Source organism: Passer montanus, unplaced genomic scaffold (genome assembly GCF_014805655.1).
Source record: "Passer montanus isolate IOZ18808 unplaced genomic scaffold, ASM1480565v1 scaffold4, whole genome shotgun sequence".
NCBI classification, from domain to species: domain Eukaryota; kingdom Metazoa; phylum Chordata; class Aves; order Passeriformes; family Passeridae; genus Passer; species Passer montanus.
In genome coordinates, this window is record NW_024368818.1 from 9,140,893 (window position 1) to 9,285,071 (window position 144,179).

The window sequence follows — 144,179 nt, forward strand, 5'->3', positions numbered from 1 at the left end:
ATTGCAGTTATGTTATGTTAGTAACTCTGCAAGACAGATGATCCTTGAGATGTCATGTTTCATGTCAAGTGCCTGAATTTTGTACGCTTGCATGCCGTGTGCAATTTCCCAAAAGACAAAACTAGATAGAGGCTTACAGGAATTCTGTAGTCCATGCAGCCCTCAACACTACTCTCTTTTGGAGTTGCAAGAAAAACCAAAAAACCAAACAAAACAACAACACAAACAAAACAAAACAAAACAAAAAAACAAACCAAAATTCACCATTAGATTAGGCTATAGAAAGATACATGCAAAGAATGTATATTTTTAGGAGATGGAAACTGAGTGTTAGCCTCTGCTCAACAACTTGACGTAATAAACCCTAATTTTAGAGCATATTCCTCTATAACCTTGTTTAAAAATCAGTTCTTAGCTCAAGTGCTGCCTCTCACCTGATGCAAATTTAGCAGAGCTGATGGACATCCCCAGTCCCTGGGACAAGAGGTTGAACCCTTCCTTAGCCCAGTTGTGCACAGCTGCAGAGGAAACTTCAGTGACTCAGGTGTGTGTTCTTAAAGGAGTTTCTAACAGCTGCTCATGGTGCTGTAAAAAAAATTCCTGAAATCTCAAGTAATGTGCAATTTCTGTACTTCAGTAATAGAGCTAAGTTTAGCACCAGGCAAAAAGGAATACAGAAAATGCTGCCATAACAGCAGTGAAATTTGTTTTGCATTCACAGAAAAATCATAAACTATTTCTGGAAATGTTACTTGCTGATTAAACTCCAAGCAAACACTTGAAAAACTAAGCTTTTAATCAGTGAAAAGTAAATTATTGTAACTAATAGTAAACAGTAAATAAACATAATGATAAAATGTATAATTTGAAACTATTTTGCATGAAAGGTAAACAAATAAAGAATCAGTTGTATCTTATAGGATTCGATTTCAGATTTCTGAGCATCTGGAATTGCTTGAGAAAGCAAATGGAAATTCTATGAGAAAGCATAGAATATAAATGACATTTCTAGAGAAGGAGTAATGTCAGAAAATTAGATTCTCAAGCTGGACTCTAGCTTCCTTGTGCTTCTCAGTTAGAAGTAGGCACCAGCACAGTAAATTACAGGGTGGAAATACACAAGGAAAAATTTCCCCATAATAAATCTGATAGAGCATACCAGAAAAGAATGAAAAAAATCAGTCTATATTGGATGTGTTCAAGGTTGGATGGGCCTTTCAGCAGCTTTGTCTAGTGAAAGGTGTCCCTGCCCATGGCAGGGCAGTTGAACTGGGTTATATTTAAGGTCCCTTGCAACCCAAACCATTCTATGAACCAATGATAATATTGCATATTTCTCTGAGTGAAAATAAATTAAGATCTAGGTTATATGCATATGTTATATGCTTCAATAAATTTCTCCAGCTTTCAGGAGCAGACTGGGGATATTTCAGACAATTCTGTAAATACTTGGTGGCAGCAAGGAGGCCATGGGTTTTCTGGAAATACTAGATGCAGTATTAATCTGGGAGGCAGTAAGAAACAAAACCACTATATAATTGTGGGGTGAAAAGAACTTTGATTTCCATTTTACTCCATGGGCCAAAAGAGTGCCTGAACCCAGAAGCCCTTGTTCAGCTAAACCTGACACCACAGAGCAGCCAGGGATTGGCCTCCAGAGAATTAAATATCTGTTTAAATGGACTAAGACAGAGGCTCTATTCAATGGGAGTAAATCACTGTAATACCCTCTTTACATATATTGGCTAAGCTATACTATTTAATGTATGAACTGTTAATCTTTTGCTTCTGGTGACTCTTCTCTGCGCCTGCTGCTGCAATTCAAAATGCACTTGCTGGTGGAGTGGTGGAAAAAGATTAGACAATGACCAGGTGCAAGCTGTTCAGGGCTGTGAGGCTGTTTTCCAGGACAATTTCAGACTAGATGGTGCTTGCAGACAACTCTGAGGCAAGGGTGGAATGGAGTAACCATGGGAGGGATTAAACCATGCCAATAAAAGCTGAAGGGGACTAATATTACAGGGCTTTTGTATGGATGAGAGAATTTACCATCCTTCTTTATTGTGTGCCTAGTAACAGTAAAGGCTAGGAAACCACAGTGCTGAAAGCAATACCAGATTATTTCCCTGAACTTTAGAAACCCATATGTTACAAGAAGTAATTGGGTAAGAATTAATCATCCACCACTGCAGTAAGTAGGAAAAAATCAGCTCCTACTTGACATCTCTGCATAGAAATTGGCCTTAATTGCAGTGACTAATATTTCTAGCACAGTTGTGCTGTGTCCATGCTTTTTGAAGAGATGCTTCAAGGACTCCAGTGTTAACACCTAAACCTCCTTTCAGACTATATACTGGCATCCATTGCTATGAAGGGTGGTATTAATATTTCTAAAGACTTATTTATGCCCTTACTTTGTGTCCCAGACTATTTCTTGACATGGTTTGGAATAAAATTTGGAAAACCTGGCTAGCACACAGTAACACTTTCAATGAAAAATCACTGCTGACTGAACAATCAGTCAGTGTGCTTGAAGTTAGAAAGTTTCCAGGGAGGACTGTTGTTCAATGTGACTTGAAGAGTTTGCTTGAAGATAAATGTGTTTAATCATGACAGCCACGGTTCATTATACCCTGTACAGTGCTTCTGTCAGCATCTGACTAGAAGCGAAAAGGGACAAGTTTAGATACAAAGGAGCCAGCACTAACATGTTGATTTGTTCCTCCCAGTAAAAGGGGAAAGAAGAAAACTAAACTAGCATTTTCATACTAAATGAGCTAGTTTTCTTCACTTGCAAAGCCTAAAAAATGGCTTAACAAATACTTTTTACTAGAGAGAAGAAGAGAAATCTGAAGACACGGACAAATGAAGTGACTCTGATCTCACAGCTGATCTTGTACCACCCCTTGTGGCACTCCTTGTTTCCTGGTGTCACCCCCTTGCTCCACATTGCCTCTTTCTCCTTGCCCCTGTAACCACCCCTGCTCATCACAACTGTGCTTCTGTCAAGCCCCACTAAAACACAGCTCTCCACTGCAAGAAATTCAAATTCCTGCTCCCATTTCTCTCCTGAGAGGCCTCTTTCCTCTGCCCTGCAGCGACTGATGCCGATGCCCCAGTGCAATGCCCAGCAAGGGAGCTTCCAGCTTAGCTCCCTCACTGCTGCAAGGGGAGCTGCTCTACAGGCCAGGGGGGTCCTAACAAGCACAGCATGTGCAAAATCCATGGGCTTTAGGCCTGTCCATTTATGTCTTTTACTTCTCTTCCCTTTTTTCCATCAGGTAACAGTGGAGTTCTCCTCCTGGGGGAGTTCTCTGCCATCTGGGCTCACTGCTGGGGAGGGGAGGGAGATGTGGGCTCTTGCCATTGCTTTAGGTCCCAACTTTCAGACTTCTGTATACACAGGTCCAGGGGGAACTGGACTGATGGACTTCCTGGCCTGCTGCAATTTTCCTCTCTTTCTTATTGAACTGCCCTTCTAAAAGTAGGCAGACGACAGTGAGGTCCACCAACAATCCCAAAAATTGTCAATCAGTACATGTTTGTATGAAAACCAGATGTAGCTACTCAGGAGTTCCTGTAACCAGCAAGAAGAGAAGAGAAAAGGCTTCTGTTTTAAGGGAATTTTTTTGGAAATGTTCATCTATTGATTCGAATATTAAGAACATCTTAAGATTGGCATATTGACCTACAGCTTTATCAGACACGGGGTGGAACAAAACACATTTATGGAGAAAGCACACAAGCTGTAAAAGAAAAAGTCAGTAACAAAATGGAATATTTGATACTTAGAGATTTTTTTTCACAACGTTCTAATACTTGTTGGAAAATGAGTAGCAAATAATTTCATGTTTGTCTATATATTGTGTGAGTATTAAAGGAAAAATGGTCCCTTACACAGGAAACCTCCAGGAAAAAGTGTCCTCTGTTTACAAACACCTCCAAGGGATGTGCTGCAAGGGGAGAGAGTAAGGTGAACAGATACATGAAACCAGGTAAGAATAAGGTGGTAATGGTTAAATTTTGGCTAAAAATCATAAAAGCCTTAAACCTGGCCACAAGAGTAGTTCTGGAGCAGTGAGGAGAGGAGTGAAATATTAACCTACTTTTAGGTGAAATTCAATAATAAATTTATGATGGGGATTATATGACATAGTGCATTCTGTATCCTAAATGATTCAGGAGGTCTTCAAATCTACTTCAAAGGATTTGAAGTAAATGTGTTCTCTGAAAAAATTTTTATAGACCAAATCCATAGTGTGTCATACATAATTTTCATTGACAGTGAGCAGTAAGTAATTTGTGAAGCATCTGTATCATCATTTATACAGCAGTTGATTAAAAATTGTCAGAGAAAATATGCTGTTCCAAATTAGCCATAAATATTTCAGTTTTGAAGATATATGATACTTTTTTTCCTCTTAGATTGTTTTGAGGGGAAAAAAGAAGATGAATTAAAAACAGCCCTTGATCTTGCATCACTAAAAGTGTTTAGTGCTAAGTATTTTCAAGAATGGAGCAAAGAACTGCTCATGCATATGCTCAGAAGTCTTCAGCTATACACATATACATGGAAAAGTTGTGAAGTTGCTTTGTATATGTCTGTATTTAAATGTATGCATGGTTCATCTCAGGGCAGAGAGGCATGTTTCAGTCTGCTGTTATGGACCAAAATCAAACTTGAATGCTGAATAGGACTGTAGTAACTTTTTTTCACATTTGTGTAAATTATTCCTTGATTGGTCCATAAAGCATGTGCAATAGATGCAAAGCAGTGTTTCCTGCAGATGTCTGAAGCACTGAGATGCTTCTCTCACATAGGAAACAGTAATTTTTCTTAAGAACTGACTTCTAAAATGCCCCAGAGAAGAACCAGAAGCCTTTTAATCTTTCAAATGGACACCAACCCTAAGGAAGCTGTTACCATGTCATGTATCTCAGCTGGAGATTAAATTTGTGTATGGACAAGCAAAACCTGAAATTCTGCAGTAAAGAAGAAAGGAAAAAATGTTGGGATAAGGGTTGGGTGATGGGTGTTTATCACAGCCTCATTTCTTGCTAAGAAACTATTAGAAAATAGTTCAGCTGTGCCAAGAACATGATCTTCACAACACACATTAAAAAAACCAAACAATTTACTGGTTTTTCTGGTTTGCTCCAGATTAATGTCTACAAAAATGTCAAATGTTCTGTAAATAACATTTTAATAATAAATGTTCTGTAAATAACAGAGGAAGAAAGAAAAGAACTGAATTTGATCATCGCGAATTGCTTTTCTAACACTAATATAGTTACCTTAGAGCTGCATCATCTGCCCCAGACCAATTAAAATACCCAAAGGCATTTTAAATGGGATTTTTAATCTCTGTCACTATATTATGTAATAAATATGAGAAATATATTTTAATGAGAGTTCACTGTGGATCGTCTTGTGGCAAATTATTACCTCCTGAACTCACTGCACAAATTGGCAACATGATGCCTCACTGTGGAGGTGCTTTTTGCAATGAGAGGGGCAGCACACCAGAGCTTGCATCCTAAATAGGGGATATAAGGGAATGACATGCTCTACCACACCCTTGTCAGGGGATCAAAATTAGGAGTTTGGAGTATTGGCAGGAGACAGTGGCAAACACCTTTGCAGAAACTAATCAGAAGACAGGTCTTAAATCAATAAATATGTTAAAATCTTATATTAACTGATATGTAGTCACTGATAGTGAAATTACTGTATTGGCTCGAAAGGAATATAATCAGGATGATACTTGTGCTTTACTTCACAGCGTGGGCACCCCTCCCACGATAAAACTTCTAAGCAATTCTGTCTGTACTTTGTGAAATCAACAGCATGGACATTTTTTGCAACAAAATATCTTGAGATATGTGCAGGACAAATTATTTTCAATGGAAGTTAATCATGCTCCTGCAGTGAAATGCCTGTCTGAAATTGCTCAATAAGAAATGATATGGAGTCAGTTTTATGGTGATGAAAACATCATCCTGAGAGAGAGACTGGTGAGGATAAGAGCTCTGCTAGCTTTGACACTCATGAAATGTGGGGATTTACTCACACATCATTGAATCTGCAACTGGTGGATTGCAGCATGAAAGCACTAAGTCTGAGGGCTGCTATGCTTGTGGTGGTGGATTTTATGATTATTTTTTAACAGCACTCAGTGATCAGGACACTTATAATGGTTACACAATTAGATTTGTTTTGGATGCCAACAGAAGAGCAGATGTGCAGATTTACATTAGGAAACAGAGTTAACCTTTCAGAGTCATTAGGGTTTGCCAAGAAAATTAAGATACACCCACATCTCCATTCAGGCTGAAGCTGATTAAGAATGGAGACCATGACACAGGTACAACATGAAATAGAAAAAGAATGATATGAGGTGAAAAATGGCTCAGAGCCAGCATATATTTGCCATATCAAGCTCCAGAACTAACAGCGGTTTTTTGGGGAGATTATATTAGCAACAGATTATTTTATTTGTCTGGGCTTTGCAAATGACAGCAGTGTGCGCTGCATGGACTGGAGGATTGAGGCAGTGCCCTTAATTCAAAAGAATTATGGCTAGACACAAAAGGTGACACTGCAGCAAAAAAGAAACAAGCAGTCCAAAAGCACACACAATATTTGCTAATTTTGATTTGGATAAAGAAACATGAAGAGGCAAAAGCTGTGCCAGAAAAAATGATATTAGTACAAAAAAGAAAGAAAACAGCTAAAAGCTGGGCTGTGTGACAGTGGTCTTGCAACAGAGGATGTGATTATACAATAGAGGATGTGATTATCCAGGTAAATACCAGCTGGGAAAGAATCTGTTCTGTAACAATGCTGAGGAAAAAGGTCGGTTAGATGAAAGTAAAGCCCTCAGTTTTGTTCACAGTGCAGTCACTGGAAAGGCAATAAAGTGTCTGAGGACAGTCCAGCAGTCAGGACACAAACCTGTACATACTAAAGCTGAAAAGTTCAATAACCCCAGGTCAAAACTCTACAAATGCTGCCATGGCCCTAGAACAATCCAAGCCATGGAGAATGGGATTCAGTATGCAAAAAAAAAATTTCATTTAAGACATTAGTAAATATTTGCTTAAGCAGTTGTCCAAAATTCTAGTAGAGCCTGCAGAGATTCAAAATTTAAGTTGATTACTGATATATAAGTACTTAGCCTCTCCAGTTTCATATTTCACATGAATGTCTCCACTGCCCAGAGGAGATATAGACTGGGCAGCACGTGTTTGCCTATTTGTGAATGTTTAATGCCATTGTAAGTCAATGGCTGATTTTGCTGATCTTCCTTTGGCTGTACGAGTGAAGTATGTATATCTGTTGGTTGCCAGCCCTTTGCTGAATTTATTTGATATCACTAGAGCACCTCAGATGGTATTAGGTATCCATGGTGAGAGAAAATACTTCTGCCTCTAGCATCAGATCACAATGTTAGGGAAAGAACTTGGGGCAAAATGGGAGCTCTGGTTTCCCTAGCTACCTTGTAGAAAAATTCTGGTACTTAGTATGACATAATAAAATATTTGATCTTGATATGTCAGCCAGTAATGGTATTCTGTTTAAGAGCTACAGGACAGAGAACTTTAATACTTTTCTCTAACATCTTAAAAAGAATATGTAAATGTCATGTGCAGATTTTAAAAATTCTGTGAAGAAAGTCCATGTTTTAGTCCTGCATTAGATAAGCAACCGTGCCATAGAAGTGGTCAAGAGCCTTTAAAATTTCAGATGCTGGATGATTGGAGCAAAAGAGACTGGAGAAACTTGTATGAATGATAACCCTCTCCCAAAAATAAATTAAATAAATTAACCTAGACTCATGCTTCCTGGTACAGCCAGACCATAAAACACACCAGCTGGACAGAGCCTGCCTGTGAAGGAGCATGCAAGACAAGTTTCCCATCTCTCTTCACCTCATGTTGCCTCGGCCTCTCTCTTTGCCCCAACCCCTCAATAAGAACGTGGTGTCTGGTGGAGGGAGGCAGAAGGGAGTCAGTGCTGTGGAGTAAGTGGTGCCTGCAGAGGTGTCCCCAGTGAGAGGCTTGTCCTGGCTGCTCCCAGGGCCCAGCTGGACTGGCATGGCACTGGCTAGCATGGAGGGAACCACTGCCCACTGCTGATGTCCCAGCTCTGTCCTCCCAGCAAAGGGAATTGCTGCTACCACTGCACATGGCACAAAATCCTGTCAATGCCAGCTGAAGGATATCTTCTGCATCATGGATGTGCTCTTGCAGAAGTCATGGCAGTACTTAAATGCTACTCTGCTGGTGAATGCAGTTGCATCAGGATGATTAAGTAATGAGCTTAACATATTAAAAACATAATTTCATGTGTGACAATAATATCTTGCATTGCTTAGATAGCAGACCTGCAGCTATTTCAATGAAAAATCCAGGTGTTAAAAATTACCAGTTTAGAGAATTTGGCACAGTGAAAGAATAACATTCATTCTAAATTAAACTAATCTTTCTACTGAAGAAATATTGGTCTGTCAGACTACAGATTAAATTTTAATTATAAATTGTGAACTACTAGGTATTGTTTTAATGTAGCAGATATGAAAAAAATATCAATAAATGTCCCAGAAAAGAGAAAGCTTGTGAAAAGTACTAAATAAAAAAAAGTTACTGTCTTGATCTAGATAATATTTTTGAGTCCAGACATACACCTCACTGATGCATGTGACTACACAGGAGGCACGGCACTGGGAATAGAGATGATCCAACAAAATCTCACAGACCTTGACCTCTGAGTATAAAATATTATAAATATTTCCAATCCAGGAAGCCTCATTTTCAGCTGAACTACCTGGGCCTCTTCACAGTTTTGCCTCTATTGGTTTAAAAAAATTCTCCTAATCTCCAAAGCAAGACCCAGTGATGCGAGTTCACAAATAAGCAAAAACTAAGTGAAACATCTGTGCTTTCATTTTAAGTGATGAAAATTACTCAGATATTCATGTAGGAAGATTGTACTTATGGACAAATTAAATTCAAGTGATGTACTGGAGGAAGAATGATTTTTACACTTTTTTAAACATATTTTTCTTTACGGTTCTGTCTCTGTATGAAAACTGTAATTCAGATCCAAAGTTTTTTCTTTTGCTTTCAAAATGATAATTAGACTTTTCCCCATAGGAGCTGGCTCAGTGGTAGTAATTCTCCTTTTGTGAAATCTGTATATTGCTCTCTGGTACTTAAGAATTTATTGTAAGCTACACTATTGCTACACATTCAGTTAAAGCACCCCTTTTATACCATGACATGGTTTTTTTTTGCACTTACTGGGGCCACGCATAAATTTGTCATGTCACTTCACTCACTTTGACTTTTTGAATAGCAAATTTGGGTGCTTTCAATGCTCTTCAGCCAGCTGAAATGAACAGCTTTTGGCGAATTCCTGTAGTTCAGTCTATAAACTAGTCTTAGTTACAATTTGCTGTAAGTAATGACCAAGATGGGAATTAATGGAATTTGTCAGTTTCAGTGAATTTAGGTAGTTATGAAATACAATTATCAAAATATGAAGTTAAAAACTCTAAAAAGAGCTGTCATAAAAGCTTATTATAATAGAACTGCAGCTGGTAAGATCATCACAAATTTATTTACAATTGCGAGTATATTAAAAACCAAATTTCTCCAGGTATTAGTGCCATCTGATTTAAAACAGTGTAAACATTTTTATTTGCTTCAAAATTGACAATATATGTTTCATGGAAGTGTGTAAAGAGGCATGTCCCATATCACGATCAGTTATTCCAATCCAATTTCACAGGCAGCATAGAGGTCTAGAGCCATATAATTAGCAAAGTTTTCCTACTATCTAACATGAATCTTTCCAGTCTAACAGGAAATTTTCTACCCTTCTGCTACTGGAATCAATAAGCATGAAAATGAAAAGCAATTTTTTTCCTCTCTTTTATATAAACCACTTACCAGTTTCTTCTCTGAACTATCCCTAATGTTTAAGTGGTTTTCCTTGGAGTGCAATTTCCAAAGCTGATTACAGTATTAGGGAAAAACATTTACCAGTATGGTGCAGAGAGTAAGGACTGCTTCTTGTGTCTTGCACGCTATATTCTAATACACACATACATTTTTAACAATTAAGATGGTCATAACTGATTTCCAGCTTGTGATGTCCCTAGACTTTCTAGGAAAACATGTCTAATGAATTGTTTACTTAGACTCTTGTAAAATTCAATATCCTGAGATAAATACCTAGTACCTATTCCAGTTGAATTTTGTCCTTGTTTTACAGAACCCTCCACAAGAGTTCATTTTGTATTGCAATTCTGTTTGCAAGACAGTTCTTGTTTTTGTGCCTCTTGTTACCTGCAAATTTAATAGCACATACTTTCTGTTCAGTCTTCCAGGAGATACAGGAGGTAATTGAAGAGTACTGAATTCAGTGTATGTCATAGAGTCTCAGAGTGGTATGGGCTGGAATGGACCATAAAGGTCATCCAGCTACAACCCTCCTGCCATGGGCAGGGACACCTTCCACAAGATCATGCTGCTCAAAGCCCCATCTTAACCTGGCCTCGAACACTTTTGGGGGTGGGGCACCCACAGCTTCTCTGAGCAACCTGTTTCAGTGCCTCACACCTCTCAAAAGAAAGAATTTCTTCCTATTATCTAAACCTGCCCTCTCCTTTTTTATAGCCACTACCCCTTGTGCTATTGCTACATCCTGACTGAACAGTTCAACCTTCCATTTTTTTAATCAACAAAAGATTTCTATCTGAATGAGATCTTCTACCTACTGCTATGTCCAGACTATGGAAGTTGTATAATGTTTTAGAAAAGTGAAGCCTAATAAATTGTTTTGCCTATCAAATTATATGCAATACTTGACAAGCACACAAATGGCTTGTGCCAAAACAAGGGCTTTTGCCCATCATGCAGTCATGGAAAAAGCTGTGCGGGATTGAGAGTATTTGTTCATAATAAGTTTGTTTTAGTACGTCTTCATTTGAGACCTTAGTTAATTATTTTTAGCAGAATTTCTGTGGTAAACTAAGCAGATTAGTTTGTAAATGCTTGACTCTTTTTTTAAAGGAAAGGTGCTGTTTTTGCCTTTTCACTCTATTCTCCACAACTTCTCAAAAGGGCAGGCACTCCTCTGATGCTGCTTTAGCCAGTTCTAAGTATCTTAAGCTGACATCAGGAATGCTTCCCCTCTACTCCTTCCATTTCAAGCTGTAGTTTTAGAATGAAAAATGAATGTGTGAAAACATGACTTGCATTTTACCATATCCTGTCTGTCTGTACCTTCTGTCAGGACACAGAGCACGTGCAGCAATAGTGATGGCTGGTGGTGTTCAGTTACCTTTTCTGCCATGTTCTGTGGGTTGAAACGTGCAATAGGATATACTGCTCTAGGATCTAACACTTCCTTCCATACTCCATTATTCTTAAAAAAAACCAAACCAAAACAAACCCCAACAACAACAAAAAACCCAAACAACAAAGCCAAGAAACCCCACCAAACCAAAAGAACAGCTAAAGAAAGACTAATGGAAACCAGGAGAATGTTGCATTTTGCACTGCAAGGACAATATTGCTTTTCAAGTGCCAGCTGGATTCCTTTCTGAATTAGGAAGTCTTTAATGTAATTGCCTGAAACACCCTAATCTAACTGCAAATTCCTTACTGAGATTGTAAGAAGGTAATTAGAATGTAGTTTGATTTTATTTATTTAATGTGCTACATTCACTATTCCCTGTTCCAATAAGATTGTGTCCAATTAAAATGCAATTACTTCTATATTTTCTCAAACAAATGACTGCACAAGGGAGTTTTTCAGGCTTGGGAAATCCTTTCTCCATTCACCCTCTTCTATCTGAGTGTAGTGGAATTTCGTTGGTTTTTTGTGGGTTTTGTTTTTTTTGTTTTTGTTTTTGTTTTGTTTTGGGGGGGGAGGTTGCTGGTTGTTTTTTTGTGGGGTGTTTTTTTGTTTTGTGTTTTTCTAAAACTGGGGTTTCGTCTAACTGGGGGTTTGTAATGAAGATGAATCAGTGAGTAATGTCAGCTGGTAGAAGTAGATGTGGGAGCTACCAAACAGGTCTTTAAACATTTAGAGGATTTTCTGCAGCAATAAGTAGATGTTTCTTTCCTTCTTGGCATCTCGTCTTTAGCCTACCTTCTGTTCACCTTCTTGATTTCAGCATCCTTTCACAGTCTTCTAGGCTTTCTTTTTATAAAGTTTTCATCACAGTAAGCTTTTATTCTTTTTGCTGTAAGGTATGACCACAAAACTGGGTTCACTAATAATAAGTGAAAAGCTATGGCAACTCAAATTAAATCAGTAAAAGCCAACAGCCAAGTTGTGAAGATCTGTGAACTTTGTGGAAAGAATTGTAGTGCTTTTCCTCTCACCAGGCAGTGTATCTCTTCTTCTGGAAGTCCTTCAGTTAAAGCACTAGAAGTTTGTGGTAGCTCTATAAAATATGTGGTGACCAAGTTTCATTGTTAATTTGGGACATTAGATTCATCTTGCAAACAATACTTTTAAATAGTTTTTTATTGTATTCCATATTTTCCATTTTAAACATTCTCAAAATTAGAAAGTGATCCTTAGGGAGAAGGGTGTGCTCTCCAGAAACAACAGGAGTCATATGCAGGTTTGGACTGTCTCTGGAAAAACAAAAGGGAAAAACTTGGAGAGGAATTACTTATATATTGTAACAAAGAATGTAATTTTCACAGGCTAACTGTAGCCAGGTGACCTTTAGCAGGATGGTGCTTTAGTAGGTTTGAAAATCAGGAGGGAATGTATCAGCTGTTCCAAAGCCAACGTTCAAATACATGAAACAAAATGTTCACTGAATATGGGCACTGCCTGTCTTTTTCTTCCACATCACTGCCTTATGTACAGCAACCATGAGGTTCTCTGGCAACAAAAAATATTTCTGACCTTGGAAGATGTGTCATCAATAAAATAGCCAAAACAGGCTGGCCTTCCTCTAGAAGAAACCTAAATAAGAGTGATTTGGAATGCCAAACATCAGAATATATCTACGTGTAGAACAGTCTATACTGTGGAGTTTTTAAACCTCCTTCTAAGAAATTATATTCAAAATATAACCACATAGATTCACCATGTTTCATATTTTTTGTGTGAAAAGTCTTGACAAAGGGGAAGATAGATATCTTGATAAAACCAGTCTTCATTTGAGTGTGGACATGAACAGTCAGTTGGTGTTGGACGAGTATGGGTGTGCGTGGTGGACATTACTGGCATTTGTATAATTAAGTTGGAAAGCTTGGAACATTTGTATTGTATCTCACATGCTCTTGAAAAACTGTGTGAAAATTTCAGTGTAGCTCTAACGAGCTCATGAAGCAGCAGTCATTCATCACTTAATGTTGGCATATCCCCATTTACTAAAGGAGACATCAAAGCGGCAATCATGAGCTTTAAATACTTTCACTTCCTAATAGCATGGGCAGTGCCCCTGAAAAGTTGTAGTTTCCTTTAAGTATACCAAAAATATTTTGTTTCTTTGCTTTCACATGCTCTTGAAAAACTCTGTGTGAAAATTTCAGTGTATCTCTAATGAGCTCATGAAGAAGCAGTCATTCATCACTTAATGTTGGCATATCCCCATTTACTAAAGGAGACATCAAAGCGGCAATCATGAGCTTTAAATACTTTCACTTCCTAATAGCATGGGCAGTGCCCCTGAAAAGTTGTAGTTTCCTTTAAGTATACCAAAAATATTTTGTTTCTTTGCTTTTAGAGGAAAGTTTTATTTTGTGGAAAGTAAAATTTCTTGTTTCATTGGAATGGAAGGGGCTTCTTGGAAAGTTGTGGACCTAAAGGAACAGTTTCACCACTTCTTAATGTCAAGTTGGAGAAATGTGTTCTTCTCTTGGGCTCCATTCTTTCCCTTTCCATTACTGATCAATGAACCTAAACATGTACAAATCCCAGGGAGCACTTCAGAGGCCCAAACATTTCTAACAAGTGAAATATGAGATAATGTTTTATGGAGCTTCCCATTGCCATTTGTAGGTCAGGCATGGTTTATTAGCAAATACACCTTCTTCATACAGGTGTCTCAGATACATCAGTTTATTGCCCATAGTGACTCAGCTATCAGGTACTTCTGTTTCTCTGAGGAAACACTTTAACTGCTACAGTCCAGAACTGATTTTTTTCTGTTATGATTATAAAGACCAGTGACTCACCTTCCACCTTTATTTGATTTAGACAATTAGATCTCTCTCCTAATTGTCAAGTTTTATTACAGTTCCACTGCTTCAGTAAAGATCACATTTATTAATTGTTCTATTCATTATTTGGATGCTATGGAGCAATACTTGTTCCAAGAAAATCACTTCCTTTTGTTGAAATATTAGTGCTGTATGATTTTAATAATTTACACACATAAAAAGTAGTAAGTGTTTTCAAAATAAGGAAAGAAGAAATATTGAGAAACTTCTATAAGAATGCTTATATTTTTCGTACATTTTCATGGATATCATCTGACCCTACGTCCTTTGAAAAGGACACCAATGTAAACTTGAATCCTTGCAAGCACTTTTTCCTTCTCTTTTTCCTTCTCTTGCAATTTTTGTGATGAAGATGATTATTATAACATCCTATAAAAAGTTTAATAACAGAGCTTCCTAAAAAACTATAACAACTACTAGGCTATGTCAGGTTAATCTTCTTGAAGTAAGTTAATAAAAAACCCCTCAGTGAAAAGAACTTTAATAGAAAACCAAAGCAGAGAAGTATTCAGTAGCCTTGGCCAATAAATAGAACCAAGACATGCATTTGCTCAAAATATGTTATTCAGATCCATAGATGATGCATAAGGTACATGTGAAAGTTTGGAATATGTTTTAATTTGTGTATGCTTAAGTTCTGAGACTAAATTATACAGAAAAGATGTCTCTCAGGTTATCCTGTTAATACAGGTAGCCCTGTTAATACTCCAAAAAGAGAATTATTTCATCTGATAACATTTAAAAACTTTTAAAAGATAAAGCGGCTGCTTGTCATGTTATTAGCTTGTAGCCTAAAAGAACAGCTCATAACCCAAAAGATTATAGTAATAACCACTTTCAAGTACTGTAAGTTAATGAATAACTCAAACATAAATGCGCTATGATGAAAACAATTGAGGTTGCTAAGAGACAAAAATACCATGAAAAGTAAATCACTACTTTTAACATCAGTTTATTCAAGCAAGGAAGTCGTATGTATTCTTGTATCACTATCTCACATATGTATACCCAAGTCTGAGATTACACCCTGAGAATTTACAATTCAAGTGCATGTATTCATAATAACAGTGCTCTTTCACAAAAGCATTTCACAGCTTGAGAAAAGGCCGGGTTTCAGTAATAGGAATTCATGTTCTCCATAGATCCCCAGTATATATCTCTGATTATGCATCAAATGATGGACACTTTAACTCCAAGGAAAAAGTTAATAGGTCTCTGTGCCTTATGCCTGAGAAGTAATTGTCAGTTATACAACACTATTTTTTCCCAAACAGGAAAACATTTGCTTTCATTTTGTAACACTGCTATGACACAGAATCATGTGTGGAAGGCTGTAAATGAAACTAATACCAAGTGAAAAGCAATTGATGAATTTAAAAAAAATCCATAGATTTTTGGGTAACATGTACATGTATTAAAAAATATAAAACATCTAGGAGAAGAAAGCTGCTCTATTCATTTAACTTTTAATGTGAATTCCAGGGTGCTAAGCACTGACACAGAAAATCACTGCCACAGTAACTTCAGGCACAGGCCAGTTCAGATGCTCCTAAATCAAAGGGTCTGCCAGTGAACATACCTTGGTGTTCTTCCTAAACATTATGGTTTCTGAGCACCTCTTAATGTTTAATACATTGTCTCTCACAGGTGTTCTCCTTTATGAGATGGGGAAATAGTAGGAAATTTAATTTTTCTGGTGCTGGTACAATCAGATGTTTGGGTGCCTCTCTGCTGCACCGAAATGCCCTGTCCCTGTCCTTTGATGTCTCCACCCAGTGCCTGGGAAGGAAGAGTGATGCCCCAAAGGAGGGAGTGCCCAAAGATGAGAGCAGCTAAAGCAGAGCACTGGCTGGGAAGCCAGCCAAGGTCAGGCTGTGGACAAACACTGAAAACAGGATAGATGGTAAATGCCATTTCTCTCCAGGGCTGAGATGCCTCATGCAGGCTGGCAGATAAGTGCTTCTCTCCACTTGAGACTCTCACCTCTGAATCCTGCAGCAAGGATAGCACCTTTCTTTCTAAAGCAGAAGCAGGAACAGTTTCTTCTTTAAAACTGAATCTTTAGTCTTATGCTGCTGTTTTTGAGCATTATCCTAGCACATGCTCAGAATGTGGCATCCTCACATTTAATTCCCTCTTGCACCCAAGTGAATTCAGGCCTCTTTTCCCTGTGGAAACAGGGGAAAAAGCTTTAAGCCTTCCTAGCTTTAAGTTATTCTTGGGTTATAATATTCTCCACCTCTCTGGGTTTTGTACTTGCTGAGTAGCAATTCCCAATGGGAGGCAGAGTAAGTTTCAGTTTCTGCCCTGCTCGGTGGGGTGTGAGGAGTGGAGCTGCAACTGCTCCATGGCTCAGAGCCTACAGAACTAAATGGCAGAAAGAGCAGGCCCTATAATTCTATAAACTGCAATTCACCTACACAATCTTTCAGCTTTGGTTTTTCGCTAATTACAATCCTCCACAAACTGAATTATACGTCATTAGAGGTCATTATATTTTACCAAGGCAGCAGAATTTTCCGTGAGTGACAGTTTTGAACACCTTTGTGTGGTGTGGTTCTAATCACAGCATCCCACACAGCCTGGCCATGTGAAGTACAGGAAAATTTGCTATAACATAGCCAGGAGATAATTTTAGACCTTTGACTTGTGTGCATGGGCTGGGACCTCAGAGCCCCTTTGCAGTAAAGGCAGCCTTTGGAGAGTAATTGAGAACAGCCATGCTGGGAGCCTCCTCCACTCCCACATGAGCTCCCACCTCAGGCACAAAGTTAAATGCCTCAAGTAAGGAGGGAAAATGTTGCCATTTTCATTAAGCCTATTAGAAATGACAAAAAGGCCAAATCATCATGTGCTGATGCCCTAACAACCTTTTAATGTAGTGCCCTTGCTGTAAGAGCCGAGATTTTAATCCCATAAGATTCCTCCCACTGTTTGATGAGAGAAAGGTTAGGAATAGATGAGAACAAATATCCTGAGATAACAAAATCTTTAAGATTTTGCAATGGATTATTCCTCAAATAGTGAAAAGCTACATGGAAAGCCTGAAGTTAAATATTTCAAATCTCCATTTTGATGGTGGAAATTAACCCCTTCATGAATAGCACAAGCCAGGATTTACTTTGGCTCCTCAATCACAGTCTCAGCCACAGGACTCATCACTCCACGGGCAACTTAGCTGCTTTCTGAAATACAAGGTGTGTTGAGGAAGTGTTGAGTGGCTGCCGATGCCACTCATGGTCACAGGTCTCAACTTCTCTCAGTTACTCACTCAAGAGTTGGGGTGAGTTACTGAGAGATACCTTCACTTCAACTTCCTTTACTTGAAATGGCTGTGGACAAATGAGAACATAAACCAATTTTTAATTCTACAGTTTTGTTTTAATACAACTGAATGCAAAAATACATGGATCTTTACTGAAGCATTACTATGAGGCTTTTGAAAGTTTGTGTATAGCAATGCCACAAGGCAGCTTGAGCTAACACTAAGTATGCTAGTGGGAAGCTGGAAGCTGTGTGCCCATCCTGGCAAGGTCTCCTCAGACTCAGAACTAATTCAACTTATCTCAGCTGATGAGTAGGTGATTTTCCTATGGAAAGTCCAAATGGGATTTGAGGTCCTCATTCATATTGGTCTCCTAAGAGATCTTGTCATTTATGGGATACTTATGCTATGCAGTTTCTATCATCAAGATTTCTGGTTGTTTTTCAGGCAACTTTTTGAAATAGAGCTGTGGAAATGCAGAGGTTTGTTCAGAATATCTTATCTGAGATGCTGTAACACTTTAGTTTATAGCAGCAATTTTAGTAAATATTCTTGTTTTGAGGAGAGCAAGGCTACAGCAAATATGCAATCAGTATAGGAAAAGCATGCATAGGTAAGAAATCAAAAATAAACACTTCCCATCTATTATTAAAATGGATAAAAATAATGCAATATTTTTCCTCACATGGAATTAAAAGACATTAAATTAATGAGTGCACAAGGAAGAATGATTGCCATTGTAATATATTCACAATTGCTTAGGCAAAACATTTGCATGACTTGCGGTTTCATTTGACTTTAAAATATTACAGTTGTCTCATGCTCACAATTGGATTTATACCTTTGGTTGTTTACATTTGAACAAGAAAATGCAGACACGTTTCAAAACTGCTGTAAATGTTCAGTGGTGTCCAATGACCTGGCAGATCCTGTAAAGCAGATTTGTGGCTCAGCTCTGAAGAATTCCAGGCAGAAATGGCAATCATTTAATTTGATTTTGCTAACAATCAGGGAAGCATGAATTATTAAATTCTGAAGAGTCATCTAGTCCTGTTGTCATATTATCCTGTTTCAGGCCTGAAGTAATTTTTCTCTGTGCAACTGCTTCTTTAGGTCTTTGCCAGAATGTTTGAAGGAACATGCAGAGGCACAAGATGGGCATTCCCAGCTCTCTCAGCTCAGCTTACCCTCTCTGGTAGGGTGGGGCTTGCCATACTCTCTGCAGAACAGGGAAACTTCTTCAAATGGATGGAATACAAATTGTGTTCTTGGAAGAATGAAACATTTGTGTTTAACCTGAAATTAAGTTTCCCTGAGTTTTAAAATAGTGTTAAAATATTCCCACCTCATTCCAACTTTATTTCAGGCATTGGGATTTTTAAGGTTCTCTCCTCTTCATTTGGACATGAACTAAAGAGGCATTATTAATACATTTTAAGTGACTGGTACATTTTACAGTGGACATACCAACACTGAGGATAAAAAACTTCTGTCTCTAATCCTTTCTAAACATTATATCATACTCTGTTTATAAAATCCAGTCAAGGAAAACAATTCAGAATTTTGGTATTACATTTCCAGAATAAATTATTACAAATATCTCTGGGTCTGCAGGTGGAATTCCTGAAATCCTTGGAAATTAAGACACTCACTCTGGGCCACAGAAATAGCCCAAATGGGATTCACCATTATTTTTCTGAGGATTGACATAGCACAGAGTCATTTGTGTTCCTTTGCTGTAGGAAGCCTAATTACAGAAATTTATGCAGATAAAAGTTTAAGTGCACTTTATCAAATTTGTTTTTCTGAGATATGGCTCTGGGAAATCAGCCAAAACAACCAGCAAACAGCAATTGATTTGCACCTAATTTTTACTAATGCCCTCCATATTTTTTATATATCATAAATCTTCCTTATTTTATGGTACTCTGCAATGTCATGATTTGGATTGGAGCAAATGCTTAATTAGTTTGCCTCATAAAGTGCCCCACACAACAGCCTTTCATCTTACTCTACAAAAAGATCATCTAGGTTTTCAAGCAAACAGAGGCTGGTGATGCATAGAAGCAGCCTCATACATTTGTCCATTCTTGTTAGGTTTATCTTTCACTGTAGAATTTCCATGATCAACAGTTTGATTTATATATCTTAGTTGCTGTTCTTTTCCTTTACAGGCAAGTACCATTTTTAAAGCCTCTGTTCACTTAATGTGTATTATGGCCTGTGCAGTTCTATCTGTGGGAAGTGTTTTAAATTGTCAGATGAAAAAATGTTTTATAAAGTACTAGAAAAACAAATTCAAGCATAATGAAGTCTCTGTCAGCTTGTGAAACTTCTCGTTTGGATAAGGTTTTTGTAAAAAAAAAATCACATTCAGATTTTCAAAAAAATAATATCACATTCAGACTTTCAAGAATACGACATGATTCACTGAAATGTAAGCATAGCCTGTTACTCCTCCAAGGCACCATGCAACTTGAAGGATGAGGGGTAGGCTGCCAGACACTTTCCTACTTAATCATGGGTAAGTCACAACACTTTGCTCTTTCTCCATTCTTGGTTATAGACAGTAGGTAATCTGGAACTCATAAATACTTGACATACTTAGTAGTATTTTCTTAGAATCCTCTCTTCAGAGTGGATATTGAGTAGAGCACAGATCAAGTCAGATTATTTTTTCACATTAAATTTTCTTTTAAAAAAATTATTTTTTTTCCATAGGAGTTACTGCAATGTTGTGCATACAAGTTTCACTATGACCTTACCAGAAACTTTTTCTCCCCTAAGTGCCAGACAAACCAAAATCAGATTTGCATGGATTGCATATTTTGCATTTCTGAATTGACATCATGATCTGGAAGACTCACCTAATCCTGAAGGATGGTTTGCTTGTATAAAATAACATTAAAATAAGTAACCAATTATGAAGAGTAAATTTATGATTTTTTTTTCTCAGTGAAAGATTTTCAGAACATCACAAATGCTCACCCAAGTCACAGAACTATTAAAATGTAGCAGATCTGCAAAAACTTGCAGAGCACAAAAGAGTTTCAAGAAATCTGCTGAAAAGTGTTCTGAGTCACTGAATGCTTCATCAATTGGGCAAATGAGGAATGATAACTAACAGTTAGTTAAATCAGACTTTTGTATAATCTTGTCATCAGAAAGCCGAATTGTTGCATAAAATCAGTGGCAACAAATGTGTTCTTATCACTCAGTGCTTGAATAGATGGAGTCGTGTTGGTGCATATTTCACAAGTCTGTGAGCTGAAAAACCAGGGCAGAGCTGCTGCCTCAGCCAAGTAAGGGAGCTCTCTGATTCTGCTTCTGTAAAGACCCTGTGCAGCCATTCTTGCCAAAGGCTGGTGTGGGGGAGATGGTAAGGAAGCATTAAGGTATGTACTATTAGAAGAAAATGAGCCCTTTAATTCCCCTTTTAAAAGGTAGTTTTACACTCAGTAGCGGATATTCAGCCAGGGAAAGATTCCTGTTATCTGTCTTTTGTCAGGATTCACTTCATCCAGCTTCAACTATATGATTTGTGCAAGTTGCTGAATGTCAACAGAATCAAGACAGGAGAGGAAAAGAGCCATAAAAAAGCACTGGAACAGAGCAGTTGTAACCACTGACTGCTGCTCCTGGGACATCCAAAAGAGAAAGAATAAACACTTTAATGAAGTTTTAATGTGTACTATTGGAAGGTTCTTTCTTAGCAAAATGAGCATTTAAAATTCTTTTATTGAAACATAAACAAATGTACAGTGTCATACTAAGCACCAAGGAATTGGTAGTGGTTAGCTAAGTCTGCAAGCGTCCGTGTGCTTGTGCCATGGACACTTATATAAACACATGGATGAAGCTCAGAGCCTCCCTTCAGTCTCTTCACACTCAGAACTGAGAAATCTCTGAAGTATCTTGTGTTTGAAGACCTGTTTTCAGTGCTCCTCTATACGCTTACAGAGCACCCAGAGCACCGCATTCAAACTGCCTTCTGTGTGACAGGGAAAGGACATTGCTGTAGAGAATAACTTCCACAACATGCTTGTTGCTTAAAAAAAGGCAATGATCTAGAAGTATTTTAGACGTGGCAATCTTGTATGTGCGCTTGGGATGGGAGAGTCCTTCTCAAGAAAACCATCTCATCTAGTGAGCAAAGGCATTACGGACTTGAGAAACTGTAATGAGATCAGATTTCTGCTCTTGAGTTTGAATTTATTTTTAATGACACCTACTGCCATTTTGAGGACTACAAAAGGATTAAAAAAATGTGTCATTCAGATTAAGGTGGTCACCTCTCCTGAAAGGGATATTGCTGTAGATTTTATTGAAGAAGCTCTTACACTAAGATCTTGGATGAAGATTTACTTTGCAACCAAGTCCTACTGCACATTGTTTACTGCAAAGTGCTCATTGCTTCATCTGTTCTAGTAGAGGCTCCTACACTCTTCTGAAAAAAGCAAGATGAGGGAGAAGGACATGTGCATACCTTGCACCATTACTTCAAGAATACAGGATATTTGCAATCTACAGCTTCTTAGTTTGCTGACTACAAGTCAATTGTCACATTTTACATAGGACAATTGTCATATTTGCTTTTCTTTCAGGAGATAATGTAATACTTCTTGAGAAAATGCACCAATTTTTGCTCCTATTATGACTGTTATGACCTATGTGTTATTAAGTTTCATATTGGTCTGGTATTATTTAATCTTTAATATACCTGGTTGTATATTTTTCAAATCCCATTCACATACACTCACACCTTTTGACTACATAGATAAGATGGGTTGACATTTTTATAGACCATTATATTTCTACTATTTCTTTCCTGTCTTTTATCTTCAGAAATCAGTTTCCTCTGTCTGCAGCATTGTGAGATCCTGATAATGTACTGGTGTGTGGTGGACTCACTCTGGCCACAGCTAAGCCCTACCCAGCTGCCCACTGACACTTCACCTTTACCTGGAGAGGAGAGAGAGTCGGAAGAGCAAAAGAAGAAAAACTCACGGGTCAAGTCAATGTCAGTTTAGTGAATGATGGAAAGATGAGAAGGCAAACAAACAAAACCTTAGTGATGTAGGCATCAGGACGACCAGGACCAGAGCAATGACCCATGAGTCTCCAAACATGGAATATCCCTTTGGGCAGCTGCACTCCATTCTCCCAGCTGTCTCCCCTTCCAGCTTCTAGCTCACCTCTAGCCTACTAGCTGTTGCAGCAGAATGGGAAAAAAAGGAAGTCGATGCTGTGCAAGCACTGCTCAGCAATAGCCAAAGCACTGTGTGCTATCAATAGTGTTTTAATCACAAATCGAAAACACCGCACCATTCAGGCTGATAGAAAAAAAAATTAAGTCCACAATTAACAGCCAAACCCAGTACAGACTGTTAGTATTATCCAATTATGGCATGAATACTTGAAATAAAACAACCAGAAGCATACACTGTGAGTTATTTCAGCACCATCCCCCATCATATGTGAGTGAAACAAAAAAAAAAAATACTGCCTGCAGTGTTACACATCAAATGAAATTATTTTATATCCAAAACATTGAAGTTAACCGCTGATTTATTCTTATTTCACCAGCTAGATTAGCTAATTTATTTATTTTAAAGATGGATGTAGTGAATCAGGATTGTTCAGTTGATGTGAGAATCTAGTCCACATTGAAATTCCTTACTATGCTGCTTGGGATGGAGTGTAGAGAAATTCGAGTTTCTAGATTGGAGACTTAAATCAATTTCAAGTCAACCTCTGTACAGGCATCTGAAATAGTACACACAAAAATTTTGGTGATATCTATGTTCGGAACAGCAAATGTCTTAGGCATGCTCAGCAGCACCCTGCAGATTTGGACCTCTAAAGTCTAATACCTTCTATTACTTGGAGGAGACTGACCTAGGGCTTTAAAAACCATTTCAGCCCCCTAAAAACCCCATCCAATGGTGCTGTCTGCTGCTCATTCTGCTGCATTTAAACATAATTCAGCTTCAGAAAAGTCAGTTGACATGGATGCATCCAAAGCAGCATGGGCAGCAGGGCCAGGGAGGGGATTCTGCCCCTCTGCTCTGCTCAGACCCCACCTGCAAGGCTGCTTCAGCTCGGGGGTCACAGCACAGGGAGGACAGGGACTGCTGGAGCGAGTCCAGAGGAGGGACACAGAAATAACCAGAGGTGTGGAACACCTCTGCTGTGAAGAAAGGCTGAGAGAGTTGAGGTTGTTCAGCTTGGAGAGAAGAATGTTCCATAGATGTCTTAAACCATTCTATGATATTTGTTAACATATTGGACTCAGGATAGACTGTTAGTCGTAGCAAGACTTCATAATCCCAAAGATAAATCTGAAAGAGTATATGTGCCTTTATAAACAACCTTTAGAAAGATAAAATTTTAGAATTCTAATCACACAGTATTATTGTGAAGTGCTAAGGGATTTTATAAACCTGGCAATATCAAACAGCCCAACTGGAAAAGTTACCTTTCCTCTAAATCAGATGTTTGGTTAGTGCAAGCCACACACAGAGTACCAGATGAGCCATGTTTCTGTTTTGAAAAAGGTGGCTACTGAGTACAGTGATACTTATCTCTGAGAAAATCTTAAAAGAGTAATAGTCTATGTCTCATGTGTTTCTGCTATTCATTCCTAGGTAGGAACCCAGAAGAGGAACAAATGAAACATACAGTTTAGTTGAGATGAATTTCCCAAGGCTTTCCCCTCCATCTCTGGTCTGAGATGTAGGGAAAGTAGTAGCTCAACTTTTCTGAGATTTTTTTCTCTGATTCTGTGAGGAGACCAAGAATGAGGAATCGTCTCCAAGCTCTCTGTAGATTAACAATTTCAAAATACCCAGAGTCCTGGGTTTGTGGTGGACCTGGATGTCCCCACAGGTGTACATAGAGGTCAAAATGAAGCAAAGATAAAAATGTTGGCTTGTTATTCCTCCTTTCTTTCAGATCTTACTCATAGAGGGGATTCCTGCTGCACAGTGATCTGATAGTGAAATAAAGCAGAATATGAACCACAGAATCGGATTCAATATTTCACCATTTAGTTGGATCAATTCTGACAAATACGCGTCTGATATACTTGGAGTCTCATTTCCCAAAGCTAAATTTGTGCTATTCTTCAACACTAAGAAGATGAAAGAGATGCTGATGAGTTGGTTGGTAAATGAGTTAATTTTGAATGGCTTTGGCCTGATTATTTAGTTTTGTTTTAAAAGCATTTGTTTTTAGTTGGAAAACACACAGAATTAATTGCTAACCAGAGTAGGTCTCCTGAATTTAGCTGTTCTAATTCTAAGCAAGCAATTTTTTTCAGATATTTTAATTGCTTGCCTAAAGAAGGACTTAAATACACACATATGGACTGGACTGCATGGCACCAGCAAAGTGCTTGTGTGTAACAGTCTGAATGGCTTTGAAGGGGTAATTCAATACAATTTTCAGGCAGGGTCACAACCTCCTTTGGGCATCAACCTGCTCTGGCATGGCCTCCTCCATGGGCTGCAGTTCTGTTCTTCATTCTGCTTCTCAACTGTATTGAAGTTTAGCAAATAAAAAATCTCCTGTGTCTCTTAATTTACCTATAATTCATCCTTATCTCTCAAAGTCACTTCAAAGATTCATTGATTAAGTGAGGTTCATATAAAATTCAAAGTCCTTAGCTAAACTAATGTGTAAGTGTTGACATGACATGAGAGAAAAAATACATATTGAACCCTATATAAACTGTGGAGGGAGTCCAGTGCTAGTGCATTTTATCAGATATCAAAATAACAAGAGTAGGGCAGTGGCTAGTTTTATTATTTATACGGTAAAGTATAAAAAACATGGATATAAAATCAAGTGAGCTATTGTACATGATAAAACTTAAACACAACAGCACACTAGATTTGACTTTTTTAATACAAGGGATCTCTAAAATGCTAATTCTCCCATATTAATTATTTACCATAGGTTGAATAATTCAGGTTTAAAAATACAAAGCCATGCACAATAAAATTTGCGTGTTACACAGGAGTGCTAAATCCTCTGGGACAGACTCAAAGATCTTTGCTCAGCCTTCATTCTGCCCAGACTCTTAAAGGAAACTTCTAGTGGAAACTTTGGTGAGTGAGGATCACTCTGGAGCATTCTGTGGGTCTGTGAGGATTTTGCAGTAGCTGAAGATTGTTCAGGTGAAAATCAACATCTTCTGTTTGGAGCTTGATGATTAAGAAGGAGAAAAAAAAATTAAAACTTCTGAGATCTAAGGATTTGGCTGGGAAATGAAAGTTTGGCCAGGCCATTCTTCTAATACCCTAATGGCAATTAAGAATTAAGCATTTAATATGGCAGCTTTAATTTGCATATGTAAACTGTGATGCAGCACCCAGTCACTGTGAAAAAAAACCACTGGAACAAACTCATAAAGAAGGAGTGCATAATAACTGCTTAATACTGTGTGATATCTTTAGAAACAGATTGCATAATAGTGACTTACTACTAATGGAAAATTAATCAAGTACTTAGATTTCCTTATTTAAATTCAATACATCATGGACTGTTGGATGGGTTCTGTCTCTACTATACACCAGTAGTTACATCCAAAAGCCTAGTAAAAACATATTAAATCAAAAACTGCAGCATAAAATGTAAGTAAGAAGCAGTAGAAGATGAGGAAAAGAACAGTGACTACAGTGGTAGCAGGATTAAGTTTAAAATATAGAGAAAACAAATCAGGGAAAAGTGACTCCATGAAACACCTTGCTGAAGTATGGATGTACTGCAGTGGAGTTACTGGATCACAGCAACTCAACTAGGCTTAGAATCATAGAATGGCTAGTTTGGAAAAGACCTTTGAGATCAAGTCCAACCATGAGCTCAGCACCACCGCTATGTTCACCATTAGATCAGGGCCTCTACTGCCTTAGGCTGATAGGTTGGGGTTAGTTGTGCAGCACCACAGCTGTGGCACAAGAGAATTGATGACACCAGCAAGTGTTAATCTAAGAGATCACTGCACCCTCAGTTCCCCAGAAAGTACCTCTGGACTAAGTTATTACAGTTTTGTTTTAATCAGAATGAAAGTCAATAGTTTAGAAAAAAAAATAATTTGTTAAAAGTATATTTTTTCCTATGTATAGTATAAAAGTATATTTTGTCCTAAAATTCCTATGAATTGAGGACTACCCAGTTGTCAGAGAAATATATTACACTGTGTAGTATTCTTATATTGTTGTATCCTATGCAATATAGCAATATCTCTGTGTTTTGAAATTTATACTTCTGTACTTGAGCAGCTGCTGCCTCTTCTCACCAGGACAGGATTGGATGTGGCTTAAAATAGGATTTTAAACAAAACGGTATAATTGTGTTTATTACAGATAAACTATATAGATTTTCCAAATCTATTATGACTGATTATCAAAAGGCCAAGTTTAAGACTTCTCAATCCCACAACTGGACATTCAGCTCTTCTGATTTATATCTGAAAAAAGAGCATCTCATCTCCTCTCAGTAGCAAGAAATTATTTTGAAGTATTCTCACTTTGAACACAACACTTCATAACTGAGTGGAATTTAGTGCTAATTTCAACCTACCTGAAAAAAAAAAAAAGATCTTCTTCCAGAGTCCTGTTGAAAGGGCTTGGAAAGCCCTTTCATTGCTCCTTCAGTGGATAATAGGAGCATACAGGCATAGGGAACTTCCCAACCTACTGTGTCTAAACTGGGGATCTACTGCTTTTTTCTCCCCTTTTAATCGGAACCAATTCCTATTCTTCTTGAAGTCAAAATTAATTTTAACATTAAAGCCTGAGAATTATTTTAAGCATTATACCCAAGAGGAATGTGAAGTGGATTATTATTTTCACTTCTGTCTTTGCAACTCTGAGCACGCACTAGACCCTTTTTTCACTGAGAACCCTCATGCAAGTAACATGAGGTCCCAAGAGCTGATAAGTGAAGAAGGCAAGCAGATTCTTTGACTCAAGATTCCAAAGAGCTATTTACAATATAAAACACTTGGAGATGAGTAACAGCATTCTTGTAGTTCTGAAACAGTTCTATCAGAGTTTCAGCCAAGAATTTATTAAATAAATCTGTTAAGTCACAACAACTTATTTCCTCCAATGAAAATTAACTTCTGAAGTAAGCTGTTGCCTGAAAAATCCTCTTTAGAATGCCACTGTGGCCTTGGAAACCTTAGCACTTCTTAGAAATACCAGTGTTTCATAAAATACACAAAAAAGAGGACAGAAACTGAAGATTCGTTTTGCAGAGATTTCTTACCTCCAGTCTCACAGCTTACATGTTCCTTTCCAGTGGAACAACATGCATTTTCAGAATAAGTCTTGTAGCCACAGTAACTTACTAATATTTGTCCACTGCAGGTACCTTAGCACAGAAAGTGGATACTAAAGATTATTATGGGATTTGAAGAGCAATTCCAAAAAACTTCAGTCCTGCAAAGATCATGCATTTATCTCCAAAAATGACAGTGCAACCACTGTCAGAGGATAAGGATGCCCACTGTCCTAATTACAGACGGGATGTGGATAATTTTGGCAGCAGGCAGGAGGGGCTATGGTATGTGATGATAATATATTTTCCATTTCCATTTTCCCATTTTCCAGGCATGAGATAAAGGCTCCCTTATGGGTCAATGTAGGAGGATGGCAGAGGGAGCAGTCAGGTATTCTCTGGGGGTTTTCATATGAATTTTTTACCTCCCTCTTGCACCCTCTGTCATTAGTACTGTTGCTGTTACTGTTGTTTTTCTTATCTCATTGCTGTTTCCAGTAAATTGTTCTTGTCTCAGCCCATGATCTTTGCTTTTTGTGCCTCAAATTCTCCCCTCAAGCCCACCACAGGGAAGGGTGGGTGGGAGGGAGTGAATGAGCAGTGCATGGTATGGAGTGGTCTCAGTGGGAGCACTAAATTTGAGTATACCATTCTGAAACCCCAACACATACAGAGACCTAAAAAGTCCTGCAGGATTTCAGGATTTTACTAGTTATAAAATACCATGGTATAGCAACCCATTAGTTCTTCTGAATTTGGTGACTGGATGTATAATTGATGATTCTAGAAGCATTCACCAAGCATTCATAACTCTATAAAATATTATATTGCAAGCACAGATAACGTAATTCATGCAATGATAATATTTAAAGTAATTTTCAACAATTCCCAGTAAGCAAGGCCAAAACAATAAAATGGAATTCCACTGGGCTGGCTCTTGGTTCTGGGAGAGCTTTTGGTACTATTACTAAATATAAATGATACAAAGATGCTTATCTAGCTTATCCATAGAGCTGAGATTTGCTTAATGCCTGTACCACTCCTGCTAATATGCAGGAGAAACTCTTGGTTTTGTTGTGGTCCATTGATGACATGACTTCCATGGATTCCAGTGGAATCAGAATTTCATCTCAACAGTCAGCTTTCTGGTTCAATATCTACTGAGGAGGCTGACAACAATTTTTTTTTTTTTTGTCAGTAACTCAAACAGTTTGTACTAATTGTCAACTGTCTGGACAGATGAAATTTTTCCAATGCTTAATTAATGGGGAAAAAACAAATTTATTTGGCTTCCTGAATCATTTAACTTTGAGAGTGTTTAAAGTACTTAATTCTGATTTTAGATTTTCAAATGTAATTACTAAAATCAAAATAAAGTAATCACAAAAAAAAAAAATCAAGGGGATACATTTTGAAGTGACAAAGAATGACTGTTTATCATTTGGGGATTTAATTTCTTTCCAAGACAAAAAAAACCTGTCAAGTAATAACTGATGATTTTGTGGACACTGCATCTGCTGAATATTGCAGAGTAGAGTTTTGTCTGAAAAATGTATCAAATAAGAATATAATTAGCATTATGCATGTTAGCTTGTGTATCTTGGATAAGATTCAGCATTTACATATTTTTAAATTCTTAAATATCTTTCATTTTTTGACTTTTCCTTTGAATTGCTTTCTAAAGACAAAAATTTCTTCAACATAATAAAATTAATCCCTTTTTGTATTAATTTATTGTTGTCATTAATCAATATTATGAAGTAAAACTAAGGGTGTGACCTATGTGACATAATATGGATAGTTTTGTGGATACTGTGCATTTTGGGTAAGTTTTTGCTCTGTCCTTGTTATACAATTTTTTTGTCACATAAATGTGATCTACCAGAATGACCCTGTAGAGCCCAGCAGAATGTTCCCTTAGCCATATTTTCAAAGATGCCATGAGGAGTTAAGACTATAGTGGTTTATCTCTTTATATCAATGAGGAGGATTTTTCTCTGAGGAGATTCATCCATGGTGCAGTTTGGAGGACTCAGACAAGATTAAAAATGCATCATACAATTCTGAATCCATGTAGGTGGCATGGACTACAGCAGAATGAGTGCAGGACATTTGCACAGTTTTTACTGCAGATATACTCCCTTTGGAGTAAAATCTCAGTAACATCTAATTCTGTAAAAAACCATCTCAGAATGAAGGTGAACTGCACAGAACAAACTGTGCTGCACATGACTCATGTGTGTAGTACATCACTGCTGTAGTTTGCATACAGTTAAGGTATTTTTTGCAGTCTGTTTTCTTAAGCTCTGATGAATCATCAGACTGGTGAGAATCTGAAAACTGTGAAGTCTGGGACAAGGATGTTTTGCAACTGCAAGTTATTTAGCCACTAAAGCTTGGTAAAGGAAACAGACCTGCTGACTAAACAATCAAAAATCTGTTAAACTTTACCTGGAAGTATTGAGTACATAACCCTAGCTCGACTCTCAGTAGGCCTGTTTTATTCAAAATTATTTCATATACTTCAAAAATATATTCAAAATATATTTTTTTCCCCCTGACAAATTTTCTCTGGGAGAATTTCTCCAATGTACTGATCATCAGTAATCTTTAAACATTGACCATGTCCATAAGACTTAACTTTCAATACAGTCTTGCTTTTTAAATTCATATTTATTCATTCCTCATTAATCCTACTTCCCAGGAATGAACTGAATACCCAGATTCCTTTTGAGGTGTTTGTGCATATTGATACTTTGCCAAATCTCATTACCTGTGGTACATCTGTTCTCAGGGGATAAAAGAAGAACCTGCATATTTACTGAAAAGGATATGAGCATAAAGATTCAATGCTTTTACCATCACATTTGATTTCTTTGCTAGCATTATTTACAAACACACCAGCCATGCAGACTTTACAAGGCCTGAACAAAAGTAAGAATCAGACTTCAATTTGCTGCTACCAAATGTAAGAGATCAGTGTTTTGGAAATATTTCCTACAACATAACAGTTGTCATATGATAATGAAAAAAACCTCAACCAAATCGTTCTAAATATGTAGATTTTCTCCAATTTCTAATAAATATTTTTAGTCATAAGGGTAAAATAATGTTCCTTAGAGCTGTGCTGTCTGTCCCCATGCCCCAACCTCATCCCACTCCTTTAGTGGACTAACTTTATGTTAAAAGGTCTTTACTAAATCCTAGAATTGTCTTTTCTTTGGAGGATTAAGTGGTCATGGCATGAAATGCAGATACTATCTCATCACTGCCATTTGCAAAATAGGAGTCTGGAAACATATTCCTGTTTAATATTTTTCACAGTTTTGTTTATCATGATTTCACAGGATGTTCATGCATCTATTACTACAACATAGTCAAGTTTTATGTGTTGACTATTGTGGGGGAGCCTAAAAAGTAACAGGTGAATGCTGAACTGTGGAGCAGAATTTATTTTGATGGGCTTTTGCACATTTGCAATATAAGAACATCTACTGGGATGATTATCTAGGCTTCCCTGAAGATCACTGGGGGAAAATTGGATAGACAATTAGCCAAAGAAGAAGAACTGGATAGACAATTAGCCAAAGAAGAAACCTGAATAGCTCTATGCCTGTGTTGTAAGCATCTAAAGATAAGTGAAAATTGTTTCCACCCCATATGGAATTTTTAAAAGCCGAAGGATGATGTATCTCTGCCTCCAAACATATCTTCCCTCTTTCATTCCCAGCCACTATCACTTTGTTTTTTCTGCAGATAATCTGGTTGCAAATTAGGCAGATGAACATTGCAGTGCATTTTGTAAAGTCCATCAGAAGGAAAGTTTTCTTAAGAGAAACTGCAGGTGAGCTTGTTTCATATCTTAACTGTTCTAGATTGAAATTGATTCAACTTACTTATGCTGTGCTTAATGAATATATTACTTGCAGGTTTCCATAGACTGTTTTTGTGTTTTTATTTGCTTGTTATGATGTTAGCTTAATCCTTCCATGCTATCAGAATGGTCAGGATCAAAGAAATTTCATAAACTGTGTAAGTACTGACCATCATTCCTGTCATGGTTTGACCCTAAGCTAAGAAATGAAAACCCTCCAAATACATTCCTCCTCCCCCCTCCCTTTTCTCCACAGAATGAAATAACAACTTAGATTTCCACCCAATCACCATCTCTCAGGTAATCAACTTCCAGTCCATCACCACCCCTCAAGTAATCAACCCTCAAATCCATCAGGGAGAGAGGAGTCCCCCCTTGCACCACAGCCTTCCCCTGGAAGCACAATTGAAACCTCTTGTGTTTCCGTGTCGCTCATGGCACCGCCCAGAGAACATCGGCCCTCATGACTTCTCCTCCCCATGTCCAGTGCTCTCACCACTGCACATGGGCCAGGACTGCTTTTAGGGTTCCCCATTTAAGGATGTTCTACCCAGTTCCAAAAGCAGCATTCTCTCAACTTTGGGACACTAGTCCCCCCCAGATTTCACTCCCTGGGGCTGAGGGGCCTCGTGAACAGAGATCTTCCTCTCCACGGAGTCAGAGGGCATCCCACACCCTCCTCAGCCGTCTCTGTTCACGCCACTGCTTCACTCTTGACTGCCAGATGTTGCCTCCCCCTAAATAGAGTCTCTGGGTCACAGGTTAAAACTGTGTCACAGGAAAAACTGTCTGTCCATGGCCATACAAGAGTCCAGCTCAAGGCCACTCCATCATCTCTTCCCACCTAGGATTCTTCTCACCTCTTCCAGCTTTCCTCACGCTTGCCCATTTCATCTCTCATCTCTCTCTCTCATTCTGATTCAGGAGGATCAGTATTTGTAAGGTTTCCATTATTCTACCAAGGGTTTAAAATCTTCACCTCTGCCTGCCCAGGACTCCCACAGCTGCCGGGCACCTTCTCTCGCCGCATCCCCCGCTTCTGGCCAGCCGTGCTGCCAGCACAGTCTCTATCACTCTCTCTGGGGGGGGCTGCCCAAACATCCCAGGTCTCTTCCACACCTGCACCTTTTGGGACTCCCGGCCTCCTCCCCACAGGCCGCATGGCCTCCCCCTCCCCCACCCAGCCGCAGCTGGGCAGGGGAGAGGAGGTCAACCTGCACTCACCAACACCGGATTCCCAAAGAGGGAGTTCTCTGGGAATCTCCTGCTTTTAACCCCTGTGTGTTCTCAGAGGTGTATCCAAATCCCCAGTGGCCACACCAGATGCCAATTTCAAATCTGGCCACTGATTGGTTTGACCTAGACTTTTCCAGAAACTCACTTCTGGGCCAAACCATGACAATTCCTGAAATGCCATGATGGAAAAGGGGCAGGCAAATGTATGCAATCTGGTGTAGCCAGCCTTGGGGAACCTGAGGATTACTAAAAGAGTGTAATCAACAACAGCAAGATGTATGTTTTGACACTGTGGTGGTACAACCAGACACAATGAATGAGCATCTTGCAATGTATGTTAGCAATTTAACTTCCTTTACTGCGGTTTATGAAACTGAAATTGCATCTGGTGTCAGCGTGTGAACTGCAATATAGAGCAGAGAAGATTTTCATGTAATTAATACCCAACTGCCTCATCTGGTGGAAGGATACAGAGTGACTGCTCATTCAGGTCTGAAGTCACAGAGGGTAGAACTGATTGTCAAAGCAGGTCCTGAAAGATGCCACCATAGCTCAAACTGTAGAATAGAGGACATATACATGGAGGATATATTTATAAAAACTTAATCTTACCAAGAATGTTCATTAGAGCTCATCAAATTGTTTGTAACAAACTCACTAGGTAGCAGACTGAGTTGTCATACATTTTCGGTATCAGTCCTGTTTTTTTTCTCAAGATATGTGTATACTTGTGTTTTATGTATGTAAATTATGATATGTATTATAGATTATATCTTGCACTTTAGTTCATAGAATTCAACACTTAATGTATATAAACAACTTCATCCCAGAAATCTGTCTATGTGTTTTTCCTAAAGTTATAATAAGCAAATAATTATCCCCATTTTACTGTATTATTTCCTCTTAATGAATGCATGGTGGACATTCAAAAAAAAAAAAAAAAGGGAAAATAGGGAATAAGTAAAAGATAGTGACATAGTGACTTTGTTGATGTGTGATTAGAGACAGGACTTTTCTCTTAAAACAATTATGCAAACAAATCCTTACTAATCTAAAAATATATGAAAGAATACCTATATAATGTCATATGAATATTGGTGGTGAATATTCATGCCTACCACCACTGGTTAAATGACAAATGGTGGTAGGCATGAATGTAGAGAAGCCAGAGAATCACTCAGAGGGGAAGGCTGCCATGCACCACGTAATGGAGCTGGTTGAGAGGTTGCTTGCAACCCTTCATGCAACAACATGTTCCCAACTTACTTTTTCCCACTTTCCAAACAAAACAACTCAAGCCAGCATCAAGGACACAGAGAAGTTAGGGTGGCAGCACTACAGAGTTTACCACAGGCCTGCCTGCAGGAGCCAGTAGAGAAAGCTCTGTGACAGCTGTCAGAGGTACAGCAGCAACAAACAAATAAAAGGACATGTCTGAGTTCAAAGATCAGTATTGATGCCAATAAATACCACATCATGTTTTCTCTGTAAGACTGATGCTCTCAGACCTCAGAATCACAAGGGGAAAAAAAATCAGTGTCTTATGCTTTAAAATGTGGGAACCCTTCAAGAGATTAATGCTGAGAAGCATTAAAGCTCTCTCTACTACTGAAGTCACTGAATAAGATGGTGTAGCACATACATGTAGCAAAATAAATAAAAACAGAATATAAATCCAGACAGGATTATTTTATTACTTAGAGCTTTGTTAAAAAGAAACTTAGGGTAGAAACTGACTTACTGTAAAGGAATAGGATGCACATATGTAATTCAGAGAAAACATAAATAAGATATCATTTGTGCATAACTTAGAAAAGATATTTTTGACAGACAAACTGTTGTCAGAATAATTATTTTAAATACTGAAGGATGAAATCAGTGTCATATCAATAATTATAAATTTCACCTTGAAGGCAGAATAGTGGCACTAATATCCATCATGTTAGGATCTTTAAATGACAAAGCTGGCATAGCAGTGAGATGTTCAGGAGCTACTCACTGCAGTTGCTCTGCTTTTAACTTAACAAATCTCTTCTGTTGGTCTCCTTTCAATATATTTTTCATACTTTTTGTGGTTTTTTATGTTTCTCAAAGGAGGTAGAAAATTCCTAGTGTTATGCTGTGCAGACAACTATAAATTTATACAAGTATCATCAATAAGCATAACTGATTTGAGAACGAAAGTAACCACTGATGTAATCTCTTAAAATGACACAGTAACAAACCTTAATGTTGACAAAAATAACTTGAGATTTTCAATATTCACCAGAAAGAAAAGAAACAAGCAAACAAAAAAAATTATCTTCTCATTAGTAAAAGCTTCACACCTTCAACTTGTAAAAAAACTTAAATTAAAATAAAAAACAAATAGAATTTTTTTTCAAATTATTAACCACACCACTGCTCTGGCTGTATATGATCATGTCAAGCTAAACAACTTGTTATTCAAACACACTTTGCAGGCAAAAGTTAAATACCAAGAATAGCTGTTTGAATGTTTAAGAACCTATTTTTGTTTGAGCTGTGATGTATTTGTCACTTTTTACAATACTTGTTTATTATTTACACATTTGCAGGTCTAAATATCAAATCTCCAATATAAGAACCACATGATTCTGCAAAGTATGCACACAGAATGTTTCAGTGTATCACATTCCTTGCTGTTGTGACAAATTTAGGTGACAAGTGGAGATGCTTTGAACCACTCAGGCAGCACACAGAAGATAATATAGTGCCTTGCATGAACATGGAATAGATGTTGAAAAGCTCTTAGGTTAGTCATTAAAATGACAAATTGAAAATATTTTCTTTCTTTCTAATGAAAGAATGTAGAAAAGGGAAAAAAAATGTAATCTTGATCTCACTTATGATGTAAGTCTATTGATTTCTGTCAAATTAGTCTTGCATTTCATGACATATGTGATCTCTGGTCCAACATCTCTTTCCATATACACTTTGATTAGAAGGTTAAAAACCTTTCCACTTCCTTGGAAAATAAAAATATATTTTCTAGTTAATTCTATCTGGTTTTGACTTCAAATATCCTCCTACTCACTTAAAATAGAGAAGGAGTATCTTATTATCTGTAATGGGAATAGGGGCTTGATGACTAGTAGAGTTCTGTATCTTGGAGCAATATGCCTCAGACTACTGGGTTGGAAACACAGTATTCAAAACCCACAAAATTATATGCAATGAAACTGCAATGGCTTCAGTGACAGTATTTCAGTTGGACTGATTTTCACTGTGTAGATATAGCACAAGTAGGCGTTAGTACATTTCAAAATTTTAAAATTATTTGACAATAATTAATTACACTGTGTAAACCAAGGCAAATGTAGACTGACAGATGTTGTATGAAGGCACATAGAGAAGAACTGTATGTTTCTGAAAAAGATAAAGGCTAAGTGGAATCTTATAAGGGAGGGGGCAGTGTGTGTGTACACATGTTTAAGTGATGGGAGTAGGATCATCCCTAGCAGCCCAGCAATAATGATGCTCCCAGAAATCTGTGTCCCCACAAACTCAAATCCTGGGTATAAATCTCCCAGTAGGAACACATCCTTAAATTAGTTCCTTCTCATTGCAGACACTACTTCTCTCCCCAGTCTCTTGCAGTTTAGAAATCCTTCAGTATCTCTGGCCCATGAACATCCAAGAGTGCTCTTAGCCAAGAAATTTTGAACAGGTTTTGAATGTGTTTCTGTGATCCAGTCCTACTGCTCTCATCCAGCTCACCAGCCATCTAAGCCTAACTCCTCATCAAGCTCTCCTTTGAAGAAAAAAGGTTCATCTGTAATTTCTGACTGCGTGACTAAAATGTGCACTTCAGCTCCATACATTTATCCAGGCAGCATTCTGTGTGAACAAAAGGGGTGCAGCTATGACAGCCAAGTCACACAGAACGGTTTGGAAGGGACCTTAAAGATCATGTCATTCCAACCACAAGTCACAGAATCACAGAACAGTTTGGAAGGGACCTTAAAGATCATGTCGTTCCAACCCCCTACATGGGCACGGACACCTCGCACTAGACCAGGTTGCTCAAGGTCAGATCCTATATCCCCCTGCATGGGCACGGACACCTCGCACTAGACCAGGTTGCTCAAGGTCAGATCCTATATGGCCTTGAACACTTCCGGGTATAGGGCAGCCACAGCTTCTCTGGACAACCTATTCCAGGGCCTCACCATCCTCGTAGTGAAGAATTTCTTTCCAATGTCTAATCTGAATGTGAAACAGCAGGTTGAAAGGGGCTGGAAGAGATTATACAAAAGAAGAATTTTAGAAATGGGAAGGGTTTCTGGTTGGCACAACATGATTCTGCCCTCATTCACATTTAAAGAGAGGCAGAAGGCAGCTGGGATTAGAATCAGTAGTTGACAATGGTTATTCCATTTATCTTATGCAGAGAATGAACAAAATTACTAAGTAGTAATGGTTCCATTTTCAAGCTTTCTAAAAGCAAGTCGTGAGTTCTGCACTACAGAGTAGAAAAGAAGTACATCAGGCAGGTTACACATCCTTCACACCTCCAGGCTATGTAGCATTCTTCTGTTCTTTCCAAGTGAAACTCACACCCACAGCAGTGACACTGCTTAGCCTTTGCACTGCTGAATTGACTTGCACCTTTCCTGGTTTATTCAGCTGTGGTTCTGATAGTATTCCCACGGCAGAACAGAAAGCCAGGAAACAAACTGTGGTATGTGCTGGAGTACCCTTGCTAGTGCATTCCAACCAGCTTACACAACAAGACTTTGGTTAAATGTGAGCAATTAAACATCACTGTATGAATCCTTGAAAATGTCCTTGGAAGTACTGGTTCATGTTGCCACTTTCTCTTGTTCCTGAAGAAGTTTAGATTAGTCTACAAGTTAGCAATACAATTGCACCTATATATATTCCACAAGATAACCATTTTGTAAGTTATGCAGTCAGGCTGAATCATGGCACTGTGCTGTTCTGCATGGCATCTTTTGCAGCTTTCATTGCCATGGCACCCAAGTGGCTTCTAGTAGTGCATTAAGCAATGTGCCTGTCACTCTAGGCAAGTTCACTCCATCTCTCATCCTTTCCCTTGTACAGGGAACAGGAGCTTTCAGCTTTTGTTTTTGATCTTTGTGAGTGAAATATCTCAGTCACTAGACTTGATTGAGTGAATGATGATGGAATAGTTTGTAACTTGCTGTCTGTAATAAAACCAATTAAACCAACTCTAAACTACACTTACGCTTCACATTAATGCAGCAGTTCTTTTCATCTGAGAAGACAGACGTATTTTCTGATTATATACTAAAAAAGGTGCACAAGGGAGATATTAAGCATGTAAATGCTGCAAATTTTTTTGTTCATGGTTAGGTATTTTTTACTTCTAAAGCATGAAAGGTTAATATGTGTACAAGTTAGATAAAAATCTCAATGGTGGTTTAACCCTGACTGGATGCCAAATGCCCACCAAAGTTGTTCTATCACTCCCTTCCTCAACTGGACACAGAAGGGACAATATAAGCAAAGGCTCGTGGGTCAAGTCAAGAACAGGGAAAGATCACTCACCAACTACCATCACGGGCAAAACAGTCTCAACTTGGGCAAAATCAATTAATTTTTTTTTTTACCAATCAAATCAAATCAAAGTAGGATAATGAGAAATAAAATCTGAATCCTAAAACATCTTTCCCCAGTTGCACAGGGGGACAGATAATGGAAGTAGCAGTCATGTTGTGTTGCTCCTTTGGCCTCAAGAGGAGGACTCCTTACAGTCCCTTGCTGCAATGTGGGTCACTTCCAGAGAGTGCAGTTCTTCAGGAACAGGCTGCTCCAGCATAAATCTCCAGATGCTCATAAGTCCTGCCAGCAAAGCTGCTCCAGAATGGGCTCTTCTCTCCAGGGGCCCACGTCCTGTCAACCTACTCCAGCGCTGGCTTCCCATGGGGTCATACCCTCCTTTGGCTCCAGCATGGGCGCCTCCCGTACTCCAGCACGGGCTCCTCCATGGGCTGCAGGTGGATCTCTGCTCCACCATGAACCTCCACGGGCTGCAGGGGCACAGCTGCCTCACCATGGTCTGTGCACCATGGGCTGCAGGGGAAATTCTGCTCTGGCACCTGGAGCACCTCCTGCCCCTCCTTCTGCACTGACCCTGGGCTCTGCAGGGCTGTTTCTCTCACATACTCTCACTTTTTCCTCTGGCTGCAAATGTTGTTGTGCAGAAAATTCCACCCATTCTTAAATTTGTTGTCACAGAGGTGCTCCCACCATTGCTGATGGCTCAGCCTTGGCCAGCAGTGGGTCTGTCTTGGAGCTGGCTGGCACTGACATAATCTGACACTGGGAGAAGCTTCTGGCAGCTTCTCACAGAACTCACCCCTGTAGGCCCCCCACTACCAAAACCATGCCACACAAACCCTATAAAGACTCAGGAAAAACAGCTTGCTTTTCTAGTTCAGTATTCACTCAGATTTTACCTATACACACATATTTACGGGAAATACTAGAGTAAAGATCTGATAACTTTCTCCAGAACAGCAATTTCATTGTAACTCAATTTGCAATTTAAATGTCTAATAGATGACAGCATAAATATCAATAATGGCTAAGTCATTAAAAATAGCATATGTTCATCTTTGCAACAGAAATATCAAGTCATTAGGAAAGGCAGAATAATATATAAATTTCATTTGGTGTTGGAAAGATTTGCACAAAGTGTAATGAATAAAGTTATACTCTCTGCTAAGAATCTCTTTTCTTCTCTCTCACAGAAGGAAAGGACCACACCTTGCTTCTTCATTCCAGCATTTTGGCATCCAAAAGAATTCTTTTTAACCTCACTAGCTTTCAGATAGTTACAGAACGGATTATCATCCCTAGCCTAAAAAAAGAAAAAAATGCAAGTCCACTCCCATATCCCGAACCATTCCAACATTAATGCATCAAAAGGACATACCACCTTTAGCCAGCATTCCCATCATATTGTGACTCTTGGGATACACACAGATTTCAGAACATCTGTGTTTATCTGACCTCTAGCAGAAGTATGGCCCACTCCCATAGTGCTGCCTGTCTTCACCCTGTAACCAGGCAATGGAGTCAAGGCAGTTGCTACAGTATGTTGAAAGATGTATTTTTAAAATATAAATCAGGTTGAAAAGATTCATAATTTCAGCTCAGCATCTTTTTTTTTTCTTTTTTTTCCTTTCAAGAGCAATGAACATTTTTTGTTCCTACAATTTATCTGCCCAATGTTTCTGGAAAATCACACAGCTCTGTCATCACTGTATTATCAATAACACCTATTGAGTGTGGCTTCAGGATTTGTGAAAGGTTTGGGATTGGTGAGAAAGTAAGAGTGCCTTGGGAAATACCAGAACTTATGAGGCTGAAATAAGAATGAAGACCAAGGAAAGTCTGGCATGTAGGAAGGGCAGCAACTGAGAAAATGAGAAATGTCACCTCGAAGCTGAGAGAGATGCACAGGTGTCATGTGGAGGATGGGAAATAGTCTAGGGGCATCCAATCAGTAAGCACAAGACTGAAGGAAGCAGCAGAATGAAACAGAGAAAGTGGCTGTGCAGGCTCTGAAACCAAAGGATCTGATAGCCTATCAACAAAGTAGGGTGGCATTCACTTTTAAGAAAGAAGAAAATATACCAGAGGGGAAGAAAAGAAAAAAAGAACAGAGAGAGGGGAAAGGGAAGAAAAAGGTACCTGGAAGAAAACATTTGAAACAACAGCCTAATATCAAATAGACTACTTGAAATAAAAAGCAGCTGCAAACATTTGGGGAATAAACAAAAAGCACTAAGTGGAGAAGTACTGTCTCTTCATAACAGAGTAGAACAAATGAAATTAAATGGTAACGCACAAGAACAGTGGAACACATCAAAATTCCATCACAACGTATTCTAGAAAGCAATTTTGTTTCAATATGTGAGATATTATCAACAACATATTTCTCAAATGCAAAGCCTGCACATAATTTTGTATTGTCTGTTTTTGTGGTAATATCAAAGAAGAAGCAACATAAGAACTATAAAATACACATGGTTTCAATGGTACTAAACTTCCTATTTAAAATAAAATATCCTTTAACAGAAAAAAAAAAATGTTTACAAAGAAGGGAAGATTCCTAAAACTCATTAGAGTGTAATTTTGAGCCATAGCTAGGAGGACAAAAGAAATTTCAGAAACTTGACTGCAGGTATTTCTGCCCCTCCTCTAAAGACCACGTAAATGAGCTGCAGGTCTCTTTGCACAGCTCTTGCTCTGGCAGTTTCAGTAGGTGAGACGAGTCCCAGTGGGCCAGGCAGCCACTGAAACCATGGGCTGGCTGGGGCTGCTGGAGAGCAGGGGCAGGGTCTGCTTTGCAAACAACCGTCCTGGGGCTTGCCTAGTTATTTTCTCAGCACATCACTAAATCAGGGGAAGGTGTGCATGCCTAGAGAGTGCAGGGCTGTGTGCTATTCCAAAACAAACACAATTCAACATGTGAACATGGCCAGGAATGAGGGAGTGATTTTATTTGGATGCACTAATGTTTTAACTATTTACAACATTTAATTCTAAATATCCCCTTATGAAATAGTAAGTATATTTAACGTGGAAGATACCTAAAGGTAAGATGTTAATTCTTCAGTGCCATACATTTTTTTCTTAGAAAAGTTTGTAATTACTTATTTGCAAACTATCATCAAACAAAGTGCTACTAGTGAAGCAGAACTGAGAAATACAAGGGGACTGAGTTTTGCTTAAGTGCTATTACTGCAAAATATTGTGTTGTTTTGTTTTGGAGTTTTTTTTACCATGATGTTTGATATTTTGCCTCTGCTCTTAACTGAAGTTATTAGAGGTGATCAGGCTCTTCTCTGAAACAGGTGAACCCTGATTGTAAGAGGGTTTTCTTCAGAAATGAAAGAAAGAGGCGAAGAGCCTGAAAAGGAAGTAGAATTTCCAGTGAAATTTTCCAGTTTATGGGGAAGACTTAAAGCTGCAGATTTTCTGGGTGTACTTGATTAGCATTCATTTTCACTGATGCTCTTCCTCGGCCACTTACACGAGGACACAGGTGCAGCGCAGGCTGTCCTACCAAGCCACTGTAAATCCAAGCGAGAGTTCTGCTCCCCAGCCGCGGGGAGCCACCGCCAGCCGCGCCGCCGGTCCCGCCGAATTCCCACGGGAGCGTTCGGCGGCACTCATCCCAGACCACCGCGGGCCGTGCCCCGGGAGAAGCGGCGGGAGGCGGGCTCGGTCCCGGCGGGGCGGTCAGCAGGTCCAGCGGGCCATGGCCCCCCCCCGAGGGAGCCGCTGCGCCGCCCCGCACCTCGGCCGCGGGACAGCATGAGCCAGGCGCAGCCCTACGCTCCGCGGAAGGGCAGCTCCCCGGTGCCCGGGGCCCGGCGGAACGACAGCCAGGACTACCTGCTGCTGGACGCGGAGCTGTGCGAGGAGAGCGCCCTGCCGCCCTACGCCTTCTACCCCGTGTGAGTGCCGCCGGCCGCGCCGGGGTCGCTCCGTGCCTGAGGGGGCGGCGGTGGCGGGACAGGGGCAGCGGGGCCGGGAGCGCTCGGGGACAGCCGCGTGGGGATTGCCAGCTTCCCTCGCCCTCCCCGGGCAGGCTCGAGGTTAGCTGTGTTTGGAAAGGTGGAGGAGCAGCCTTGGCACCGCTGTGCCCGCACTGGCAGGTGTCCTCTGAGCACACCGTGGTGCCGTCCCGCTGGCAGGGAGGCGAAGGGTGGCTTGGGTTCAGCTGTGCAGAGCAGGGCAAGAGACGTCGGGTGTACATAGAACTGGTGGTGTCTGATGGGTTCAATATAATCACGGAAATTTTAACTCCTGTGATCGGTTGCTCCCACCGAGAGACCGCACATTGCAGGTGTGTGCATAAAGCCATCCTCCTTTCATTATTTCAAAATAATTGCAAAAAGCCCCATCCTCCTATCATTATTTTTGTCAAGGCCGCGTAGCCTTGTGTAATTTCATTATGTGAGTTTTGGCAGGTAGTTATCATTTAAAGCAGAGTGTAAGAACATATGCAATAAAAGCTGAATTATGTAAACATAAATTACAAAGGTTCCAGGAACTACGACTTAACATCCACGTCGATTGGTGTTCAGTGTTGGCAGTGTCCCTTTGGTTATGTGCTGTCAGCATGACTACTGTAATTACCACTTGTTAATGCTTCTGAGGAGAAGCTACCCAACAGAGGAAGAAAATGGGTATTAAGCAATGCAAGATGAGTCCTAAAATCTCAGATGATTGCCAGAAGATGTGTACTTTCTTTTTTACAAATTATATTTTATTGCTTAAATGGTAAATTACAGTTATCAGGCTCTCTCCCCTAATATTTGCTGTTTTATCTGTGAGCCACCTACCAGCCACTTGACAGCTACCTGGATATAGGAAAGGAATAACAACAGTGAAACTGGGAACACTTACAGTGTTTGAATATTTATCAACTCAGCTAAGAACAACCAGAGTTTTCAAAATTTACTGCTGTATTGCTATTCTTGAGTGTCTTTGTGGATCACTAATTCAGTATGCTCATGAAGCTGTAACAGCATATATTACTGCACACTGGACTTAAACCCTGTCTCAAGATATATGAATGCATCTATCTAATGAATCCTTTCAGAAAAAAAAGCCTTGTGATGTTTAGTTCAGATTGGTTCTCAGTAGTGGACTAAAGCTTTGAACTAATATAGCAGTTCTGAAGTTCTTTTGCCATCTACTCACTCAGAGTGGTTGTGCAGATGTGAGAGCATAGAGCTTGCGTTAAGTGTTTCAAATCATCTCTTCAAAAAAAGTCTGCAAGTCTGTGGGGTGCTGATAATTTCCCTTCAAGAATGAAGTGAAAAAAGTGCCTGTGCTGGCAGCTCTTGGTCCAGCACCACAGTCCATGTGGAGACTGCCTCTCATCACCTTACGGTGGCCATAAGGAAAGCCTGCATCCTAATCTAGTTGCTTTGTAGAACAAGGGTACCTCTAACCACAGGAAGTTATCAAGGGCTTGTTTTTGATGTGCACATAAGGCATGGAGAAGTTGTTCTTTTTGGGGTCTCTCTGGGTGTGGAAAATAATCACTTCACAGAGATCCATAGGCAATGCCTACATGTGGCCACTGACAGGACTGCCTTGGCTGGCAGGAATGAATGCAGTGAGCGAATAGGCTCCTCCGGGGTACAGTGATTACCAAGCAGTTTTTGAATTTTTCTGCCTAACTTCCAGCTACATCACATTTCTGGTACGTTTTGTAGATATGCCTTTTCAACCAAAAGTCATTGGTTTTGCTAGAGGCCTTCATATGGCCAAGAATGTAATAAATAATAAGCTGGGCCATGTGTAGCATATGATCTTTGTACTCTTTATCATCTACATGAAGTAGGAATACTTTTCTGTATTTTTGGTTTTTTTAATCCTTAAATTACTGGTATTTCCTGATGTTATTATGGTAATTAATAGAGAACAGTAATGCAGAGTACAGCTGATGTCCAAAAAAAGCTAAATTTTACCTCCTCTTAAACATTACTGAGAGGGTAACACACTTACTGGTATAATATGACATGTAATTATTGCTTGAAAAGTAGTTTGGTACTAAGGAATAGTTTTTCTCAAGTGGTGATTTAGTGCTAATGCTGATGTTACTGCAGACATTGTTTGTAGAATGTACTTTTCATGTGTTGTTTTGTGACTGCCGTTAAGTGCTGCAGTTTCTGGATGATAATAAAAACCCAAACCATTTACAGAGATCTATTTCCTGTATTTTAGCTCCTCTTTCTGGAGAACAGCTTTACTGTATCCAAGGTATCTTTACTGCAAAAAAGATTTCAAGAAGGTACCTTGAGCTCATCAGCTGTGCCAAGTAGGGTCACACAGTCTTTTGGCTGTGGATGGAAGGCTTTTACCTTTATATGTGGTATGATGAAAAAGAAAAATTGAATGGAATTTTGTGCTGAAAAATCCTGCTTTTCTTTTGAATTCAGAACCTTAAGCAGAAAATCCAAAAGTTGGGCAAACTGTAGAATTTGTAAATAAATTATTTCCAAAAATTTACTTACTTACTTACTCCAAAGTCTTACTTTTTGAGACTTAAGACTTCTAAGATGTATTAGAAATTATATGCAAGTAAACATTTTCTTTCTAGTAGTGCTCTTCCATCTAGTCATTGAGTCCTGCCCCTTATGTATCAAGAAATATACTGCAATATACATGTCAGAAGATTGACTCCTCGAATGCAAAAATGTGTGTATGTTGGGATTTGTCCCTCCTGTACAAGTATTTCATTGGCAAATAGCCCAGTTTTGAGGTTTAAACAGGATGGAAAGTGCATTTTAGTATCTAACCCCAAGTCTGAGTGCTGATATGTAGTAGGATTTGGAAGTGATATCACTTGTATGTAAACTTCCCTGCTGAAAAAAATGTTAGTGAAGGACAGATTGTCAGTGCACTAAGCTAGTGAGAGGACACTAATTCAGTCAGACATCTGGTCATACTGCTTATTCATACTTTGGAATATTTTGCATTGTGAAAAATAGATGTTTTCTTATACATGTGAGGAGGGCTAATTGTGTTTTAAAATGTCAGTTGTAAAGTAAATGAGGCACACAGATTATCAGATGAAAACAGGGGAAAAAGGATTCTGATGTGCATAACTGTCTTGAGACATAGACTGGTCCTCAACTTTTGTGGTTTTCCAGCTAGTGTTTTCCAGTGTTTCTTGAAATTACCAAACCTAGTACATACTTAAAAACCTGTTCTTTGTTAAATAACGTTGTTTGATGATTTCTTTCCTGCCTGCAATATATGGTTTCTGCCATTGACATAATGTAATTTTTATCTCTAGTCTCAACTGTCTTGCTTGAAATGACCTGTAAAATTATTTTCCAGACTCTTCATTAGACATAATCTCTTCAGGGAGTACTGTACAATGTGGCAGCTGTGTTTCAGATTGTCAACCTCTTTGATGAGATGCTTTGTCTTCTGAAAATATGTTGCAATAGTCTCGTTGAGATCAAAAAGGTAGAAGAGTTGGTATGGAGGGGGGTTCATTTCCTTTTATAGCCTAGTGTAATGAACAAATGCGCAAATCATCATCTGATTTAGGTTTGGTGGATCTACTTCATACTAGGCACTGGAAAAAAAAATCATTTCTGAATCTTTCATATTCTGGGTGACTAAATGTAGTCCCTAAGGTCTTGAGTAAAAGCACACCAACACTGTTATCAAAGCCCCCAGCTTTTAGTTCACTCTGTGAACCTGTAAGTAGGTAGAAGAGAATGCTTCACTTTCAACATCACACATATCCATATTTATTCCATATTAGGTAGGCTTTTTCCTCCATATGTGTTTATTTTTTGGTGAAGGCTTGTGGGATTTTTTGGGTTTAGTTATTAGGCACTTTTGTGTTCTCTGTACACACAATAATATAACTGTCAGCTTCTTTGGTCAGTTACAATACCCGGTTTCCTATGCTAATACTTCATAATCATTTTGCTTGAGCCATTGTGGTATATCTGCAAGTTTATTTATACCCTAACTCTTGTTTAGTCACTAAATAAATGAAAGTTGCCTCCCTGGGGGACATAATTTTATAAAACTGTAAGATTTCCATGAAAATATAAGTAATTTGTTAAATTTGCATGAGGAAGGTGGAGTAGTGATTCAGAAATGTGTGGGATGTGTATGGCATACTTTTCAATGTAAATGTTAATAACCAGCATGCTGTTTGTCAAACATTGTCCCAGCAGCATTTCCACCACAGAAGCTGAAGGTTATAATAACTGGCTGCTTGAAGTATTCCTGCCAATATTGGTATCCCCAAATAAAGGTGGTTTGGCATGGTAGGTCTGCATCATCAGGCTGTGTTAGACTTTCCAGCTCTGCAAACATGAGCAAAGAAAAGTTTGGCAGTTAAACTGTGTTCATAAAATTCTTTCGGTTTCATACTTCAGGCTGTTATGCAGTGCAAGGCAATGCCTTAGCAGAAGGCCTTAAACTTGAAATGTGTACAGTGAGCCCTTACTTGTGTGCACTTACTTGTGGCTGTAGCCACTTGCACACAGAGTCCACTCAACAGGAGGCTTAAAGGATTTGTGTTGATAAGCAGTATTTAAATATAATTTTATATGGACAAATAGCTTAATGGTAATTAAATGACAGGCAGTATTCTCTGGAATGGATTAACATTTTTGTCATGAAGTAGCAAGGTTATTATTTGTTTAGCACTGACATACACAATCAGGTATACTATTTTTAGTGAAATAAAGTGTGTGGAATATAATGAGAAGATAACTGACTAAGGTCTGGGCTTATTTTCCGTATCCATTTCTGTCCAACTACACTTTTTCCTACCAACTGTGCATTTGTCAGCACAGCTCTATTGTAACCCCTTAGTCTGATAAATTTGTCAATATTGAAAAAAACTCCCAAAAGGCAAGCTTTGACATTAAGAATAAAATGTGAGGTTTACTACAAGAACCCCAAGTGAGTGAAATAATGGCATATCAAGTACTGTCATTTTTAGGTACTTTCTCAAAGCTGTGTGGGAAGTGGATAACTTGTTTTCTGAAGAGTTGGATGTAGTTCCCTTTTGTTAAAAAAATTACTCATATGAAAAAAATATCAATATTGTGGTTGTGAGCTCAGATGAGGCAGCTCAGAAGAGCTTGACTAGTGTTCATTTTGGTCTTAGAACTTCATTAAACACTGGGTTTGATGTCAGTATTTACCTTAGTGAAGAGAATAAAGAAATGAGAATATTTAAAAAATATTTAGCATTTATGAGGCCTTTCAAGCATGTGGAAAGAAGGATCATAAACCAAAGGATCATGGTTGATCTGTAGAAAACAGAATACAGACCACAGGGCCTGGTGCTGCTGCAGCACTAGCAATTTTGCAGAGTATTCAGTCTGGAGAATTTTCATAAAGCTTTGTGCTGTGTTAAAAAATCTTAGAAGGGTTTCGTATGGGAGAGACCTTAAAGATTGTCTAATCCCAGCACCCCTGGTGAGCAGGGATGCCACCCATTAGATCAGCTTGCTCAGAGTTCCATCCAACCTGGCCTTGGACACTTCCAGGCATGGAACATCCACAACTTCTCTGGGCAACCTGTTCCAGTTATCTCAGTATGCTACGAGTAAAGAATTTCTTCCTAACCTCTAATAAAATCTCTCCTGTTTCACTTTAAAGCCATTCCCTCTTGTCCTATCCCTGTCTGCAAGTGTCACATCAGCTTAAGTAGCAGCTAGGTGAGTGCCCAGCAGATTGGAGGGGTGGACTCAGAGCTGGTCTGTTGCCTCCTGCCATCTTCTGTCAGCACTGGGATAGGTTCAGAGGAACCCTTGGTTGTGCTGGTTTTCCTCCTGGCCCAGCCTGGGTTTCTCCTATTGTGCATATTGACTGACTTTAGGACTGATGACTGACTGCTTAGCAGCTTTTCAGAGGGGAAGATTCCCTTCTCTTTGAGAGGTGATTTGTGTTTTATTTTCCTTCTGTAAGATATTTGCTTGCCATCAACATGTTTCAGCTTTTCTAGTCATGATTTCCCCCCTTATTTGGAACAGCTAGCCAGGCCTGACTGATAAACTTTGTTAGTCCTACTCTGTGCACATGTCCAAGTAGTAATAGCCCACAGTAAACTTCTATGAGAATTGTTCCTAAGCAACTGTTTTTCATGATATAAAATTAGCACCCAGTTTTCCTTTCTGCTTTTCAATGTAGTAATTGATTTTCCATACTAGTTTTAATTCCACTATGTTAATCTTGAGTTATATGCTTTTCTTCCCTAAGATAACTTAAAATTACTTTCAATTTTCAAGTCTTACAAAAAATTTCTTAATGAAAGAAATATGTCCGAGGAATTTCTAGTTCATTATCTTCATTTGCTAAGGTTGTTGTGTTGCATATGAGTTGGAGTTATGCTTCTTTGGGTTTTTTTTTCCTCCATCTGGATTTATTAATTTACAGTTAATACCAGTGAAATGACAACAATCCAAGTATATTACCTCCAAAGAGCTTTTGAAATAGGAATTGAAAGGTTATAGAGCTTTATTTGGGGATATGTGGGAGAGGAGTTTTTGAAAGTTATATGTGTGCTATACTAGTGGTGCTTATTCAAAGAGATGTCCTGTGCTCTGAGAATAAGCTTCTCTTAGCCCTGAAGGATAATTCTGAATGCTGGAGGATCTGCCTGTGCCATGTCCACTGCTTCTCTTTTGCTTTCCTGTGTCCTGAAGGAGCACAAATTGTAGGATGGTTGCTCACAGGGTCCATTCAGGCTCTGCAAAGGATCATCCTGGTCCTGATGAGTGGAGCAAGTGGATGGCTGGATGAGTGGCTTACCTAGTGAGTGGATTACCTACTTATCTTGACAAATCAGATGCAAAAGGAAGGCTATGGGAAGGTAGCAGGGACTCTTCCTCTCTGTAGATTTTATATTCCTCTCCCTTTAAGAACAAGTTTCCTATTACTCAGGACAGTTTTTGAAGACTGTTGCTCTTGTGAGTCTTAGAGTGAATCTTGTGCATCTCAAGTGAGTTTTAGAATAGTACTTCTCCCTATACCCGACAAAAATTTGTTTTCTCTCTTCTAAGTGTGGAAATCTGAGCTAAAAACTGCAACAACCCTTGATAAAAATACAATTGAAGTGCATGAACACTTAAAAAACTTAGTTGATATGACTTCATTTTCAAGTAGTAAGCATGGGATGAAGCTTTTCAAGGATGCTGGGTATTTTGTATGGTCTCTCATTGTGAGATGTTCTCACTTCAGGATCTTAAAAACTCAACCACACAATATCAAAAGCTCTGGAAAGCTTGGTCTGTAATCTATATTACTGTTCAAGTTCCTTGGATGTCAGTGAAGCTGGGAGTCTGTAACAATCTCTTCCTGCCCAGGGAAGACTAAGGAGTTGCAACAACATGACAGATATGTTGGAGCAAAAGTAGCAATATCTAGAATTGATGTCTAAGCAACAAATAAAACCAACAAAAATTAGGAGGGGAGAGGGAGTCTAAGTTTCTGAAGATACAGTTTAGATTATTTGACACATTTTGTAAAGCACTTCTTAACAAAAAAGTCAGCAATAACAGTATCTCCAGGTCTGCAGAATGAATGCTGAATATGGTATAGAGCTGAAGAGGTTAATGTTCCCTACTTTTCTTCAGAAAGGAATTTTAGAGGTTTAAGCCAGAAAGCTATTTAATCATTTAGCATCATCTGATGTGACCACATTTGTAGGTAAACAGCAAATGATGTGACAGTGAAATTTCAGAACTTCTTTGTATCATAAAATAATAATGATCTTACCTAACAAGTTGATATATAAAATATACACTGGGATTTCTTACCCCACAGCCACTTCCATCCCAGAATCAGCAACAGCACTTAATGCATAACAGGAAGAGAAACTAAAAAAAATAATCTAGGCAGGGATTTACAGAGACAGCAAGGCTAATGTCTCTCATTTTACAAAGCTGTCTGAGGATCTTTCATGACCTGAGGTTTCTATTTTGCTGATTTTACATCAAATCTAAAAACCAGCAGAAATTTCCCTAGTTATCAATGATAATGCCTTAGAGGGAAAGAAAATCCTTTGTGGTTTAACTAGCTTTGTGGAGGACCTGGCTCAGTGAGGAAGATGCTGGTAGCAGCACTGGTGTCTGTGTGCCTTTTTCAAACTCTGTCTATGACAAGACTTGTGACTGCACACAGGTCTTGAGAGCTCCAGAGGGTCAGAAAAGGCATGGAAGTATACATAGAGGAGGAGGGGAAGCAGGATCACTGCAGGGGTATGTGGTCCAGTTCCTGTACATATTTAAAGACCTGAGGACAGTTTTGGGGAATCAGAATTATATGACAGATTCAACTGCAAAAGTGTCTTTTGTTGAGTAAGATGTAATTTCTGAATAATTTCTATGTCTGGAATAATTCTTCTGAATCTGTCAATATTATATTGGCAGAGGGGAAATGTTGTCCCAAATACAAATTTCCAACCAGACAGCCCCTTGGCAGTGGCACGGTACAGCTGAGTGCTCTTTATTGTAAGAAATATGGAACAAGATATGTAGCACTGCATGCCATCTGAAAATGGAAGTGTGCCCATCTGTGCAAGCTCTCATGTCAGGCTGCTGCTGGTGAGGGGCATGAGGGCTCTTTTTGTGTGTGATGCAGGGTTGGGATCCTGCCTCTGTGCCTGCTGGGGTTGTACTGCTCTGCTATGTCATGATAGCAAGCAGTCAAGATCATTGCAGCTGTGTGATCATGTTGTACTGTGCCTGTTTGTTCAGGTAAGCACAGCTTGCTGTTATGCTCCTTGGGCTGGTTCTCATGTTGCTGTAATCATAACATTTGTCCTGGGTATAGGCAATGGGTCATTAGTGGAACATGCTCAGAAATACTGAGAGGTGTCACTGTCTTGGCTGAAGAGTCAGTGATTGATAGGATCACCTTGCCTCTCGCTCTGCTTGGTAACCCCTGAGCCCAAGACTGAGACAAAAGGTCTCAGAAAACAAGAAAACATCTAGTATTTTTCTGTATTCTTGAAATTGTTATGCTCCTTGGGTTCTCTTGTTGCTGTAATCATAACATTAGTCCTGGGTATAGGCAATGGGTCATTAGTGGAACATGCTCAGAAATACTGAGAGGTGTCACTGTCTTGGCTGAAGAGTCAGTGATTGATAGGATTACCTTGCCTCTCGCTCTGCTTGGTAACCCCTGATCTCAAGACTGAGACAAAAGGTAGAAGAAAACAAGAAAACATCCAGTATTCTTCTATATTCTTGAAAGTACTAGTTCTGAGAATATAAGAGGCAGTAAATATGAAATTTTGACTGCTAAATACCTTACCAAAAAAAAAAAGGCAATGTGCTAAAAACTATGTACTGGAGGAGATGTTTAAAAGGAATTGAAAAAGTTATGGATGTACAAAATAAGACTGCTTTTTTTCCCACCTGTCTCCAGTCATCAATTAGCATCTTCCTAAAAATTCAAGGTAATTTCCAGAAAGCAGCAAAGATAGATAAAGCTGCTGTATATTCTTGTGTACAGAAATGAGGCATTGCAGAGTGCGGGAGAAGGATGGTAAAGCTATTTTCATGACACTTTTCATGTGCAGTATCTAGAGAAATGATACCTTGACTAGACTAACTTTATATCCCAGACATTATTGCTGCATGAGAGCATGACTCTCTGTTCCTCACACTTTTGCAGTTATTGCTGCTGCACTTACTGCTGCTCCAGAGAGTACATAGCATAACCCTTACAGGAGGATCATGAGGAAAAAAATCCAATTTATAAGTAAATAAAAATTGTAAGTAAAACTCTGAAAGTGCATGTTTTGTCTTTTGGGTTTATTTCCTTCCCCTTCCATTCTTCAGGGATGTCACCTTTTATGCCTGGCAAAAAAAGAACAATTTCATTTTTCCAATAGGGAATATAGATGAAGGCTGTGTTCCCATTTCCCCAAGTCCTATGTAAAAATGAAAGCTGCGTAAATCTGAAACTTCTGTTCATGTGGAATGTTATTGGTTTTGTATCTGTTTTCATGGTTTAAAAAATCACTTCCATTCTTTTTTTTCCAAATAAGTCTTGACAGCACTGTTCTCAGAAGTATTCTCCATTGGCTTTTTGATCAAAAGTGTTTCAATATGGCTGAAATAAGAATGTTTGCATTTGGTTTGTGGAAGCCACCATAAATCATACATGGGTTGATCCAATATTAACTGCTTTTGAATCCCCCCCTGGGGTGGCTGTAGAGGGGATAGTTCCAGCTCTGCTGAACTCTTTCCCACTCTGCAGACATGACTTGACTCCCTGGGCAGTACTCAGGGTGAATCTGCTTGTCGGTGTTCAGCTCATGGTGTTCTCTCAAGAGACCAGCCCAGGCAAAGCTACTGTGACCAAAACTATAGTTCTGTCTCCCTCCTCTAGGAAAATGTAAAAGCAGCCATACAAATGCTTTCTTCTCCTCTACAATATGAAAGTTTGGATTCAGGTAAGAGAGCCTCCCCTTCTCTCCTTAATTTTAAGGTATTTGGTTAAAATCTGATAAGTAAAGTTAGGCCGTTAGGCAAGAAAGAAGAGTTCCTGATGAAAGTTTGGGGTTTTTTTTTTTTTTTTTTTTTTTGTTTGTTTTGTTTTTTTTCAGAACCTGTATACAGCACCAAATAAATGAAAAGGCCACTTTGATTCTTATTTCTCCTGATGTACTTTATTTCTCCAGCAGGAGGGTTTCCTTCCATCCCAACAAGCTGCTATTGTATGGGTCTTAACTCTGGTAGTGCCCATGCAATTTCATGCTAAAAAGTGCTGTAAGTTGTTAATTCTGCTTTGATTCTCTGGATGTTAGAATCATCATTCTTTATCACTTAACACTATTTAACTAAGGAAAGTTTTAATACTCTTACAGTTCTTCTCTGGAGCATGTTACAAATCCAGTATAATTTGATAATAAGTAGGACCATGTGAGAACTGGTTTTGATTGATATTTACTATTGTACCCGAAGGTCAGTGCTCCGAATTCTTGCACAATCAATCTGTCAGTTTGAATAACTACCCCTTAGGAAAATTTCTTATCTCTATATTTCACTGTAGTGAATGATTTAGCAATAAGGTGGGTTTGTGGGGTGTCAAAGATCAAGTTGCAAGACCAGTTTCAACTCAGAAAAACCAGAAAGCTCAATCCACAGCAGCTACCTGCCAGAAAAATATTAGCAAGGCAGAACTGTGCTTGTGTCTCTTCCTTATGTTTTTTTTATTTTATTGAAGGTAAAGGTCTCAAGGTTTTCTCTGTATATTTTGAAACTTTAATTTCCCCCTGTGAAAGCAAACCTCTTGATTTTAGCTTTAATAACAGACTTTTTCAAGTGATTGTAAAATCCTCCCTGTGCTGTTCTATTATTTCCTAACTGGAGAGCAACAACAGCTAATGACATTGTCACGTGACTAGCTATTTCATGGATTTCTTCTGTTCTGTGGGATCAAAGGCAACATGGTGTTCAGTGAAGGCCAGGGCCTTTTAATCTCTTCTGAATGACAATTTCTGCAAATGTCACATATTCTGCAAAATATTCCACAATTATGAAGTCACGGTAGCTGTTAAAGGTCTCATTCTATGCCTTTGATCTGTCGAATCTGATCACAGCTCTTTTGTAACTTGTGCTCTGTGCTGCAATCACCATTACATCTCAGATCTGAGAAAGACAAATGATCTTTTCCTGCTGGAATTGTGTGTGTGACTTGTCACCAATTCTGTTTTCTCTAAAAGTGTCACTGAGGTCATGATACCAAGTACTTGTGCATAGCAGGGAACAATAAACATCATCATTGTTTCTTTATTCTTATAAGGTAATTAATTTGCATAACAGTAATTACAAATATTAGTAGCAAACCAAAGTAATTCCCTTTTCTGATACTGCTTTCCCTTTTATGTAACCACACATTGAAATGCTAAGATCTTCTGCAGGAAATCTTCGTCCTGAAGTTAGTTACACTGCTGCAATTTTTATTGTGTGTGTGTGTTAAGGTAAATTTAATGATACTGCATGGATTCTTTGATTAGAAGTACATCACATTTACATGATGAAAATGGCTTATTCCTGACATAGGTGCAGGAAGAGCATCAATAGGCGCACTTCATTATTTTCCTACAAACGCAGCTGTTTAAAAAATGGTCTGGACACGAGCATTATATATTTTGCAAATCGTTTTTTTTTTTCTAGGTAGGAAAAGTTTGCTTAGATCTAGTGTTCTTTCTGAAGCTGTTGAAGTTAGTGTCAGCCTTTCATCATTGGTTGAGTTACAAACACAGTTTCTCAGTGAAATTTAAATTTTGTAGAAAGATGAGGTCAGACCTAGATTCATATTAGATGATGGACACATTTTATTTTAGACAGAGTATATGGAAGAACAAATGATAAGCATATTAAGTTCTTGAATCAATCCAATGTGACTGCAGGAATAAATCTTAATCATTACCTTTTTCTCATTTGTATTTGCTATATTATTGCATATCTATGTTATTTGAAACAGGATTATCTCTAAGTTAGTTACTATCTTTAATATAGGTATACTCTCTTCTGCTTTTTTTGCAAAGCAGAGATGAGACAACTTACTGTTCCTTCTTGCTCAGGTGTCAAGCAGAAAATGTACATGCTGCTTCTGCAGAAAGATGTAGCTCTGTCCCTAAACCCTGATGGCTCATCCAATTCCAATAAATTTTCCTATTGCTCTTTTCTATTCATATGTTTAAAAGATCTTTAGTACTTTTTCCTGTACTCTGAGTAGTCCTGAGGCTTTTGGTTGTCATTTTCCTAATCAGTTGTTTACATGGCTTTCATTTCATATCCAGTCCCTTTTATCCACAATTGCATGCACTCATAAATTATTCTAGTTCTCCTGCAATCATGAGACATATATTCAGCATGGAGGATCCATGATGTTAAAATCCATATTTTTCTCCCATCCTTATTTTATTGGCACTTTTCCTCAGTTCAGAGCCCTCACCCATGACAGGTCAATATTTGTGAGAGATACACAAAAGAGAATATATTGAAAGATATTATATTTATAAAAAGGAATAGCATCTGAAATAAAAAAAGAATATCCTCTGAGTACTATTTCACCATGAAAAATTGTGAATGTGGAGTCTCTACCTAAGAATTTGATGAGATCTCAGGGCTGTTATATTTCATATTTGCAGATTTCCTCAGATTTCAGATACATTTGATATTAGTAGTCAGATCTACAAGAAAGAAATACAGACTGAATTCATCTTTTGAGGATAAAAGAAGTACTCAGTTTTTGATTACAAACCAGAAGCTGACTAATCTTATTAAAGCATCATTTATTCCTGTGTTAGAGTGCTAGTTCAGTGTTGACTGGAGGGCACGTTGATCTGCCCTGTTACAGACTCACTGTTTTGTGTCATTCACTGTAGGCTTTATGGTTAAACCATGTAGGTGTGTTTTCCCTCATTCAGTTAACAATTATTTTCATTTTGTTCCACTCTTTTCTATCTTTACTTGCATTGCATGTGGAAATATTGGAGTAATCTTAGTTGCCACATTGTTTCCTGTCTAGGATTTGTACTTTGCAACCTGATGGGGTTTTGTTGTAAAATCTGGGCTGCAGAGGATAAGAACAATTCTACTGAGGCTCTTGTGCATGTTTTTCTTAAAGGATGCCCAGTAGTCTTGGTTTAGAACAAGCAATTAAAAAAAATGTGACTAGCTGAAATTAATAAAGCTTTATAAAAATAAAGTGCAAGTGATGTATTCAGACTTGTTACCTTCAGCAGCATTTCTCTGATCAAGTAGCAGAGGAAGCAGCTACCTGAAGAGCTGTCTTTTTAAGGTGTTTTACATTACTTTAATAATTCTTTTTCTAATCATCTCTAGATTTCCTGTTCAAGATGGTTTTTATGTTTCTCTGACCTTTTTTGCTGATACCATACGCTATTGCCTGGAACTACAACTGTAAAGTAAACTGTGCTAAAGCTATTGGTGAAGAATGTGTCTGACTCATGCCAGAAGTAATTCATACCTCTAGAAGACCAGGGAAGATGAATAAAACAAGACATTGTGAGTTTGTCTGAATTCTGTTCAGTGTTTCACCTGGTGCTTGAAACCCCCCATGCAGTTCCTGGATTGCTGTATTGCAGATGGATTTAGACACATTCAGTGTCTAGCATGAGCTCTATTATCTGTACTATGTGATAAATGTTTGTTTTCCTTCCTTTTATATATATATATATGTAATGTCTGCACATGCTCATATATGTTTCCCTTTTTGAAAATAGATGGCATTAAATGGAATTAAAGGAAATTACCCTGTGTCATTAAATGATCAAAGTAGAGGGAGCTCAGCAGAGCTCTTGACAATGCCAGCACAAGCCATTAAATGGAATTAAAGGAAATTACCCTCTGTCATTAAAATGATCAAAGTAGAGGGAGCTCAGCAGAGCTCTTGACAATGCCAGCACAAGCTTGTGTTGTTATCCTGTCCCTGTATTGTTGTGTTTATTCTCACCTTCTGAAAGTTCTGTGAGTGGGTGGTCTCTGGACCTTACCTGATATGGACTGTGTAAAGGCAGTCAGGAGTTCCTTCTCCCTCCCTATCACATGGGATTAAGGCCCCTAAGGGGCCTTGCAGCTTCTGAGCTAAGGAAATGCATGGACCTGTTGGCTGGATATCCTTCAGTAGGCTTACCCAAAGGTGCAGAGAGGGTCAGGGAGAAGATAGGCCCATGTCTCAGTCCCACAGGTACATAAAAGAGGTGTCTGAAGTATCCAGCCTTGTGGGATGGCTGCTACACACAGAACTGTGTTATCTGGTTTTGTGTCTGGGAGGGTAAAATCCCAGACCTGGGGAGCAGGCAAGCAGTGTTACAGAAGCTGTGGCTTCTTTTGAGGGCTGTGTCTGAGTACAGGGGCTCCATTCAAGGAGAGTAGTCATTAATTTATGACCAGGAATGCATCAAAGAATCATTGTTAGTAGATTAAAAATGTGAGGACTACAAGGCACTTGGTAGCTATTAGTTTGTTTTGACAAATGGGATTCTCTGTGCTTAAACTGTAGTTCTTTAAGCTTCTGAATTAATCTGTACACAAAAGGTATGTAGGGAGCAGTGGAAGTAATACGAAAATGTAAATTATCTAAGCCTACCCATAAACGTGTACTCAACCTTAAGACCCCTCCAATTCAGAAAGCACTTTACCCTGTGGTGAAGTCTTAATGGCTTTAAGGCAACTAAAGCGAAAAGCAACAAACTACTTTTATGAACTTAGACTTCAGTTACATAAAAGGAAGTGGAAAAAATCCACCTTTTTATTTTACTATTCTTTTGCTTCTACAAAATTTTCTTTTCTAGTTTCAGATATATAGTATGTTCATCTTACTGACCTTAAAAAAACGCGGATATTTAAATATACTAAACAAATTAATTTAATTTTCCTAGTATGTGTATTGTATCACATTCCATGATATGATTCTGACATTGTGTGCTTCTAAATGTTTTTAATTATTTTTACAATTTATTGCATTTGGAAGCAATAAATTAAATTTTCTCTAATATTTAATTGAATATTAATGAGTCATTTAATCAAGTTGATAATATGAGTGAGAAATTTTGAAAGGCATAAAAATTTAGTTCTGGCATTTAACATTAGTTAACAGTGTTTATATGATTTGACAGAAGGATGGGTAGGCATGAAACTATTATAATTTTATTGAGCTAATCTGTTTCTGTGTGTGGATTTTATAAAGCATGTTATAAGGCATTAATGCACTTGTCAGTTTTGCAGATTTAAAGGGGTTAAAAACACAAGTTCGTTTGCATAAATGAAGATTGACAGATGATTTGGCATAGATGAGCAGGACTTTTATCTCCTAAGAGGTTTTATTGACTGTAAAGTATGTAAAGTATTAGAATGAGAATTAATTTAACACTGATGCTTTCTTCTTGCTCCCTGACATAATTTAAACATATCAGCACTGAATAGTGGTGTTAACTCACAGTAGAGTCAGTGCAGAGAATCACAATGTTTTGTGTCTGGTTGAAGAGCAAGAAATTGAGAATAAAGCCTGCTGACTGCAGGGTAAAAAAATCAGCCACTGAATTAATTTTGAAGAGCAAATTGTAGTACTTATACACTAAAACCTGGATATATCTGAGATAGTCTTTAAAAAGATAGAGTGTATCTTGGCTTTAGACAAATTGTTGAAGTATCTCTACTGACAGAACTTAAGATATTCTTACAGATGACAGGTTGGGAGAACAAATGCTGTAGTATTATAGGTCTCCTGCAGTAGCCTTGAAACTTAAAAGTTTCAGGCTAGTTTATCCATCTTATATATCTGCAGTTAGTTTATTGAAGGTGAACTGTATTTGACTGGGTATTGCTGGACTTATGTAATACTTTCATTTCTAGTTATAAAAATTGTGTTCTGTTTCCTGCTCTTCTCCAGATATTTACTGGTTGGCTTTTCCTGGTGCAGGCTGAAGGGCTGTGTGAATTCTTAATTACCTGGATGACTTACATTCTTAGTGATTAAACTACCTTTTGTGTGTGTCTTGTTAGGGATTTTGTGTTTTGATTTGAGAACCTTAAAAATTTGAATTTTTAGTAGTTAAGTGGATGACTGGATGATTTCTACTTTGCAAAGCTACCAAAAAAGCTTTACTGTCATCCACTTTCTTTAATGACAGTTCAGGCCTCTTAATGTTTATCTTTGGAGTTCCTATAATTTACAAAAACAATTCTTTGGAATCGTGGTACGGATGATGCCATAAATGCAGTTGACACATAGGTAAATATAATAGGAATAATGGGGCATTTATGCATGCCAGCATAACTGGGAAAAGAGGGGTTATTTTGGAACATCTTGCAGCATCTGGAGATCACCCTTATTTATGGCATTGACTGTGGGAAGGGAGCAGTGTTTGTGCAAAGTTTATGTGGATGGACAACACTGAGATATATTTTGTTTGAAGACTAACTTATGAGGAACTTTAAAAAGACATTTTTTCATACATGCAAAGCCCTCCAAATAGTAAAATCATTTTAAAATTATGAAGATTAATTTTTGCTGATTATGGATGTTCATATTGTAACACCATTTTCAGAACGAGGAACTTACTGCATGGGCAACTATAACTACTGTGAAAATAAATGTCTTTGATTATTTTTATCAGACACTGGGTTGAAAAGATCTCTGATTTTGTGCATTTCAAATGAATTTCCTAATGTGAGCTTCAAGGTTTGATAAAGTTGCCTGTGTATGATCGTGTCAGAATGTTTTTATGTGCATTCTTTCAGAATTTATCCTGCTTAAAAAGTACTAGTCTGTCAGCAACTCAGTACTAATTTAGCTGTATTTTTCCAGTTACAAGTGTCATAACTTCAAGGAAAGTTAATGCTGACCTTCAAGCCTGAAAAACACTGAAACATTCTCAATTTTAAAGTTACATCTCAAGATATATAGTACACTTTCAGGCTGAGAGCTTTCATTAGGAACTTCTATACTGTGAGTTGTTCAGATTTTGATTTTGGGACTTTCTGAACCAGACAGAGGTCATGATTTGTTTTTCTGCAATAGATGTAGGTTTCCAAATCAGGGAAAATGGATACTTCCATATCCTCGGGCGAGTTTAGTGAAGCAAATTATTATCTATGCTTTCTTCACTCTAAAATGTACATTTCAATGACCAAAATTCCTGTTTAGAGCCTGAAGGCATCATTGCACTTGACACAATAATTCACAATAGAAAGGCTCTGGAACATATTCTCATGTGGGTATTGAAATATCAAAGGGTTGTGTAGATCACCAGCTGGAGTCCTTAAAATTTAGAAGCCCTTTCACCTTCAAACAAGGTTGAGCCCTAATATGGTCAGTATAACTAGAAACTGATGAAAAATGATTGGTAGAAAATAAGTCAGTCAGATAGAAGCTGGAGCTCAGAGGAAGAATTAGGAGTCTGTCTCTTAAAATGAAATTTCAAGTTTGTAGAGTTGATTCAAAATGTGTTATAAAAGGAATATGGAAAATAGGAAAATAATTTTTTCAAAGCCTATCAGAAGCTTTCAGTTCCAAAGGAAACCAATCTTTTCTTTGCCATTTCAGTTTTTAATAGCTCTATGAGATAGGGGTGATATTTTGAGGCTAATGAATGGTAGGTATACCAACCCCATTTCAAGAACAGAATACAAAGTTTTAGACAGAAAACTGAAGAAGAGAATAATAAGACAAAATGAAACATAGCGCATTGCCAGCTACTGCAAGATTAATTGTATATTAATAAGAAGGACAATAAGAGTTAATGTACCAGGACTCAAGAATGCATTTGACATAATGTCATATAGGAATATACTGAAGTTAGGAAATATTGTTGTAATTGAAGAAATTGCTTTGGTGGAAGGAAATAAGGGGTTGAATTCTGGTTTCCAGATGCTTAACTTCTACAGTTTTTCATGATGTAACTCCTTGCCTAGTTCAAGAATATAGTTTTTTCTTTTTTCTTTGAAGCATTATGAATCTGGATATTTTTGTATAGTGGAGGTCTCCCCAGATTAAGAAGAAGCAATCCAGTTCCTACAATTTATTTTTTTTTCAAGAGCTCTTTTCTTGACTTTTAATAATTTATTACCCCACATCACACCTTGCTGGTGATGATTTGGTCCATATTCAATCACTTGTAACATAGTTGCCTCTCAGAAACAGTTCTTGTTTCTTATGTTTCTCTACTTCCAAAATATACTTATTTATTAATTTTCTGTGTGGAAAGGGAGATTAGCTTTATAATGGTGGATGCTGGAATGTGGTTTTCTATGGTATTAAACTGATCATAGAGTCACAAAATCATAGAACAGTGGGCTGAAAAGAACCTCTTAAGGTCATTTTGACTTAACCCCTGCTCAGATAAGGTCCAGCTAGTTCATATTGGTGTTGTTCAGCTGAGTTTGAACATTTTCAGTCTCCAGCAGTGGAGACTCTACCAATTATTTTGTCAATCTGTGCCATGGGGGAGCATTTTTTCTTTAAACAAAATCTGAATATCCTGTGTTGCAACTTCTGCCTTTTGCATCTTGAGATGAGTCTGGCTCAGTTATTTTCATATCCTTCCAGCAGATCTTTACAGAAAGCAGTAAGATCGTTACCTCAGCTTTCTTTCCCTCAAGATGGTTGAGAACAGTTTCCTCAATCTCTTTCATTTCTTGAGCTCCAATGCCCTTGAACACTTGCTGGCCTTGCCCTGTTTTGTCCATGTCTTACTTTTGTTGTGTGAGTCCAGAACTGGACCCAGTACTCCAGATGTGCCCAACAGAGTCTCAGCAGTGCCCAGCAAAGGGTAGGGATGACTTCCCTTGATCTGCTGGTAGCACTGTTACTGACACAGCACTGTACAGGGTTGATTGTCCTTGCCAAAGGGGCACATTGCTGAGTCTTCTTTACCTTGAGGACCTTCAGATCTTTTGTGGAATGCTGCATATTCTCCAGTTGTTCTCCAGCTTGCTGCATTGGTTTAATCTGTCTTGGACATAGACTTCACAGCTGCCTTCAATGAAGTTTGTAATGTTACATTTGGCCCATTCTGTGGTCTACCCTTTGAACAGCAGCCCTACCTTCCAGTGTGTCGATGCTCCCACCATCTTCCCAAAGGTGTGCTCTACCTTGCCATCCATGTCACACATTAAGCACTAGTGTTGTTCCAGGAGGGACACAGCTGTAGCTGAGCTTTGTAGTGCTTGTTGAAAGTAGTTGCTACCCTTTGAGCCCACATGCCCTGGAATTTTTGTGCTCCTGTTATCTGGTCCCTCTCCAAACTATACTGCATCAATTTGTCTGCCCTGCTTTGGGGTCATATTGAAGGCCTTGCTAAAATCAAGGTCAGTGCTGCCATAGCTCTAGCTTGGTGCAGGGAGCCCAACATCTTGTCATGGAAGGAAGTCCAGTTATCAGGCATGATTTGCTGTTTAGTAAATTGATGCTGCCTTTTCCACTTTGTTATCCTTTATGTGTGGGAAACGTCTTCTGGGAGAATTTACCACAGGCTTCCTGAGATGCTGATATTGGGCTGATTCACCTACAGCTGTGCACAGGCTACCTCTAGTGAAGCCCTTTTTTGAAAATGGGTGCAACATTTGCCTTTTTCTGCATATCAAGAGTCAGGAACCTTTCTCAATTGCCAAAAGCTTTGAACGATAGTAGATGACAATCTTGCAGTGGTATTGGCAGGGTCCCTCAGCAACTTTGCATGTGTCTGAATTGATCAGTTGTACTTGGATATATCCAATTGGTCCAATTTTATCTTCTGGTAAAATAATGCTTTACTGCCCTGCACTCTGATGCTCACAGACTTGACAAACTTTGCCCATTGAGTTAAAGAAGACCAAGCTCTTCAGACTTTCTCATTCTATTAGACTCACTGCCACCTTGAGTAACAGACCTATCATCTCTTCAGCCTTCCTTTTTTACTCTTTGGTTTCTTTAGAAACCTTTAGAGTTGCTTTTCATTTCCTTTGCTGATTGTAACTTTGCCCAGACGTTGGTTTACCTAGCTCCATCCCTATGTGATTGGACAGTACCTTTGTATTGAATCAAATAGTTTCTGCCTTCTTTCCACCATCCCTTTGCTTCCTTTTTATACCTGTGCTGAGTCAGAACATTGTTGCTCATCCATACTGGCCTCCTACAATGCTTTTTTGGTGTACCACAAAGGACTCTTTTCATACTTTTGGGTACTGTGTCCTGAAAACCAACAAGCCCTCCTTGACTTTTTGCCTTCCCACAGGATGCTGCTGAGCAGCTTTCTAAACAAGGTTACGTTTGCTCTGCTGAAGATTAAGACTCTTAATTGTTTGTGTTGCTGCCTTCTTTCAGGGTTTTGAGCTGTACAGCCTCACAGTTCCTGATGACAAGGCTTTTGATGACCTTTGTATCTTATACCAATTCTTAGTTTGTGAACAAAAAGTTGTAAAGTTCCTTTTCCTGCTTTTTGCCTAATCCGCATACAGTGTCGCAAACAATTCCCTTCACAGTTTAAGAATGGAGAGTGTTTCTGGACCTGTTTCCAAATGTTGATTTTCATGCAGCCACCCTGTTCTCAATAGTGAGAGAGTTTACTGGAACTGAGCACAGTGGCTGTAGCAAAACATTCATTTTAACCAGCACAGAGGTTGATGAGGATTAGCCTCACAAGCATGCCGTGCAAACAGTTGACTAAATTTGTGAAAAATGCTGTACCAGCTAGTGCCAATTTAAAGAACACATTTCTTTGTTCTGTAAAAGAAGACTTTCATTAGCTCTGAAAAGGGGAGAGATACAGAACAAATGATAGAGAAGTTTGATTTATGTATGTGTCTGTATGTGTTCCCCCAAGCATTAAGCCAGACCTGACCTGGGAAAATTTTAAGTAGAGAATTCACTGATAGTAAGAGACAAGTGGTCTCTTAAGACCCCTCTGCCCCCCACCTGCTATATTGGTTTTCCTTGCTCTAAAAGTTTACTTCAGGTTTACTGCTGATTCTAGAAGGAAGGCCTGAAGGAATAGCTGATGCTCTTTGACTAAACCTGTCTGTGCACATTTCCAAAGCCCTGCACCTGACACATACCCTGGAAGCTTCCAGGATCACAGTGTCCATTTCCCATTTCCATCTTCCCCACCCCCTGCTTGTCTCCGTTTCCTCTGCCCCCACCTGCTATATTGGTTTTTCTTGCTCTAAAAGTTTACTTCCTACTGATTCTAGAAGGAAAGCCTGAAGGAATAGCTGATGCTCTTTGATTAAACTTGTCTGTGCACATTTCCAAAGCCCTGCACCTGACACATACCTGGAAGCTTCCAGGATCACAGTGTCCATTTCCCATTTCCATCTTCCCCACCCCCTGCTTGTCTCCGTTTGGCTTTCTACTAAAGAACCTCTTATATGCAGGTTGGGAGGGAGACGTATAACTCTGCAGTTTTTTCAAAGCAGAGTTTGGACTTGATCCTAATAAATAAATCTTCTATGACAGTTTAATCTAGCTGCATATTATAGCCACCATGTAACCATTGAAACGAATCTTCTCTGACAATACACTGGAAGGCAGTGTATTTATAGTTATACAATAGAGGTGTAAATGTGTTCTCAAAATATTTCTAATAAAATAAAAATGTGTCATAGTAGCAAAAAGGAGAAATTGGTTAGAGCAACAATTGCGAATTTATTGTATGATAGGATTTCATTAAAAAGTTACTCATGGTGTATGGGGTTTTTTTAATGTGTAAATTTTTTTTTTTTACTGTTTGCAGTGTTTCTACTGGATGTTTTACTTCCATGAATTCCTCTAGATGGTACTTCTTATCAATTTATTAAACTAATTTGTTTGGGGGTTTTTTAATGTTTTAAATTTTTTTTTTACTGTTTGCAGTGTTTCTGCTGTATGTTTTACTCCATGAACTCCTCTAGATGGTACTTCTTATCAATTTATTGAAACTAATTATTAAGGTTTTGTGTTTGTAATGGTGGAATTTAAATCTGTCTGTTGATGTAATTCTGCAGTGATGGGCGTCTCCTTCTGGATGGAGATGTCATGACTTGTACTGACCTGGAGCTCTTCAGCCAGGACAGGTCAAGCGTGACTCCTGCAGAGTCCAAATCTCATCACCAGACAACGCTGCTGGAGACACGTAGTACCTGGTACTGTGAGTTGTGTCTCTGCTGGCCCACGTTTACTCCAGTGCTGCAGTCAGTTGTTTCTCATAATCCCAGAGTGATGGGACACTGCAGGAGTCCTATGGACTCAATAGCTTCAGTTTCTTGCCAGCATGGTAGCTGTAGGCTGTTTTGTGCAGTGTAAGTTCACGGAATCACAGAACATGCTGAGTTGGAAGGGGTCCACAAGGACCATTGAGTCCAACTCCTGGCTCTTCACAGCACCATCGCCAAGAGTGACACCATGTGCTTGAGAGCATTGTCCAAACAGTTTCTGAGCTCTGCCAGGCTGGTGCTGTGACCACTTCCCTGGGGAGCCTGTCCCAGTGCCCACCACCCTCTAGTGAAGAGCCTTTTCCTAATATTCAACCTAAACCTCCCTTGACACAGTTTCAGGCCATTGCCTTGGGTCCTGTCATTGGTCACCAGAGATCAGAGATCAGTGACAGCAATGAGGTCTTGCTGCAGTCTCCTCCAGGCTGAACAGACCTCAGCAGCTCCTCATACAGCTTCACCACCAGCCCCTTCACCATCCTCATGGCCCTCCTTTGGACACTCTTCAATAGCTCTGTCTCTGCAGCAGACTCTCACTGTGTGTTGTCCCAGCTTCTTCATTGTCTTTGTAATCTCAGAGTGCTGATACTCTGCTAATGAGAGGGTGCACTAACTATGTAGGAATATTGGTTTGCAAAAAATAAAAACGCTCATGTGCCAGTAATCATGGAATGAGATTTCCTGAGGATTTCAGTAGGAGCCAGTTCATGACTGAAAGAGGTATCAGCCGCAGGTCAAGATGCATATAAGGTTGATAAATGTTTCTTTGTACTGTGCAAAAGTTTCTTATGGGAATTTTTGTTGTTTAACGCAGTTTGTTTTCTTACTGTTGTTTAAACTGTTCTTTAAACAGTTTGTTTTCTTACTGTTGTGTCTGATATATACTTTCCCTATATTAAAAACTGGAGGAGAAAGGACATAGCAAAAGCATGAAAATAGTTACAGCAAGAAGACTCATCAGCCTAAAGCTAAATTCATCCAGAAGAATAGAAAACCTTGCTAGATGAATAGTGCTTTCTTTAAAAGCTCCTTACATTTTATCAATATTGCCTCCACCATGAAAAGTCACATAAATTCTTCTTTTAAATCCTGTACATGAGATTTTTGAATATTTTATTAAATACTTAGGTTCAATTTATTAAGTTTTCTTTAGTTCCAACCACAGATTTCAAAAGTAGGTTTTTTTAAATGTACAATTTTCATAGGTATATGTGATTGACTATCTTAGAACTCTGATTTCAGCAGATAAGTATAAAGAATTTCCAACAGAAAGTTGTTTGAGATTCCTCTTTTCACATAAATAATTTCTTTTTCATGAGGCTGTATTTGAGTAAATATGTCCCATGTGTCTTGGTAACGTAAGAACAAACAGCATTCCAATAAATTGTGAAAACAAGGCAATGAAAATATTAGGACTCTTTTACTCCTTCAATAAATTCACATCTGAAAAGTGAAAACAGGTTCCTTGAACATTTCTCAGAATCATTCCCTGAGGATTACATGAGACCAATGAGATTCTGTGGTGACAGGATACAAGGATTTATACTTCTGTACAACGGATTCAAATCCACTTTGTGCTGTTATAACTGGGGATCATCCTTGCCTAACTAAAAGTGTCATGCTTAAATGAGTTTCAAGAATCCAACTTCAAAATTATTAGTAGCCTCTTGCTCTGTGTTCATAAGAAACTACTTGGCATTCTCATTTTAATTCCACATATAGTATCAGCATATATGCACCTAATGTTTCTGGCTGTCTATAGAATCAGGCATTTCATATGGATTATATAAATAGCTTGCTGTTCCCACAGAGAACCTCTACATGGGTATGTATTCACAGTCCTGCCCAGGTGGATGCCAGCTTGGCCTGAACTTGCCCTTAGCTCATAAATGCTATTGGTAGGGAGGAGCATTTGGGTAATGCACTCAGTGGGAAGGCAGATGGCTCAGGCTGAACTGGTGGTTTAGCTGTGATTACTCAGCTTTGCACTTGGTGGAGGTTCACATCAGGCCAGCATAGAAAGTCAGCAGAATGAACCCTTTCCTGCAGGCAGGGATTATACAGATGTCAGAGTGTAATTTTTATGTCTATTAGTGTATTTGCCCAGGAACTTCCATTTAGCTTTTTTGCTGCGTGAGGAGAAATGAGAATTTTCCAGTGATTCCAAGTGTATGATCTATTCTACTTCTACCACTGCCTTAAGTGTAACTAAGATACTGCACTATTGCTTATTGATAACATATTGATTACAATATTTTGCTTCCACTAAAATATTTATTTCCTTGCAGTTTCCTTGCAGTTTTTTTCCACCAAAATATTTATTTCCTTGCATATTTCAGAATACTTTGAACGTTTTTGTTTCTTCCCACTGCTCTATTTTTCCATGTATCTCAGTGCTTACCTTCACAAACAGGTGAAAGATTGCAGATTATCTACATAGAGGATTCAAAAGACCCAGAGGATCCTGATATGGCCATTAATTATAATGAAATTTCTATGCTGTCCATTTTGAATTACTTTTCCTCACTTTGTTCCATTTTCTAGAAAATATCTTGATGTAGCATAAAACAGTTGTAGTCCTAGAGATACCATGGGCTGAAATGTCAGTTTCTTTCAATTGTTTTAGTTTTCCATTCTTCAAACTCCCTCCTGTTTTGGATTCACATAAGCATTAGTGCAGATCCACCCCAAATATCTTCTAATTGTACAATAATATTTACATTTTTACATTGCAGACAGCGTGTCCAGAGAAAACAGATGGCTTATTTTTTTCTAATAGATGTAAGTCTGAATCAATTAAAAAAAAAAAAAGGAGTTAAGGAAACTGGGAAGAAAAGCTCTTGTTTGTTGTACAAAGGGCTTTTTTGATTTTAGGAGTGTCATACATTTGTAATGGATTCAAGACCTCGGGCTTTTTTGCCTCCCTCTCAAATTCATCAATAACTACACAACATTCTTCTCTTCGTTTTGTTACGTCCGCTGTCTTTGGAAATATATGGGGGAAGGGAAACCTTGTCATTCAGCTAGCCATGTTTCCTGGGATATTCAAGGTTTATTATTTGTTTTGGAAACACAGGAGCTTTATTAGGGTTATTCTTGGGCATCTGCTCTCTACACATTTTTCTTTCAGGACCCAATGTGCCTTTTCCAACTTTTTTGAAATGCCCAGCAATTTCACACAACACCTGTAAATGGAATCAGTAACTACTAGGAACTGATTTGAAAACATAAAGTTTTGTCACTCCTAAACCTGTTGGTCACAAAAGTACTGTTTTCTTATGTGTCTGGAGAGCATTGCACACAACAGGTTTCTGCTCAATTTCTAGTCCCTAGTCTGTACTAGTAAATGAGTAAGTGCCAGGGAATGTTCCTGGGCAGCAGCTCTCACTCTGTATGGCTAAATTATTAGAGTGGTCCCTGGTATGTTTTTGGGATAAGCCAGCTAGCATTCCCAAATTTTCCCACGCACAACTCAGGAGTTAACCCAGGCCATGGAAAATTTCCATTAGCTGGTCTGAATGCTGCCACAGTGTTTTTGTAAATAGCAGGGTTTAATAAAGGGTCAAGGGCTGTTCAGCACCAGTTCACTTTTTGGTGCAGATACACCAGTTCCCATATCTCTAACTCATCATTTTTTTTCAGCTTTCCTTCCCATGTCTTGAATCTTCCAAAGAAACAAAATTAATCTACTGGCTGGAAGGCAATCATAGCATGCTCCAGACAGACCCTCAGTATGGAGAGGGATAGGACCCGGACAAAGGAGAAAGCAGCAGAAAGCACCTGCAACTCTCTTTCTCTATAACCATACCTGATGTGTCCTGTTCTGAGCATAGAACAATTATTTTTACTCATTTCCTGCATTAAAGGGAGCAGTCTATATTTTCTTGGGTAATTATTTGTATTGCAGGAATGTGAAACCTTCAAGGACCCAGTGTACCAGGGGCAGCTCAGTATCCTTCCCTGTGATCCAGTAACTCATGGCACTTAGCATATGGGATCAAGAAGAGTGAATGAACAAAACAGTGGTGTTCTGAAAGCCGGGGAAATGAATGAGCTTCATCCTCCCTATCTGGGATTCCTTGTGTGAATTCCACATATTCCATTTATATCTTAATTATAGGGTTAAGCTCAAGTACACACAGAAAATATGTTATGCAAAATTTGTCTTTATTTACATAGAAGGATCAGTTGACTAATATTTTAAATGGTGCAGCAAAGCAGAATACATTTTTAAGAGTTTTCATTTTGATATACATGACATACAGCCAAGTCATACAGTAAAATCCCAGCCTCATTAAAGTGAGCAACAGAGCTTTATATTGTCTTTGATCAAGTAAGAGTTTTATCCCTGTATATTTTTCATGGATGTTTGTTCACTTGTTTAGTTTTTCAAAGACTGATGTTCTCATACATTGTGCTAACTAAAGTAAGATGGTGGCATATTTTAATAATGATTCATCTCTTCCAAACAGATAGCATTATTTAATCTCATTACAAGAATTTTCTGATCCTTTTTGAACATTAAAGGTCCAGACCAGTTCCCACACAAGTCACTAACATTTGGATCAGATTCAAGGAGATGTTTGGCTTTATCTAGCTTATGCTGCCATGGTGAAAATGCAGCTGCTTGGGGAATTTTCACAGCATTATTTGACCTTTTGCTAGAGCTTAGATTGAATATCAGAAAAGTGTGTTTTCAAGAGGTCATCGGTTCTTACATAAATCTCTCAGATCTATGCTTTAAATCTAATTTCTGGTACAACTTCTAGCTAAATTCCCTGAATTCTGCTTTAAAAAGTGGCAGAGTTTGAAAAAAATGGTATGCTTTAATTTACAGACAACATTACAGTCTGAATGATTTAAGGATGTTGGAAAGGTGAGGTTTGGGGATGAAAGCAATACCTTTCTTGGACCAGTTGGTGTAGACCTGAATCAGAGCATGAAAAAGTCATTATCCTCTCAGATAATTTTAGTGATGTATATGTAGGTATCTCCATCTCAACTAGCCATGCTTATCTCTTTTACAAAAAGTGGGGATAAACAGGCACTTCTAATGTGCAGTTCAGTTTAGACAATTACTTGGGGCAGTGAGTCATGCTGTGGAAGCGCTTATTTCTGTCCATCAGCAGCGTGCAGGGTTCGGGATGCCGAGTTCAGTTGCAGATGTCTGCATTGTGTGCATCTATATTTAGCCAAGTCAATCATGTCTGATTGTGTCACACATAATGGATATGATTAGATATTATCTCATTTCCTAAGTCAGTTCTGGTGTCAACATGAGTATATCCCATTAAAAGCATCAGATTATTTTCTACTGTGCTGAGTGACTCATGTTTAAATTTTTAAAAAGAAAAATAGACCATTTTGACATACATTGTCTTTCTTACTGATGGGTTTCTTGTGGAGCTAAAGTCACAAAGATCGAGTGTAGTGAGGTAAACTGTGCACAGCAGGAGAGCAACTGCTTGACAGAAGAGTTCCTCCAGATCTCATTAGCAGTAGAAATGTGAGTGAATCGGTGTTCCGAGTCATTTTTTAGGGAGTATTTGGAAATGCCTGGGGTATTCTGCTCAGGTGCGTTGAAATCTTCTGTGCAGCAGTATGATAATCGGAGTCAAATTTGGTCCTTCTAGGCAGAGTTGTTGGCATTCAAGCAGTCCTTCAAAAAATTCTGCAGCTATTCGAAGGAAAGTGATTAGTTTACTTACTCTGTCAAAAACAATTTAGGAATTAAAGTAAAAAAAAGAGGTGGTAAGGAGCCTCCTGTTCTCTGAGCTGTGGTTAAAACAAAGTAAAACATTGAAGCATTGGTTTAGAAATGAAACTTAGACTTGAATTTGATGGCGTGTTTTGATATTTCTTCTTACAAGCTACTGCCCAGTGTCTGGATTTCACTGGGAAAAATTACAGTTCTTGTTCCTTAAACACCAGTTTTTATGTCCTGATTCCTTCAAACCCTATTATCCACAAATGCATACACATCCCTTCCTTGCTCATTTAACCTATCTAAAAGTGTCCCTTTATGAGCTGAGGCACAAATTGGCTTGTTACTTTGAAAATTGAGATGACAACTCATTGCTATGAGAGAATGTTCTCTGAAACCTCTCCAAATTAAACCTACAGAGGGGCAAGGTCATTAATGACCATATGAACCCTGCATTTTCATACATCTTTATCCTTGCTATAAAATTGATTGAGGTGACAGGGCATGTATAGGGAACCCACAGACAGCTGTGATAGTTAATTACTGTGTTTGATTGTCAGTTTGCCATCTTTGAAAAAATGTTATTATGACAGATGGTGCTCATAAAGGTAGAGCTCAAGATTACTCTAAGTTCTTCTGAGGCTTCCTGGGTGTCTGTGGAGTAGCCAGAAAAATAAGGATTAGAAGAATAAGGAGCTACATCAGTAAACAATCATAAGGGCAAAACGTTTCTCATAAGATAAGTGCTATTTATTTAGTTTTGCATAGTATTTTCAAATAACTCCTGTCACGTCATTGAATTCTGGGCACATGAAATGGATGTGAGGTTTTATTCTGGCATAGTCTCAAAGGCTGTTTTGATGTACACAGTCATAACCAGATATGGGTAACTCATGCAAAGAGCTGTGGCTCCCTGTCACAAAAGCAGTTTCAGAAGCTCAGAAAATAGAACACAAAAAGTGGTGTTTCACAAAACACAGGACATTTATTAGTTCTTTACCAAGGGCAGCATTTAGGACATACTTCTTTAATCCTAGCTAAACAGGTTACTTGGGAGCATTGTTTAGTTTCTGACAGTGCTCAACACAAAAACACTGTAGACATAACAATGACTACTGTAAAAGGTGGTTTATTCCAGATCTGTTTTATGATATTTATTATTCAGTTCTTAGTAGTGTTGCTTTTGCAAAAAGCCTTAGTGCTCAGGGATCTGATGACACAATTATATTCTTTCCAGAAGCAAAGGCAGACAGAAATTAATAGTTACATCTCGGGGCCACTGACACCAAGCATAAGACATAAGCAGTTGTTTTTCCTTTTAAGGCACAAAAACAACAATTTGGAAATTAGCTTGTGACCTTGAAGATCAAGATTAAAACGTGTCCTTTTGACACTAAGCAAAGCACTTGAGACCTCTTTTAAACTTTGCACTGATTGCCCTGCAGAGAATCCCAAGTTAATATTTGGGGTTTGCACCATGCCTGAAGTCACTAAAACCTTTCATTTCCTCACTAATGAATTTCAGAGCAACTGAAAAAAACAAGTTTCCCTAGAAAATAAGTTGCTTCATCATTTGGTCTTATTCCAAATGAATTAACATCTAGGGGAATGTTTTCCTTTGTTGTCATCAGGTTTTGGATTTGAGTTTGTGCTGTTTTGAGGGAAGAGGACTTGGCTTGAATTGTTACCTTTTTTAGGGAAACAGAATCAGCCAGCAGATATAAAGCCAAGTAGGTTATGGATGTTCAGTGTTCCACATAGTGACATCTACAAGTTTCTTACTTGGAATTTACTTTCTTTTTACTTCCCCTGAAACATTAACTCAGTTGGGAGGTCTACTTGCAGGTTTTCAGTATTTCTGTGGAATTTATAATAAGTGCAAGAAGCCTTTCCTGGGTACTAGGTAACATGAATTTTGGCAATGTAAGACAGCAACATGTTCAGACTGTTTCCTTAATACATTATTGATGCTGTCCATAATTTCATGTGAAAATAATAATTAAAATGCTTCACCAGCTGCCATTTCACTGCTTTTGGGTTTGGATTTGTTCTTCTGATTTTTTGTTGTTGTTTTTTTTTTGTTTTTTCCTGCCACACAGCAGTACACCTGGGAGCAGAGCTGGAGTAATCCTGTGTAAAGCCTCAACCAGGACATGCTGATTTTATGACGCAGAAGGAGAGGTGACATGCAAAAGAAAGGGGTGGGCAGCACTTTTTTCTGGAGTGTGTGTGATCCAAATTCAGGCTGCCTCTGACACCCCTGGATTTTTGTATTGCACAGAAATGTCCAAGATGGTGTCCTGTTTCAAGAAACAGAGTTTGTGTTCTTGACTAATTTTCTGACCTGAATTCCTGGTTGTTAACTTTTCCTTTAATTTTCTCATGCTGGTTACTATTTAAAGAACATTTTTACCCTTTGGATCAACTGACTGCCATATTTTCATTTTTAAAGTGCCTTAAATAATCCAGGTGCCAACATGAGAAGTATGTTTATGAGTCAGGTTTCTTGCATTATACTTTCTTGTCAGCAGGGCTTCCTGATGGAGCTGTGTTATGATAATACAACTCTTTTGGGTCATTCATCCAGTTTTTTATGAGCCAGTTCAGCCAGTCCTGTTCAGAAGATTCTCAGACTTCATTCAGGTTTTCTTTTCTCGAAGAAAAAATGTACAATTGAGATTCATATTGTTGATGATGTTTCAGTGCTTTTGTTTGATATTTGATAATATTTATTTTGGTTGCCTGTTTCTGATTTTAGCTAATTAAAAATATTTTAATGTTTGCTTATTTTCTTTTATTAATGGAAATTAGACAAAAACTTGAGAAATCATGCCCCAGCTTCAGCAAAAGTTGAAGGAAATATGTGTTCTCTGTCATGGTATTGTTTTTCTTCTCTGATACATTTGCAATAAATTTAGCATCCTTTCAACGTGTTCATTGTTGCTCAGTATTGCTCAGTTCAATATTTTGAAGCTGTTGGGATTGCTTTAGAAATTGTATTACACATTAAAAGTTATGCAAAGGAACACTGAAGAGCTAGACCCTGATAAATAGACTGTTATGTTTGATGACGCAGACAAAAGGAACATAATGTATTAAATTTATTTTCTTCCTGCCATAGCATTGAAAACATATTGATTTTCTTGGAAAGAATGAGACTGACACAGCAAATACTTCTGCTGTTACTGGCCTGTCTAGAGAGTGGAATAATCTAAAAAGAACTAAAACAAATTCTATTAAAATCTCTGGCCCAATTTTTAGAAGGTTTGTAAGACTTATAGTTTGTAAGTCTTACAAACCTTCTGAAAATTGGGCCAGAGATTTTTTTGAGATTTTAATAGTGTAGAAACTGATGAGGATGTGACAGGAAGAAATAGTATAACAACTCATAAAAAAACCCAAAAGCCTGAGAAACAAGGTTTTGTATTTGTGTCTAATTCTAGGGCACTGTCATTTATCCGAAATGCTTTAATCAGGATAAAGGTAAAAATGAGTGGTTTTTATAAGGAACATGGAACAGTCAGCTATTTACATCTGTTTCCACTGTTTCTACTTTGTTTAATACTTTCCTTTTATTCAGTTTTGAAGCTATTTTTAATTTGTTCTGAGTTCTTTAACTGTTGGTTTAAATTTTCTTGTAATGGGTAAGAGAAGTCTGTTCTCTTCTACATAATTCTTCTCAGACTCCGATAATGCCTGTCCCTTTCCCCAGTAGTATTTTTCATTCCTAAGAAAGAGAAAACACAATATTCAAAATACAGATCTCAAAAAGAAAGACTGAGATAATCCACCATATTTTTCATAGAATTTTTAATATCTGCTAGTGCCAGGCATTTAAGGAGGCACAAAAGGTGCTTCAGTAAGAAATTAATCCATTCTGAAACTAGAAGTAGCATTAAATGAATCTGTTCATTCTTCTGGATAGATGACCTAATTTTTCTGCAGTGAACTTGGCCCAGATGCTTCATATCACTATTACTTATTTATAGGTAAATTGCAAAGTATTTTTAGAAAAAAAAGGTAAAAGCTCATTCTTTACTTAAAATAATTTTTTATTTAGGTCACACAGAAAGAAGACAGTGGGAAATTTTATACAACATAAATGAAATGTGAATGAGGAAATCTAGTTTTGTCTGTGTTTCCAACAAAGTTACCATTCTTGAATGGAGCAGCAATGAGACTTGTGGCAAACTAAGGCAAGGGTAACACACTGGACACAAACTTCTTTGAGCTACATTCTGCACAGCTTTAGGTGATCAGAATAATTTCTGCGTCTGCAAATGAGATAATCTGGTTATTGTTTTGCCTTTAGTACTAAGCACTGGAATGCTCTCTCTTTGATTTTCAGAGTAGAGGTCATTCCTGTTGCTTTTCTTGTATATGGTGATATCAGGCATCTCTGTAGAAAGGTTTCCTTTGGGCAGTGTGCAAGTTGTCTGTGAGGAGATTTTGATCATTGGCATAATAAACTGAGGGCTAGACTTTGGGATACATCACCTTCTCTGCTCACTGGTATAAAAAGCAGTTCAGGGTGACCCTGGACTATTTACCAGCTTGATTAATGTTGAATAAGCAGTGAATAGGTTGATTGGATACCTTCTAAAACAATCCAATACATTTGCTTAATATTCTTTATGAGTATGGAACTAAAGCATTGCACAAATCCTCCTCTCATTAAGAGGTTACTAAATATTTGAAACACTTTTTGATGACAGCTTGTGTGAACACAATTACTTTACTTCATCCCAGTCTGGTACATTTTTTTCTGAAGTTGAGAATTTATTTTCATCAAAACAGGTCACAACATAAATTCACTGCTTTTATTTATTCCTGGAAGATCAAGATTTACATAGATTTTTATGTAGATTCATTGTTTGCATTGAGAGACAGATATTTTGTGCAATGCAAGACAAAGTTCCTAAGCAGAACAGAGCTGGAGATAGACAGCAGTTGTTATAAAGTACAGTTGAAGCTTACACAGCCTGAAGTACTTCAGCACATCTTTTCCTTCCAGAGGCAATTTCAGTCTGGTTCCTTTCAGTTTCCATATATCTACTTCATCTCTGTATCAATAACAGTTGCACGTTTGCGAAGTATATTCTGGATAAAATCAGGAATTTGTGTCAGGACAATCCAACTAAGGACCTGTCATGTTTTGATTCCTCTGCATCACCAGTGATCTCTGAAAGCTCAGTCAAAAAGAGCAAGAAAATGACAAGGAAAACCATTAAAAGGAATCTAGAGTGGTTGTATTAAGTTTAATTAAGCAATCTTCAAAAGTAATTGCTTGAGGTGGTTAGTAAATCTAATGAAGAAAAATTATTCCCTTTTTTACACTGCTGAAAAAGTAATTACTGTCTGGGCTCAATATAATGCCCAAGTTATCACTTAACACAATGATGGGTAGCCCTAGAAGATGACCTGCTCTTTGTACAGATTTTGTTTGCTATAAAATGTGTGAATGGAAATTCAGCATTCTCGCAAGTGGAAAGTGAATCCAAGCTGTGTATGACAAGACATATAGCTGTGCTATTTCCTGTGTTACTCTCAATTCTTGTACTTCAATGACCATCTTCCATTCGGTTGCTGGGCTCTAAAATGTTTTATGGAAAAGCAGGTATCTACACTATGTATAACCATAAAAATTAATTGTTTGTTATATGAACCCTCTGAAGATTCTATGGTTTGAGGAGTTGGAGAGTCTCTGAAAACAAATTATTTATCCATCAATAGCAGGAAGATTGAAAACAAGGGAACATGCCTTGTTAATTTTCCAAAGTCCTTTCTAAGCACCATAAAAATGTTGCATGAGATAAGTGATATGCCTTATATTTTCTAAAATCACTTGACAAGATTCCTTTCTGGACATTATGAGCTGTGGTAAAATGGTGTTGAGTGAAAGATGAAATAGGATATTGGCCAATTTCCAGAAACCAAGAAACAGCCATAGATGGATCTTTTCATAATGGAAGGGAGCTAAGGTTGGAGTAATCCAGCAGCCTGTTTCTGTCAAAAGGGAGATTTTATTGTACGGCTGGGCTTCTTTATGTCTCAGGGGTGAAAGGAAGTTGAAGAATGGTAATACCACAGACAGGAGAGACAAATGCTGTCCTACATCCTGAAAAAAAAAACTGTACCATGTTTTCTGGAAAAGTAAACATACCTTCTGTATTTTAGAGAATCAGAAATAGAAATGGCAGGTGAACTTTTTTTTTTTTTTAATTTAATCTGTTTTGGATTGTTGTATTTTAGGGGTAAAACCTCTATGTTTATTCTTACAATTACAAGGCAAAGGATTTTGAGCCCTGATTACCTGAGTAGGTAATTATCTGTCTGCTGGAATCTGGTGTATCCCCCTGGAATGTTTGTGCAACATTTTCACTGTATATATTCCCTGAAGAATTTCTAAGTAGGATGCCTTTTCTGCCTGATCAGTTGATTGTTATTAACAACTATTTTCTAGGTTCCAACCATGTGAAGTGCAGCCCATCTATGCCTTAAATACCTTTAATTTTACACATAAACTAGAACCCAAAGTATTGAGAGGAATGTTGTGGTGTTTTTCAGGTTTTTTTTCTAGTCTGTTAATTTCATGGTATATTATTATTTACAAGCAATTTATTAATATCCTCTGGCGGGTTTTGAATATGGATATAGTAGGTGACAGTATTGTCTTTAATAAGTATTGGTTTAAAAATAAATGAAGGAGTTAAGAAAGTGCTTGGGGAGAAGCATTTCACAAATGAGGTTAATTAACACATATGTCAGTGAGCGGCATTCAGTTTATGAAAAAACCCCAGCAGAATGGAAATGGCTGTGGTAAAAGGGCACGGTTAAAATAAACTGAAGAATAGTAATGGTAGCAAGAGTTTCTCTGCTTTTAAAATATCTTCCTGAATGTGACAACATTATGAGCTGAAGTGAAATTAATTTTTAAACATCTCATAGCAACTCCACTGCTATCAGAAGGCTAATGCCTCAGGACTGTAAAGGACATCACTTTATATCTGAGGCATGACTTAAACACACCCTTCCCCAGCATTGCTTGAGTTTTCTTTCTGTTTTCCATATTTTTGGTCAATAAAATTCAACCAGAATCTTGTACCTCTGTGAAGTCTCTACAGATCTGCCCATTCGAGCAAGCAGGACAGAATAAAGTCTGCTAGGTTAGGTTTACTCATTGTTTCAGAGATTCAGGCAGTCTTTCACATGCTGCACCTACCCAGTGTTCAGCTGTGGACATCTGGAGTCACAGTCCCTGCAGTTCCACAGCTGGGACTTTGCTGGAGCTCATAAATGTGTAACTGTACTTAAGGGCCCTACCTCTCCAGCCATTACTCTTTGCTTTGGGAATATGATCTAGTGACTGTGGGTAGTGCCACTTCCCTGACTGCAGACAGCCTGAAACCATAGTTTCACAAAATATGAACTGCCCAGTTATCCTAAATTAGGTATCTGAGGTTTCCTGCCTTTATTTCAAAATCACCTGGTCCCAGCAGTATTAAACTTTACAAGTAGTGAAGCACTATTAAATGGGATTAAATCCTATTAAACTGAAACCCCATGTACCTGCATCTAGTATTTTTTCCCTCTAAAGGTCAGGAGGCACTATACAAAGTATGTTTCATGCATTATGGCGTGAACTATTCAGATGAGGGGAGCTATTAGAAAAAGGTTCTGACTGTGCTGTCAGGTACTTGAAAGAACTCGAGGTTCAAACTAGGTTGGGAGAATACAGGGGGAAGTTTTCCTCACTTGTGTTTTTTACAGCTAATTACTCACGTAGGAAGAAGCTGATCATCAGAACCATGGGGCTTACATGGCTGTTCTTCTCTAGCTGTGAGCCATAGGTGAATAAGATTTTGTAAAGGCAAGAGGAGTGAGATTTAGAGGATGGTATATGGCTCCAGTAGAACGCCCACCAGTGTTGCTGGAGAGTTTCTAGGCTCTTGCAGCAGCACTGAGAGCTTGTGCCATTGAACTTTCACATTTCAGCCCTGGAATGGCAGAGAAGAATGAGCTGCTACAGAGCCAATCAACTAATGGTTGATTCCCCCATCTTTCTGGTACATTGTACACAGATGTTAGTGTCTTTTAAAGCTGTTGTTTAATTTCAGACACTGATATTTGTTATAGAGGAATTAAATCAAGATCAGCTGTCTGAATGCTTGAGTTCTTCAAATTCTAAGGAAAGGCTACAGCTCAGGACAGTTTCTATTCCTTAAATGTATTTACATTAACCTCTTGAGTCTATTTTTTCTCTTAGGCGTGAAATGATTTTTATAAACATGAATCCATTAACTATAAATTACCACTGTACTAAATCAGATTCCACGTCTCTCTGATAAATTGTGGCTTTACTCAGAGGAGCAACACAAATGTAATTTTGTCTCTAGTATACAGATGTACCTTCCTGTTGCCTAATTTAATAATCTTTATTCATATTGAAGTTTACATAACAAAATATCCATTAAATTTTTTTTATTCAGCTAAATTTTTGCAACATCTATGTGATACAAATATTAAAACTATTGAGACTGGAATAGATTATAATAAAAGCATTTGGAATGTACTGTAGGCTATGCAAACACCTACATGGGAATGAGTCAAAAAAACCTTTTCAGGTAGGCATCTATATGCAATTATATATATTATTTGGTATACACATGATTCTGTGTCTAAATATATATATTTATATAAGAGGAAATTCAATCCCAGCAGTGTTTTTTTGTTGGCTGAATTTGTCTAGTTGCCCCTTGAGCCTGTTGTTAGCTTTTATCACCTGTAGCATTGCGTGACACGTTGCACATACTAACTGCACAGTATGACAGAGCATCTCCTTTGCCTTGCTTTGGATCACTAATCTGCTAATTTACTTCCTGCTCCCTTTTCTTCAGCTTTTTTTGTAGCAATAAGTTACAGGCTCTGCTTGTACTTGTTCCTGAAAAAAAGATAAATACAAAAGAAAGGAGGACAGGCAGAATAAGTGATCAGCTTTCCCTCCAAGTGCTACTTAAAAACATGTCTCTTTGTGGTCAAAATTGAAGAAGAAGTGGCAGAAGGAAAACACACACTATAAAAGGGGGATGTTGTGTCTCCAGATAGGTTTAAATGTATTGTTGTGTCAATGTGTCAGTGCATTGGCACATGTGCTCTAGATAGAGGGGGTATGTGTGTAAATGGGGCTCTGATCTTCATCAGCTCCCAGCCGGTCTCTGGGATCCTCTGTAGCTCTTCATTAGTGGTGCTGTGATGACTCAGAAATGTGAGCAAGAGGGCTGTGCATGGGCAGGGAGTCAGAGCAGGGTGCCAACTGCAGGCATCCTATTTGTGAACTCAGACAGTGATTGGACACGAGAGCATTAAATGCTTAGAAAATAACCTGGGCCTTCTGGACTCATAGGTTTCAACCTGTTTTCTGTTTAGGATTCACTAAAACTAGATATGCAGTGTCTTTCAGGTTTGCATTTTTCAGGTTTTTCAGCTGAAGGACCACTCTTACTGGTCTAAATATGATTAATATGCCCAGGTTCTGTTATGTGGTTGTGAAATGGGAAAGCACAACCCAGAGCTTGATAGAGAAAAACCACATGAAATTTTCCCATCTTCTAAATCATTTGTCATTATCATAGATAAATCACTTAATGAGTGAATACAAAATGCTGGCTTAAAAAAATCTCCTTCATTTTTGCTCCGTAACCTGTTGTTTTGAATAAAAGCTCACAGTAGGGTAGTTCAACAAAGGGACAATACAGTTGTGTCTAAGTGACTACTGTAGACAGTAGTCTTTGTGGTACAGATTGGTATTGGAATCAAATCTCCTTCTCTCTTCACTGATTTCTGTCCTCACACTGCCTCCCACCAGGGGACAGCACAAGGGTCTGCATCTGTGTGATAATCTGGTTTGGGGAGCTGGCCTTAGAGTAAGCATTTTCCTGGAGGGGTGGGGGGAGAAGAGGAGTTTGCTTATTTCAGAAAATAATTAATTTAATTTCTATTAATTTTCATTTAGATAGCTCCTTGCTTGGGGTCAGCCTGGAGATATCCCAGCATGTGTGTCAGGACACTGAATGACTTGGTACAACAGTAGCCATGAGCAGCCAAAGCAGAGCAGAGGGTTTGGAGTGTTTCTGCAAGAATGCACATGAAACAGCATCCTGACCTATTTTATGAAGCAGTTAGCAAAACTGCTGCACTGTATAAAATATGACAGTATGGGATTTAACCTGATTAGTTAAATAGAAATTAGACTTTATCCTTTTGAAATTAAAAAAAAAAGAAATTCAGTTTGTCCCTCTATCTCTGTGGGATCAACATTTTGTGTAAAAAGATTTGGAGAAATAAAACACTGAGCCTTGTCTTTAGTTTATTGTTTAAAAGATGTTTTCTGTTCAAGAATCTCAGCATTTCCAACAGTTGAGGGCCGACATTAAGTGGATTGTATGTAATAGAAGTTTGATTTGTTTGTATCCAGTTTTAGCATTCGTACAAGTATCCACACTCTATTTAAAGTGCTTTTATTTATAACCAGTGGGACACAGCACTAAAGCACGTGCTACACGGTAGTACAATGTTCCATGAGATATAAGAGAAATGGATTTTTCTTTTATTTGATTTTTCGTCACTTCGTTCCTAAGGAACTCTGTGAAAGTAACATGGGCTGTGGTATCAATGGCTGCTGTTTCACTGCTAATGTAATAATATTCTGTTTATAGAGGCATGTTTGTCATATACAGACAGCTGTGTTTGTGTTACAGCCACTATATCGATTGTGATTCTTCTGACTGAACAAAGTTTTAGCTTCATTTTAAAAAACCATGACCTGTTAACTTCAGTGATTTAGTCTACAAATCATCCAGAGTAGTCTTATGATACTAATAATAAGAGAGTTATGGAAACTTCAGTGGTGACTCTAATATGAACTGAATATACTTTTTTAGGGGGCTCCTATCTAGGTAAACAAATGGTTCTTAAATTGCCATCTCAGATAAAGTCAGGCCTGGCATTCTTAATTGCTAACTGCAGTGAGTTATTAAGACAGAAAGGCCAGTGATACTTAGTGGAGAGGAGAATGCTGGAGGCAGTTGTTGTCTGCAGTGGTCTTCCTGACCATCATCTCACAGTGAGGTGAGTAATGAGAGCCATAACTCACCAGAGCTGCTGGGCACGGCAGCCTGCAGCAGGCAGCTGCACTGTACAGTACTGATAGCTCTGCAAAAGGTGTGCCTTGAAATGGACAGAAAGGACTTGGCCAGAAAACAGAGTTTCTGAAAGTGGAGGTGGTTTCAGGGCTAACAGAAGAAACCTCAACAAGGACTGTCAGCTGCAGTGACAAAGTTAGGCATTGCCAGGTTACTGGGGAATCAACAAGAAATACAGAATTTAACATATTCCTTTGCATATGCAAGTGGAATACCTCTATAAACACATGACAGTGAAGACTGTGATATACTTCAGGTATTCATATAAAAGCCACAAATTAGCAAAGTAGCCAGCTGATAAAATGATGCTAAAGTCATGCTTTATATTTCATGTCTTCTAATTTTCTTTTTTATTCCCAGTCCAAAAGATAAAATACATACTTTAATTTGAATTATTAAGACTCTTTGATCTTTGTTTTACTGTTCTTAAACAAGTGAACTTTGGATGGTCTGTCCCCAGAAGGGCAGACGATATAACTAAGTTATACAGTAGGCACCAAGAGGAACTTCCTGAAAAACATGTAAGGAATGTGGAATCCTGTATTTTTTATTAGATGCTGGGTATAGATGAGAACAGTGGTGTTATTAAGTGTCAAGCTTAATAAAGTGTTTCATCTGGTGGGCACACACCAGTATTCTTTGCCACCTTCTGCAAGGAGCAGTGCAGAAAAAGAAATATTTTCTATCTTTAAACAACCTCAGAGCTGAGGTTTCACAGTGATCAAAGCTGTGAAAATAGGCCATTACACTCTAATTAAACTGTGCTTTAAAGAGTGAATGCATTCAACTTTTCTTTACAGTTGAGGAAAAATGTTTGAGCAGGTGTTACATAGAATGAACTAGTTTTGCAGACATAGCTAGACACCATTCTGAGCAAGATCAGCTACTGGAAAGTAGGAATTCAGTTTTTCAGTAATGATGATAAAATTAGGCTGCAAAAGCTATATTTAAAGTTTATTGTCAAATGTTTTCAGCAGCCAGGATGAAATGATGAATGGGCTCAGGTACAACTCAATCTTCAGACCTACAAAAAGGCAGATCCATAGAAGTCTTTTAAACCTTAAAAAGATAGTAATCCTCAAAGAAAAGGATGATGTATTTTGACGCTCCATACTAAGCAGTCTCAACCCATTTCTTCATGTCATCTGCCTTGCCTTACCATGCTAGGCAGACCCTGAGGTTAACTCAGTTGGAATGCCAGAGCATGGTGCTAGTAACACCAAGGTTGTGGGTTTGTTCCTCATATGGGCTGTTTACATCAGAGCTGGACTCAGTAATCCTCGTGGGTCCCTTCCAATTCAGAATATTCAGTGAATCTCTTTACTTTGCTTTGCAGTTGTCATGTATAAAAGCCTCTTGGCTGATAAAGCACTCTCTTCTCTCTTTTTTTTTTCCTCTCTTGGGAAAGAATTTAAATCACACCCCTCTTTAAAAGCTTCAAGCAATCTGAGTGCTATAACCTTTTGTATGTTATTCCTGATAAATCCTGATAAAGCTTTCCAGGTTACTTTTCCTCCTTAGGCCATTTTTATTCAGACACTGTTTTCCCAGTCATTTCCCTAAATGCTTCTATTTACTGGTTTTATTACTCAACTAAGGGTAAAAATTAGGGTGAATGAATGACAAATGCAATAAGGAACCTGGGAACTGGTTGTTTGCCTTATGTTGGGTGCTTTCTCTCCATCATCCATTAGATAGCCAAAAACCACTTTTCAGGAGAGAGAGAAAAATGTTTTGTTATTTCCTGAAAAAAGTGTTTGTCAGACTATTACCCTTCCAGGTTCACAAACTGTGACTGATGAAACACGCTCTAAAACATAATTGTTTTTAACTGCTTCTGTACAAAAGCATTTGCACAACATAACCAGTCAGCTTGGAGAATACACTTCTCAGCAGTCTGTAAACAAGAAAGCTTTGACAGTCCAGGTCTAAGAAAGACCTCTGGGACAGTTGCAAAAGGCAAATCAGTTTTCACTAAAATTTCAAATAAAAGTCTTAAAGATTTTATATTTATACTGGGTGTTAGATGTACATCTTCTGATAAAAACCCCACAAGAGTAAAAATACTCGTACTTTTCATCTGCTACAAAATTAAATACTTAAGAGTTGTTCATTATGGGGTTTTCTTACTTTCAAGACAGTCACTGTCACTGATTATTTGTAAGCTTTATTGCACATGTCCACAGGTGGTTTTGGCTTCTTATTTACATTGTTTTTCAGCCCCAGCTCACTTACAATTCACCACCAGCTCCTAAGGGTTTTGGAGGAATCTTGGATCCTCGTGCCAAAGGATGGAAAACCCAAGGTTTTTCAGATACCTGTTTCAAGATGTTTACCATCATTATGTTTAGAATTTCAATTTAATCTTACTTTCTACAGCCTGTCATTTTCTGTCCCTTAGCATGGTAAGATATAGAGGTTCACACCATGTGTCTGTCTAAGCTCCCATCCTATCTCTAGTTAGATGGAGTTTATATTATTTAATTTTATATATGCTACTATTTTTTAATGTATATCGATATATAATTTTATAAAATATGTTTGGCAGATTATATATGATATTATGTTATATGCTACATATATTTTTAATTTTTTATATAGAAATATGATAAAGGACAGTAGAAGAACAGAACATCCAAATCCAAATAATTGGATAGTTTCGAGCTAATTTATTATTGGATGTTTGGTGCTGATGATTTTGTTTGGCTTTACTTCCTGTCTGATCTCCTAGCTATTTGCTAATTATTGACAGTTTACCAATAGTGTAAGAGAATTGCATTTGAAAATTATTGATTTAGTTTAGGTTTTTTCTTCTCTTTGTAAGAATAGGCTCATGGCCTTCAAAGTTTTCTGGAAGCTTCCCCACAGAGTTGGTTCAGGAATGATTACTAATGGCTTTAACCTTGTTTCAGCTATGTACTTGACTTTGAACAAACAGTGGATGCTATTGTCACAGATTGGACAATCTTAAAAATTCTTGAGCTTCACAAGACTAAGGAGTTTGTGATTAAACCAGTGTGTCAACACAACTTTCTCCACTTACTTTCCTCTGAGACTGTTTGTGTCTATGACTTTTTTTTCTTCAGGATGCTGCTGGTAGTGTCAGCCTCCTTTTTTTACTTGCCGTGTTTCCAGCCTGTAGATTTGGATTGCTGGCAGTGTACAGGAGGACACATTTATTTTCTTTTCATGAGAACAACAGGCTTTATGTCTTTATATTCCTATATGCAGGTCAGGGACTTCAGTGTAGTCTCTTGCTAAAGCATGGCCCTGAAGATAGTAGCAAAGTTGGATTTTTTGAGTTTATATGTTCTAATTTCTTGAGATGTCAGTGTTCTTCTAAAGGTTAAAAACATTTGAAGGAAAGCCAAGCCTCATAGTTAAATGCATTAACAGATTACTCTTACAAGGTAATTTTAAAGTATTATAAGATCTTCTAAATGAGTAAAGGAAGATGAGGACTCTAAATTGTCACTATAACAGCTTGTTCAGCTTCTAGCAGATATTGCAGAATCTCCTACAAAACATTTTACTTTGGATTCTAATGCTGTGGATACTCAGAGTTTCCAAGACCAAACTTTCCCAGCTTCACAACTCTTTGTCATGACAGTTCACATCCTCAAGGGGAGTTGAGGGTCAAAATCAGATCTTTCAGTATAGTCCTTTCACTTCATAAATCTGAGACTCATTGTCTGAGACCTGATTATGGAAAGTCAGCAAAGGCAGAATTCTTTCTCACAGGAGAATCCATAGTGCCTAAATGATTTCTTGGATGAAAATGCACCTGAAAGATAGCCAAAGATGTACTGCACCAAAAAAGGTGTCTAATAATTTATACTCCAAACACACAAGGGTTCACTGTATTTTAAGTTTAGGAAGATGTACTCAAGAAGGGTTTTGTTCTGTGGCAGACAGCTTCATGGCTGTAGCGGGAAATGACAGGAGCTTCACTCAGCAAGATGAAGATTGAGAGGAGATATGATTGCTATGAGTTGGTGTTTTGCAGATGACTACTGTAGGAGAAAGCGATACTTAGTTTGAGTAAAATAGATCTAAATTGGTGATTTTTAAATTTAGGCTGAAAATTAGGTTGATGTTTCTGAGTACTAGAACAATCAAATTCAAGATTAGTCTTTCTGTGTGATTAGTGACAGTCAATAAAATTTCAGCAAGACAGACACTTCCTTCAAGATAGAGTGATATTTTAATGGGAATTGTTTGAGGTGATATCTGTACTTGTAAGGGACTTTACTCCATCGTCCTTCTGTGGTCTATATTCCTGTTAAATTCTATGCATTAATGGAGACTTCTCACCTAATCTGCTGGAATTCTCTTTGAAACAATGGAAAAATATAAGTTGTCCACTTATAAAGTAGGTAGGAGAAATGTCTCCCCTTTATCTACAGAGAAGATAAAGATGACTAATTTATACTAGGATTCTACTGCTCTTAAGGTGGAAGTGAGATGAGCGGAGTACCATCCTGTATAATTCACAAAATCAATCTTACTGTGCTTCAAGTGGAAGATATGATAGAGACTGTGTGACCTTTGTTGCTCTCTTGCATTTAATTTCTAATTTTGTAGAACTCCTTCCTGTAATATGATGTCAAAAATGATGACAATATTTCAGCCTTGTTCATACTGGCTCTTCCATGCTAAGGATTAATGAGTATGGTAGTTTAGACTGCATTTACCCAAAGTGCATTGGTAGTGTCTTGCAATCAACAGTTACAGTCTGAGAAGGATGAGGTTTCAAGTGGCTTTAAGATTTATATGGCCAGTACTGTGACATGAGCATCTATTTAAGAAAAAATGAACTGGAAGGACCTTAGTGAATGTAAAATAAATGTAAGAACATCAGAATAAAACAAGACTGAACATACTCTTTTGGATCATCAAATTCCTTTCTCTGCGCTTGGAGGCAGTCAGGTGTCTTGCACTTTTCTGAACAAACTCCTGAAGTAATGTTTGTTTCTCTATCTAGTTAAGCAGAAATAATAAAACAGAAATTTCAGCTTTCTGTGTTGCAATTAAACATACTTATAGCCTTGTGCTTCAAGAACCAGTTTTAATGACAAATCCTTAAATTTAATTAACTGTAGTTGCAAATGGACAAACCAGGACGTTCATTTAATACATACAAAATGCATTGATGCAGGAAAAATTGGTTACATTGAGATTCTAGAGGTCTGCATCAGACATGTGGTACAGGCCAGCAAACAATAATAATATATTCTGTTTCATTCTATAATAAGTTCTAATTCAGTTGATGAGCTACTGTATAAGGAATGTATGTATTTAATATCCTATTTAAGCAATGATTTTCTTCTAAATGCAGGCAAGGAAAGAGGAAGTGGTACTAGACAAAGATGCTAATTCAAAGTATTCTTCACTGCAATGATTACCCTTTGCTTTGATAAACCATACTGAATGTATTGCTAGAATAGGAATAGAATTTCTTTCCCTTATTTAAAAAATGGAAGAGGAAGTGTTTAATGAACAGCAGTTTTTGGCTGTGGGCTGTGTCAGTTCACCACCACAGACTGATTATGCTGGTGGACCCAGTGACGAAGGACCCAGGTGAAGCTGAGGTACTCCGTGCTGCCTTTGCCTCTGTTTTAAACAGTAATATCTGTCCCCATAAGCATTATTTGGGTGAGTTAATCACCCCAGACTGCTGAAGCTGATGCACCTCAGGAAATAGTGATCACCAGGATTCTGTTGAAGGGTTTGTTTCCTTGTTCAAAGATCAAATACTAGCAAAATAATTTTATACTGGGTTAGTTTTGCAGGACACATAAAGATACATAGTTTATATCAATGATGTTGGTATTGACAATTTCACTAAGATTTTAGTCTTCGTTGAACTACATTGTAGTGAAGTGTATTTGAGCATATGTATGTAAATAATAATTAAGCTGCTATTCAATAAAGAAAAAATATGAAGTTGTGGGGAATATTGAATAGTTTAGCAGAGTAATTCTAGAAGAGAAAATTATTTGTCTTTATTATTTAGAAGAAGGTTGACAAATATGTTCCAATTTTTTTGTGAGTTGTATTTTTTATCTGTTTATAGATATTTTATCTGTATAAATCTGCTCTGAACAGATTTAGAGGAGTATCAAATTGAACATCAGGAAGAATTTCTTCATGGAAAGGATTGTTAAGGAAAGGAGTGCCCAGGGAGGTGGTGCAGTTACTTGGTGCTTGATACTTCGTGCTTTGGTCAGGTTGATGAAGTAGTGATGAGTCAAAGATTGGACTTGATGATCTAGGAGGTCTATTCCAATCTAAATGATTCTGTCCTTCTGTGAAATAACTTCAGTGTAAATAATTTAAATTATGTTCAACAGCAATTGGTTGCTGCACTGAAGAAAGAAGCAGTTCAAGATAGATAGGGAATTACTGCATTTAAATTATCAGTTTACTCAAAACTGAGAAGCCAATGTGGAGCTAAGAAAGTTGGAAAACTTGGTGCACTTAAAAGATGGTAGAAAGCAAGCTTGCCATGATTTCTCCCTCTGCACCCTTGGGTGCCACGTCTCAGGACTCTGTGTCTGGTTGTTAAGTTGAAGCCTGGGTCAGTCTGCCTTAAATGTAGGTAACACTGGTAAAGCCCTCCTCTGATAGAAAATAACAAATCAGTAAAAAATGCGTATGGAAACTTTGCACTGCTTTTCAGACTTGCTACGAATGTGATTCCACAGGAACACACTGAATTGTAAAAATACGGCAAGCTTACAAAATTCAACACATGCACAGGAAAACTAGGATAAATATAAAATAAAGCTCATATAGCTTTTTTTCAGAGCTACATTTCACGGTTCATAGGATTCGCATTTATCACTACGAGAAAGGTTTGCTTTTGAAATTAATTTAAACTTAAAACGAAACATTTCTTTGCTTGATTTAAATATTTTGTGCTTCCCTACTAGCAATTCTGAATAATTATTTCTTAAAAATATCAAATAATGAAACTAATAATTATAATTAATAGTTACTGTTGTCAGTTGTGATCTATTCCACATTCCATACCTATTATTATCTTGAAGAAAAATGGTCCTTTCATATTTAAGACTTTGGCAATTTCAAGTATTTCCAGTGCTGCAGAAGACTGTATCTCTAGAACAGAGAAGGCAAGAAAAAGAAAGGAAATTTATACTAAAGCTAAATCTAAACAACCTAGAATAAATACCTTGTAATGTTACTTTTTGTGAATAAATTTTGAATCACAAAGGACTAATTTTTTAAACTGAAATTTTAATTCATATTCATTAATGTTTAATGAATAAAATATTGCTTATGATTATTTTTTGTGGGAAATACTGAATGTAGTGAAGTGTATTTGAACATATATATGTAAAGAATAATTAAGCTACTATTCAATAAAGAAAAAAGATAAAGTTGTGGGGAATATTGAGTAGTTTAGCAGAGTAATTCTAGACGAGAAAATTATTTGCAATTTAATTTATATTGAAGATTGGAATCTTAATAGGCTGAAAAAATAAGATTTAATTAGTGAATTAGATTTCCTTCTTTTTAAAGAGAATGTAGCATATTTTGTAACATTTCTCAGAAAACTTAAGTTTGCTATGTTCACTTTATAATAATGACTAAATAATTATTAATGAGGTATTTAATAATTATGGTTGGAAATGGCTGAGGATTTCAGTAGTAGCAGACTGGACAACATTTCAGAGCTATCATGAATCAAGAATTAGCAGGATTTGTTGTCAAGCCCCTGAGTGAAGGAATAAATAGCATATCAAGATTATGAACCATAATAATGAAAAGAATGGCAGAGATGGGATGTAAGAGATGCCATACAATGTATTTGATGTGCTTTTATCTTGTCCAGATTCAGTTAATGCCTGAGCACTCCATTATAGATGTCAGAAAAACATCAGCAGGGTGAAGAGGAGAAGCCAGAGCCAAAATATAAGTTAGATGGTTGCTGAAGTAGGGAGATAAGAGCAAGTGAAGTCAGCCTGCCTGCTTTTGTGAAGCAGAAGGGAGTTTAGAGAGCTTCCATCTTTGTGTGCCCTGCTGTCCTGAGCAATCCCTCATTTCTCATCCCACCACTGCTGACTCCTTTCACACTGTAGCTTATTCTCACTCTGAGCTGGGAGGACAAAATAAGGAAAAAAAGGTTAGCTTTAAATGATTGATGACAGCTTTTTCTTTCTGTTGAAATAAAATGTAGCTGGCTACTGATTCTCAGGTTGTGTAGTAACAGTGGTTACAAAATGCATTGAGGGCAGAGTTTCTGGTGTCCCTACTTCACTCAAAATACACAGCAGATAAAGGATTAGAGTATTTTTATTAATTATTAATCAAAATGGATATGCGCTTGCATAAAGAAGAACTAACAATTTCTCTGTGTGCACACAGCCGGGGCAACGAGAACAGGCTGGCCCTGAGGCGACAGACCATTCTGCGGGAGAAGGGCAGGAGGCAGGCCAGCCGCGGGCCAGCCTACATGTTCAATGACCACTCCACCAGCCTTTCCCTGGAGGAGGAGCGTTTCCTGGATGCCGCCGAGTATGGAAATATCCCGGTGGTTCGCAAAATGCTGGAGGAATGCCCCTCGCTCAATGTCAACTGCGTGGACTACATGGGGCAGAACGCCTTGCAGCTGGCAGTGGCCAATGAGCACCTGGAGATCACAGAGCTGCTGCTGAAGAAGGAGAACCTGGCCCGGGTGGGGGACGCCTTGCTGTTGGCCATTAGCAAGGGCTACGTTCGGATAGTGGAAGCCATCCTGAGCCACCCCGCGTTTGCCGAGGGCAAGAGGCTGGCTCTGAGCCCCAGCCAGTCGGAGCTGCAGCACGACGACTTCTACGCGTACGACGAAGACGGCACGCGGTTCTCCCACGACGTCACGCCCATCATCCTGGCTGCTCACTGCCACGAGTATGAGATCGTGCACACCCTGCTGCGGAAAGGAGCTCGCATCGACAGGCCGCACGACTACTTCTGCAAGTGCAGTGAGTGCAATCAGAAACAAAAGCATGACTCTTTCAGCCATTCCAGGTCCAGGATCAATGCCTACAAAGGTCTGGCCAGCCCTGCTTACCTGTCTTTGTCCAGTGAAGACCCTGTCATGACTGCCTTAGAGCTCAGCAATGAGCTGGCTGTGCTTGCCAACATTGAAAAAGAGTTCAAGGTGAGTAGAGGGACGCTGATTCTGGCAGACACAGAACTGCAAACTTTATCCTTCATAAATCAGCAAAATAATGTGGGAAAAGATACAGTTTTTTACTAAATGGAAGATTAAAATCTTTGTGAATATCCTATTGCCGTGTGCCGGTTATAATTCACACTGCTTATGGAGAATGTGCCAATGAACTCATTTTCTACTTCCTATCAGGCAGGAGAGTGAAGGAGGCCCTTCAAACCTGTGGCTGAAGCTGGTTTAGGGCAGGGGAAAGAGGAGACTAAAGTGGTACATTTTAGTTACTTAAGACAGGCAAGTTGCATGGTTCTATTAAACCCTCATGCATTCTCTTTAGTTGCTTGTATTTGGACTTGAAACTTTCATACTTGAAGTGTATTGCATTCCTTCATTAGGAGGATTCTAAATAAATGTCCTCCTTTTTTAATGTGCTGTTCTGGTATTTCTGTTCACCTCTTCCTCTTTCTTATTTGTGCTTACTTATATGCAAACTCTGTAGAGTTAAAAGGTTTTTTCAGTGTTACATAGAAATTTTAGTACATAATAAATGCATGTTTTTGAAAAAAAAAAAATTAATAGTTGAGACCCAGGCTCTGTAGACTCTTGAAGCTTGAGTTAAGGCAGTAAGAATGTAAGGTTTTATCTGTCAGTAAATGCGAAGTCAAGCCTTGTGCAAACATTGACAATGTTATTTATGACTTGGGTTAGCTAAAATCACTTAGTGTGGGTTTGCCTCATGGGACCCTGTCGAAAGCAGATGCTCCTGTGACAGAGCAATATATATAGACTTCACTAGCAGGACATCAATATCCTTCCAAAGCTGTAACAGAATAATTTCCAACATTGTGTTAGCAAATTTTTGAAGTTGTCATGATCAATATTTTACTATAATCTTAGCGCTCGTACAGTTCACAAAACTGTGAATCTGCCTTTACTCGGCCAACCTGGGCTGAGGTGCTGCAGTTCTGAATTAATTCCCCTGGACTTGTGCTCATAGGTAGCACCATTCTATTATAAGAAGCTGGAGAGGGAAAATAAGGAAGAGAAATCTACAAGGTGATCTTAAAAACAGCACCTGGACTGCTAAAATTGAAGGGAAGGAGAAAAAACCAAAATGCTGGGAGGACCATTTGAGATTATTGCAGAGACTGTATATCTGCCCCATGAAGTCCCTGGCAGAAACCTTTAGGACCTCAGTGGACTAAGATTTAATCCACTGATTTAATGTACAGTTCAGTGAAGAGTATTGAAACCACATACTTCTTTCTCTTTAGCAGCTGCTGATGGCAACAAAAGGACTTGATTAACTTAAAGCAGAGTAAATTTAGAACAGAGCTAAAAACTGTTTTTCATAAACCATAAGTGCAGCCTGTTAAGTTCACAGCTACATTGAGATAAATAGCATGTCTGATTTGTAGGACCTGTATAGATCCCTTTACCACAGTTGGAGTGGCACAAGCTAAGATTATTATAAAGATAAATAAAATCATCATCTGGAGAAGCCAGCAAGAGGTGCCCTTCAAATGCTACAGAACACCATCAGTGAGATGATTGGGAGCACAGCACCTGTCCATGGCACCACCAGGCAGGGAATGGAGCACACAGGTGACAACCCAAGTAGGCTGGGTCAAGAAGAAGCTTCTGCAGCCAGCTCTGAAGTGCCATGAGGAGGTCCTTCTTTGGTGACTTCTGTTTTTCCAGTTCCTCTTTTGTCTCAGTTGCTCTCTGTAAAATGAGAGCTTCGCTTCTAGTATAGTGTTGTACAAAGAATTTTAACAGATTTTGGATACTGTCCCTCAGCAGAAACAGGAGATTAGATGAGAGACAAAGCAGCTCCATACTTCTGGGCATTGATCATCCAGGATTTGCTGGGAATATGCATACTCTTTGGGTAGAGTCGAGTGGAATAGGAACACTGAGGAGCACAAGGCAAGGTGGAAATTTAACTCTCCAATAATTTAAGTTTTCACCAGGAGCAGGCAGCTGGCAACATAAGGTCTTTTGGGAATGTTTTTATAGACACTAAAACCATGTAGTGGTTCTGGATAAATGTTAAAGACTGTGAAGTATATTTATAACTGAATTTATGAGAGCTGACATTTACACTATTGATAAGCAGTAATATTTATAATATCTAGACAGGCCAGGGACTTGACTGCAAAATACCGTCCTTAGGTTCAGTGAAGGCAGTACAAGTGTGTAAAAGTTACAAGAACTAGAAGCTGTCAGCTTTACTGAGTCTGGGCTTGTTTGCACTCCTGCAAGCTTGTATACCTGGTTGCAGCAATTAATCTAAAAAAATCTTACCCTTGCTTTATTTCAGGAGTTTGCTACAATTATTTGGAGAGTAGTCACTACGTAAAAGTGTGGGTTTGGTAAAAATGCTTTACATATGTTAGTGTAATCAAAACAAGTATATTTTTAGTGCATAGGTTAGCTGGACGTGGCAAGTCTTTAGCTCCACCTAGGGTTAGCCTGAGCCATTTAAAGTATTTCAAATCTTACCTAAATTAAAACTGAGCTTTCTGGTAACACACCATTTTAGGTCGCCCATTTTGTAGTGCTGATAGCATATTGTAGCAGGGAAACTTTCAAGTGGTTGCCTACAGCAGCCAGAACACAGATAATTTCCAGGTCTTCTTCAGAGGCAATAGGAATGATCAGTGCTAGACTGTGATGCTGGTTGTTTTATGACTGTCCTATAAATTGCTTCTCTCTTCTAATATTAGAAAGAACACTGGGCATGAAACTGTGTTTCATACAAAATAGGAAATGCCACAGTCAGGAGAAACCATTATCCTCTGGAATAAACCCTTTTCTTCCTACAAACCTATGCAGTAGTGTCATCCAGCATTACATGCCTTTTGCATTTTGTTGCAGGTATTAAAAGTGTTGCAGTATTTAAGAGTGTTTTGGAGAAAAAATACTTTATTAGGAGTAAAATCAGAAAAAAGATTACTTCTGAAGGAAGAATAACTGGACACACGTGTAAAGCACAGCATAGAAATATTTCTGTACCGAAAAATAGCTAGTTCAAGCTTCCTAAGTAATTCTGAGGTCTTCAGGTATTTCTGAAGACCATTTATTTTAGTTTTGTGTCATAGAACCATAGAGTGGTTTAGGTTGTAAGTAACCTTAAAGATCATCTAGTTCCAACTGCGCTGCCAGGACAGGGAACCTTCCATTGCACCAGGTTACTCAGACCCCCATCTAACCTGGTCTTGAACATCTGCAGGGATGGAAAGTCCTCTAAGGACAACCTATTCCAGTGTCTTACCACTCTTAAAGTAAATAATCTTTTCCTAATAGTTAGTCTAAACCTATGCTCCTTCAGCTTAAGGACATTGGCTCTGGTCCTGTCCTGCCAGGCTTTATTCTCAAGTCCCTCTCCAGCTCTCTTGGAGCCCTTTCAGGTACTTGAAGGTTCTATAAGGTCTCGCTGGAGCCTCGTCTTCTCCAGGCTGAACAGCCCAAGCTCTCTCAGCCTGTCTGCATGGGAGAGGTGCTCCAGCCCTCTGATTGTCCTTGTTGGCCTCCTCTGGACTTGCTCCAACAAGTCAACCTCTTCCTTATGTTGGGGGCTCCAGAGCTGGACACAGCCCTGCAGGTGGGGTCTCAGCAGAGCAGAGCAGAGGGGCAGAATCCCCTCCCTGGCCCTGCTGCCCACACTGCTTTGGATGCAGCCCAGGGCACAGTTGACTCTTTAGGCTGCAGTCTGACATTGCTGGCTTATGCTGAGTTTTTCATCCACAACACTCCCAGTCCTATGTCTCATGGTTTTTCTTGATCCATTCTCTGCCCAGCCTGTGCTTGCACTTGGGTTTGCTTCAGCACATGTGCAGGACATGGCTTAGTGTGCAGCTTTACAAAGTTTGATATTTTATAGAATATTTTTAGTTTTGGAGAAGGTGCTCATGTTTTCTCTCATCTCAATGGTTTGCCCACCTAAGAGTGGGCAAACTACTTTACTATGTACATGAAAATGTAGACGATATATTACAAATGTTGTCCTGCAGAGATGTGGCCTGAAGTTTTGAGAGGGACAGTTGTGGCCCAGTGCTGTTCAAAATAGATAAGATTAGCATTTATTATAAAGTCCACTGCAACTATAATGGCAACTGTCTGGTTTATTGTTTAAAGAGGTGAAGTGGAAAATGTGTTTTCAAGTTAAACATAGATATATTACTATTTGCTGTGAAGTAGTCCCCCCTGATAATATTGTCCAAATTTGCTTTTCTGATGAGAAGCAAAATTCAATTTACCATCTCAAAATCAAATTTTCTGGGTTGTTTTTTTTGTTTGGTTGGTTTTTTTTAATTTATATAATCTCCATTACAGAAATGGGATCCCTGTCTTCACTACAGCTATTGTCAGCTTTCCTAAAGAAAAAGTAATATCACCTGTTAGAGAAGGAGTGAAGCACTGAAGGCGTAAGGGCCACCTTTGAAAGGGAAATAATGTGTTTAGCTACCTACTGTGACACCTAAATTTGACATTATATCCCACTTTGAAATCCTAAGTTCTAGTGTAGCAGTATCCATATTTCTGATCTTGTCCTCTGCAGTTCACTGAGCAGAGCCAGGACATGGTCTGGAGCACTGCTCCATCTCATCCATGGGGTTCAGTGTCATCCTGCATCCTGAAACCTTCTCATACCAGGCACACTCTGGGGGACAGCAGGATCCTGTGACTGGTCCCAGGGGACTGTGTGAAAAAAGACCCTTTCTTCTGGGAGATACAGCTGTACTGATGCTCTCCTGGTCTCCTGGCTGTGGTCTCCTGTGCATGGTCAGAAGTGAAGCAGGGCATGGTCAGCTGAGGTTTTCAGAGTGACAAGAGCCTGCTTGCTCCGTTACTTGGCACCCCAAGACAGTCTGCCACGTTAAGGGCAGGTGACTCCTCTCAGCAGTGCTACTCTCACTCCTCTGCACCAGCATTGTTCCCTAGTTCCTCATCCTCATCAGTGCTGCATCTCCTTCCTTCTGCAGATGGGAGCAGCTAGTACTGCTTCCTCATCCTTAGTGTTGTGAAATTTGGCACAATTTGTTTTTTTCCTAAACTGCTGAGGAGCCCTGAGCCAATGTTGTCACATGCAGAGAATAAAGCATGCATGCTTTACTGCAGAATTCAGTGCTGATATTTTTTAGAGCCTCCAACTGTAACTTAGTTTCTAACTACCATTTAAAGTTTCTCACGAATGAGCTTTTTAAAAAATCACTAGGTTTACAACATGCAGTAAAAGAGAACTCATCATCTATGCCTTTGTGCATTTTTGAAAATAAGTTAAGCCAAACAAATTGCCCCATTCCCTTGGCTCACATAAATGGTAGGAGACATGTGAGACACAGGGAGGGGAACCTTTTTTTGTGTGTGTGACAGAGACACATTGAAGAGTCTATCAATTATTTTTGCTGTAATTTCGTTTTTTGTTCTGCCTTCAGCTGACTTTGCCTGTGCCACAGCAGAGGTGGAGGCAGTGATGGGCAATGCTCAGTTTCCCAAAGCTTGTTTGCCATAACCTGACTGCCAAGAACTTTTCATCTCCACTGTCACCACTGGTCACAGATGTGGCAGTATCTCATGGGATGGGGGAAATGTTTTATTGCATTTGCAAATGAGAAAATAAAATGGTGGATTTAATGGATGAATTTATGGGGTGCTAATATATACTGTGGTACTGTGTACAAACCTAAATTCAGAAGGGATAATTCCCCTGTAGAGTGATGGTCTCCTTACATCCTGTTTTGAAACTCCGTGTCAGCTTGAGCTGCAAAATACTGATGAAGAGTGTGAGTGTGGATGAATGTACCTATCTTCAACCAGAAAAAAATACATGTATTAATATATTGCAGTGCTTCTTAAGTTCTTATGAAGGCCAAATGATATTCTTATGTTTATTGAAAGTTATTTGGATTTTTATATTGGTAATCAAGGGTCAAATATAAATTTGAAAGAGTTAGTACTTAATCATACAAGGGTGGGTAGTTGCCTTTGGTAGTTTCTCCTTTGGGTAGTTTCTCCTTTGTCTGTGAATTTGAAATGGCTAATTTGCCTTTCATTTGGAAGAGAAAATTCATGTGTTAAAGATGCTGAATAGTGAATCTTAGCTTCTGCACAATAATGAAAGCCAAAGAGAAGGTGAAATATTACTCTCAAAAAATGTCTTTCTGTAGTGCCAGAAATTAGGATTTTGGTTAACCACTCCTGTTATTAATTGAATGGAGAGAAAACAAATAATGCAATAATAAATTATTCAGAATGACGGGAAATTATTAGTTTTAGTATTTAGCTTCTGTTGCCTTTGTAGATAAATGGCATTGAAGTGCCTTTTGCTCTTATGAGAGATCTGAGTTACCTTGTTTGTGTTATATTATTAAAAAAATAAATCACTAGCAGTTTTATGTAGATGTCTGTAAATATTGTCTGTGAATGTTTGCATCCATCTAAGCAAAGTGAAGTGTAAAACTTGGATGCAATCCTTTAATATATCCAAGTAATAAACTGTTATTGTAGTGTTGTGGGTGATAAAGCACAAAGATGCATGAAGTACACCCTCAGCAAAGAAATTAGGGTATCCTATATGTTCATTCTCTTCTGGGATGAAGTGTTGGATGCATTAGATGGCGGTTAGTGTGAAGGAAGTATTTAAACAGAAGGGGCTAACTCAAGACTGAGAGTGGAGGAAGGGGAAATACCCTGAAGAACAGACTGGAAGAGGGGAATATGTGTTTGTGTAATAAAAGCATTTGTAGAAAATTTTAGATACGCATCTATACCTAATTCCCAGCTCTATCCAACTTTCATGCCCCGAAAACAGCTGCATGTGAGGAGTGGTTAATGAACTGCAGACTGCAATGATCAAAATACTGTTTTCTGGTTTGACTTCTGTCTTTTGGAAAACAGTGCCCAAGGAGGACACTTGTTAGTTTAAGCAATAAGCAACTGAAGCAGTTGCAGAGCAACATTTTGGCTGACATGGTGAAGTCTCTTGAGAGGTCCTTGAGCTAGCCGAGCTGCAGTCAGAGATGTGGTATCACCACACGAGCTGTGCCACTGCTGGCACTCTTGCTGGAGAGCAGCAGTCAAACTTTGCGTTTGCAAGCTAGAATAGATGTTGGAAGAGGGGAAAGACAAAGTTTACAAGAATAATTCTAGGCCTTAGAAATTTCAGTATATTTATCCAATTCTGAAGAAGGTTGGGAATTTCCTTAGATGTATTCTGCATAGGATGCTCATCTTGGCCAATTGAAATCTCTACAGTGCAATTTTCTATGTCTTTTCTAGACTTCTGCAACGGTGAGTAGAAAAATTTCCTCTGTGCTATAGATCTCAACTTGAGATTAAAATGTGTCATACGATGTTTCTGAAAGTGTTTTGGTTTTGTTTTTTAATCTTAAATTTCCTCTAAAGCACATGTAGAGGAGTGAGACGGGTGTGAAAATTGAGAATGTAGATGTGGAAGACTGCCAAGGTGAGATGAATCCTTTTCCTTGAACATTTGGGGGGAAAAAAGCATAACAAGATGCAAAGAAGCTATTCGCGTTCAGAGAGGTGTAGGTGGAGTGCAGAATTGCTTCTCTCATGTTGGATCTAAACACCAAGATTTTTTCTTTCTGCTTTTGTTTTCTAGAATGATTACAAGAAGCTGTCTATGCAATGCAAAGATTTTGTAGTTGGACTGCTTGATTTGTGCAGAAATACAGAGGAAGTGGAAGCTATTCTGAATGGTGATGTGGAGATGAGCCATAATAATGGAGAGCATGGTCGACCCAGCCTCAGCCGCTTAAAACTCGCCATCAAGTATGAAGTTAAAAAAGTAAGCAATTCTGTTGATCAAACAGGCATGGCATGATGGTGGTATACAATTATGCTTTTGTTAAATTTCATGTTTTGCTAGCCTGCCACACTGAAATGAATGTTTGGGCCCTTTGAGCACAGTGGTTTTTGCAATCTAAAGAATCCTTGCTTGCAATATAAACAAGAAGCAGGTATTTAAGGTGAATATTGGTCTCAATAAGCATGACAGCAAATAACTCTAAAACACTGTGCAAACATTTTTTATATATATATTTTTATTTTAAATCTGTTTTTTAAAGAAAAATGATGGAAAAATTTTGCACTACTTCTGAAGCCTGGAAAAATGTAACATTTAATAAAAGCTGGAGAATAGCACATTGGTCCTAGTGCACTACATAATAAATATTGATACAGGTTTTTGTCAGGCTGTTGCATCTTGCTCAGAAATTTGAGAAAACCTGTGGAAATTGCACGTCTCACAGAAACTGTGTTTGTGTATGTATAGAGGGATCAGAGGCACAGCCTAGGAATATTAGTACTGTGGTTCTTAATTCAGGAGAAGGCAGTCTTTAGTCAATGCCAGCTACAGGAATTATTGGCCCTTCTTTGCCTTGCTTTAATTTCTACTGACAGTTTAATACTCTGCTCTCCATCTGAACAGTGCGCAGTGAAACCAGCTGAGTTTGTAGCTGCATAAACATTGGAATTTCCCAGGAAACTTGTCTTGGATAATATAGGTTGTAAAATTCTAGGTGACTTGTGTCAACCAGGGAGAAATTATTTGTGTGGTGAAGTTTGCACCACCAAAGATGAAGAAAACGCAGATAAAAAGTATAATTCAAAAGCATGTTACCCTAAATTTTTACAGAAATTGAGTTCACATCCCTGGGGGACACACAAAAAATTTACATGTGAGGTGTATTTATGTGTTCATGAAGGGAAGAAAAGGAAGAAAAAACATTTTGGCTGAAACAGTATATGAACACAACCTGCAAAACATTTGCCAAGCTACAGTCACTAAAGAGGGCTGAAACAGCTGTTGAAGACAACAGATTACACTGAGCTTGGATCCTTCTTACTGTTTGAGTCTTAGTGCTTCTGCAAACTTTCTTGCAACACTTTCTCTTATCTCAATAGAGACATTTCTTGTACCTTCAGCCAGTCATCTTTTAAGTATAGAGAAAGGATCTCGGAAAAAAAAATGCACTATGTTCAAATAAATTTTTATTTTATTTATAGATTTGGATTTAAAAATGTACAGTGCCCAAGAATCTACTATTTTTAACATCTACATTTGTAAGGTGCTTCTTATACTGTCCAGAGGACACAAAGAGCCTTATAGGACAGACTTCTCAGTTTTGCAGTTTGTTCAAATGGTTCCAGAACCGAGTTATAAGTAATCCTCATCTAATTTCCTGCAAATATGACAGCTTTTTTCCCATGCCAGCTGAAAAAAATGGTATTTTCTGTGTCAACATGTGAAAATAGGATATATTTCCTAAGTGATAGGATATTCTTTCCTAAGTGAAAATTATGTAGCATTTTTTGCAGAACAAAAGACTCAAAGTGTTGGAATTTCTGAAGCAGTAAAATTAAAATTATAAATGTCAGAAACATATAGAGTTTGCCCAGATAAATTAGCATTAGATTAAATTAATAGTTTGTGATGGAACATAGTGTTAATAGATAGTTCTTAAGTTAAAGTATTTATTGCTGATGGCAACATGCCTGCTTGCTGAGAGATTTGGCTTATCAAAATAGATTTTCTTTTGCTCCTGTTAATGCTCCTTTGAATTTAAGCTGCATTTTCACAATTCCAGCATTCTTAATCCTCTCCCTATAGCTGTATTTTAAGATAAGTTATTCTGAAAGCAGCATAATTTTTGTGCTCTTTTTTTTTTCTTTTTTTTTTTTTAATTATTAGTTTGTAGCACATCCAAACTGCCAGCAGCAGCTCCTCTCTATTTGGTACGAGAATTTGTCGGGTTTGCGGCAGCAAACGATGGCAGTGAAGTTTCTGGTTGTCCTCGCGGTTGCGGTCGGACTGCCCTTCCTCTCCATGGCCTACTGGATTGCTCCTTGCAGTAAGGTCAGCCTGGGAAGCCTTGTCAGGCCTCCTAATAAATCCTTCAGCACGTAAATTCCTGTATGACAACGACACACTTACATAATACTTCAGAAACATGTTTTAAAGCCAAGGTAGGATGGAATGGCTGCAAGGTTGCACATTCAGGCAATTGTAATTAAGACAGGTAAATATGTTGTGTTAATTGCAATATGAAGTAAACTAAGTTACAGTGGTTGACCAAGTGTTGCCTTGAGGAAATCCTGCTTTATAAACCAAATAGTTTTTCATTTAGTTCTTGCCTTAGCAGGCAGATGCAGAGGATACTCATTTTCCATTGATTCAGAGCTAAACTAAGTTCAAGCTGTGAGTTTATTCCAATCGCCTCAAAGGAAATTTTCATCATCAAAAATAACTCTATAAAAGTCAAGACAGTGCTAGCATTCATCATATTTCGTGATGTCTTCAAAGCAGTTACACAACTGCCCTGCATTCACTTGCAATGCTCTGGGATTAGGTGCTACCAGTATATCTGGTTCAGTTTATGTATAGTATAGAAAACCTTATAGTATAGAAAAGCAATAAAGATGGGTTGCAGTTTCTGGCCTCACTGAGCTTTGTGTTGAATCCCTGTTTCAGCTGGCCAGTATCCTTTTTGACTGGACACTTATGGAAAATTCCCCTTGAAAGTATGTTAGAGGGACAAATAGCCTCCTATAAGGATTGTTCAACATGTTGCAGTATGAGATCCACAGTTCTAGCAGGTTGAACTCTGCAGCCTTTTATGTTTTGCCATATTTTTTCATGTCTTTTAAGCTAGACAATAAAAACCATTTGCATTATTTTCAATTTTTGGTATTATGACTAGGGGTTTTTTGAATAATTTTCTCTTAAAACGCCTTGAGATACAACCCATTTCAGTAATTGAATTTCCGCTGTAGCAGTGACTTACCTTCTTGTTATTTTCCTTCAATGATTTATTTGTCATATACAAATACAGTCAGTCTAAAATTTAAAAAAATTAAAAAACTTTTCTGCAGCTGCCAACTAAGTGGACAAGCTAAGACTTTTAATACTAGTACAGGCACTCTCAAAAATAAAGAATTGCTAAAAGTTCAACCTCACATGAGTTTGTATGGAACTTTCAGGTTTTAAAGTGTTGCACTTTAAACCATTTTTTTAAGTTCTTTATAGTCATTACAAAGCTGAGAACTTTTCCTTTGTTCAAGTTAGGAGAAAATTATGACTCTACAGAACTACAAATATAACCTTTTGAGGTGTCACGACTTTTTAAAAAAAAGAAAATAAGTTGGGAAAACTGCACAATAACTGTGCTAAATTGAGTGTCACATCAGTCAGGAAAGGGAATTCTTTTCTTTATAATTCACTCATAGTGATAATGCTTTTAGCAAGTGTGTCAAAATCTCATTTTCTGTCTTGTCTCAGAATGAAGCTGGCTAGTATTAAAAAATTCAACAACTGCAATAGATTTGTCTCTTGATTATTTATAATAGACAAGAATGCCACAAAATAATTACAGTATTATTTAAAATCACTGAATTAGAATATGTTTTCTATATTTTTTCATTTCAGTTTCTCTCTTAATCTATCGCTGACATCCTGACAGTGAAACTGATGGATTATTCCTCTGAAAATAGGAAATCAGTAGAAACTTCTAAAGATGACTGTGAACAGGGCATCATAATATATAAACATTTTCAGATATTTGTTTCTTTGTATTACTGAAATATATAATAATTTTTGTTGCTGCTCTTTTTATATACATTTTATTTGGAATCAGTCAGTGCAATATCGTTGTGTTTGTTAATCTCTGTTGCAGCTGGGCAGGATAATGCGTGGACCATTCATGAAGTTTGTCGCCCATGCAGCCTCTTTCACCATTTTTCTTGGTCTGCTTGTCATGAATGCAGCTGACAGGTTTGATGGCACCAAACTCCGACCTAATGAGACAACAGACAATGTAAAACAGCTTTTTAGGATGAAAACATCCTGTTTCTCATGGATGGAGATGCTTATTATTTCTTGGGTAGTAGGTAAAAATTTTTGCTTAAATTGCTATAATTACAAGTGAAGCTGAACCCAACTGAATCCTTTCCTTTTAATGTTTTGTGTAAAAATTGCAACAAAGGGAGTTTATTCAGCTGTCTGCATTCCCATGTCGGCCTTGTGTTTTTATTGGATTCATGTACAGCAGGATTCATGTGTCTAGTTGATCATAAAATGTAGACTAAGTATTTAGGTGAAACCTATATTATCTGAAGATTAATTAATTCAGTTTTATGAATATCAAAGAAAAGTGTCTACCAGTTTTTTTGGGGTGGTTGAGTCCTGGTATAAACTTTCAGGGGGAAAGATTTTTACATGATGAAACAAGATTTTTTTGTGCCCAGTTGTCTTTTAATCTCTTACTTTGCAAGCATGCCTGCAGAATTAATAGTGTTTAGCTGAATATATTAGTGACAAAAGAGAAGAATATAGATCCCTGAAGATTCAGTGGTAGATTTTTCCATCCCAGCACAGGAATGAAATGAGTGCCATGAGCAGTACTCTGAGCTGACCCATTAAACTTGGTGATGTAGAACTCTTCAGCATTAGAACTTGAGTACAGATCTGTCAGATTCTTACTTACAAGTCTACTACCTTTTATTCCAGTAGGGTTTAGATGCCCAAATATTTTAAGGATGTGGTTGTTAGTTATGTCAATAAAAAGTGAGAGCTAAAGTCTATAAACATCAATATTTTCATCTCATAATAAAGAAGTAAATAATAAATTCTCAATTTGAAGTTCTACTTTGCTAATATAATCTATTTTTGTATCAGTGTCATGCATAAGACAGTTTATGAAAAATTGATTCATGCATACAGATGTGACATTGAATTTAGCTACTGTAATTGACATTATTATTCTTATCTGAAAATGATGAAAAGTGCTTTCAATTTGATAAGTGTATTGGTGACATTATTCCATTCAGTTATTAAACTCTTTAGAATTGTACTTCATAATTACAGAAGTTTTACCTTGAAAAGAAAAAAGGATTTTCACAATAAAAAAAGCTGTCATAGGCTGATAATGTACTTTCATTTTATTACTAAGGGACAGTAGTTAGGAATCAAACAGATACCTTTGTCCTATTGAAGAAGGATTAGGTCTGAGTCTTACTTTTGTGATCATTTGTCACGTATATAAGAGAGACTCTACCCAGGGTAATGGTAAATAAGAAATTTTGACTTATGCTTTAGCTGTACCACTACTGTATGTTCATGCCAGTGTATTTCGGCTCTTCTCATCTTGTCCTTTGTCTGTTAGAGATGGTAATACTCACATCCCATTCCTCTCTTGGAAAGCTTTTGTAGTTTTACAGAAAAAAGCAGTCTGAAAGATTGTTATTATTACTCAGATGTGGAAGAAGTCTCAGAATGTATATGAATTTGCAGGTCCAAGGATTTTATTTTATATAAAATATAAAACAAGCATGAAGAATAGGGAACACACTGTTTTCTCTGTTCTGTCTTACACAGGTATGATATGGTCTGAATGTAAAGAAATTTGGTCTCAAGGTCCAAAGGAATACTTGTTTGAGTTATGGAATATGCTTGATTTTGGTATGTTAGCAATTTTTGCAGCATCATTTATAGCAAGGTTTATGGCATTTTGGCATGCATCCAGAGCCCAGAACATCGTTGATGCAAATATGAAAGATCTGACAAGTCCAACACTGGAGCCCAACATAAAATACTACACATTGGGTGAGTTGATTGCACACTTACTGGACCAAAAACAAAGTGATTTTCTTTTAATAAGTCTCCAATACCGTAATTTCACAATGTAGTACTGAAGAAATTCCCACTGCTTCTCTTTCTTATCTTTATAGCAAGTTGGACATGAGCCGGCAGTGCCCTGGCAGCCAGGAGGGCCAACCCTGTCCTGGGGGCATCAGGCACAGCATGGCCAGCTGGGCAAGGGAGGGGATTGTCCTGCTCTGCTCTGCTCTGGGGCAGCCTCACCTCCAGTGCTGGGGCAGCTCTGGGTGCCACAAGAATATAAGATATAAAACTATTAAAGTGTGTCCAAAGGAGGGCAGTGATGATGGTGAAAGGCCTTGAGGGGAAGTCATATGAGAAGCAGCTGAAGTCACTTGGTCTGTTCCGCCTGCAGGGGAGGAGACTGAGGGGAGACCTCACTGCAGTTACAGCTTCCTTGTGAGGGGAAGAGGAGGGCAGGCACTGATCTCTGCTCTGAGGTGAGCAGTGACAGACCTGAGGGAATGGCCTGAAGCTGAGTCAGGGGAGGTTTAGTTTGGATATCAGGAGAATGTTTTTCACCCAGAGGATGGTTGGGTACTGGAACAGGCTCCCCAGGGAAGTGGTCACAGCACCAGCCTGTCTGAGATCAAGAAGCATTTGGACAACAGTCTCAGGCACATGGTGTGACTCCTGGGGATGGGGCTGTGCAGGACCAGGAGCTGGACTCAGTGATCCTCATGGGTCCCTTCTGACTTAGGGTGTTCTATGATTGGATCACAGTTCCCCTGGCTGTGTTTGTAAATATTTTTGTAGACTGTTCTAGACAGCACTGAAATGAACTAATATCAAAATAAATTCACTGTCACCCACGCCTTTTCTAGATCATTTTAATCTATTCAAATATACAATACTGTCTTGCAAACCAGTCTGTGGTGCTGCAGCTTTGAATGGAATGTACTGTAATGCAGGGACAGAACTGAGCAATGAGATACAGGAAGTTCATAAACCTATTATAAGCCAATATATCTTTTATATATTATTTGCTCAGAGACTCTGTTATATTTCTTTAATATTTCTTAATCCATGCTCTGTACCAGTAAGAGATAAAAATGTTAAGTAACTTGCTTGGAATATTTGGGAAGCCCTAGAAGGTATTTTGCCCAAATGAGGAAAAAATGAAGCACTGTTTACTTGTATTCGCTCTCAACACCACCATCTCTCTTACCATTATTAGATATTTTTCTCTAGATACTAAATTATATCAGCTTCTGTCTTTACTCTGCGCTTCAGATACTATTTCTGAAAAGGTTACATTTTTGCGTTCTCTAGACTGCAGAGAAGCAAAGCAATTAAAATGTATATATTCTGAAACACATTAAATTGTAGCTTTATAAATTTTAGTGGAAAGTTAAAAATTTCACATAAGTCCTAAAAGCAACTAGTTGAGGCTTTTTTTTTTTCATGTATGCATGTACAGTGAAGTCTGTTTGAAGAGCATCTATGTATGGATGGTATTAGTAGTTAGTATTTAATGCCAGGTTTTTCCATAGGGTAGCAAACATAACTTGATGGTACCAGGTTGAACATGAGCCTGTGCAGCAAAGAAGGCCAGTGGTATCCTGGGCTACATTAGGCAGAGCACTGGCAGCAGGTGGTCCAAAAAGGCCTCCCATAGATAAGCACATGTTATACTGACAGGAATTCTCATCTTTTGTTTCCAGCCAGAATAAACTGGGATCCGTCTGATCCTCAGATCATTTCTGAAGGGCTGTATGCAATTGCAGTGGTGTTAAGCTTCTCACGGATAGCCTACATCTTACCAGCTAATGAAAGCTTTGGACCACTGCAGATATCACTTGGCAGAACTGTGAAAGACATCTTCAAGTTCATGGTGATATTTATCATGGTGTTTGTGGCTTTCATGATAGGCATGTTTAATCTCTATTCCTACTATCTGGGGGCAAAACAAAATGAAGCGTTCACAACGTAAGTACAACTGATTAAAGTGTAACCTTTATTTTCTTAACAGTAACTCTAAATGTTCTTTGCAATTTTACTGTATTTTTGGGTGTTGGGAACTGAGATCTCTATCAAAGCAAGAGAAAATAAGTCTTCAAACAGATGGAGATAAACAGGAAAAAGTACCTCAGAAGTTTGGACTTATGTTTATTTATAAACTGATCAAGGGGAAATACATGCATTTAAATTAACTAACCTGGAAAAAAAAATCACTATTTCCACACCATGACTTTACCCTGGAATTGTGGAATAGTGAAAACTCAGCTGAAAGACTATGGTCCATAAGACTAATGTTTTTGAAAATTGATGATTTGCCATCAGGTATCCTGTTTTCTTCATAGTTTCAGAATATTTGTCCTATTAATGGTGAAATAATTCCCAGTAAGTGAACTAATGGTGCAGTTTAAATGAAGTATTTACAAGTTAATTATTTTTAAAATTTATTTTCATATTAACAGCAAGCTTGTAGCATGTAGATTAAAGTAGTTAACAAGTGAATCATTGTAATATTCTTCTGAGGATGGATATATGATTCCTCAAACCATCTGATCTGAATCAGATGATTTTATTGTTAGTTTTGAGTGTTAGGAATCTTGTGTTATAAAACAGCCTGTACCCATGAAATTAGACAGTGCTTTTATGCACTGAGGTAGAGCTCAACATTATGATAATGGAAAAATTTGTACACTGTATAAAAATGATAACTGGCAATTTCTACAATTCTACAAATTTCTATATTGTACAAAGAATATACAGCTTTTCTTCAATAACATATGCATGTGTCCAATTTCTCCTTTTAGTGTTGAAGAAAGTTTCAAAACATTGTTCTGGGCTATATTTGGACTCTCAGAAGTTAAATCAGTTGTTATCAATTATAAACACAAATTTATTGAAAATATTGGTTATGTTCTTTATGGAGTCTATAATGTTACCATGGTCATCGTCTTACTGAACATGCTTATCGCAATGATCAACAGCTCATTCCAGGAAATTGAGGTAAAAAGTCCATTTATGCTAAAAATATCACCATATTTACTGTTACAACTAATTGTCTCAGGCTTCTGGAAAATTTTCTTATTGACATCTGATTTAAGACAAGTACCACATAAGCTTTTGGAATATTTTAGAAGAAAATATTAATTCCATTGTTCATATTTATTGTAAAATACCTGGCAATTACTTGGCTGAATGTCCTTGCAATAGTAAGAACCTGACTGGAATAAGAAACTACTGGTGAACAGTGTGATGTTCCTGAAGAGTATGGGCTACATGGTGTGACTTTGTGAATCTTTCATTTGCCTCATTTGTAATTACTTGAGAAGTGTCCTCCTAGCTGCAAGGATGTTCTCTTTCCTGTGCCTCAACCTTGCAGGCAGGTCTTCAGCATGCTGTGTTCTTTCATTGAAGCAAGTATTGCTCTAGACCTCTGCAGTGAACAAAGCTTTACTTGTCAAAGTAATAGCAGGGCTACTGAAATCCAGCATGACCTTTTGCAATCCATGGAAAACAGAGGGCTAAATCATTATCAGTGCTTAGGAAAAAAGTAAGCAGATCTCTAGGAGCTGGGCCATCCCAGGCTTTCCTAGGGGATGCTCTTGCCAAAGCAGCAAACTCAGTTTTGACTCCACTTTGGTCCCACATTCTGGGCTCTGACTGGGGCCCGTAGCATTGTCAAGCTAGAGCAAGAGCAGTACACTGTCTAGGGACATCCACATTCTTCTGGATCAGGAGGCCACAGGGCAAATCTATCAGGTTTGGAGCATTAAAAATACAGTGACTGGACAAAACAGCCTCTAAGAAGAGGTACAGCAGTATTGAGTCAGGACTTTGAGCTGATGTCAGTCCTTTCTGCAGAAAACGCTCTTAAACTTTACAGGAGTAAATAAATGGAGTGTTTTGGTGATCAAAATTATAAAGATAAACCATGGTGATTATAGTATATCTGGTTTAGTCATATATTCCAGAAAATTAAAGAAATTAGGTAAGAATCACCTCATCTTCATGTTTAAAGTAATAGTCTATAGACTAGTAATAGAGTCAGTCACTGTGATCCTGTATTGCAAACTATTAGCACTCATTCTGGAATAAACAATATTTAAATAAATTCCATTCTGTTCTTCTGCAATTGCATTATTTTAAATGGATTGATAAGAACAGTTCCATTCATTGAAATTTTGGTTTTCATAAATCTTGATTTGTTTGAGATTTACTTCAGCCAATTACACTTAAAATACATATAAAGTTTAGCTAGAGCATTTTCAGTAGTCAAAGTGGTATTAACAGTCTTAACTGCTGTGTTTCTGTTTTACAGGATGATGCTGATGTAGAATGGAAATTTGCAAGGGCTAAACTTTGGTTTTCTTACTTTGAAGAAGGGAGAACTCTTCCAGTACCCTTCAACTTAGTGCCAAGCCCAAAATCTTTGCTGTATCTCCTAATCAGAATAAAAAAATGTATTTCTAAACCATTTTTGTGCCAAAAGAAAAGCTTTCAGGAAGACGCAGAGATGAACAAGGTAATTTTTTCTTGTATATACTAACTGCTAATTTTAGAAGAGAAAGTCAATTTTAACTTCATTTTTATTATTACCCTGCTTTATTCATGAATTTCCCAACATACTTAATTCATATTGAATCAGTCACTAATGTGGGAAAATAGAATGGAATGGAATGGAATGGAATGGAATGGAATAGAATAGAATAGAATAGAATAGAATAGAATAGAATAGAATAGAATAGAATAGAATAGAATAGTTACAATATGTATTAAAATTCAGGTCCAATGACATCTCCTGCTTTCCCCCTATCTGCAAGTCATTTTATCTCAGAATGCCATCTAGATGGTCAAAGATATCTTACTTTTCACATAAATACACACCTACTTTTTCCATTCATCCATTCTTGCGTGTGCTCCAAGAAGTTTCATTTTTCATTGCATTATTTTGCCAGTTACTGAAGGGAGGTTGAGTGGCCCAGGATTGCTTGGATCATAATTTTGACCTTTTTTAAAGATGGATCTGACATTTGCCTTTCTCCAGCCTTTGGGGACCTCTCCTAATACCCATGGTCCTTCAGAGATGATAGCATATTTACAGGGGGTGGGTGCATCTGCTGTCTCAGATGTACCTGTGGATGTAGCATTCTGGACTTGCCTGGGTCAAGTTCTTCCTGTCTCCTGTCTCCTTCACTAAGCACAGAGGCCTGAGAGACTGTTGATGAAGCCTGAGGCAAAGAAGGCATCAAGTCCCTCATTCTTACCTTCATCCAGCTGTCACTTTCCCTACTGCCAATAGGCCTGCGTTTTCCTTGTGCTGCCTTACATTGCTGTTGTAATAATAATTCTTACTGCCCTTGCAAATGCCAGCTTAAGCCAAGCTTTGGCTTTCCTAATGCCACCCTCACATGCCTGGGCAGTTTCCAAAGTTCCCCCTTGGTAGCCTGTCTCTGCTTCCACTGAAAATGCTCCTTGCTTTTATTGTAAAATATTTTGTTACCTGTTCTACTTACACAGCTTCAGCCAAAAGCACTTGAGCTGAGTAATTTGACTTGCTTAGTTTGTTGTCAGTATATTTTTCGTGCACTGTCTCGCTATAGATCATTTCAATTGCTTTAGAAAAACATGGAATGTTAGGTGGTATTGGAAGTGTAAAGACTGGCACTATTCTAGCACTCTTGTAATGTCTTAGGGAAGAAAAGTTGTGCAAGGCAGCTGATCAGATGTAGTGAGTAGAAAGGTGAGCATATGCTAACATACAGAAAAAAAAAAGAATTTGTCATGGTGGAAAAACAAAATTTTCTTCAATGGAAATTTACGTATGGAAGGGTCTTTGTTAAAATGGGCTGTGGTTTGAGCAGAGGTCTGTTCAAGGTTAGGAGTTCTTGAGCCTGTAGGCAAGAGCCATTAGTCATTAGACTGGGGACCAGTAAAGAACTTACATGCGTCTGTCAGTTCACTGTCACCAGTGTGACCAGCACATTTTTCACACTTATTAGTTGAAGAGTAAAAGATAAAAAATGCTCACAATCGTAGAAAGAAAAAATGGACTTTTAGGGAAAAATCCTGTGCCTCTGGGTAAGTTTATATAATTTATGAAAGCAAATACAGGTATTGCAAGCACTGTCATGAAAGTCAAAATTTTTAAGTTCAAGTGTTTCATCTCTATTGCCAGTAATTTTTCTAGTGTTTCACAGACCTCGTTTCATTTTATTTGGAAAATCTAATCCTAATGTATTTAGGACCTAACAGAAATGACACATGCATTTGCTCAGGTTTTTAATGAATCTGACATTTGCAAAACTTTTCTTCAAGCTGCCTGACGCAACCCAATTTTAAAACCTCTGTGAGTGATAAAGCCATCACTAAAATTGCACATTTGAGGAGATGCATATAAAATTAAAATTGAATGGTGGTAGAAAACAACAAATGGTTCTTTTTCTAATTCACTTTGTGAATTTGAAAAGCACATAAGTGGGTTACAAGCTTGTCTAATGACTTTTTAGCATGAAATTTATGTTCCCATAAAACAGCTACTCTTATAAGTCCCATTTATACAGACTAAGGAAAGAAGATGTATTTTTATCATTCCATTCAAACCTAGCAATTCATGTTTTCTAGCATGTTTCTAGAAAGGTGCAAAGTGTAATTACCAGTTCTACATAAAACAGTAGCAGGTTTGTCAGCTTTTACAGCAGTCCCTCTGAAAGAGAGCTGTACAGATGCAAACATTGTTTATCAGATTTTTTCCTAGCCCTGAATTAATTTTAAGTCTTCAAATATTAATGCTTTATACTCAGTTCAGATTTTAGTATAACTAATCCTAAATTAATGTGCTTACTCTGCAGCCAAAGCAGCTATAAAACCGCAAATCAAATTAAAAAAACTCCAACTTTTACATTGACAAACATAAAGCATCTGAGTTGTATTTATTCATTTCTCAGGTTTTGCAGCAGATACTGGCAGATGATTACAGTTTTACTTACCTTTTGGGCTTCTACATGCTGAATTTATCTGAATCTATGAGTTATTTCCATCCTATGCACTTCCAAGAAGTAGCTAAAGTGGTTTTGTGTTACCTTTTGATCCACTGTTGACAATTCATTATTGTTGAGGCTGTCGTGGCACTTCTCAAAGGCACTCTCAGGCTTTTGGGATTTTGACTTTTGATTCACTTAGTGCTGAGTGGGTTGATGCTGCTATGACTGCTGAGCAAGGAGCTACCCATGCAGGGAGCTTCTATAAATAAAAGCTGAGGAAAGATAAGGAGAGATTTGGCAAGACCAGACCCCAGACTTGATGTCTTTTTTTGTGCTATTATAACATGGGTAGCTTATCTGGGTACTGAGGAATTCCATTCTAATTCAGGAATGGATTGCCCCTATTCAGGTAGTTTTCCTCACAGAATAGGAAGCCTCTTGTCCTCAAACCATTCCAGTTGCCAAACAGTGCCTAAGAAAACAGAAAGTTGTTCTGGTGTGAGTCCTACCTGGGAGGAGAGTAAAAGTTTACTGGTGGAAGACATTGCATTGCAGTGCCCAGTAATGTTAATACACGCTGGAGTTTATTGATTCAGACCCAGCCTGTGGGTTATTCTGCTACAGAGCCTGCATCTTCTCTGTGCAAAAGCAGCAGCAGCTTCAGAGTGAGTGGGAAGACAAGAATTAGAGTGGGAAGGAAGGAAATGCTGCTCCTAGATCCAGCTCTGCCCTGGTTATTGCTAGCAGAAAACGAAGCCAGATGCTGTCAGTGCTAAGCAGCAAGTACTTTACATAGATGTGTTCAAAGTGTAGTGCACCAGAAACTGATTTCCTGAGACATATCTAAATACAATACTAAAGACTGTGAAGATGTTTTCTTTCAGGCTGTTGACTAAAATCCATAGATTTCTTTTTTCAGGCTAAAGTTGGCATTTTATACATCAACTGAGTGAGAAACTCAAACCAATAAAAAGGAATAAAGAAATCAAGAAAAAGGAGAGTTTTTAAAAAACCTACTTTGACTACTGTTCTAAATTTTAAAATTGCCTTGGGATTGAGAAAATTTATTGCTCAAGTGTCACTGAATTTGTTCATCATCCTGAGCTAAAAATCAGCAGTGAGAGATTATATATTTAAATTTTGTTCATTAAACATGGCCCTTCAGAAAATAAGTAAGGAACAACTATTTATTGAAGTAGCTTTAAGCCCTCACTCAAACAAGAAAAATATGTTAATGTTAACTTTCCTAGTGCAAAACAGTATTTCATGAGTGGCATCTGGTTATAGGAGCACAAATTGAGTCACTTTCTGGGAGCACTGCTTTTTGATCCAAAAAAGTACAATTTTTTGGAATTGCAAATTGACAGCAGCTTCTGATTTAAGACATTAGTATAAAGTGCTAAAAAAAACCCCACCAAAAATAATTTCATTACTATTCTGATTGCATTGCATTTTGAGTAATACAAGAGAATAATAAAATGAGAGGCAGGTTTAAAGATGAAGGTGTTTTCAAAGAACAATCATCCATATATCCTGCATTTCATATTTCACCTATAAGAAGAGTTATTTTGGTTGGGATTTGTATAATTATTTTATTTAATTTATTTAATGTTATTTAATTTTATTTATCATTTCCCCTCTGGTTACCGATATTCAATAAATATTAACTTGAAAATATGGATTCTAGGTCAGTCACCAATGTGACAGGCTGAGTGCACTCTAGTAATAGTTTTGGAGAAGGAAAAAGCCATGAGCATGAAGTTTAAAGAGAGCTTAAAGAAAGTTAAAAAATGTTAAATGCAATAATGAAATCTTGGCAGTCTCTGCCACCAAGTGGTCATTGAGCAATTTACAGTGGATTTCGTGTCCTGTTAGTGGTACACATAAGTGGTACACACTTCTGATTTGCCTGCCAACTTTCAAGGTGGCTAATTAAGAGTAAATCATTATCTTAAAAACTGTGCTGGAGGGTGAAGGTTAACATAAAGGCGTTACAGTGTGCCTGGTTTTACAAGTTTGCAGTGTCGTAACTCATCTTGACACATCCTTCCAATTTTGTATTTCAAGTGAAAATCAAATTGTAATTGAGCAGTGGATTAACTTTTGAGGTGAAACAAGGTAACATAAGTTTGAAACTGGTAACCAGCATGACACATTGCTTTTAAAATATGTAATAAAATACATTGTAAATACCCAAGGCAACTTCCCTCTGCTGCTGCAGAGGAAGCATGATCGTACTCTTATTCTACTGTATTATTTCCAAAAATGGTGCATGAGAAATCCAGGAGCTGAAATAGCAGGAAGATTGTTTTCCTCTTTTAACCCAGTATTGTCAATGAGGCCCAAGAGAGTACAATTAGTTCTAAAATTCTGAAAAACGTAGTGATTACGTAGTGATTGTGGAAACTCACTAGCCATTATTTTTTATTATAAATCAGATACCTAGTTTAAGTTAAAACATTTTGATAAGATTATACTTTCTAATATACATTAAAAATACCTGAAGTAGCTTTATTCAAGCACAAAATATAGCAACTTTCCCTTTTTATACATGCCCGTCCACACATAGGTTAATATGTTAGAGAAATAGTAATTGTTTTATATGTTTTACACTGTTTCTTTTATCATTACTTTTACTTAGTCAAATAAACATAGACTGAATAGATAATCTCTTTTTTTTTTTAAGTATGGACAAATAGATTTGTGAATCTTTCTGAAGAACAAAAAATTCTCAAATTCAGTGTACACTTTATATTGATTGCTAATGAATTTGTTTTACCAATAGATTTAATCCATTTTTTATGAAAATACAAGCCTGATCTAACAGAAGGTGTCCCTTCCAATGGCCAAGGCATTGCACTACCTGTTGTTAGACGTCCCTTCCAACACAAATCATTCTGTGATTCTATGGAATGCTGAACAAAATCTAATAGTACTTAAATAATTCTCAGTGTACAGCTGTGTAAGCATCAAATCCTGCCCTATTTTTGTCCCCAACAAATTATATCCCAGCATATCCCACAGATATTTAACATGCTTGATAGTGCCCCAGTCTTTTTATCAGTAGATGCTCAATATATTAGGACACAACATAGTTCAATGGAAGTACAAAATGATCCCACAGGATTTGAGACACTGCACTGATGGTCCTATCCTTTGAAGGAGTAAAAATTCTGTTAGACCATGTATAATTTCAGGGAACTGAATTTTTAGTGACAGTCCCACTTATTTCTCATCCAGATCCATCATGATTTCTATTTCTTGCACTGCTATTTGTTGAACTGGCCCTGCTCTTTATCTGAAGTAATACCATTTGTTTTTGCAGTTTCTGTTCACTCTTACTGCAGCCCAGTCATTCAGCTTGAGTCCCAGTTCACCATTTTGTGATGCCTTAGGTTTTCTATCATAGGATATATACATCAAATATACATATTGATCTGTTATTTATTTTGTACTATAAATAATGTTTCTGTTTCAGCTTGGTCAAAGGAAGCAATCGAGTATAAGAAGCTCAGATGAAATCCACTTAAACAGTTTAAACAATCCTCCAAGACAATATCAGGTAAAAACCATTTTATTTTTAAACAAAATCAAGAAGTAGTAGAACTGGCAGACTGATGGCATGAGGACAGTTTTGAATTTATGCTAAATAACATGAGTCAAGAATAAATCCACAGACCTTGTATATATCAGGAATAAATGAAATGGTATTAGGTATTTGCAGTACAATTTCACTCCTCTTTTTTTCTTAAATGGCACCCTTATAGTGCAATGTATTTATGTGCCTTAGAAAAATGTTTTCAATTTTAGAGTTGAGTCCTCAACTGCACAATGTGAACTGAAAAATTCAAAAATAAACCCAAAATCTTTCCATTCTATTTGCTGAAGCAGATCAGCTTATTGTGACACATCTCTACATACAAATGCCTCAAGCACTGCAAGTATCTGTCAGCCTTTATCCTATCAATGCAGTCTGTTTTTCCTTTGCCTCCTAAATAACTGCAATGACCTTTTGTGCAGTTAAGTATAAAGAGACCCAGCACAGTCCACATAAATCTCAGCTATTCTGCTATTCTGGTCCAGAGACTACTTCTTTCCTTCTTATAATACTACAAAGTTGGTGGAAAGGAAAAAGCAAGAGCTGCCTGGGCAATATAAAAAGACAATCTGAATGAAAAAAAGCACAGAAAATGAGTATACTTTATTGACCACAAGAGAGATTTTCCCTTGGGCAGGCTAGCTCCGCTCCACTTTTATTTTATGTAGTGTCTATAGGAGTCTGTTCCAAAAACTCCCTCACTTTTTCACAGCCAATTTCATTATGATGCAGGGATAGATACTAAGATTAAAAATCTACCCCATAAACATGTAGCATGGCTTCATATTTGAAACATTCTTGGATAATTATAATAAACAGTACTGCTGTTGACCTTGTAAGCATGACTGTAGTGATGGCCCGGGACCACTAATCTGGGATGACTCACCTCAAAACCAGCTCTGGTCAGCTCTATTATTGTGGAGACAAAAGCAGACATGTAAATCTATGAATTTTTTCTATCTCAAAATGGAAGCTAAGAAGTATCGTGTTGTCATGGACTACACCCTATGAAAATATTAAACCCAAAGGCAGAAATACATATCCTAAAATGTACTTGGATACCTCGTTCTTTTTTTTAAGTAATTTGAACTGTTGGGAGAATCAGGGCCAGAATTCATTTTTTCCTGGAAATGTAAAATTTACAATAAATTTGCTGGCCTAGATTCCCCTTATTATTAGCAGAGAGGTTGGTCATTCTCATGGTATGAGCTCTTTGCTCAGTTTTAGTTGTCTCAGATGAGCTGTGCTCTCAGGTTTGCTCATTTTATCCATAGAAGGAAATAAAAGTGACAGATATGTATATTTACATTATAAAGTATCTGTCTTTGGTTAGGTGAGTCCCAGCTGAGACACTTAAAAACTTAGAATTTTGCATCCCATTTTCTTTAGGCAAATCCTACACTGAGAAAACATAACTTAGCAAATATATCAAAATAGGTGCAAATAAAATGACAACAAAAGGGTTTAGCAGCTAGCAATGCTAAGCAGGGTCATTATAATCTTTGGGTAGCAAGAAAGACCAGGTGGCTTCATCTACTTGGAGATCAAAAGTGCAACTGTATTAATAGTGCTTACAGGCTCCAGGAGTAGGTTAAAGCTAATGAAGTATAACATTCATAAGATTGTCTTTAGTTATGTATCTTTCATATATATATATATATATATACAGAATCATCTTTCATAGATATATATATATACAGAATCATAAAGGCTAAATATCACCTGTAGATGAAAACAGAGATTTTTACATTCAGTTTCTTTAACTTGTCAAGTTCTACACTGAGGTATCTGAATGCAACAGAATGTAACAGAGGTGTCATAATTTAACCCATCTGTCAACTAAGTACCACGCAGTTGCTTACTCACTGCCCCCAGAGGAGGAGAATCATAAAAGGTTAAACTTGTGAGTTGAGATAATAATACTTCACTAATTTAAATAAAACAAAAAAAATAGTAGTAGTGGTAGTAGCAGTAGTAATGAAAAGGAGAGATAGAGGAACAGTGATCATCCCTCAAGGCCAAGCCCCCCCAGTTTCTGTACTGAGCATGATGCTCTATGGTATGAAATATTCCTCAGCCAGCTTGGTTCAGCTGTCCCAACTATCCTCCTTCCCACCTGCCTGCTAAGCAGCACAGCATGAGGCATTGAAAAGTCCTTGTCTTTGGGTAATCACTGCTCAGCAACAACTAACACACCAGTGTGTTATCAACACTATTCTCATACTAAACCCAAAACTCACACTGTACCAGTTACTAAGAGGAAAATGAACTCTGTCCAGCTGAAATCAGGACAAGAGCTCTTACTCTGAAATGTCATAACAATATTACTCCAACTAAGAAAATTCTTTTTTCCTTTCTTTCTTCTCTGCAGAAAATAATGAAGCGTCTTATTAAAAGATACGTGTTGAAAGCTCAGATAGATAAGGAAAGTGATGAAGTCAATGAAGGTGAGTATGTTGATGAATTGTATGTTTCATCAGAGAATCAAAACAGACTAAAGTGGTTACATATTTCCAAAATACTTAATTCACTTCATTTGTTTACAAGTGCAAGAGGTAAAATTAACATGTTTTTGATGAGGAGATGGGATTTATGTCTCTTCTCTCCTGTCAGAAACTATCACTGATCTGACAACCGTTAAAATGTGTTGCTACATCTAGTAATAATAGAATCATAGAATAGTTTGGATTGGAAGGGCCCTTAAAGATCATCTACTTCCTTAAAGATCTGGTGAGCTGGGCAGTGCTGGATTAATGCTTGGATTCAGTGATTTTAGAGGTCTTTTCCAACCTAAATGATTCTGTGACTATGATTTGATTCTATGATCTCTCTTGCAGCAGAACAGCATCTTCCATTAATAAATCATGTGAGTTTTGTGAACTCATGGTCTCTCACACTTTTGCCTTCAGATTTGTTTGATTCCTGAACTGCATTTTCATATTTCTATCCCCAAGACACCATTCTGCTGAGGTTAGCTCAGCTGGTCAGAGCATGGTGCTAATAACATCAAGATTTTGAGTTTAATCCTCATGTGGACCATTCATTTAAAGCTGGTTTCAATGGTCATTGTAGGTCCCTTCCAACTCAGACTATCCTATGATTCACCAGTGGGCAGCAGAATATCTACTTCCTCTGTTTCAACAAAGAAATGCAGAAAAAAACCATAATTGTGAGATATTTGGATATGCTGTTTTTTTTCTTTTGCTTCTTAATATTGTGATCTCTTAAAATCTGTTACAGGTGAATTGAAGGAAATTAAACAGGACATTTCAAGTCTCCGGTATGAACTCCTTGAGGAAAAATCTCAGAATTCGGAAGATCTGGCAGAACTTATAAGGAAACTTGGGGAAAAACTGTCACTTGACTCTAAGGAAGAAGAAAGCAAGAGATAACCAAAACAAGATATGCAACAGAATGTTAACATCACTTAAAGCCATATTTTGGTTTTCCTAAAGTCTAGCTCACATTTCTAAACAAGATTCAGAAATTAAATCATTCCAATTCTTTATTGAAAAAACACAGTGGCAAATCCTCTAGGTCTACATTAGGAAGACCATACCACTTCAGTAAAGATATTTATTCTTTACCTGCTGAAGAATAGTTGATATGAGATAATTTAAGTTCTCAATTTACCGTCTAGAATTCCAGTGGAATCTTGATGAGCTCAGTCACAAAAGATTAAAAGCATAGCATTTGTTAACTGTTTATTTTTTGCAAACTTCCTTTTGTAACCATTCTTACATATATTTTAGTGAAGCAAAAGACAAAAATCCAGGCTTTTATACATATACATATATCAAAAGCTATTTAATTTTTCCAGCATTCCCAACTAGCAAAAAAAGAAAAAAAAAGCTACTCCCTTTCTTAAGAATGTGTAGGATATTAAAATAAACTTATGAACGTTTCCGTGTAGAGTTAGATATCAGGACACTCAGAGCACTGTGTTGTACTTTGCCCTACTGATCCCTGTCAGCACTGGACTATCCTGCAAGGATACCCTGGGTTCCAATGGGAGTTAGTGAATTAGGGAAGAAATATTTTTCACCAAGTTTATTGAAAAGCTGTTTCTGAGCCTGGGAGGCTGGAAGAAAACCTTTTTTAATCCAAAATAATTAACCCTTGATATTCCAATCTGTTTCAGAATTCCCAAGATCTCCAGCTTTTATGTCTTGAACTGACCTCCCAAACTGCAGGTTAGGGGTTTGAATGCAACATTTTTATTTGAGGTGGAAGATACTAAAGTGTTAGGTGCAAACCTCTCTTTGAATTCTGGGAATGTCATGCATGGGGACCATGTTTCTCTATGTTAAACCTGTTTAAATTATTAAATTTTCTTCAGCCATATGGATAGTAAACAAAACAATCTTGTTGCAAAAAAATAATGAAATCTCATCTTCTATGGATTTGCATCCCTCGTCCTTTTTTCCACTGGTGACAGCTCAGCTCTTGTGCTGTATTCTTTAGGACTCTTTTCATGAAGAATCTTCACTCCACGTGGTAAAGAAAGCTCCAACACTTTCCCCCTGCCCACTGCAATAAACTGCAGATGAGCTAGCCCATGCTCTGTCTGGCTGTTTGTTGTGTAACAGTGTCCATGAATGACAGTGAGCTGGTTTCTGTCTTTCCAGATAGAAACAGCATAAATTCCATGTAATTTTTCCATTGGTTAATACAGTAATTTGTGTTTCTCTCTTTGGACAGTCACTAATTCTGGAAGTGTTATAAACATACATTACATTGGGCATCTCTGCTTCTCTTTAAGCTTTTTTTTTTTTTGAGATTAGTGAAAGGGCTGTGAAAAATTATAACATGCCATCCAGGTGCATAACACACCTGTAAAAAACTTGTATGAAACAAGACTTAAAAAGGCTTGTCAGTAATTGCTTTAAAATTAGCTTTGTGAAACTTATTTACTGTGGAATGTATTAGTATGTTTCTGCCTTTCCCTTTTAGGCTGGAGATTATTTTTATTTGGTCTAGATTCGTTTCCAGCTGGATTTATTGATAATTCTTTTTTAAAAATTGTTTATGGAATCACTGTGTATTTTCAGGGAAAAAAGACATATTAGAATGGATTTTTAAATCACTTGGAGACAGGTAGGGGACTGAGCCTGCCCTGTGAGTGTTTGTCATGCTTTGGAGGAAGAGCTTGGCCGGAAAGTTTAGCCACAAATTGAGTATGGGGAGCAATGTGTGTCCTGTGGGCCTCAGGTGAAATGAACTCAGGGTTTAGAAACTTGTGAGGCTTCTTCCTCTGAGGGAGAAGGAGGAAAGTGAGGATTCAAAGGTAGTAGAGCACAGGCAACTGGTGTGACCTTAGGCTGGAAGGCAGTGTGATGGTAACTCCACTGCCTTTTGGCTCCTGGATGGTCCCTGGCCATCTCCCTTGGCCAGGACTGGCCTCTGAATTGAAGTTCCACCTGTATTTTGGAGTATTTTGGGCCTGGTTTGCTGAAACCATGGGCAGTTCATTCAGCCATGCTGCTCAAAGCACATCTTCCATCTGAGAGAAGCTCTTCAGAAAATTAATTGGTCAGGATCAGAGGTAACAGGATCAAGGACAGTCAATGTTCACTTTCAGTAATCAGAAGTCTTAGTTTTTGGTCACTGTAATACACAGTTTGGATCTGCTGTAGTGCTCCTTGATGGTAAACCCTCACTCTCCATAAACCCAGAGAGAGGAAATACACATACACAGTTTGAGGTCCAGGCACTTTTAAAGTGAACATTTTTATTACAGAGGTAAAATGTACACTGTGAATTTGTTTAAACCCAAAATTTGATGTACCTTAAAACTATAAGATCGTAATGTATATATTGTATTTCATGAAGAAAATACATACGGATTTTTTTAATCATTGAAGATATTTTATATGTAGTTATTACTCATGGAACAATTTGTTAAATATATTTGAAGAGGTCTATTGCCAAATGTAGTGTGACAAGCAATGTAGTATTTAAATGAGCACAATACCAAATATATTATCCTGATTAAAAAAAAATTAAATGTACCAGACTAAAAATGCCTTTGTGATCCATTGAATGAACATTATGGTATTTCACTGGGAACCTTTGGCTGCTCCCACTTGGAAGACTGATGTGGTAAAAAACTTTCATTCACTAACAACATCAATATTAAAAAAAAAACAAAAACCAAAAAACATTTCAAAGTCTCTTCACACTTAATTAGACTCAAGGCCAAGTATTTTTTCTCCTGTGAGTGTGCCTGATGTTAGATGTTTCAGAGCATCTGCAGCAACATAATTTTCACCTTACATAGTTCTCCTTTTGGTTTCTAATCAAACAATAATTTGATCAGAAAGCATTTCTAGATTTTTTTGTGAATTATTAGGATAACAAGATAGACTTGCTATCTACTTAATTGTGTCTTTAAATCTTTTTAATTACTTGAGCTCACCAATTCCATTTCTGTAGCAGCAGCTTCCACATCTAAACCAGACCTGCTATGAAATATTTCATTTATATACAATTTTTTCCCCTGAGTATTTCTTAAACTTGAGTTATGAAATATGGTGAGTAGATTTCGTCAGACCTTAGAGAATCCCCTTTCTGTTTCACCCAAAATATATTTCACTAAAAGGTATGGAAGGACTTGAGAACTTCTGAAGACAAGACAATGAAGTAAGAAAATCCCCAAATCAATGTTTGTCCAAGGTTTTCCACACTCTTCTGGATGAAACTGAATCACATCTAAATATTGAGAAAAAGCTTTTACATTATGGAGGACTGGAAATTTTGTTAGAGACCAATCATGCAATGCAAGTCTAAGATACCCAAGATTTACAGTGACAGATGCTGAGAAAAAGCTACAGGATTTCAAATGAAGACTCTGACATTCCAGGTAAAAATCTGCTGCATTCCACCATATTTTAGAGCACTGACAGGCCAAGCCAGTGGATGCTGCTGGTTTTAAAAGTGCATCTTCAGATTCATCTGATTTTAGATGACAGCCATAAAGACTTATGCAACTGAGCTTGTCTAGTCTTTCTTTGTGTTCAGTGGATAGAATGGTCAAAGGCATGATTTTGTTGTGGACAAGCATCCCAGATGAGTCATACAGTATAAGTGACCATTTATCTCCTGTCACTCTGAAGAAGCCACTGTAGCTGTAAGCAACATTTCCATTGAAGGGTGAGAAGTCCCAGCTTGTCAGAAATCGGCACTCAGCTCATGAACACTGCAAGGCCATGAACCATCACAAATGATCATCTCACTGGAAGGGCTTGAACTGATGAGGACAGTCACTGAGAGGGGCAGGATCTAACTTGCCTTCCCAAGAATCCAGCCCATCCCCCAAGGATGATGGATGACTTGGGCTCTTCTTTGCTCTGCACCAATATTTCATTTTTACTTCTTCATTAGAGTTGTTGTGGGTCAGCATAAACAAAACCACCCATTAACCAAATCCATCACAAATGTGAGAAAAACTCTTACAGAGCACAGAGCAACTAAATTCTTGTTGACAAACCAGGACCTTTATGATAAAGAGAATTTTATATCTCATGTTTTAGTACATTGGGATGGATGCACATATATTTTCAACAATATGTTTTCAAAGCTTAAAATACATTGCTTGATCTTGGCAGTACTTCAGCTATAGCAGCTGTATCTTGTAATTTACTAAGAACATGTTCTCATGACTTCTGTGTCCCAAAATGCAGTTTAGTACAACAAAATCTTGCATTTGCTTCACTTGCTTTGCTTTGCTTCAAGCCTGAGATTTCCCTCAGGCTTGAAATTTTATCTGAACATTATAATTAATACATACACGTAATCTGAAACTGTACTCATTTGCAGAACAGAAGAAATTGTTCTTAGAGTGTAAATTGCTAGTTTTTCATGTAAATATTTAACGCTTTTTAAAATCTGTTAGAAACTGCCTGGTGTGAATAATCTATCTAAGTACTTATGTTCCTGCTTAAATTTTAATTTGGCTTGTGGAAAATGGAATTCACAAAGTTTGTGCTTGGAAAACTACTTGTGCTTCAGAAGCTCATATCAAAAGAGACGTTAATCAAAGCTGAGGTGTGTACCTTAAGCTCTATGCTCTTAGAAAGCTGAGGAATCCCATGCACTTTTCTTCCCTGGTGTATGAGTAACCTCAAGATATTTATTTTTTTCCTCTTGTTTCCTAGTTACCATGAGTACCTCAAAATATTTCACGTATTCTCTTGTTTCAATTTTTGCAAAAAGCCAAATTTCCTGTTCCTCTTTCTATTCTTGTCACTGTCTTGTCACCATATGACAGTGCAGTGGGGATCAAAAAGTACAAATTTTCAGTGCTTTCTCTGTCCAAGGAGATGTATTTTAGTAGTATTTTGTTTTAAGTTTTTGTATATTCTGTGATTTAGCTCCTTCACATTTACACTTTGCTCCTTTAATCAGTGGAACTCCAATCAAAGTAATTGAAGAAGATCAGTTCATATTGTAGTCAAAGTAAAATGCAGGAGATAAATAATTATCAATGTTAATAGCAATATTTTTATGCCCTTTTATATATGAACACTTTTATACCATTCTGATATTTAATTATGCTTTATAAAAAAGTATATCCTAGTAGGTTTGCAAAGGGCGTAAATAAAGTGACAAACAGTCCAAAAACTTTTTGTTAGTAGGCAAAACCTACTCTCTCTCAAACACAAATGAATGTATTTTCCTATGACCCTTGTTAAACCAGCTCAAGTCTCTCTACTTCAGTTTCTTCATTTATGCCAGGAGAAAATGATACTAATTGATGTCAACATGCTCAATTAAGTAGTTTGAGGAATTAATGAAAACTTCAGTTCTTTCTCAAAAGGAGTACTTTATTGTTTTCAAAGAAGATTTTGTGTAACTTTACCAGAACTCCAGTGATGTAATCAACTTCAGTAGAGAAAACCCATGGGATTTCATGAGTTAATGTCTTCACTGCAAAAGGCACTGCTCTGGGTTTGTTCTTTAGAACTGCTGTTCTAAAAGTTCCAATTGAGACACTCATTGAGTCTCTCCTCTCTGTAGCCCAGTTTATTCAGTGCCTCCATCTCCTAATGGTAAACTGAGGCTCTGCTAAAGTTCCAACTGAGATACTGAGTCTCTCCTCTCTATAGCCCAATTTATTCAGTGCCTCCATCTCCTAATGGTAAACTGAGGCTCTGCAGCTGGGTCACAATATCCTCTTGAATGGAGAAATATCAGTGACACAGTGAATTTTTTAAAATACATACAGCATGGGCAAATCTTTCTGGTGAACTGAAGATAAGGTACAATATCAGGTTGCTATCAAATCATGTTGGCAGTAAAAGATTCAAGACTACTTTATATGGCTCTGCTAGAGCACATATGGTCTCTCCTGACATGTTGATTCTGTTTCTCAAAAGAAAATGTTTCTTCTAGAAATGACTTTGTGCTTCAATCTGTCAGCATAATTTTAGAATTCTGTGAGTTACTTCCCTCTAAAGTGGACATCACACTTTATTTGAGGAAACTAAACTGCCTGGGACAGCGATACCAGTGGCTGTAATCCTTCAGCAGAGGCTTCTCTCTTACCCTACAGGAGGCCACTGACTTTGTACCATCAAGAGTGTTAAAAATAGCCCTGGCTATACCAAGAAATATTTCTCAGTATCATTCTGGAAAGAAATAAAGACAAAATCATTCTCAGAGTACCTATGGGTCTTCTAATGTTACAAGTTAGCCTGTATTCACTCATGGATGTTCCATGTGTCTGCAAATTTCGTCCCTTCTGATTAAATATCCACAGCACACATTACAGTAAGCCATCTAGTCTCCCCTCCTAGTCTCTGAAAACTCTGAATGTTGTTTCAGAGGTATATATTTGCTTTAAATGGAGGCACAACCAATGGCCCAAGCTATTGTAATTCAAGATCTTGAGAAAGTGTAAATCCCTTGTTGGGTCAGCAATGAGGTCTCCATGACGTATTGAGCTAACAAGAATTGCTGGCAATTGCACATAAAAATATGCCAAGTGCTCTTCTCTGAAGAAGTATTCACAGCTTCAAACAGAGTACTTTTGTAAGATTCAGATTTTAGATAATTGTGAATATTACAAATTAACCCCCATAACACTTGTCTTTAGACTGTAAAATCCAGTAGTTCCAGTAGATTTAACAGCTTGCAGAATTATTATTCATTAAACCTCAAATTCATTTGTTGCATTAGGCAAACACTGAGATAGTTTTATTTTATGCAGGTGAATGTTCTAATCACCTGCCAAAATTTAATATGAAGGAGATTATTTTGGGAACAGGATGCATATTGATGATCCCAGTGAGATATCCTCACATCATTTCATAGGATGGTGTCATGTCATGGTCCTTAGGGGTTACCTTAGGAGCTTGATAGGCCAATAAAGTAGCACATAATTGAAAAGAATTAAAATTCTTAAGAGATACTCCTGTTGTCAGACTTGCTTGAAATTACTTCAAATGCATGTGTTTCTTTTGGTTGATTTTATCCAGAGCAGTACCCGAGCTGCAGAATGGCAGTCACTGTACTGCCATAGCTCTGTTACTACTAATTAAAAGTAATTCCAGTTCTTCTGGAAAAAAAAACAAAAAACAAAAAAACCCTTGAAAAATTTGGAGGCAGTCTTAGGAACTGCAAGGTTGCCATAAATGTACCTCCCAATAAACTGTTTTTGCTTACTTATCCCTTCCTGTCATCTAACGCTTCTTTTGAAAAGTAAATTATTGAGGTTACCCATTTATTTTTAGGTTTATTGGCTTACATAGTTGGTTTAGGCAGGAATTCAACTTTAACTAAAATAAATATATTTCAAGTCATCATTTTCAATGTCTATAAATTTTATAGTGGTGTTCTAGCACAGCCAACAGCTCCCAGCCAAGAGTTTGTCATCCTGGCATTGCTCTCTGCGCAATGAATACCATCAGTTGATGCAGCAAAAGGTAAAGCTGTCTGTGTACCTGCAGAGCCCAGGATTCAGATCAGAAGATGACAGATGGTATTAGATATCCATCTTTTTGAACAGACTATAGCAAAGAAAACCTGGAATTTCTCACAAGTAAATTGTGTTTGCATTCACAGGATACATTGTAGAGACTCTCAAATTAATCCATTCCAGTGACTTAGAGTGAATTTTCCTTCCTGTACACCTAAACAATTTTAATTGACTTTATAATGGGACTGGAAAATATCTATATGCACCCTGTTCTGTGTGATACAGACCTGTAGTTGCTTGTGTAAAGTAAATTCTGTCTCATAGCAAAGGTGAAAACAACCTGGAGAAGTCTTCAAATGAAACCTCAGGTTCTTCTTAGTTCAGGTGACTCAGTAGGTAAGGGGGAAGAAGAGTGAGCTGTAACAATGGGGACTGAATTACAGTGAAGTCCCTGCAGGACTGTGGGTAGACTCCCAGAGCCCAGCAAGAGGCAGCATGGAATATCTAACGACAAATTTCAGTGATTATTGATAGTTTCTAGTTCCAAAAATTGTAAAACAAAACCTAAGAACAGTTCCAATAGAACTGAAGTAGCAGTGACTGTCTGAAAAACAGCTTCTAGCAGCTCCTGAGGTCTATGGTCTGTGTGACATGTCAGGAGAGTTAAACACATAATTATTTCCTTGACAAAAAGCTGCCCACTGCTAGGGGGTGTCCCCCTGCTGACAGCAGGAAAAGAAAACATTGTCAACTTCTCATCAACTTAGCTGAGTTGCAACAATGCTTTTTTTTGTTGTTGTTGTGCTACACAAAATAAATATAACTACCAAAGAGAAGATTTGCTATAGCCCAGAAGTACATCAATTGCATTTTCTTCAGTTTATGAAACTACATTCCCTCTTGCTGCACACTCTCTGTCTGCAGCAGTCCCATTAAACTCTACCTTCTGCTAAGTCCACCCCTGTTAACATCTTAACTGGCTATGTAAATGCATGAAGTATCATTCCCTTTCCAATAAAGCAAATATCTTAACAAAATTTTATTTTACAAATGTATTTCCACATTCCTTCTACCCTTTTTCTTAATAACGCTTCCAAGTGAGCTTGAAACAATGCTGTCCCACAGCAGTGCCTTGGCAAACATAAACTCTATACTGTGGCCAGAGGTTTAAATTAATACTTAGGAAATAGATGAATTGATTCAATAATGATTATAATATAAACTACCTATCTTTGTGCAGTATATTTATTAAGATATGATTAATTGAATTATTGCATCAGGTTTTCAGAAATATTTCTACAAAACCAGGAAGAAACACAAAAGAAATGCACTTGTCTGAGTAAACCAAATTCTGTAAGTCAGAGCCCATGTCCTCATTTTTATTTCTTGTTTACATTATAAAAGGATTTGAGTATTACAAGCAGACCTTAAAAGCCTAGTTTCTACTGGGAGAAATTATCTTCAGCACTACAAATGGCTGTAAACAACTGTAATATAGATAAATCCCCTTCAGCAGGTTGCAGCCCTATAAAATTCAAGCCCTATATCCCAGTTCATATTTTACCTGCACCCTCAGGCTGTAAGAGCAGTTGAATGCAATGAATGTTCTGGCTGGGCATCACAATAAATAAAACTCATGAGCCCCTGGTGGGTGGTGTGGTGGCTCTCTCTACCTCTGCAGTCACGAGCTCCATCTTCCTGGCATTGTGCCTGGCAAGCAAGAACACCAGGCCTTAATGCCAGCTGAAACCTGCCTCCCATAGAGATGGGTTGGATGAAAGTGTTCAGAAAAAGCCTGACATGAGGCTGACTGACTTCAAATTTGGGTCAACATTATTCCTAGTTAAAGTGCCCTGGCATAGGAATGTGATATTCTCCTGGCCTGAGGTCACTGCTATAGTGCCCACAGTCCTGTCATTTGACTTCATATGGCTCACTCTGAAAACCTATAGATTAGATTAGTCTGAAAACCTATAAATCAGATACAGTAAGGTCTTATCAGCTATGCAGGTGCAAGAATTGCAGCCATCTAAGGGCAGCAATGCTGGCCAGAGCCTCTCAGTGCACATGCTTTGGGTTACATGGGAAAACGCAGTGTGAGTGGAGCTAATGGCCCCATGAGGTCTCTCCAGGCAGAAGCAAGCTGATTGACTAAACCAAAGGAAATCACAAGGAATGCACCACTTCCAACAAATGTTCTAAACAATCTGTATTGAAGTGGTTATATTCATTTGCAGTGTATTTTTTTGTGTGTGTGTGCATGGTTTCTTAAACAAAAAGCACATTTCATGTTTCTTTTGGAGCTGCCTAGTCTAATAGCAACCCTACTATTTGAGGTTCAGGGAAACTGAAGTGAAAATTGAAACAAAACTCTGTTTGAATTTGTATCAATGTGGTAAAGCTTTAAGGATCAAAGTGAGAAAAAGTCAGGTGAATTCTAGGCCTGCAGTTTTCAAGGCACTTGCAAGAGCACGATCCACCACGCTGGGGCAGTAATGCCCTGGGTTTGCTTAAAAAGCAGGTGATGGACTGGCTGTGCACAGTCCTGCCAAACCTGTGCTCTCATCTCACTCAGCAGTGCTGGCTGACACAAACACGCAGTCTTTGCACTGTCCTTATACCTGTTCATGCAAATGTACACCCATCACATACATGAACATGTGTATGATTGTATATACTACATATCTGTATGTATTACACTTGCACAAATATTATATATATAGTATAACACATATGCATGTATTGTTAGACATAGAGACACCAAACTTACCTGATTTTTACAGTGCATTGGGCATTCCCACACAATCCTTCCTATAAAAGAGACAGTCGAGTGAAACTATGGTGGCAGTAGAATTACTCAAAGGCTGTGGAAATAATTTCAGATTTACAGTTACGCGTCTTGATCACACGATGAGAATAAGGGGCCATTGACACAAGGTGCAAGGCAGTAAAGTCGGGTCAGATGTTAGGAAAAGTATTTTCCCACTGGACACATTCAGACACTGGCACAGGCTACTCACAGACACTGTGTAGTCTTAATATTTTCAGATTTTTAAAAACTGAGTAGACAAATTTTTGAGACACCTTAACAGGGTTTGGATCAATTTTGGGTGGTCCAGATGATTGCACTTCCTTCAAAACTAAGATATTCCATAATTTTATAAGTCTTTGATTATACAGATAACTTTAAACACATTTATAAGCCTCAGTAATTGTATGTGTTACCTATATTTAACCAAAGCAACTATTTGCGATCATGGGCAACTATTTGGGATCATGTTTACAAAGCCTCTGGATTTTGTTCCAGAATGGATGCAAGAAATCTTCTAAGATTTTCATTTTTCCCTTGGTGAATTTGTGAAATTTATTATTTTTTTATACATGTCTTATATGCCTATGATTAATCAATTCCCTCTCATCTAAACACAGCAGACTTACAATATTTGTTTATTTTATTTTCCCAGCTAGGGAAAACAATGAAGTAATAATCAGCCAAGCAAAAGCCACAAAAAGACAAATCAATATAGGCAAACAAACATGGCCTATCCCTGCTTAGAAAGCCTTGCAGAATATAAAATTTGTATGTAGCAGAAAAATATTATTATCCTAATCTGATGCAGCAGTGTTAGAAAGCTGCCTTGAAAATTATCTTAACAATTCTTTAGAAAGGTATTACATTATGAAAATGAGGGTCTGTAAAATGTCACACCTCAGGTAGAACTTATGAATGTTTTAAATCCCTGAAGACAGGAACTTTTAAGTCTTCAAATATATCTGCTGTCACTTCTCAGGCTAAGATTCCAGGCATGAAAACTACTTCACCCATTTTCACATTATTCTCTTTATAGAAAAACTACTCCAAATTGCTTTCTCTTGTTTCCTACCTTGCACCATTTTCTCCCAGTAAAGCCTTGGTCATCAATGCTTGATATTAATTTTGGAATAGCTGCTAGAAGGTGAGAGTTTTACAGAGCTTGTTTGGCACAGGACAATCCAAGAGAGAGAGAAGCAGAGAACCTGCTCTGGATTTACAGCAGAAGGTAAAATGAGTTGGAGTTTTTGTATCTTAAATGCCATGGATCAACTTTATTAGGTTATAGATAAGTATGAAATGTATTTTGATTCCTTTCTCATTCCTGGAATTGTATTAGATTTTTTTTTGAAGATGTTTTACTATGATGTCTGTTTTCATTAATTATTTTTTCCTTAATGCAAATATTTCCCAAATCCAATAGCCAGCCAGTGTGGTAGCTTTGTACAGGGCTTGTGCTGTACTTTCCTCACTCAGGGTGGAGCCAGAAGTTTCTGAGAGAAGCCCATGAGCAAATGGCCACTTTGGACATATATAATATTTGGAAATAGAATAGAGAATTTGACCCAGCAGCCCTGGGGCTCAAACACAGCTCAGGGACCAGGCAGGGCCCTGGCTTCTGACCCCTGCAGGCAGTAAATCTGTGCTAGCTCAGTGGGAGAAGACATGGGGACCAGGAGCAGCCCACCTTTCAGCTCTGCACATACCCCATGGCTGGTGCTCCTCACCCCAGTTCTCATCTGCTCTGGCTTTACAGAGGAGCCATTGAGAATACAATCCTCAGCTCCATGTTTTTGGATCTCTCATGCTAGACTTGTTTACTGACTCACACGATGGCTCTCATTGCAGAATAGCCCAGAGGCTGTCTTCATTTTACTCAAAGAAAATAAAACATTCCAGCCACCCATCCCACTATGTGAGGCACCACAGAAATCCACAGCAGTGGCACAGTTTGAACATGTTGCATGGTTTTGTACTGCATGCATATCCTGGGGTCGTGCTGCAATAGTGGAAACTGAAAACTGCAGTTCTGTCAGGCTGTGTTTTTGTGCTTCTCATCCTCACCATCCCACACCTGCTACTTGACTGGCTATTGCCTTGTTTATACATATGAAATCTCATTTTAATGGTCACTATCCTTGTGACTTGCATTTATTTGTCTTATATCTAATTTCTTCTCTTGGGACTGGCACATCTCCAGTCCTAGCAAGGTCATGAGGGTTGAATTACTTCAGTGCCTGGATTTTATTCTGCAGAAAAGTGATGATTATGTGACATGGCCTTGTGTCTATTCATTTTTTTCCCTTGCTCTTAAGCTTTGGCAGGCAGAGGAGTGATGTGAGTAAATTGACCACAGGTTTTCTATGCCTGCTAGATGATGAGCTGAAACTGCTAGTTACCTGGAAAAAAACACATCCATTTATTGCTGTATACACTTCTGGGTTTATAAGTAATTTTTACTAAAGCCAGCGCTGCAATCTGCACACTGTGGCTCAGAAAGCAACAAGCAAGCAGGTGACCTTTGAGCAAATTTTGTGACTTATCTATCCCTAGGAGTTCTGTATCTAACCACAGATAAGAAGGTTTGGGAAATTATATGGGATATAAGGAGGACTCAAAAAAACAGAGTAAATGCATTTCACTATTTAAGGCTGGGAGATGTTCTTGTTTTTAGAAGGTTTTTGGGAGGACACATAGACAACAAGGTCTGCACAGCTGCTTTCCAAGCCCTAAGTGATGGGAGTTCTGTGGAACAAGTATATGACAAAGCACTTGCCCTCCCACTGGAAAACAATGACCAAATCAGTTTGCCTGGTGGAATTTTGGGAAAAAAAATCCTTTCAGGGAAATCAAGTCATGACTGTCTCTTTGCTGTATTTTCTGCATGACACGAGCGCTAAGTAAGGAAACACTAAATCACTCCCCACAGCTATAAACAGCAAGACTCTTCTCCAAGAGATGGAGCTGACTTGTGTGTATTTGGTGCTAATGCTTTGTGATAAGCAAAATAAAGGGCATTAGAAGCCTTTCACTGCTGGGGAAGAAATATATCTTCCTACTTTTAAAGGCAATAGTAGGCTCTGTTTACATGGAGTGTAGCCTAAGGTATGGCACTGCCACCAACTTCCACACCATTACTGCTTTCATGGCTGTTGGATTTTTAACATTGAAGAGCCCCTGTGAAATTAGGAGTGCATTGGGAAGGGATCTGTGTGTCCTTACTGCCCAGAGCAGTCTTTGCCTGCAGGAATCCACCCAGGACTGCCCAGAGCTCCAGCTGTCCCTCTATAGGCTGCTCCCAAGTCTAAAGGTCTATACCAAACTTCCATGTTCTGCATATATTTACTAGGTATAAGGACCAAACAAAGTATATTTTCATGAAAAAAATAGTACTGCTTTCATTCATATTATTACTTACTGCACTTTTACATAAAGATCCTAGAGTCTGACCTCAGAAAGCATCAAAATGGCAAAGGACTGTCTGGAGTGACAACCTGCCAGAGCTCTAGAAGAACTGAGCGTGTTTTTACCCTGAAAATGGATAGCATAGGCAGAAATGGGTGAGTGAAAGTTTATTATCACTATTTATGTCAGTAAAAAACTTATTTTCTCCTCTTGACTAGCACTATTTCCTATTGCTTCTGTTTAGCAAGGGTCAGGAACTTTATATTACATAAAATTCCTGATTGGGAAAAGTTTACTTTTTTCCAAACCTCCTTTTTAGCCTCCTCCTCATCTTCTTACACAATTTGTATATTTAGGAATTTGCATTTGCAAGAAATATAAAATATATTTTGAATATGTAACATATATATTCTCTGTATGTATGTATCTATACAATGTAATTTGTTTATGTGTGTCTGCATCTATATATATATGTATATGGACAATTTTGCATACAATTCTATATAAGTATACATGCTTGCACACATGCATGTACAAATACATCCTTTGAGTGTAATCAAATGTCCACTGATCTCAAAATATTAGGGCATGATACTCTGATTAAAAACTACTGGATTTACCTCAATGGTTTTCAATGTTAAAATAGTAGTATTTTCACTTTGTAGTCAATCCAGTCGAGGAAAATGAGACATTTATCCTTTACAGTGTGAAATAAACAAACTACAAATTTAGTCTTCTGTGAGGAAAGGGTTTGGCAAAATATATGTCTTCTAGACTTGAAATTGTGAAGTGCTTTTAATATAGGCTAAATCTCAGAAACAGAATCTCAACTTTCTTTTTTCTTTCCACTATAAATCAGAAATGAAGTGCCAAATTCCAGGAGCAAAATAAATCTACCGTTAAAATAAATCTTCTTCTTTTTTTTTTTTTTTTTTTTTTGTGGTTAGAGATATTATTAAGACTGACTGGGACCCCCAGGATATAAAATTATTGATACCATCAGAAAAAATGTTGTTAACCATTCAAAAACAGACACAGACTCTGTATTTTGGGTACTGAATACCTAACAGTTTGAGCTGACTCTAAAAGAACTGCTAGATATATTGCAACTGAAAATTCAAGTGAGAGCATTTTTCTTCTCACCTGGAGTTCAAGTCTTGTAATTTCTTGCAATATCTAAAATTTCTTTAAAATAAAGCTATTTGCTGGGGCTAGGATGAGGGAATTGCTGGCACCTACACCAGAAATCCCTCTCAAAACCTGGTCAAAGAATCCATAAACCAGAAAGAGGAAGGTCTATTTTCTCTATGTTTTTTTGTTTATGTATATCCTTTGGACTTTATTGGAGGAGATGTGAATGCAAGAACTTAAAATGTTGATTGCCAGTTTCCACACCTCCTCTAGAATCCTTACCAGCTCTTGCTTCTCTCTGGGTGAATATAGGCATTATCTTTTTCTCTGAAATCTATAAGGACAATCACAAGTTTCAGAAAAGTTCAGTGGGAACATGACTGGAAAAAGTCTTTGATATCTACTAAAACTCTGCTCCAGTATGTTCATACTCCCACACATTTGTTATTTGCTGTGTTGCTCGTCAGCTTTGCCTTAAAACTGCGTATTCTGAAAGCCAAAACTTGAAAGTATTTTAAAATATTGTCAGCATTGATAGGTCAACGAAAGCACTCAGGACACAGCATGGTTTTTTGAAAACCCATAGACTGGAAGTCTGTAAAGGTATCTGAAATTTTCTTGCTACACTGTCAGGCCATGCTGTCCCAGGACAGATAAGAGCATATTATTCTCTTCCTCTTTGCCACAGTCTCCATGCATTTGAGAAAAACTGTCATTTCAGTCTATTCTTTCAAGCTGAAGCACAATTCTTTTCCTCAAATTTATGCTTTTTAGACACTTACCATTTAAGGCAATTATTTCTGATTTTTTTTTTATGTCTATAGTAGTTGTGGCTGTCCAGCTGAGACCCGGCCAACACAAAACTGAGCTCTAATATGCCTTTGTCTTACCAGCTCACCTTCAGATTGTGCTAGTCTTTTTCTTGTGAGCATGTCACAAGTGACATTCATTTCATTCCTGATCCACTTGGATACAATTTTTTTGGCAGAATTCTGTTTGGTTGCTTCCAGAAGGATTCTGCAGACAAATGTAGATTTCTGTTCACATTGTAATTGAATTATATTCTCTTTGGAGTTTTCCCAAGACAATTCCTCTGATTTGTACATATATGATTCTGTATTTAGCTTGCATTCCAGGGTATCTGCTGTCTCTGCCAAATCTGGAAAAGGACCATCCTGAAATGAATACTCTGCTCTTTTTCAGAATTGATGCCTGAGGACCTTCTTGAGTTCAGGAAAATCTATTCCCTAGTATAACACCATTAACTTCAGCTGGGGCCTGCTGTTCCTCACGTTGTCAGGCTCAGAGCTTGCTGCACATAAATCAGCTTTTGTGAGAGTTCTGGTGACACTGCTGCCCAGCTTGCCCAAGGAACTCCTCTATTCCCTTACAAGGCTGCAGTGAACTGACACTGCTCTGGCTGCCTGAAGGAGGACCTGCTGCTGGCCATGCTCCTGTTCCAGCCTCTGAGTCCAAGGTTTTGTGCAAAGTTAAAGGGATGGCAGCTGTTGGAACACATTTGCACACTGGTTTTGCACGGTGGTGAACATTGGCACCTGCTGCTTGAGGCTCTCACAACTTCTGCCTGGCTTTAAAGGGAATGTACTCCTGCCTTTCTTTCTGTGTTGGAAATGCTCAACAGTTCCTGGGGAGACCAAGTGAAGTCTTGGTCAGGACTGTGGACCACTTATCTCATTGAGGTGTAGTTGTCTACACACAGAATAGCTTCACTAAATCAAAGGGGAGTTTTTTAGCTGCATTGCTGCAAGAATGCTTCATGGATTTTGAAATTTTTCAAGGCTTCTCTTTAAAAAGCAGCTTGAATTCACATTTCCAGCAGCACAGTAGAAATTGAGGGGTAAACTTACAACATTTTTTATTAGATATATTTTTTTTGTATGTAAATAACATGCAAAGTAGATTACAAAAAATCTCCAAGTGATCTTTTCTCATTTGTCAAACTGATCTAGCTCCATCCCCTTCCTGGAAGGATTCTGATCTACAAGTCTCTTTCTTAGACAACCCAAACTCTTATCATAAATCTGTGCTCGGCTAATGCTTGAGATCTCCAGGTGCCTAAAATCACTGGATGTCAGGCTATTTGCTCTTCTGTCAGCAGCTGAGCATACCTGCAAAATTCACACTTGACAGTAGCAGCAGTGAAGCATTTCATGGAGTTTCCTGTTTAGATTGGAGTATTTTCTGCCCAGGCAAAGAGAATAGAGACTGTCTCCACTCCACAACTTTAGTGGTGCAGTGCAGACAATCTTCTGTGTTTGCCTTCTGCCTTGGGTGATGAGGAAGGTGAGGATGCAGAAACAGTGTTGGAGACAAACCAGCTGCCACTGAGCCTCCCACCAGGCACTACTGGTGACCATGAAAAGGACTGCTGGAGATTTCCCCAGCACTGGTGTCACCCAGTTAATTTCATTCGTTGTATTTCTCAATATTCCTGCAGGTACTGGTACAGATGATTTCCTTCAAATACATTTTGTAATCTCCTGCAGTATGGCCCAGCCTCTCCTTGAAGCTATATTTAGACATATTATTCCATTGTGTTCTACACTTTTTTCCCTGTGCCCTCCATTCAGCTTGACCTGAAAGGAATCAGAATATGACACTTGTCTCTAGCAGTACTGCTCAATAGCTTTGCCCCTCTGTGCACGCCAAATTGAGGCCAGTAGCTCTATTAAGTTGATAGAGCTCTAGCCTAGTTAGCTTTTTACAAATCCAGATAATTTCCTGGCAGAACAGACTATAGAAGTAGGGCCACAGAAAATAACATGTAATTTAAGGCATGAGAGTATTCAAGAAGGGCTAAATATAGCACAGTCTTGAGGAAAAAAATCTTTGCAGCAACTGGTGGTTTTGTTCCCTACAACCCAGCACTGAAGATTCTTAGTTTGGCAGCAGACTGTGGTCTATTGTTTTTTTGTCTTTCTCTGAGAGCATCATGCACTGATTTCTATGTGAATTTTTTAATAATCTTTCTGAGGTCTTGGGGAAGTGTTTTTTCTCATAATCCTTCATGTTTTGTGGGGGAAAAAAAAGAAGCAAAAATAATTCCATAGCTCACAGTTTCCCTTACCTGGTCACACAGATGCTCTGTGATAGATTAATGCTGTTTTATTAGTTATCTTTATCCAGGTGAAATATAGAGCAGTGCCTCAGAAATATTTTATGACTTTCATCTTTCATTGTTTTTGGAGTTGACCATGTTATAGGTGTGGATACCATGTGACCTCAGTGGCCTTCTGCTTTAGGTGGTTGACTTGGCTGGGTCCCTCACAAGTTCTGTATGTCATTTTTGGTGTTGGTTTTGCGTGGTGTTGTCTTCTGGTTAGATGTGAGCTCTGCATAATCTACAGGTTTTCTCCACTTAATTTTATGAACGAGAACTAAATGAACTTCAACTGACTCCCTGTTTTCAAAGCCTTTGGTAAATGTTCAGGTTGTAAGTTATTTCTAAATTTTCCATAACTATTAACAGGGTATAACTTGTCCTAACAGTTAATAAATTATTTGTTTAAGGGCCTTGATTCCTCCAACAAATCACGATATTGATCTTTGAGTTCTAAGGTTAATTTAATTTTCTTATTACCTGAGAGTGAAAATGTTTGTGGCTGACACCAGGCAAACCTACAGAGGAGAGAAGTATAATTTTGGAGTTGTCTTGAAATGTGAGGGGTGATACTGACATGGTTTTCTCTTCAGCCACATACCTGATAGCTAACAAGTGATATGTCACGAACACAGATGTAAATTTCTATTCTCATGTAAGAGCTGTATTATTTAAAAAAGAGGAAATCTGACATAACTGTCTATGTTTCTACACTTTTAAACCTTGTCTGATTTCAAGGAAACTAGAACAAAGCTAGTTGGGATATGCAGTGAAAGAAAGCATAATTCTGCTCTTGGAATGTTAAATGTGATATCAAGTACCTCCTAGGAATCATGTGCCTACTAACTGGAAACTGACTGGTGGAAAAGGACCTGGGGGTGCTGGTTGACAGTGGCTGAACACGATCCAGAGTGTGCCCAGGTGGCCAAGAAGGCCGATGGCATCCTGGCCTGGCTCAGCCCTGGTGTGGCAGCAGGAGCAGGGCAGTGACCGTCCCCCTGTACCCAGCACTGCTGAGGCCACAGCTCCAATCCTGTGCTCAGCTCTGGGCCCCTCACTGCAGGAAAGACATGGAGGGGCTGGAGCGTGTCCAGGGAAGGGCAACGGAGCTGGGGAAGGGTCTGGAGCACAAGTGCTGTGAGGAGCAGCTGAGGGAGCTGGGGGTGTTCAGCCTGGAGAAAAGGAGGCTCAGAAGAACCGTGTCACTCTCTACAGCTGCCTGATAGGAGAGTGTGACCAGGTGGGGGTTGGTGCCTTCTTGCAGATAACAAATGATAGAACAAGAAGAAGAGGCCTCAAGTTGTGCTGGAGGAGCTTTAGATAGGGCATTAGGGAAAAAAAAAAATTCTGGAAAGGGCTGTGCAGCATTGGAACAAATTATCCAAGAAAGTGGCTGAGTCACCATCCCTGAAAGTATTTAGAAGATGTGTAGTCAAGTTGGTGAGGCACAAGGTTTAGTAGTGGACTTGGGAGTTCTGAGTTAATATTTGGGTATCATGATTTTAAAAGCTTTTTCCTACCTAAATTATTTATACGAATATATGATTCTGTAGAAGTGAATCAGGTTGAACATCTTAGGGAGAAATACCAGTCAAGTCCTACCATAACTCTGCCTACTTAAGGTCCCTGAGCCTAGTTTTAGCTGTATCTCCTAGTACACAATATATTTCTCTAAGGCAGGAGGATTATGAGACATTAGGAATCCATTCTTTGCCTGCAGGCTCAGCTCTTCCAGCTGTTGTTCCTTCTTAGCCAGTTGGATACTTGATTGTACACAGTTCTACTCCAGATAATCTACTCCAGATTTCTTAGCATCAACAGATTCTCTCCAGTACAGCAGTCTAGAGATACTTTAACCAGGAAGAGAAAACTGAAAAGAAAAGGTCTCTCTCAAGTTCTGTTGTCTTGGGCATGTGACCTAGTAAGGATGATATGTTCAGAAGAGTTTAGTAAGGCAACGACAGCTATGGAAGCCATCCTTTCTTTGAGAGGATATGAAATTATTTAACTTGGGTAGCATAGTATGAAGTATTTAATGAATACTGAAAACCTATAAATATGTCACCAAAAGCCTTGTGAATAACTTGCAGATAATTCACAGTATCAAAGATATTGGTGAAAATGAATGGTTATTTTTTTAAATCTAGTCTCTAAAATCCTCTTCTTTCATGATTAGGACAAAGTATTTTTGGCTTAAGGCTATGGAGCACATAGAAACATGTGGCTTTTACAGACGTATCAGTACTATTCTCAGATTTCTGTCGCGTGCTTTAATGAAGAAAGACCCATCTGGAGACCATGGCTCCACCAGTTCACACCAATAAATACTGGAAAGATAGTCATAAGTTCAATCAAAACAGTATTCTCCTTGTCATGACCTCTCCTGGTACAGTTAATGAGGTAAATGCTCAGGAATAAGGTCATGTTAAAGAATAATGCGACACTAAGAAGACCTTGCCCCTGCAGACAAGGGACATCTTGTCTTTTATGCAACAGTCCACTGAGGAGCTATGATCTGAGTTAGATGACCTGAGGAAGAGCTGGTTAGCCCCCAAACCCCTGCGGTATCTGAGCATCCCACATATCTAAGATTCTACAAAGCTACTGTGCTAGGAGCAGTGGTGCAATCCTACAGCCCATGAGCTGCTGTGAGACTTCAGAAACACTTAACCAGAAATCACACTAAGCAGAACTACTGGACAATCACTGCAGGGGAGAACAAGGGCCTTGTAGCTAGGGTAGATCTGTGTGTGCTATGTAGGAAACCTGGTTTTGATCCTTCTTCTATCTAATTGGATGCTTTCAACCCAGGTTTCCCCGCCCCCATACTGTAAGTATAGAATAACTTATTTATTTGAGATAAATACAGTCCAATAACTTATTTTCGTCACATCAAGCATCAGTACTCACCAGAGCAGGAACCTGCAGGAGCATTTAAATTACACCTCCTCCATCTGAAATCAAGTCTTTGATGGCTTCAGGTGTTTTTCAGGATCAGTTGAACAAGTGTGTAACTCTCCTCAGGGCTGATGGACCTGGAGATGAGGATACCTCAGGCTCAGGCTCCCTCTAAATGTTGTTCATCTCAGTGTTGCAAGCCCGGAAGACCTTCAAGGTTTAGCCCCTAATTTGTCTTCACCATTCATTCCCCACAGACATGATGGATTTCCTACTTCAAAGGCCCAGGGTGCTCTGAGGAACAATGGACTCTTCTATGCTAGTGAAGAGCTCAGGTATTACAAGAACAGAGATAATAACAGTGCACAGACCAGCAGATATTGTATAGCACTTACTCCAGTGGCACAGGGCACTGTGGACATGTTAAAAAGCACTTTAGTTTATCTGAGGGCAAAAGAGGCTGAAACCATACCTACTGAAAATTCTAGCACACTTCTCTAACTATTCCGGAGCATCTACTTCCATATCTTATCAGGTTAGCTTGACATGCCTTCTAGAAACCAGAGAAAAACATATACTGATCAGCTACAATGAAAGTTACTTAAGAAGCTCTTAGAGGAAAGTTAGGCTGACAAAACTAGCAGCAGGGTGCTTGAAATCTCAGAAGAGGACTGTGAAGTATTGGACCTGTCATCACTGAAACTTCAGTTAGGAATTTGCAATGCTTAAAGTAATGGTGGGGGGGGGAAATGGAGTTTTTTCTGATGTTAATGAATACAAGTGTCAAAAGCATGATTTTGGCATGCATCAGCCTCAGAAAAAAATATAACTGTTTGTGAGTCTCTGAATAGAGGTGCAGGACTCAAAAATTGAAGGTGCAGGCTATGAATATCTTTAGACAAAGGTAAATGTGACATAACTTGCGCCTTACAGAGCTGAATCTACAAAGCAATGCTCCAAGAGTGACTTCATTCTTGACCTTAGAGCAATGTTGCTTGGCTGTCCAAGCAACAACAATTAAGCAGCTTCATATTACTTGTTTTGATATTGGTGGCTGAGACTGGAATAATTCTAAACTTCCCTGGAAATTGGAATGGCTCTGTTTTCATTCCTCATGTCTTTACAGGGTCTTGATGAAATGCAGAAGAGTAATGTGCTCCACAGACGGACTGGTTTGGACACAGGCACTATAAACCCTCCCAACCATAAACATTTTCTCACAGATGAGAGTGATCAGGAAATTTGCCTACTAGAAAAGATGCAACTTGTTTTCACATCTCCGTGCAGGTGAAGGGTCCAAATTGTAAGCCTTAAATCTATGGTGGGAGAGAAGACTCCAGCATGTTAATGCAGCCCTTCTTCCACCAGAGAATTTTTTATTTACTTCCCACTATCAAAGGAGGACCACACAAAGTAGCAGCTGGGGCTCATGGGTCTCAGTGGGTGTATTGATCACTGAGAAGAGCAAAACATATGTATAGTCACATAAGACAGAGTTTCATCTAAACCTGAAGTTAAACCTAATTGTTAAAGTACTTAGATGTCTAGAGTCTTATGAAACAACCAAATTTAGAAATGTGAAAAAGCATAAGTAGTTTTATAATTTCCATGCAGAAAACAAGCAGGAAAATGCAAAAAAGAGTGTAGGTGAGTAAATTACATGTACCTCAACATGATACACTGTAATAAACCATGTCTTGCTGGCTTTCATTGAACCATATCTGTCTCCATCACTGCAGAAGGATGAGGTTGAGTATAAATAAAGATAATTTAGGTACCTCACAGTTTTCATTGCAGCATTTTTAGGATTTCATAAACCTGTGGTCACTCAAGAAGACAAATGTAATTAAGGGTAAATGTTTGCTGTCCAAATGCTTAATTGACCACAGAATACAAATGGAAAATGTAAAACTAGCTTTTAAGAAAGTCATTCATTGCTTCTTAGCTTATTTTCTTTTAGTAATATAAATTCTTGCTGGGCAATAATAATCTCTGCACTTATTGCCAAGTGATCAAAGACAGTGCCCAGTGGATATTTCAGAAAGCTCATTCTCTGGTTGACAGTGATGCACAGAGGCACAATTAGGCAGAAAATTCAGAATGAGAGGAACATGTGCATTTTAAAGGCAGTGGCATTTAATGAGCCACAAATCTAGTTTGATTTCCACATTCTCCTTCTTATGTCTCATAAAGATTTCAAACATTTTTTCTTAACCTTCAAAAAATGCTTCCCCTGGAGGAGAAACAAAGAGAATATGTCTGACAAACTGAAATTCGCTGGAAAGTTTGTTATCCTGGCTTTGTCCCTGTGTGCAGCTGGCCATGTCCTTACCTGCTGAAATTGTAAACTGAAATTCGCTGGAAAGTTTATTATCACAGCATCCTGGCTTTGTCCCTGTGTGCAGCTGGCCATGTCCTTACCTGCTGAAATTGCAAGAGGCACCCTTGTGAGCACAGCTGCAAGTGTGTGCAGGCCAGTACCAGTTTGAGAATTCTTGAATTGGTCTTGGTCTGCTGGCCTCCAGAAACTGCTGGAATTGCTTTGGTTATTAACTGCTTCTCACAACATATCTTCTGGGAATCCTACCTCAGTGGCATAATCCTAATAAATTTTTTATTTTATTGCCTAATAAAAGGGACTTTAAAGACCATGTGGATCTGTAATTGAAGATTCTAGGCTTAAAGAGAGAACAATTTTATAGGAGCACAAGGGACATTGTGTTTGTTATGAGAGCAGAGCCTACCCACATCATAATTTCTGCACAGCAGATGTGGAACAAACAGATACAGAGGAATGGCTGCAGACAGACCCCAGCTAGCCCTGCATCATGCTGAAGAAGTAGGAGCAAAAGCAAATGAAAGGAGATTTTCTAAGTTTTTCCCTGTGTGAGGCTAGCTTCTCTCTAGCCCCCACTCACCAGGGTCACCCTGACTCACCAACCCCTGTCCTGCAACCTGAACTTAGCTGTTCTGGGTACACCTCACAGACCAACAATGGCCACAGATGGCTCTTTTCAGCCTCAGCTCTGGCAAACTGAGCTGAGCAGTAGCTCAAAGCTGGACCTTTTTCATTGCTCACACTGTACCTTCACACTGACTCCAGTGGAGAGAAGGGTGGGATTCCCCACATATCCTGCTGCTGGGCAGGGGCTTTGTTCTGACCTTGGCCTGCCCAAGACAAATGCTTAAGAAGGAACAATTTCATCATGGGCTGAAGGTATGCAGATTGCAGAGTTTGTGTGATATATTATTTTTAAAAATGCTTCAAAGTCGGCCCATCCTGGTTCTCTTAATTTGTAGGCTTTCACATTTATAAGTTCTGCAAACCAGTTGAAGCTGGTTGTCTATGAATTTTGGTTGATTGATAGAGTATTCCTCAAGTAATCTTCTGCCACTGGATGTATAATTAAAGTATACTGCACATGTCTATGACTACTCTAAGGAGGTAAGGTAGTGCCATTTCCTTTTCAAAAAATGATTTAATTTAATTTTTTTTTAAATAACTTCACACTGTGTCATCCTATATTTAATTAAACAAATATGGACACACGAGCATCAGGGAGATGGTAGATTTATGCCCATGATCATGTATATGCATTACATTTCTTATCAAATCTGCTTTATTAGTTTGTATTTCTCCAAAATTTCCTGATCCCGTTCTGTTCAGGAGGAATCCTGACTGATTTACCCTCATGGGCTAAAGGAGCACAAATTAGTGTTTCTCGGTGACTTAAATAAAACAAACTTGCAACCTGAACTCACTTTGAGTTTTTTATTATTTCTGCCATCTGTGAAAAGGAAGTATTGGAAGGGAGAAGAATTGCAATCTCCTCTTCATCAAAATCTGCTAGCCTGCTGATTTTATCCAAAATCAAGATGATGATTTGCCACAAAGACAGACTACTCTGGAAAAGATATAGATCATCTCACTGGTTATAAAATGATCAAGAACTAACTGAAGTGGAGATTTTGTGGACAGGGCGTCACAGTTTGATTGCAAGATTAAGAGTGGCTGAAGATTAAATCCTTGAAGGAGTTATTTTAGGATCTTTTTTATCAAAAGCCTGAATTATTTTTTAATATACAGGAAGAAAAATATATGAATGACAGAAAGAAATACTCTGAGAAGAGGAAGAAAATTTAACAATAAGAAAAATACAAACTTTTATCCAAATAAAAGCTGATTTTATCCAAAATCAAGATGATGATTTGCCACAAAGACAGACTACTCTGGAAAAGATATAGATCATCTCACTGGTTATAAAATGATCAAGAACTAACTGAAGTGGAGATTTTGTGGACAGGGCGTCACAGTTTGATTGCAAGATTAAGAGTGGCTGAAGATTAAATCCTTGAAGGAGTTATTTTAGGATCTTTTTTATCAAAAGCCTGAATTATTTTTTAATATACAGGAAGAAAAATATATGAATGACAGAAAGAAA

General features: G+C 38.1%; 1 protein-coding gene across 1 annotated transcript; it reads left to right on the top strand.

Moving 5' to 3' along the window:
• The first annotated feature begins 42,214 nt into the window (after positions 1-42,214).
• Positions 42,215-121,462, top strand: TRPC6 (transient receptor potential cation channel subfamily C member 6). The gene is made up of 12 exons (XM_039718720.1): positions 42,215-42,397; positions 90,452-91,226; positions 98,866-99,051; positions 100,957-101,121; positions 102,938-103,151; positions 104,638-104,865; positions 106,584-106,848; positions 107,682-107,877; positions 109,193-109,396; positions 115,333-115,416; positions 117,824-117,899; positions 118,693-121,462. Exons 1-12 carry the CDS (start codon positions 42,255-42,257, stop codon positions 118,842-118,844), a joined length of 2,688 nt encoding a protein of 895 aa, XP_039574654.1. The 5' UTR covers positions 42,215-42,254; the 3' UTR covers positions 118,845-121,462.
• The last annotated feature ends 22,717 nt before the right edge of the window (positions 121,463-144,179 follow it).

Coding starts and splice junctions, on each gene's coding strand:
- TRPC6 (XM_039718720.1), top strand. CDS start 42,255: ATGAGCCAGGCGCAGCCCTACGCTCCGCGGAAGGGCAGCTCCCCGGTG. Junction 103,152..104,637: donor TATTATTTCTTGGGTAGTAG/GTAAAAATTTTT, acceptor TGTCTTACACAG/GTATGATATGGTCTGAATGT. Junction 115,417..117,823: donor ATCCTCCAAGACAATATCAG/GTAAAAACCATT, acceptor TCTTCTCTGCAG/AAAATAATGAAGCGTCTTAT.